Consider the following 132,342-nt stretch of genomic DNA (forward strand, 5'->3'; position numbering starts at 1 on the left):
TAGGTTTACAGTTATGTAAAAATAATGAAGTTCAACATACTCACAAGTCTTATGCTCTGAGCCCATTGAAATTACAATAAACTTCATTAAAATGAAATAATACATGATACACTCTTATGAGATATTAATATTGAGGGGCAAGCATTTGGCACAGGGATTCAGTCAGTGTTTCAGATGCTTGCACTCCCTGTGGAAGTTTCTCTTTCAAGCCTCAGAGACTCTGCTTCCAACCTAGCCTCCTACTCATGCACACCCTGTGAGGTAGTGGGTGAGGGTGAAGTACTGGGACCTCTGCCACCCATTCGAGAGACCCAGACTGAGCTCCTGACTTTGCCCTGGCCAAGCTGTGGCTGTTGCATTTAGGGAATAAAACAATGGGTGAAAAATCCCTCATCTGTCTCAGCCTTTCCAGTAAAATAAAAATAAATTTTAAAATATATCAATACTGAAGCTATAATTGTGTGTTAGGTTCTTTGATAGACTGTGTCACTGTATAATAAGTTATCATAATATAACATTTCTAACAAAGAAATGAAGTAAGAAAAGTAAAACCATCTCATCCACCTTATTAGTCTGGGTTGTCACATGTAGTTGGGAAAATGTCTCTTTAATGCATCAGGATCAAAGAAATATGTCATTTCCCCTAGAGTTGCGAAGATGGTTCTAAGCTTTAAGCTATACCACAATCTGAGTGTGGTTCTATATCCGCACACAACTCTGATTTGTAAGGATATAGAATTCAAAGTTCACTCTTTATGCTCTTCATGTGTGGCTGTAAGAAAAGAAGCAAGAAGATAAACACTGCCACCTGCTGAGCTAAGAGAACAAATAAAAGTGTGCAAGCTTGTACATTTATCAAACATGGTCACATTTTTTAGTTGTCATTTGTGAGAGCAGTAAAAAGTATGTTGTTCAGTGGTCAGTGACATGCATGGCCATCTGACCCACTGTGACAATTAGTTGATTAAGAGCTCACAATCCCAAGAAAGCAGTTAGTCGGGCAACTCTTTTCAAAGCAATGCATCCAACTTTGTTCACATCAACACATCCAATAGCTTATGTATTTATTTTCCACTATTTAAAAGACAGATCAACAGAGAAACAGAGATATGGAAAAAGAGGATCTGCCATGCACTGCTTCACTATCCAAAGGCCCACAATAGCCAGGGCTGGGCCAGGTCAAAGCCAGGCCCAAGAACTCCATCCGGGTCTTCCACAGGGTGGCAGGGGCCTCCCAGGATGCATTAGCAGGAGGCTGGATCACAAGCAGTGCAGTGAGGACTCCAACAAAGCGCTCCAGTGTGGCATGCTGCTGCCCCATGCAGTACCTTAACCAGCCGGACCACAGTGCATTAGCAGCTCTCTTAAAGGCATTTTAAAATATTCCAGCAGTACTCAGGCTAGCATTTGATTGTTTCCTCTCATAAGTCATTTTTTCCACCCAGATTTTTTAATTAAATACTTTGAAGGTTTATTCTGCTTAATATTTCCATGTAAACATTCTTAACTTCTTAAAATCTAACAATTCACCACTTATCTGCTATTAATAAGTCCCATTTTGTTCTCATATCACCCTAAAAACATACCTCCTAAATATAGATGCACAATTCACAAGAAAATTTCTCCAAAAGCTTTTATTCAACAAAAATTACAATAATCACCTTCAAAGTAGAATCTAGGAGACACATTGTTAAATCGTCTGGCTTCATTTACCAGCATAATGATGACATTAAAAATAAAATACAATTGAAATAACTAGAGGTATTTATTAAATTAAACACTAATTGATTCCTGTAATTCCCACCAAATAACATTAAAAATTATATAATTTAACCACTTTTAATGGACATGTCTGTAAGGTTAAGAACAAATACTTGGCTTGCAGTAAAAAGGAAAAAGCATATCAAACATCAAAATATCTCACTTTCTCTCTGTGAAACTCAAGTTCTCTGTCACCGTGGTTTGCTCGCTGAAGGCTTCTTCCAGTCAACACCATATTCTACAGGTATTATCCCTGCTGCCTAATAAAACAAATTTCATAGAGTCATCCTTTTTTATCCATTTCACTTCACTCTTCTCCCAAGTTGAGAGTTTCTGAATTATTGATAAACAGCCTGGTACTAAGCACACCTGATCCTCGGCACCTAGCTGCAGAGCCCCAGGGTCTCTGGGACATTTTTGAAGCACTGATGATTTTCCTTTCATATCTGCCAGTTGTAAGTAGCACAGATTCACACCCAACTCACACAGGCATCTTAGAACTGGAGAGGACCTGAGAGTACACCACTCAGCCATCTCCTTACCCTCCCCTCAAATGTTGCCACCAAGTGTAAATACAGTGAATCTGAATTTCTCTGGGTTTAGGATATAACCTTATGAGGATGAAGGATATTTCATTTTAGAACATCTCAGAAAGTCAACAGGTTTTTCTCACTGTCCATGGGTAATGCTGACTCTCTTACCTTCAAGGACAAGGTACTTAACATCAATATTTGTAAGTTTACAATTTTAAGATGCAAAAAAAAAAAATGTTTTTAAGTGTGAGAGCTGTTGGAACTGGGAGAAAGACACATCATGTTTTGAAAAATGGGAAAATCATATTGGCCGCCTTTTTTTTTTTTTTTTTTTTTTTTTTTTTGCCAGCTTGCGATTCTAAACCCAACATCAGTCAACCCACTAAAAAGTATGTGCAATTAAATCTTACTGGAGTCCACTTAGTGAACAGGACAGATAAATCCAGATACAGTGATTCTTCTGATGATGTTAGGACAGAAGGGTCACCCCATTCTAACAAGCTCTGTCAGCCAGTGGGCTTACAATTAGCATGCTGGTGCTTTCAGTTAATTCAATAAAAATCAATAATATCTTAGCTGCTGGATTAGGGAACGACATGACGCGCTACACTAGGGATAAACAGTGAAAGAAAGGGATGTAGGCAATGCACTTTCAGGAGAGAACTGAAGAGAAAACTACACTGGAAATCCCACAAGAGGAGGAAGAACCCCATGGACCTGTGTGGAGGGTGAAGACATGCAGCACAAACATGGGAGCTGCCCACGACTGTAAAAGCTGAGAACTGAAGAGGGCAGCAGGTTGAGACCGAGGTGACACCAGACTGCAGCAACTCATGGAGATATAGCAGGGGGAAGAGCATGGTGTGAGTCCAGACAGCTGCTCAGCTGAGATAGGGCGGGCACCATTTTGAGTCTGGCCAGCAGCTGCACGTGCCCTTGTTTGTGTTCACAGCACCTAGCCAAGACAGGACAGCACCCTCAGAGCAGTATTGATGGCAGTCACGAAGCTACACTTGGCCAGTGGATCTTGTGTACCCATGTGATCCAATGATTCTATAGGAGGGAACAACATGTGGTCCCAACTGACTTTGAGCCTAACAGGGAGGTGAGTGGGCAACCAAAAAGGATGGTGAGGCACCCACAGCCTCCCAGGATCAAGATGCTTAGGCGGAGCTGTCTCAGGGAACATCAGCTTCTCTGTTGACTGGGCAGGCTGGCAGAGCAAACAGAAATTTCTGCACCCAGAGACTGTGGGAGACTTGTGTGCTAAGATCATGTGGACTCAGTAGCTACATGAAAAGGTGCACGGAGTAGCTAGCTCTCTGGGCAATCACCAGAAGTGGCTCCACATGGTCATTGTGCTCACAGAGAGGACTGCACAGATCATTTGTGTGGTTCATATGGTGGCTTGGAACACACAGGGGGCAGACACAGAGGCATTGAGATCTACCACACCCATCTTGGGTGTTAACCTGGATACTCGCTCCACCCTGGAGCACTGACCAGAGCTCCCTGGTCACACCACTACACACCTTGATATTCACTGAAAGTGCAGATATGCCACTAAGCCACAGAGGCATAGCACAAAGATAAAAGCCATCAAAGAAAACAAAACAAAACAAAAAAATCAACTCCACAAATGCCAAAAAACAAACACAGAAACTCAAGAAACAAGAACAAAGAAGACATCATGAGCCCTCACTGAAAGGAACACAACATTTCAATATTAGAGTGTGAAGATGAAGAGATTAAGGAAATGCCAGAAACTGAAATCAAAAAATTAATCATAGGTCTACTGAAAAGCAATTAGAAGCAAATCTGGGAATAAAAGGAAACAATACATGATATGAATGAAATTTTTTCCCAGGAAATTGAGATTTTAAATAGCAATAAAAATGAAATATTAAAAATGAATAATTCAATAGGTCAAATAAAAAATGTGGTGGAAAGCACTAACAGCAGACTTGATGGAGCAGAAGAAAGAAAAACTGATCCAGAGGAAAAACTTTAGAAATCCTACAATCAAACAGAAGCAGAAGGAGGAGGAGGAGGAGGAGAAAATAGAAAACAGAAGATAGTGCTGGAGATCCATGGGATATTATCAAATGACCCAACATATGGGTGTTAGGAGTTCCTGAAGGTGTGAAAATAGAAAATAGATTAGAAGGCCTACTTAGTGAAATAATTACCAAAAAAACTTCCCCAATCTGGAGAAAGAAAGAAATGTCCAAATAGAGGAAGCACATAGAACTCCTAACAGAATGACCAGAAAAGATACAACACATTGTAGTCAAACTTTCCACAGAAAAACATAAAGATTCTAAAACAACATGCACAAGAAAAAGCAACAGATTTCCTTCATAGGCTCTCCAATTAGACTCACAGCTTATTTCTCATCAGAATCCAACATGCCAGAAGGGAATGGTAAGGTACAGTCCCAGTCTTGATAGAAAAAAGCTAAACCAGATTACTGTACCCTGCAAAGCTCTCATTTATGAATGAAGTGAAACAAAGACCTTACACAACAAACAGAAATAGAAAGACTGTTGCCATTCTCCCAGACTTACAAAAAATGCTTAAGAATCTGCTACACACAGAAACACAGAAAGATAACCATCATTATGCAATAATGTCAAGTAGAAAATTGCCTAGTAAAAGTGCAAAAGAAATCCAAAGTAAACAATAGGAATAATTTATGGAAAAATGCCAGGACCAAGTTATTAATTATCAATAGTCACCTTGAATGTAAATATCCTCAACTCTCCAGTTAAAAGATACAGACTGGCCAAATGGATTAAAAAACAAGACCCATCTATTTGCTGCCTACAAGAAACACACCTCCCCAACAAAGATGCACAAACACTGAAAGTAAAAGAACAGAGAAAGATATTCCACACTCATGTCAAGAAAAAAAAGGGCAGGTGTTGCCAGGCTGATATCAGACAAAATAGAGTTTAACATAAAAACTGTTAACAGAGATGAAGAATGGCACTATATAATGATTAAGGAATTAATTCAATAGGAAGATGTGACTATAATAAATATATAAACACCCAACTACAAGGCATCTGGTTATTTCAAAGAAATGATTTCACCACACTTTCATAAGTGGACAGATCAACTAGACAGAAAATCAACAAAGAAACAGAGCTAATTGACATTATGGACCAAATGGACTTAACCGATATAACAGAAAATTTCACCCCACAGTTGCAGAAAACAAATTCTTCTCATCAGTGCATGGAAGTTTCTCTAGGTTAGACCACAAGCCAGGCCATAAAGTAACTCTCATCAAATTCAAAAAATTCTAAATCATACCATGCACCTTCTCTGATGACAACTGGAAATCATCAATGCAAGAATCTCTAGATCACATGCAAACACATAAAGACTGAACAACATGTTCCTGGATAAACAATGGGTCATAGAAGAAATGAAAAGAAAAAAAAATTTCTGGAAACAAATGAAGATGACAATATATCATATCAAAATTAAGGGATACAAAAAATGCAGTATCAACAGGGAAGTTTATAGCAATCAGTGCCTACATAACAAATTGAATAGGCATCAAATAAATGAGCTATCAAGGCATCTCAAGGATCTGTAAATACAACAACAAACCAAGCCCCAAATTAGTAGGTGAAAATTAATCATTAAAATTAGATAAGAAATAAACAAAATTGAAACAAAAATATAAAAGATTGATGAATTGAAGAGCTGGGTTTTAAAAAATAAACAAAATTGATATAACATTGGCCAAGCTAATGAAAAAAAGAGGGAAAAGACCCAAATCAATAAAATAAGAGGTGAAAATGAAATGTAAAAATAGATACTATAGGGGCCAGCACTCTGGTGTAGCAGGTTCATGTCCTGGCCTGAAAAACTGACATCCCATATGGGTGCTGGTTTGAAACCCAGCTGCTCCACTTTGGATCCAGCTCTCTGTTATGGCCTGGGAAAACAGTAGAAGATGGCTCAAGTCCTTGGGTCCCTGCACCTATGTGAGAAACCCAGAAGAAGCTCCTGGCTCCTGGCTTCGAATCAGTGAAGCTCCAGCTATTGCAGCCAATTGGGGAGTGAACCATTGGATGGAAGACCTCTCTCTCTCTCTCTTCTTCTCTCTCTGTGTAACTCTGATTTTCAAATAAATAAATCTTTTTAAAAAAGAATAGATACCATAGAAATAACAAGGATCATCAGGAAATACTACAAAGGATCATCAGGAATTACCACAAAAGAATTACCTAGAATAAATAAATAGATTCTTATAAACATACAATCTATCAAAATTGAGTCATAAAGACACAGAAAACTGAAACAGGCCAATAACGAGGACAGAAAGTGAATCAGTGATAAAAACCCTCCCAACAAACAAAAGCCCGGGACTGGACAGCTTCATTGATGAATTCTACCAGACAGTTAAAGAAGAACTAACTGCAATTCTTCTGAAGCTATTCAAAACAAGTGGAAGAGAGGGAATCCTCCCAAACTCCTTCTATGAAGCCTGCATTACCTTAATTCCTAATCCAGAAAAAGATACAACAGAGAAAGGGAACTATGGACCAATATACATGGTGAATACAGATGCAACAATCCTCAAAAAAAAATTTACCTAATTGAATTACCTAATTGAATTCAACAACATATCAAAACGATCATTCACCCAGACCAACTGGAATTTACACCTGGTATGCAGGGCTGGTTCAACATTCATGAATCAAAAAATGTGATACATCACATTAACAAACTGAAGTACAAAAACCATACAGTTATCTCAATAGATACGGAGAAAACATTTGTTAAAATATAACATCCTTTCATGATAAAAACTTTAAGCAAATTGGTTATAGAAGGAACATTCCTCAGCACAATCAAGGCAATTTATGAGAAACCCACATCCAGCATCCTATTGAATGGGGAGAAGTTGGAAGCATTTCCACTAAAACCCGGAAACCAGACAAGATGCCCACTATCACCATTGCTATTCATATAGTCCTAGAAGTTTTAGCTGGAGTCATTAGGCAAGAAATTAAAGGTATACAGGGGTATAAATTGGAAAGGAGGAAGTCGAATTATCCCTGTTTGTGGATGAAATGATCCTATTTATAGGGGATCCGAAAAACTCCACTGAAAGACTATTGGAATGCATAAAAGAGTTCAGTAAAGTGGAAGGATATAAAATCAACACCAAAAAATCAATAGTCTTTGTATTTACAGACGATGCCATGGCTGAGAAAGAACTTTAAGAACAATCCCATTCACAAATGCTCCAAAAAGGATAAATATCTTGGAATAAATTTAACCAAGCATGTCAAAGATATCTGTGATGAAAATTGCAAAACACTAAAGAAAGAAATAAAAGATGACATTTAAATTGTAAAATATCTTCCATGTTCATGGATTGGAAGAGTCAACATCATCAAAATATCCATACTACCAAAAACAATTTACAGATTCTTTGTGATCCCAATTAAAATACTAACTATATTCTTTGCAGATCTATATAAAATGATGCAAAAATTCATATGGAAACACAAGAGTCCCCAAACAGATAAAGCAATCTTATACAACAAAAACAAAGCCAGAGGCATCACAATACTTGGTTTCAGGGACATTCTATAGGATAGATATCATCAAAAGAGACCAGTACTTACACAAAAACAGACTTGTAGATCAATGGAACAGAACAGAAACTCCATAAATCAATGCAGATATCTACATCCAACTTATCTTTGACAAAGGATTTATTTATTTATTTTTTTGACAGGCAGAGTGGACAGTGAGAGAGAGAGACAGAGAGAAAGGTCCTCCTTTGCCGTTGGTTCACCCTCCAATGGCTGCCGCGGCCGGCGCATCGTGCTGATCCCATGACAGGAGCCAGGTACTTATCCTGGTATCCCAGGGGGTGCAGGGCCCAAGCACTTGGGCCATCCTCCACTGCACTCCCTGGCCACAGCAGAGAGCTGGCCTGGAAGAGGGGCAACCGGGACAGAATCCGGCGCCCTGACCGGGACTAGAACCCAGTGTGCCGGCGCCACAAGGCGGAGGATTAGCCTAGTGAACTGCGGCGCCGGCTTGACAAAGGATTTAAAATCAATCCCTGGAGAAAGTACAGTCTCTTCAACAAATTATGCTGATGAAACTGAATCTTCACATGCAAAAGTGTGAAACTTGACCTACATCTCACATTTTACACAAAAATCCACTCAAAATGGATCAAAGACCTAAATCTATGACCTGATACCTTCAAATTAATACAGAACATTTGGAAAACTCTGCAAGACATTGGCATAGGCAAAGACTTCTTGGAAAAGACTCCAGAAGCACAGGTAACCAAAGACAAATTAACAATTGTGATTACATCAAGCTAAGAAGCTTCTTCCATGCAAAAGAAACACTCAGCATAGTGACAACTCACAGAAAGGGAGAAAATATTTGCAAACTAAGCAACTGATAAAGGATCTATAAAGAGCTCAAGAAATTCAACAACAACAGAACAATCTAGTTAAGAAATAGACAAAGGACTAGAACAGGCATTTTTCAAGAGAGGAAATTCAAATGACCAACAGACACTTGAGAAAATGCTCAGGATCACTATCCATCAGGAAAATTATATCAAAGCCACAATGCTTCACCTCACTCCAGTTAGAATGGCTCTCATACAGAATTCAACAAACAACAAATGCTGGTAAGGAAGTTGGGATAAAGGTACCCTAATCCACTGTTGGTGGGAATATAAACTGGTGCAGCCACTGGGAACTACAGTATGGAGATACCTCAGAAATCTGAATATAGACCTACCACACGATCCAGCCATCCCACTCCTGGGAATTTATCCAAACCAAAAGAAATCAGCATATGAAAGAAAGAGTTATCTGTACCCCCATGTTAATTGCATCACAATTCACAATAGCAAAGATATGGAATTAAGCCATCAATGATTGACTGGATAAAGAAATTATGGTATAAATACACTATGGAGTGCTACACAGTGGTAAAAAAAAAAATGAAATCCTGACTTTTGCAACAAAATGGATGCAACCAGAAACTATTATACTTAGTGAAATAAGCCAGTCCCAAAAGACAGATATCATATGTTTTCCCTGATCCAAGGTAATTAATAGAGTATCTGAAATGTAATATATTGGAGTGAAATAGATTTTCTGAGATTTGATTATTGTTTATAGCCCTTGTTTCTTCCATTGAGGAACTTTTTTCTTTTGCTTTATCTTCATATTATTTGCTGAAATTTTTCTTAGTGTAGGCTTAAATGTATGATCATTAAGTAAACTGAAAATAGATCTTTGTAAAAATTAAGAGTGGAAATCTGAGAGGGAGGAGGAGGAAGGGTTGAAGCATGGGTGGTAGGGAGGGTTAGGTGGGAAATGTCACTATGTTCCTAAATCTGTATTTATGAAATACATAAATTTGCATAACTTTAGTAAATTTTTTTAAATAAGTAATATCTTTAAAAAAGCTCAGGAATTGAAGTGCTAGCATGACAACAAAGTAAAGACAACTTATATCCCTTCCCTAAGCTCTGCAAAGTCTCCTGTGAAAACTGATGAGGGAAGAAGTATTATAGTGCTGGCCTCACATAAGCACCTGGAAGTCTTCTGCTTAGCCAGCCCAGACTCTTCCCTCTTCCCTAGGGTGCACCCCACTACAGGAGTATCCAACTCCTTCTGTCACAGCCCCCCATGATTTCCTTTGACTAGGAAAGGATCTGATGCTGTGTTGACAGTAAAATGTATGGTTTATTCAGATAGTGTTTCAGAAGTGTCTGCATTTTAATTGACACTTGATAATCATAAGCCCAAAGAAAGTAATCTGCAATTTAGAAGGTATCCATAATTAAGTAGAAGGGAGATGTTTTTTAGGGAGAAAGGAGGGCTTGTTCTCATCACCTTGCAATTATATTTAGGAAGCTACCCAACCAATGTCTATATAAATTATAATTCATAGCATATAAATTATATCAATTGACTCTGTGACACTTAACCTATTAATCCAGGTTATAAATTTTTAATATATTCAAAGCAATAAAAGCACTGAAAACTAGAACTAGCCTTCAATGTCCATTTAGGGTATCACTACTCCACACTAAAACAGCATCCTGATCTGTGTTCAAGGCCTTTCCTAAAGGTATCCCACAGACATCATGCCATAATCTTATCTTTCTCCACTTTGTACAATCTAAAGTAACCTGTTCCAAACTCATTTCTTATAAAATATTACTAATAAAATAACCCACATTGAATTTTTAATGGCTGGGAAAATATTCAATATATTTTCTTTTCCCCCAAATTGGAGCACTTTAATAGGGGGCACCTGCAGAGAAAAAAAAACTTAACTTAAAGAATAAATCTCTAATGGGCCATGAAGCCAGTGGTGCAGAACTCTCCTTCCTTGTTTTTGTTCCTAACGTTTGCTGACACCAGCCAAATATTCACCATTTAGTCTGTGGTGATGTCTGGAGAAATGCCACCACAAGTGAGGCAAGCTACCAAAGTGGTACCTTACGGAGAGCAATGAAAATTCAAAATTCACAAAGCAGGCTAAGAGGAGCCATGGGCCCGAACGTGGCATAGAGGAAGAGGGTACACTTTTAGTATGCAGTTTGGGAATCCTAATAGGTAGTGTGAAAGAAAAGTGGAGCCTATGGTGTTTATTTCTCCTGTACCTGTAATGACCATGTTCCCTTGATAGTTGAAAGCACAAGAAAAAATCTCATCAGTGTGTCCCTCAAGAACCTGGAGGCACTGGCCAGTCTGAGCATCCCAGATTCTAGCTGTTTTGTCAGAGCTTCCAGTTAGAAGATGGTTTCCCTGCGGATTGAATGAAATCTGCAAAAGAAAAAGAAGAAAAATGAGTGTCTGTTCATGTAAGGGTTCCCAATGGACTTTTCATCAGCACACAGGGAGACATAATGAAGAGCCTGCCACCTCCCCAGGCCAGTGTTGCTGCACAGAACAATTTCTACATGACAAGAAAGATACTGCAAGGACTAACACCCGAAAATCCAAATCTAGGTGGAAGATCTCCAATCCCCGCCCTTCATAATTCTAAGGATAAAGACAAAGCAGCCTTATCAGTTCGGTCTTCCCCATCTGGTTTTCTCCACAAACTTGTGATACCCTTCTCCATATACACAGTAAGGGTCCTGGTCTGAATGAAAACAAAAATCAGGCTTCTTCAGACCCACACTCCAGCATCGTCTCTGACCGTGACTTTCTGTTAGTAATCACAGCCATGATTCAGGCAGCTTTCTATATGGCTGGAGTGGAATATCTCAAAAAGGGTATTAATGATATTTTAGCTTCGCACTCTCCAGAAATGTCACTACCAGATGGCAATGTCATAGGTAATAGTCACTTAACAGGCATAAAGCTTAGTAACGTAGAGTTGGAGGAGACACACGTTTACAAAAACGTAAGTATGTGTTGAGGGGCCATGCCTGATGTGATGATCAATAGATACCCAGCCAGAGATTCTCAGAAACCTGGCCCAATGCCTGTCCCCATCTGCTTCCCACATCCCACTCCCTCACCTCCTCTCCCAGGCTAGGAATAGGGTGAGGGAGAGACAGATACTGACTGGCCCAAGGGCAGCAGCCAGCAGCAGGTGCTGAGCCAGGAGGGGTGAGAACACCTTCAGTGATCTGACATCCTCACATTGATATCTTACAGAAAGGAACAACTCTGATCGCAGCTAAGAATCCAAGGAATTGGGCTGAGCTAGGAAGGGAGAGTCCCCAGAACCCCCGTCTACTCTGCAGTGTTTTGATGCCACATCTACACCTCAGATCACTGATGGAGGGACCCTGCTCTGTGAATAAGCGTTCTAGAAATAGCTTATATACAATACTAATATGCAAATGAGGTTTCAGGTGTTAAATATTTCCAGGAAACACTTTTTCACTTGCGTCTAGCTTACAGGACACTTGATACTTGCTACACATAATTTTCTGAATTATATAAACCTGTGTATTTATTTGAATCAAGAATAGCACTTCATAAGGCCCTTATGTATTAAGTATTTGTAGTTAAACTCTTTCTTTTAAGTCCCTTGTTGTATTAAGTATTTGTAGTTAAACTTTTTCTGCCAACTGCTGAGGAGAATGCTACTTCATACTTTTAGAAAGATTTGAAATTATTGATTGCGCTGATTTTGAAGACATTCTTAAAAATAAGGTCTTTGAGTAATTTATTTCTAGAAAGAATGAGATAATTGAGCCAGTTTTACGACCTCAGATCCAAGACAAATTTATACTAAGCATGCTTTTTTGTATTTTTTGGAAGTAAATAAGATGCTCCAAATGAGAAAGCGACTCACCTTTGAAACTTCACCTTCATGGCCTTCCAGTTTGGTGATGAACTTTCTTGTGGCTGTATGGTAAACTCTTGCTGTTCCTTTTTAAGAGTGGGGGTATATATTAATTCATCTTAAATACAGAACTTTGAACCAAAGACCGTGAATTATCTAAGTATTTATCCCCTGACCCGCATCTTCTTGCCTGTGGTGATGGCCAGCCCATACACTCCTCCAAGGGCAAGTTGGTCCCACTGCAGAAGAGGATAAATGCGTTCCTCTCTGCCTCTGAGCTTACTGAAAGGGACAACTGGAAGGAGTTTGTGTGCGTGTGTTGGGGGGAGAGGGGTTCTGCACAGTGGCATCACCGGTAAAGCTGCTGCCGGCAATCCTGGTTTGTGCTACTCCACTTCAAAAGCAGCTCCAAGCAAAGGGTCTGGGAAAAGCAGCTGAAGACAGCTTGGGCCTCTGCTACCCATGCAGGTAACACCTGGAAGAAACTCCCGGCTCCTGGCTTCAGCCTGGCAACACACTAACTTGTGGCCACCTGGGGAGTGAACCAGTGGATGAAAGGTTGTCTTTCTTTCTCTAATAAATTAAATAATTTAAAAAAATAGATTCCAAGATAAAAGAGGGGATAAGGGCCAAGAATGGAGGATGGAAAAGATTTGTAAGGGAAATAATGGGATCAAAGCAGGCTTTAAGAGGCAGGTGACCAAATAAGGAAAAAAAAAGAAACAGCATGATATGACACACCAGATGTGAATTTATGTTTATGGGAGGTGCACAGGCCTTCCTAGGAAGTAACATCGGCAGAGAACAGGCTCAAAGAACCTCACTTCCACAGAGATAATTGATTGAATGCTTTGTTTGCTGCTGTACACCCAGTGCCAAGAAATGTCAGGTGCACAGCAGACGCTCACACTGATGTAGGAGGGATGCATGGATGGACAGATGGACGGATGGATGGATGGGAGAGGTGCTATGTGCATTTACTTCTAAGCAAATAAGTAAGAAATAGAGGTGTTAAATAAGCATAGAAAAACATAAGTAGTGAAATCTTTGTCAGAATCAAAGTTTCAATTTACCCTGCCAGATGAAAGCTGCTTTTTAAACACAAATTATAGAGATGTATAATGGCAAAATGCAGCAAGGATAGGAAACTTTAGCTTTTAAATTTGCACTCATAGAAAAGAGATTTATCTGAATAAACTTTTAGTTACATTTCCGACAATGTTAACTTCAGAAGGAAATAGGCAAAATGATAACAATTGCTACTTTAAATTAAAGTAATGAAAAAAGTAAAGTTTGCTACTTATTTGGATGCTTCAGAAACCTTAAAAGGAAAAGGCTGACCTGACTTGTTTAGGAGTTTGTTAATAACATGAAAGAAAATAGACCAATATTCTAAGGTTTACAAAAGTATGCTTTTAAAACACATAAAATATATGGTTTGAAACCCTGTAGATTTAAAAAAAATAGAAATAAGACACCAAAAACAAAATTATTGATAATAATTTCAATGAGAAAGGAAATGGAGATACATACAAAGAAACAGTTGAAGCTGCACAGATAATTAACTCTGTCGAATAAGATACAACTTCTAACAAAGGAATTCAGAGCAAAGACCAGAGATAAAAGAAAAAAAAATAGAATAAACAAAACTGATTAGGAAGCACAAAATCAGCAAAAGTTTACAGAACACACCAAAATGAAAAACAAAAGATTTTTTTTTTTTTGACAGGCAGAGTGGACAGTGAAAGAGACAGAGAGAAAGGTCTTCCTTTGCCGTTGGTTCACCCTCCAATGGCCGCCATGGCTGGCGCACTGTGGCCGGCACATCGCGCTGATCCGAAGGCAGGAGCCAGGTGCTTTTCCTGGTCTCCCAGGGGGTGCAGGGCCCAAGCACTTGGGCCATCCTCCACTGCACTCCCTGGCCACAACAGAGAACTGGCCTGGAAGAGGGGCAACCGGAACAGAATCCGGCGCCCCAACTGGGACTAGAACCCGGTGTGCCGGCGCTGCAAGGCGGAGGATTAGCCTAGTGAGCCATGGCGCCAGCGAAAAACAAAAGATTTTAAAGTAACGTTTTATCAAATAAGGGCAGAAATAGCAGATGATACAGAAAGCAAAGCCAGGATAACTGAGCTTATCATTTATTCTCACCCTTCTCTTAGCAACCTGTCTCTTCCCTACACTACTCACCGACTTCCAGCCTTCTGCACAACCTAATGCTGACGTAATCCAACATTCTATGCAAAACACGTGTGTGGCATGGCTTATTTTCTGCCTATCCTTCTGCAATATAACTGTGCAAAGACAGGGGCTTCTATTTCCTTTGTTCACTGATATACCCCATGCTCCTAAAACAATTTTTGGAACATAGTAATTATTTCAGTATATATTGTTGAATGACTTCTCTTTATCAGTGTTAATAATATTTAAAATAAAAATCTAGAATTAATTACAGTTAAGGGATAGTATTTAAAAGCCAGTATTTTGGACAAAATGGAAAAGTGAGCTGTTACTTTAAAAAAATCTGCAACTCAGGGTGTTTGCATCTAGGACAGGAAAAGAATTTCTATAGATGATCAATGAAAAGATCACCATTGAAAAGTCCTCGTGATCAAAAGAGCAAGTATAATTTTGAAAAGGTAGATAATGATGAAAGACAATACAATTAAATCACTGTCAAAATTCTACAACTTGTCCTAACACCAACATGTGTCACTACTAAAAAATGTGTTAGCCACAGGAAGTAAATCTGGGAAAATTAAGAAAAAGTTATGCCTGGTAAAATCATTCCATTTCACCAAAATTTCTTAAATGACTGTCAAGGAGTCTATGCATACATAACACAGAGTCACATATGGTCATTAGGAGAAGCAGAAAGACATACAATATCATACATGTATGTTAGAGAAATGACTTAGACATACTGTAGGCTCATTTATGATTGTCCGGGCAATTCCACAGTCAGAGTGTTTGCTGCATGATGAAAATTCACAGAGGCTACACTGAGAAGACAGTGTTACACATGATCATGAGGGAGATGTCAAAGGCACAGCTTAGTGCCATACGTGATCAACGGAGGCAAGACACACAGTGTAGAGGCAAATGTGGTTCTCAAGGAGACAATACAGATGCACTCAAATGTAGTGTCTGCTATATGTGATTATTGGAGCGATGATCTAGACATAAGACAGTGCCACACATTGTTTACAAGAGGGACACAGATGTAGTCCAGAATGAGGTTGAAATAGACAGTATAGCATCATGCATGACCATTAATGAGATGATGCCATAGTATATGATTATACATAGGGTTAAAATATTTATATACAGACATAGTATATATTGTTTGATCTTATCCTATAATGAAGACATAGGGCACCATGATGTGTGGTTGCCAAAAAGATGGAAATAACATAACATAGCATACATAGTCACCAAGAAGATATAGAAGATAGTGATGAGTCATAAATGTACTACAGAGAGATGACACGTAAGTAGTGGAGCAACACACTTGTCATTAGGAAAGGACACAGACATAATGTAGCATCATACATAGCCATAATGGATGATACTGTATTGTCACCTCAGGTTGTCCAGGATTTGTTGTAAAACAGTATCCTACTCCACAAAGTTGTCAAGGAATGATATAGATATAATAATATTTATACTTATAATAATTATAAAATTATTATAACCTAAAATAAATAATCTATATCACTAATGTATGTATGTATTTATCTATATATATATATATATATAGAGAGAGAGAGAGAGAGAGGAGAGGCGAGGCGAGGCGAGGCGAGGCGAGGCGAGGCGAGGCGAGGAGAGGAGAGGAGAGGAGAGTAAGGGAGATGTCACTATTTATATAGATATGATCACACTTGGCTTTCAAGAAGATAATTTGTAGTGTGTAGGGTGGTAAGAACCACCATGCTTCTAAATCTGTCTATAAGAAATACATGAAATTTATTCACCTTATAAAATAAAAAATATTTTAAAGTCACTGAAAAAAGATGATTTGCATATAAACATTCATAATGTATGTTGATCAAAGAAAATAACCTTATTTTAAATATTATACATATTTATCAAAGAGATACTACAGTGATAATAGAACATCATATGTTTTTTGCAAACCAACTTTGTAGATATAACATCATACATTATCATCAAGTTGATGTGATAGACATCCTTAGCATCATATATTGTCATCACTCAGTATGACATCATGTACAAATACTTTAAATTTATATAAAGACAGTACAACTTCATGTCACTGTTAAGAAAATGATATAAGGCCCAGCAATGTGGTGTAGGATGTAAAGCCACCACCTGAAATGCCAGTGTCCCATATGGGTGCCAGTTCAAGACTGGGCTGTTCCAATGTCGCTCTCTACTATGGCCTGGGAAAGCAGTAGAAGATGGCTCAAGTTCTTGGGCCCCTGCACCCATGTGGGAGACCCAGAGGAATCTCCTGGCTCCTGGCTTCAAATCGGCCCAGCTCTGGCCATTGCAGCCATGTGGAGAGTGAACCAGCAGACAGAAGACCTCTCTCTTTGCTTTTGCCTCTGTCTCTCTGTAACTCTACCTTTCAAATAAATAAATAAAAAGTGATGGATTCCTAGCTGCTAAAAAAAATGATGTAGATATTATATACAGAGACACATGATTGTAGAGGAGATGACTAGGTTTGGAATAGCATCATAGTCTGTTTTCTGGGTGACAGCACAAATATATCGTCCTATGTGGTGTCCTATGTGTGTCCTATATTTTCAATGAGAAAATGAAGACATGATCTTGAATGATACATGGTTGTCAGGGAAATGACAGTGAACAATTAAACACCTCACTTGTTCATCAAAAGTATGTGACTAACATTGTAGTACATCAAATATAGTTGTCATGAAGGTACTATGTAAATAACATCATCATAAATAATTTTTACAGACATAGTGTAACATCATAAGTTGTCCACAATAAGGTGAACCATAGCATAGTATCATAATCATGAAGAATCACCATGGAGTTCAGTTTGGCAAACAGTTAAATTCACTACAATCACTATAATCAAACAGTTACAATGCATCCTTCAAGTAACACTCAAGATTCACCTTTTCAGATTGTATATATATAAAATCTCCTAATATTTAGGTTTTATGCACAATGTTAAGAAACATCTTTAAAAAAACATGAAGAACTACTTCATTACAGAGTTCACAGTTGGATAAAAAGTTAAACTCACTATAATAAAACAGTTTCCAACATACATGACCAACAGGATGATGCTTACACAGTGAAGCACCATTAGCCAGCCAGAGGGATGACATACACATGCTTTGTTATGCCACTCAAAGGTCGGGAGATAATGGTGCCTATAAAACACACTGTAATCAAAGGTGTAACTTAAACATACTCTAGCATTAATAAGTAGTCATCAATCAGAAGAAACAGACATGGTATGGCATCAAATAAATTTTTCAAGGTAATGATGAAATAAATTGCTGCAGAGTAGGTCATTTTTAAATAATGAATCTAATATAAGGTAGATGATGCATAATAATCAGGATGATCTGGCAGAGATAATGTATCATCTTGTGTAGTCAACATGGAAATGAGGCATACATAATGCAGCGCCACATGTGGTCACCAGGAAGATAATATAAAGCAACACTGTACATGGTGATGAAGGACAGGAAATAAAATAGTATGAAGGATGGCTACCACATAGTGTGGCATCTCATAAACAGAAGATGCAGACCATAGCATCACACACGGAAGATTACAGTGATAGCTACAACATGGCATCAGATGTGTCCCTTTTTGAAAGAATCCACAATATATCATGATAAAATTATTAAGGAGATGACATACAAATAATTTAGAATCCTATGTAGTCATCAAGGGACATGAAGTAGACATATAATTGCATCGTAACAGGTGTTCAACAAAATTTTCAGACTTATAATAACATCACAGGTGATTATTAAAAAATGAAGTGCACATAGTATAGAGTCATACATAGCTACCAAGGAAATGGTACAGCTGTACTTGGGCATCAGGCACAATATCAGGAAGATGATGCAAGACAATGGGTTGGGTTTTACAATCTCATCAAAATTATAATTCCACATCATGCCTAGGGGCTGACACTGGAGAAATGGGTTAAACCCGTGGCCTGCAGTGCCAGCATCCCATGTGGGCACCAATTTGGGTTCTGGATGCTCCACTTCTGATCCAGCTCCCTGCTAGTGTTCCTGGGAAAGCAGCATAGAATGGCCCAAGTGCTTGGGCTCCTGCACCCATGTGGGAGACCCAGAAAAAGCTGCTTCGGATCAGCTCAGCTACAGCCATTGTGTCCATCTGGGGAGTGAACCAGCAGATGGAAGACCTCTCTTGCTGTCTACCTCTTTCTGTAACCCTGTCTTTCAAAATAAAATAAAAAATAAATCTTTAAAAAGAACATGCCTAGTTATAAATGGAGTCATTCAGGTATAGATATTTAGAGGTCACTGTCAAGGATACAGCATATACATAGTTTAGTTATCAAGGAAAAACATGATTATAACATTGCATCTCACATGTTGTTCAAAGGGATGATGCAGGCATCCTGCAGCATAAAATACGGTTATCACAAAACTGATCCATGAAGTGGAACACTTCATGTTTGTCAAGAACAGGATATAAAGAAATAATAGCATCATGTCATATTAAGATGATGACACATACATACGATAGCATCATTCATAATGATCAAAAAGATAACCGTAATATAGTATCACTTGAAAATACTAAGGTAATAATAAAATAATATTATAGCATCATGTATTGTTATAAAGGAAAGGATACAGATATTTATATCCCTATGCGATTACAAAAGACATGAAAATGGCAGAGCAACATAACATTTACCAAGATAGTGCAATAGCATACTATGAAACATACTTATTTTTTCCCAGAAAATTTTTACTTAAAGAATACAAACTTAATGCATTTCATAAATACAATTTTAGGAACATAGTGATTGTTCCTACCTTACCCACTCTCCCACCTACACTCCAACCCAGCTTCCTCCTTCTTCTCCTATTCCCATTCTTATTTTTTACTAGGATCTATTTTCAATTAACTTTATACACATATGATTAACTCTATAGTAAGTAGAGTTCAACAAGCAGTATGAAAAAAAGTGTCCCCCATAGTTGAGACAAGAGCTGTTCAAAATCATTGCATCTCATCTCAAAGTGCTGTATTAGTTATCACAGATAATAGGTGCTTATTAGTTCCCGCAGATCAGGGAGAATATATGGTATTTGTCCTTTTGGGACTGGCTTATTTTACTAAGTATAATGTTGTCCAGTTTCATCCATTTTGCTGCAAATGGCAGGATTTCATTTTTTTTTAACCGCTGTGTAGTATTTCATGGTGTACATATCCCATAATTTATTTATTCTTTATGTCTTCAGTTGATGGACATTTGTATTAATTCTATATCTTAGCTATTGTGAATTGAGCTGCACTAAACATGGGGGTACAGATAACTCTTTCATATGCTGATTTCTTTTGGTCTGGGTAAATTCCCAGGAGTGGGATTGCCTGGGTCAAGGGGCGGTCTATATTTAGGTTTCTGAGGTATCTCCATACTGTCTTCCCCAGTGGCTACATCAGTTTACATTCCCACTAACAGTGGGGTAGGGTACCTTTTTCCCCACATCCTCACCAGCTTTTGTTGTTTGTTGATTTCTGTATGAAAGCCATTCTAACAGAGGTGAGGTTAAATCTCACTGTAGTTTTTGATTTGCATTTCCCTGATGGATAGTGATCCTGAGCATTTTTTTTTTCATTTGTCTGTTGGCTATTTGGATTTCCTCTTTTGAAAAAAGCCTATTTAAATTCTTTGCCCTCCTCTCCTGGGTCTCCCACTTGGGTTATTTGTGTTGTTGAGTTTCTTGAGTTCTTATATATTCTAGCCATTAATTCTTTATTAATAGTTGCATAATTTGCAAATAATTTCTCCCATTCTGTTGGTTGCTTCATTTTGCTGAGTGCTTCTTTTGCAGAGAAGAAGTTTCTCAATTTGATGTAATTCATTTGTCAATTTTGGCTTTGATTGCCTGTGCCTCCAGGATCTTTTCCAAAAAATGCTTTGCCTACCTCAATGTCTTGCAGGTTTTCCGCATATTCTTTAATAATTTGATGGTATTGGATCATCCATTTTGAGTGGATTTTTGTGTACGGTATGAGGTAGGGGTCTAGTTTCATACTTCTGCATGTGGAGAACCAGCTTTCTCATCAACATTTGTTGAAGGGATTTGTCCTTGCTCCAGGGATTGATTTTAGCTCCTTTGTCAAAGATAAATCGGTTGTAGATGCGCGGGTTGACTTCTGGAGTTTCTATTCTATTCTGTTGGTCTATCCATCTGTTTTTAAACCAGTACCAGGCTGTTTTGATTATAACTGCCCTATAGTATGTCTTGAAATCAGGTATGTGATGCTTCCAGCTTTGTTCTTGTATAAGATCACTTTAGTTATCTAGGTTGGCAGGTACACTGTCCCCTAGAGGGCTCCAAGCCAGACTCCTGCCAGGCTCTTCCTGCAGCTTTATCACCAGTGGCCTGGACTGTTTCAGTTTGGTCTCACCTAACTCTTAGACGAGATCGGGCGCGTTCAGGGTGGTATGGCTGTAGACCTCACCTAACTCTTAGAAGCTGGTGCTAAGGCTCTTGGCTGCCAGAGTCCTGAGTTGTGCACATCCATATGCTTCACGTAAGTCCACAGCGTCCCTCTAATTTGTGTGCAATTTCCTGTGCAGTTTTCTCCCTCATTCTTCCCTGAGATTGCACTCTCCCCGTGTTTTTTTTTTTTTTTTTTTTTTTAACTATCTTCCCATAGACTAGAGCAGTAAGCTCTGCTCTATTCTGCCATCTTGGAAACCTCAATGATCAAAACATACTTATTTAAATATGATGCCACAACAGAGTATGCTCTTGTCAAAAATGTGATGCATACATTATATAGCCTTCACTCATTTTCATCAGGGAATTTACTCATAGTATAATAGCATCAAATATAGCTATCAAGGACCAGGCTTATCGTATAGTGGGTTCAGCCACTGCTTGCTAGGTTGGTATCCCATATTGGAGAACTGGTTTGGGTCCTATTGTACCACTTCTGATCCTGGTCCCTGCTAATGCACCATGGAAAACAGCTGAAGATGGCCCAAGTGCTTGGGCTCTTGCCACCAATGTGGGAGACCCAGATGGAACTCTGGGTTCCTGATTTGGCCTGGACTAGTCCTGGCTGTTGCAGCCATTTAGAAAGTGAAGCAGCAGATTAAAGATTTCTCTCTCTCTCTCTGTCTCTTTGTCTCTCTCTCTATACACACACACACACACACACACACACACATATATATATATATATTTTTCCCCTCTCCCTCTTCCTTTCAAATAAATAAAATCGTTATTTAAAAAATCATGGCTATCAAAGAGCTGAGGAACTTGTAATGTAGCATCATATACAGTATGTTAAAAGATAATACATTCAGGGCCGATGCTGTGGCACAGTGGGTAAAAGCCCTGGCCTGAAGCACCAGTATCCCATATGGGTGCTGGTTCTAGTCGCAGCTGCTCCTCTTCTAAACCAGCTCTCTGCTATGGCCTAGGAAAGCAGCAGAAGATGGCCCAAGTCCTTGGGCCCCTGAACCCATGTAGGAGACCTGGAAGAAGCTCCCGGCTCCTGGCTTCAGATCAGTGCATCTTTGGCCATTGAGGCCATTAGGGGAGTGAACCAGCGAATGGAAGACCTCTCTCTCTCTGTCTCTACCTCTCTCTGCAACTCTATCTTTCAAATAAATAAAATAAATATTTAAAAAAATATAATACATTCAAGACAAAGTGTAGCATGAAACTAGTGAACATGAAGATTTACAAAGAGGCACCAATATGGCAGAATATAGAGGGAGCTTACTGTTCTAGTCTAGGGGAAGATAGTTTAAAAATTTGGAGAGAGTGCAATGTCAGGGGAGAGTTAGGGAGAAACAAGCAGAAGAAACTCCTCACAAATTACAGGGACATTGTGGACCTACATGAAAAGAATGGATGTGCACAATTCAGGACTCCATCAGCCAAGAGCCTAAGCACCGGCTGTGGAGAGTGAGGTGAGACCAGACTGAAACACCCGAAGCCAGTGTGATAAAGCTGCAGGATGAGCCTGGCGGGAGTCTGGCTTGGAGCCCTGTATGGGACAGTCTGCTTGCCAACCTAGAGGAAAAAAGCGGGGGCCTGTTTCTCTATCCCTGACAACCTGGCACTGGTGACCTGTAACTAGCCCGAGCAGGCGAGTGTGTTTTGGATATACATGACAGCTGCTCCAGCTCATTTCTGCACACCCAGCAACTAGCCGAGTAGAGACACCTGACTCTGGTTGGGAGAATTGACAGGGGACTGGGTGCTTGTGACTGGGGACCTTGTGTGCTGGGACTATGAAAAAACTGTGGCTGCATGTGAGGGCATAGGGTATGGTTGGGTCTTTGGGAAGCTACTGCAGGCAGCTCCACATTTTGGGGTTCCCTGATTCCCTAGTGAGCATAATTGCTGTTGGATCCATGCTTACACCAAGGGACTAAACAGATGCTTTGTGTGGTTCTTGTGGCAGTATGGATGAATATTGTAACCACTAGGGCTAGCATCCTGGCATTGGTCTCCTTGAAGGAAAGAAGGAGAGCATGAGACTAATGAGACTATGACAACAGAGCTGAACAAACCTCCCCTATGGTTAAAAGAGAGAGAAAGAGAGAGAAATTTACCATACCCAATTTGGGAATCACCTTGGACATTCCCCTCACCCTGGAGTACTGAACAGAGGTCTGTGGCCACATCCAGCACACACCTAAGGGTATTCATTGAAGGAGCAGTCACTCCAATACAATAATCCACAGATTCATATTCCAAAGATAAAAGCCATCACAGGAAAAAATATAAAACAAGTTTCTCCACAAAGACCTAAAAATAAATACAGCAATTAAAGAAATAAGAATAAGAAAGACAACATGACACCCTCAAAGGAACACAAAAACACTTCAATACTAGATTATGAAAATGAAGAGACTGGCCGGTGCTGCTGCTCAATAGGCTAATCCTATTTTTAAAAAGTAATCTGGGCCGGCACCGCGGCTCACTAGGCTAATCCTCCGCCTTGCGGCACTGGCACACCGGGTTCTAGTCCCAGTCGGGGCGCTGGATTCTGTCCTGGTTGCCCCTCTTCCAGGCCAGCTCTCTGCTGTGGCCAGGGAAGTGCAGTGGAGGATGGCCCAAGTACTTGGGCCCTGCACCCCTGGGGAGACCAGGATAAGTACCTGGCTCCTGCCATCGGATCAGCACGGTGCACTGGCCGCAACGCACCGGCCGCGGCGGCCATTGGAGGGTGAACCAACGGCAAAGGAAGACCTTTCTCTCTGTCTCTCTCTCTCATTGTCCACTCTGCCTGTCAAAAAAAAAAATAATAATAATCTGAAGCAAATCCAAAAATTAAGAAATCTGTACATGACATGAATGAAAATTTTCTCATGAAATTGATATTTTAAAGAGAAATAAAAATGAAATATTGGAAATGAAGAATTCAATAAAACAAATTTTAAAATGCAGTGGAATGCCTTAACAACAATTATTGAGGCAGAAGAAAGAATATCCAAGTTAGAAGACAAATCTTAGGAAATTTTACAATCAGACCAAAAAAATGAAGAAGAAATTAAAAAAATAAAAAACAGTTTTGGAGATCTATAGGATACTATCCAATGACCCAACATGTGGGTCTTAGATTCCATGAGTGAAGCAGCATACACAGTCCTAAGAAACATGCATCAGTGTGGTTGTAAACATTGTCATCAGAAATAAAGCTCAGAGATATAAAACAGCTGCACTTGTCATCATCAAAGAATGATGTAAAAACAGTAAAATTGCATAAAAGACCTTCAATGTGATGATGAGATACATCAACATCATTCATGTCTATCAGGAATATAACACACATATTGTAAAGCACCATATACAATAGGAAAAATGTACAGAAAGAGTATACATAGTGATCAAGGTAATGTCACAAACATTGTGGAGAATCATAAGTTGTCATCAAGCAGGATATGAATACACACTCTGAAAAAATAAATGGTCATCAAGGAAATGAAGCAGACTCATTGCAGCATCTCATCCTTAAACATCTAGCCTCTGTTGTCAAAAGATTTTAGTCCAGTCCTTTTTTTTAATGTAAGTGAGTGAGTCTTTATTTTATTATTTTTTGTTTATTTATTTTTTTGACAGGCAGAGTTAGACAGTGAGAGAGAGCGAGACAGAAAGGCCTTCCTTTTCCATTGGTTCACCCCCCAAAATGGCTGCCATGGCTGGCGTGCTGCGCCGATCTGAAGCCAGGAGTCAGGTGCTTCCTCCTGGTCTCCCATGTGGATGCAGGGCCCAAGCACTTGGGCCATCCTCCACTGCCTTCCCGGGCCACAGCAGAGAGCTGGACTGGAAGAGGAGCAACCAGGACAGAATCCAGGGTGCCAGTGCTGCAGGCAGAGGATTAGCCTAATGAGCTATGGCGCTGGCTAATCCAGTCCTTTTTAAGAACATGATACAATATAAATGGATTCGAAAGATGAAGATATAAAATAATACACAATCTTCAGGCAAAAGGTAAAATCATTAAGTTTGTCATATACACTAATTGGGGCTGAACTATATCCTCCCAAAATTCATATGTTGAAATTCTAATTCCTAGTACATAAGAATGTGGCTGTATTTGGGTATGTAAAAAAATGTAATTAAATCAAATGAGGTCATCAAGGTATGCTCTAATCCAATATAACAGGTGTTATAAAAAGAGATTAGGACACATACATGTGCAGTAGGATAAAAATATGAAAACACAGGAAGACAACAGCTGTCTACAGGCCTCAGAATAAATCAGTCCTGCTGACTTCTCATTCTCACCCTCTGACTTCCAAAATTTTGAGAAAATAAATTTCTGTTGTTTAAGTCACTCAGTCTGTGGTATTGTGTTATGGTAGCCCTAGCAATTTAATACAGTCATCAGAGAGATAATGCAGTCATAGAATAGGCCTACAAGTGCTAGGTGATACTTCACAGATATCATGTAGCATCATACATAGATGTTAAGGAGATGGCAAGAAAAATCATAATACACAGTTATCACAGAGATTACCTATAATAGTCCATCACATATTATTACTAAAAAATACACAAACACAATATAGCTTCACCCACTGTCAAGTACTAGATGAGATGTAGTTCTATTTCCTGCACAGTTGTCAAAAAGATGGCCCAAAATAGTGCTGCATCATTTTGGTTGTGACAGTGATAACACAGCCATGGTGTAGTAAAATGGGAGTATCAGGATATGACACAGAAACAGCGTAGTACTGTGATGATCAATCATTGTGTTAACTTGAGTGGATTAAAGGATACCTAACTAGTTGGAAAAATGTTATTTATGGGTGTGTCTATGAGGATATTAGATGCAGTAAAGATGCAATAACACCATTGTGGGTAGGCACAATCCAACCCCTTGAGGGATGAGATAGAACACAAAAGTGAATGAAAATCAACTTCATTTTTTTCTACTTGAACCAGGACATTGTCTTTTTCAGCCCTTGGTCATAAAAGGTCCTGGTCCAATACGTAGAAGGTGGTGGATTAGGGAATGACATACTGCACTATGCTAGGTATAACTAGTAAAAAAAAAAAAAAAGTAGGAAGTGCACTGTCGGGATAATTGGAGAGAAAATCACACTGAAAGTGCTACAAGAGGAAGAGGAACGCCATGGACACAATACACAACTGCAGCAGCCGAGAGCTGGAGCAGGTGGCAGCTTGGAGATGCAAGGGAGACTGGACTGCAGCAACCCATGGTGTTATTGCCAGAGGGAGAGCATGGTGAGAGTATGGGCTGGAGCAGTTGCCCATAGACCACTGGAAGTAGAGGGAACACGTTTGTCTCACCCTAACTTCCTCTCAACAGCACTCACTGCCCGGCTGAGAAAGGGCGGGCACCATTTTGGGTTTGGGCAGCAGCTGTGAAAGCCTTAGCATGCCCACACAGCAACTGGCTGGGACCAGATGCCATCTTCTCAGCAGTACTGGCAGCAGTGGAAGGGAGAGAACATTTGGCCAGTGGCTCTTGTGTACACGTGTGTGATCCAGAGATTCTAGTGGATGGAAAAATTCACAGTCTCCACTGACTTTCAGCCTAGCTGGGAGGTGACTGAGCACCCATATAGGAATGTGAGGTGTCCCCAACATCCCAGAATAAAGATGCATAGGGGGAGTTGTCTTGGGGAACATCTGCGTCTCTGTTGACTGGACAGGCTGGCAGGGCAGAGTGAAACCTAAGGACCAAGCAAGTGCGGGAACCTTGTGTGCTGAGACAGTGGGGACTCGGTGGTTACACGAGAGGATGCAGGGATCAGCTGAGTCTCAGAGCAATCACTAGAGGTATTGCCACATGCTCGGAGCTGCTTGTTGCCTGGAACAGGTCTTTACGGTGGGAACCATGCTCACTCTGAGGACTGAGCAGATCATTTCTGTAGATCAGATGGTGGCATGGATGAGTACTGAACACACTGGGGGCTTACACCTGGGCATTTCTCAGCATGGAGCGGAGGATGTGGGGTGGTGATCACACCAACAGAGATGACCATCCCTCACTTCTGTTAACAAGAGGAGATGGAGATCTACCAAGACCAAGTAGGGCGTTACCCTGGGTGCTGCTCCCACCTCGGAGCACTGTGCACAGCTCCCTGGTCACACCCACCACACACTTCTTGGTCATGAAAAAGTGTCTAAAAGTACAGATATTACACTAAGCAACAGAGGCATAGCTAAAAAGTAAAAACCATCAAAGAAGAAAAAAATTTACTCCAAAAATGCCTAGAAAAAAAACACAGAAATTCAAGAAACAAGAATAAGGAAGACACCATGACCCCCACAAAGGAACACAACAATATTATGGTATTAGAATGTGAAGAGATTGCTGAAAACCTGGAAATGGAATTCAAAATATTAATCATAGGAGAACTCAAGAGCAATCACAAGCAAATCAATGAACTAAAGAAAACCATGCATGGCATGAAAGAATATTTTTCCCATGAAATTGTGATTTTAAAGAGAAATCAAAAGGAAATAATTGAAATAGGGTCAGCACCATGACATAGCATGTATAGCTGCCGCTTGCAGTGCCAACAACCTATATGGGCTTTGGTTCGAGTCCTGGCTGCTCCACTTCCAATCCAGCTTTCTGCTATGGCTTGGGAAAGCAGTGGAAGATTGCCCAAGTCCTTGGGCCCCTGAACCACCTTGGGAGACCCAGAGGAAGCTCCTTGATCCTGGATCAGCTCCGGTCATTGTGGCCATTTGGGGAGTGGATGGAAGGCACCCACCCCTGCCTCTGCCTCTCTGTAATTCTGCCTTTCAAATAAATAAACAGATATTTTAAAAGAGAAATAATAGAAATGAAGAATTCAATAGATCAAATAAAAATTCAGTGTTAACAACAGACATGGTGAGGCAGAAGAAAGAAGATGTGTAACATCACAGAGGGTCTTTAAAAAGATGATGCAAGTATAGTTTATGATCACACATATCAGACAATCACATATACCTGGTCATCAAAGAAATAGTAATATAGTATATTAATATACTATCTTAATGAATATTAATATACTACCTTAGTTGCTAATCAAGAGGTGATATAGACATATTACCTTATGATATTTGCCAAAGAGATAACATAGACATTGGATTGTCATACATAGTTATCAAGGATATAAGTCCTAAATCAAACATGGTTTAAAAGGGATAGGTAAAAATATAGTGTAGCACAATACACGATGTTCAAAGAGACAGTACAAATACAATGCAGAATAATATATTGCTTGCAGATGAGACTGACACAATGCAATGTCACAGATGATCAACAGGGATATGACAGATAAGGTGTAGTATAACATGTGACCTTCATGGAATTGAGTCAGAACTAGTTTAACACAATATATGGTTATCAATAAGGTGACATGGATATAGTGTAGAATATAAAGTAGTAAGCAGAAAAGACAGCATTTATCACAGCCATCACAGATGTTTATCACAGGGATTCAGCAGACATGTGGAGCAGCACATGTGGTAATAAAGGAGATGATGCAGATTTGTACAGCATATCAGTGATCTTCAGTGGATGAGGGCCAGGTAGTCAAGCTCAAACACGATCTCCATGACCAGATGATGGCACCATAGATATTTACCAGAGATATGGTAATGATCACACATATATTTATAGCTGATTACCCAAAAGGTGACTCTGGCACTGTATAACATTCACCTGTGGTTATCAGAATATTACATAGGCATATGATAGTGACATTTGTGGTCACCATGGAGAAGAGGTATATATGAATATAGCTTCCACCAAAGCTGGTCATCAGGGAGATGACCTGTAGTCAAGAACCATACTTGTTTATCAAGCAAAGCATAAACTATCTGTGAATTAAATGCATAAATAAACAGACTGCCTACCATCAACTGATGATGTTGCAAAAAGCTTTCCAGTAGAATCAAAGCAGCTGTCCAGGATTTTTTCATCATGTCCTGTTAAGGTTGCTACACACTTCCCACTTGTAGCGTCCCAGAGCTGTGATTTTAAAAACCAAGCAAAAAAATACCATTATTTTCTATCAAAAGTATGAAGACAAATATCTCATGTACGTTTTCATATGTGCAAGTTTTAAGAAGTGAAGGAACTATTTTTTTAAAGCACAGAAACTTAGAGTTGGGGAAACTTTGTATTTGAAGCTCATTGAGGGCCACCCTTGTAGAAGTTCAGTAAGTGAACAGTAGGACACTGAATAAAAATCATGTGCCTTTTCCAATAAAGTCTCTGAAGTATGTATTGCAACTGAAATTATTTTACCACTTCATAACTCCCTCAAATATAAAATACAAAATCTGAAATTTAGAAGATTACAGGGGCCAGCACTGTGACATAGTAGTTAAACCTCTGCCTGCAGCACTGGCATCCCACAGGGGCATCAGTTTGTGTCCTGGCTGCTCTTATTCCAATCCAGCTCTCTGCTTATGGCAAGGGAGGGCAGTGGAAGATGGCTCCAATGCTTGAGCCCCTGCTCCCAAGTGGGAGATGAGGAGGAGGTTCCTGGCTCCCGGCTTCAGACCAGCCCAGCTCCAGCCATTGCAGCCATCTGGGGAGGGAATCAGCAGATGGAAGACCTCTCTCTGTCTCTCCTTCTCTCTGTAATTCTGCTTCTCAAATAAATAAATAAACCTTTAAAAATAAAAAATTGCAAATAATCACTTACAAAGTACTATCTTCATTTTATACCTCCTTTGAAATTTGTTGATGTTACAGTGAGTATCCGACATAGCAAAAAGTACAGACACAACATACAGCAAATATATTTCTTGAACTCACCATGCAGGTTTTGTCCATAGAGCCAGTTAATATCAGAGAGCTATCCCAATTGAATACGGCACTGCTAATCTCAGCACAGTGGCCAATTAAGGTATACACTTTTCTGCAAAATTGAAATTATTAAAAGTGAAAAATATTTTTTGATAAATAGATTCCATTAACAAAGGAAAATCCATCTGTGTGAGCCAATCTAAAATTTGTTTTGCCTACAAAACAATAGCTTTGTCGATAAAACAAGAATAGCTCCACAACAGCCCAGCAGGAGGTTACTAATTTCATTTCAACAGAAACGTATCTAAATTTTTAATAATCAAAGATAACATTACTTAAGACAATACTTCAAAAACAAATGGGTAACAAACAGTAAAGGCAGTCTGAATTTCTAGAAGTATTCTACACCAGATAAATGGACCCTTGGCTATTCAGAAACTACTCATCAAATAACTGAAAGTGCTCCTTCTCTCTCATTTCTTGTTCATATATCTTGGACAGTACCCTTCATAATTAGCCCCTCTATCAAAATGCAGACAAATCCAAGAATAGTTTTCCAACACAAATATTCTAATTTAGTTAGCGTCTTAGTAACTAAGACCAAAAAATATTAGGAAGGAAATTGAATTTCTTGGACTAAATTGAATTTGGGAAATTAACTATGAGTTTTATTTATTCATGATATGCATTGCCCACCATGATGACAGACTATTAAAATTTGATTATACAATACATGGAATTAATCACAGCTAGATATCCATGCTGTTGCAAACTTTCTCCCTTTTTATTGCTCTTTGGCATTATTTGCTCAGAATTACAAGAAAGCACATTTTTGTGAGTCAAAAATATCATTAAAGACCAAATTAATTTACTTTTTTTCAATTTGTCCTATTGCTATGGAGTCTGACACACAGTTAATAGGACAGAGTGCCTCCTTAACCCTCCAGTTCCAGGATTTTAAAGCTAAGAGTGGTGTATTACTTTCCAGTGTCGGTATCCCACACTGCCACCGTGTGATCAAGAGACCCCGTGACGATTCTGTTTCCTGAAGTGTTAAATGATAAGGAGATGATTTCAGCAGAATGCCCCTACAAAAAAGGCAGACACTGTCACACAGACCTGTAGAGGGAACATTTTCTACAAGTACATAATACCATAGCTAAAAGGAATTGAGAGAGAGGCCAACCTGTAGGGGAAGAGTGGAGAGGACTGCAAATGGGCAAAGGGGAGAGAGAGAGAGACAGAGACAGAGAGAGACAGAGAGAGAGAATGCTTGCAACAGCTCCAGGATCTCCCACCTGGGGGTAGGGACTCAATACTTGAGCCATCCTGCTGTGTGCTGGGGTATACAATAGAAGGAACCTGGAATCAGGAACCAAGACTCAAATCTAGGCACTCTGATGGGGGATGCAAATCTCTCTCTCTGCCTTTCAAATACATTAAACAAGTGAATAAAATTTTTTCAAAGGAAAATGTTCTAGAACTACATTTGGGGATGGCTGTTCAGTTCTCTAAGTTTACTAAAAATAATTGCATTAATTAAAGCATGTTTATTTTAACTCATAACTAATAAAGCTCTTTTCTAAAAAAAAAAAAGAAGAAGAAGAAGAAGAAGAAGAAGAAGAAAGGAAGAGGCTATATTTTAGAAAAGTAGAGGGCTTCTTTCACAAAGGGCCATGTAGTTTATGGGATAAGAAGAGACAGTGGGCAACAAATGTGTATGAAATAAAGTTAACAGCTTTGAAAATGGAAATTTTTAAGGAAATTTGTCATGGCACAGATTAATAAACACCTGGAGTTTGCCTGACTTGTGTGGTTATGGTCTGGTGCTAAGGAATCAAAACATAGGAGAGAATGCCAGGAAACCCTTCCCTGTAGCAGATTCTGTGATTCTGATAAGAGGTCCTTTATTAGATAACCACTCTCACTTTCCTAATTATTTTAGTACATTAACATCGTTGTATTTCTAAATAAACAAAGACTTAGAGAAGTCCATTTACAAATTGATTCCTTGGTTGATTGCAAATGAAAAATGTGACATGACAGGGACATCAGCATCTGAACACACGACACAAGGTTGCCTTGCTGCCACCGGCCATGCTCCTAGCAGGGCTCACTGCGTGCAGCCTTCGCAGGCAGTCAGTGAAAGCAGTGGTTGAAAGTGAGAGTGTGGCCACTAATAGGGGCTTTTACCTCCGTATTTGCCTGAAAGCAATGTGGCAGTAAGAAGCGTCCCACGAAATGATGAGAACTGAGATGAGAAACAGTATACTTATATTAATAATGCTAGGTACACACAAAAAAGAAAAGCCATGGTGATAGTTTTTCAATGGTAGGGTTTTTTAAACTCTTTTATTTAGTCCACTTTTTAACTTTCATAGGAAAAGGATTGTTTATTTTCAATTCATTTGTAACTTTGAAAATGCAAGGAATCCAATTTCCCATCCATCCAGTGGTTTCCATTGACTACAACACAGAATCATCCTACTTTTGTTGTGGTGACTCGGGCTGGGGTGGGATGAACTGGGGAGGAGAGAGAGGGGCAGCAATTCCCAGAAAGCAACTGGGCATGCAGTGGTGACTGACAAGAATCTACATTCCCGGCACTCTGTGGGCAGTGCCCTTGGACTTGTTCACTTTTGGTCATTTGCTCTTGTCACTTCGGACTTTTCAGTACAGGGGAGTTCCAAGTCTGGTAGGTGGAGCAGAGTGCCATCATCTCTCCAAGCTATCCTCTGACATGGTTCTGTAGTTTTTGCCTCTTCCAAAAAGTGGCAGCCTCCACTTACTTTACTTTCAGCCAGACAGAGAATGAGGGGTTCTAAGCTGTGCTTGTGTGTGCTTCGCAGATCAAAGTTCATCAAAACAACATGCTCATCTGACTTCCCCAGCACTTCTACCCCAGTCTCCTGAAATAGCCAGCAAACCACCTGGAGTACTCTTCAACTATAGTTTGGAAGCCAGTTGTTCAAAAATGTCTACTTTAGAACTCATTTAATGAAAATTGCAAAAAAAAAAAAAAAAACCCACACAAATGAAAGGTTTGCTGACGTACTGTTAAAGTGAACACCTCCTCTCCATTCTGAACATCCCACAATTTGACTGTTGTGTCCATACTTCCCGTGGCCACCAATGTGCTTTGTGGGTTAAATGACAAACACACCTAAATTACAAGAGATGAAAGATGTTTTAGGAAGACAGACCTTCAAATTGTTCATTATATGTGGGGAAGCTTAAAGATGCAATTACCTTAGCAAATTATACTGGATTCCTTGTACAAATAAATACTCAACCAAACACCAGATATGAACAACTCACTGTCCTCAGGTTAAATCCTGAAGCAGTCTCTTCTGCCCATTCTCTCACATCACCCAGCTCAGCCTCAGGGGAATATGGGTTTTCTTGCCATTCCCAGACCACAGAAAAACAAGAATAAAAAAAATAGCAAAATAGTTCTCCTTTGAAATTCAGGATATCTGGCTCTCATCTTTGCTGCTGCTGCCTTTACGGTTCTTCCAGCCATACCCCCTCACTCATCCAGGACTAAGAAACTAGCTCACTATGTCAGTTCCATGTCGTAAATGGCCTAAAGTGGTATCACTGTAAATCACCCAGTCCCCAAATGGGGAATAATCTCCTTTTCCTTGTGCCTCATACTTGGTAACAAGTCCTAATCTGTTCACTCCCATAACATCTCTAGCATTCTCCTCATCTGCCTTACCACGGGCCTTCATCATCTATCATTTGAAAAACATCAAGATTTCATACTGGCCTGTATCTCTGATCTTACCTACTTCCCATTTCTCCTTCACACTCCCAAAATAAAAACCCTGCCCCAACAACAAAGTTAGCAATACCACTCACTGCTGAAAATCTCAACAGTGTGGCATTGCCTATATGAAATAAAAAGTCTTTAACATGGCATAGCACCCTCTAAACATCGAAATATGGCCCTGCCTAACTCTCCTGCTTCAATCACTCACATAGTATCATCTGATGCTCAGTGGGTTACAGGTGTGCCAAGGCATTGATGCCTTTACCCCAAGCAGCTGGTCAGCACCAGGGATCCTTGCCTGCCCTTGCCTACCAGACAGCTCACCCAGACTCTGCTCATCCACGTTGGCAAATTCGGTGCCATCACAGTAGAAGGTAAGTTAGTTCTGCTCTGATTGTGCAAGGACTCCTCAGTTCTCAAGCGGGTGCTGCAGCTGCACCTCTTCTTGAACACTTGCCAGAGCGAGGGCTTCCCAACAGTGAAAGCTCTTTAGGGTATCATACTGTTTTTGATAATTTGAGTTTGCATAATATCCAGAAATAATCAGCCTAAATATTTCACAATATAAAAAATTCTATTTTAATAACTTTATTTTCACTTACGGAGTCAGTGCTTTCATTAAAAAAAAAGAAAAAAATGTCAGGTTGAATACTATACTCATATATTTATCACATCAATTTTCTTAAGTCAAAGCATGGTAGCTGCAAGCTATGAAAAATCAAGTGGTTTTAGAATATATCAACATTACCATGTAAAAATATATGCAGCCTAAAAATACTGAGGATGAATTTGAAAATAAATGATAAAGGTAGAATGGCTTTTATAATTTTTATAAAAAATAAGAACAAAAAATATAATCAAATGGTGAATATACTTACAATTTCTGCCGTATGACCTCTAAAGGTATGGTAACATATCCCTGTTTCTACACTCCACAGTTTACAAGTCTTATCAAAGGATCCAGTAGCAATTTTGTCACTATGATTTAAAAGAAATATAGATTTTAAAAACATGATATGATGCACTGAGGTATTAGTACAGGGATCTCTACCTAGAAATTCACTTCACTTTTAAAATGATAAACAACCATTCATTTAATTAAGTGGATCACAACAACAAGTTCTGTGAGGCAGAACTATTGTCAACATGAAAGGGGTAAAAGTAGATGATCCTGCCTAGTCTTTGATCTTGGAACTATAATCTTTTCTTTCACTCCAATCCATACTTGTCCTTTATTGCAAGTCATCCAAATGTTCATCCAATTGAGTTTTCATGTATAGTGCAGGTCCATTGTTCAAAAGTATAAGGGGTCTTAAGACCCAAACTATATATCCTAAAGCAATTTATAAGTGCCCAACAGACTTACAGAATTTACATGCATCCACACTAACCCTGATATCTGATTTCTCTCCCCAGTCCCCAGGCAACTCACAATGTGTTTCTCTAGACTCTATTACTGAAGAAAAGCAGTATCCTTTCTTTCAATACTCCAGGGACAGCTTGTCTTAGCTAACACCTACCCAACTCAAAGGTAGGTTTGTTACCCACTGTCTCTGAACTGTTTTTTCTCCTTTGGTAACCAGTCTAGGGCATTCTCCATCAGCTACTGCTCTTTACCAGCTTCTGCTCAAGATAAGCTTAAAGGCTTGTGAGTTCTTTATCTCTCACTCTATTTTTCCATCTTTCCTGCCTCTCAAATATAATCAGTTTCAAACTGCAATTGTTTCTTGGCCAATTTCTGTTCCAACACAAGCTTCTCTACAAGCATAATATACCATATGATAAAAGATATTACTAATGTCAATATTTTTATAATTTTTTTAAGTTTTATTTAGTAAATATAAATTTCCAAAGTACAGTTTATGGATTATATTGGCTTCCCCCACAACTTCCCTCCCACTCGCACCCCTCCCATCTCCGGCTCCCTCTCCCATTCCATTCACATCAAGATTCATTTTCAATTATCTTTATATACAGAAGATCAATTTAGTATATATTAAGTAAAGATTTCAACAGTTTGCACCCACACAGAAACACAAAGTGTAAAATACTGTTTCAGTACTAGTTATAGCATTACTTCACATTGGACAACACGTTAAGGACAGAGATCCTACATGAGGAGTAAGTACACAGTGACTCCTGTTGTTGACTTAACAATTTGACACTCTTGTTTATGGTGTCAGTAATTTCCCTAGGCTTTTGTCATGAATTGCCAAGGCTATGGAAGCCTTTTGAGTTCGCTGACTTCGATCTTATTCAGAAGTGGAAGTTCTCTCCTCCCTTCAGAGAAAGGTACCTCCTTCTTTGATGGCCCCATTCTTTCCACTGGGATCTCACTTGCAGAGATCTTTCATTTAGGTACTCATTTTTTTTTCCAGAGTGTCTTGGCTTTCCATGCCTAAAATACTCTCATGGGCTCTTCAGCCAGATCCGAATGCCTTTAGGGCTGATTCTGAGGCCAGAGTGCTGTTTAGGACATCTGCCATTCTATGAGTCTGCTGTGTATCCCGCTTCCCATGTTGGCTGGTTCTCTCCTTTTTAATTCTATCAGTTAGTATTAGCAGACACTAGTCTTGTTTATGTGATCCCTTTGACTTTGACTTTTAATCCTATCATTACGATCAACTGTGAACTGAAACTGATCACTTGGACTAGTGAGATGGCAGTGGTACATGCCATCTTGATGGGATTGAATTGGAATCCCCTGGCAGGTTTCTAACTCTACCATTTGGGGCAAGTCAGCTTGAGCATGTCCCAAATTGAATCAAATCTTAACTTTAACCTAATGTATAAAAGAGATAACCTTTAAACTGATTAAAGTCCCTCTCTTTCTCTTTTTCCCTCTCCCCCTCTCTTTCTCTCTCTTTTTCTCCCCCCTTTTCTCTCGCTCTCCTCTTTTCTCTCCCACCCCCTTCCCTCCCTTTCACTCTCTCTTTCTCTCCCTTTGTGCCTCCCTTTTCTCTCCCTGCTGTGCACAGGAACATTCCTGTCATTCTTTCATGGCTGTCTTGAACTCACATCACTGAAACTGAGTGCTCTGAACACAGAGTAATGAAAATACTGCTTTTGTGCATACGTGAATCCTCAGACTGGAGGAACTAACAGAACATGAGGATTTTTCACCAGAAGTTCCAAATGGAATCCATCAAACGGCCAAATAGTACTCCTTACCTCTCCACCTCCAGAAAAAACTTTGTTCTCAGATAGATACCCAAAAATACCATGTCTATTAAGTAGGCTATTAAGGATATAGTATTATATTTCAGATATTATCCATAAGTAGCACTGTAATGCAATGAAAGTAGGATTTATACTAGAAGTAAAATGTCATTTATAATTTCAGTAAAGTCTTTCCACAAGTTGGTATAATAAAGTATCATAAAAATTGTCATTCTCAGTAATGTAACAATACATAGATCAAAGACAAATTTTGTGCAACTTAATTGGAATAATTAATCATTCTAATGTACAAATTAAGTTTCATTATGCCATTACAATGAGTGCATTTTGGGAACTATTTTGAAAATGTACTACAGTATTTCAAAAATGTATATACATTTTTGAAAGATATGACACTAGAAACATAAATATCATTTTTAAATTGCAGTATAAAACTTCTACTCTGAGTGCATCAGTTTTTAAAAAATTCCTCTATTCCCTGTGCCACCATGCCAGAGCTTTCATTATCCCATGAGTGTGTTATGCCATGAGCATGTTACTGTATCTGCCTCCTGACCTCCTGGGCACCCGTTTCTTCCCACCTGCAAACCCTCTGACCCTTCTCTCTGTCAGAACAATCCTTCTAAACAGAACTTTCATTGTTCCACTCTTCCGTTCACAAACCTTTGATATCAGCTCAGTCCCATGAGAAAGAGTTTAAGTTCCACACAAGGCTCTGACCTCGCCCATTTCTGCTTCTCCATGGTGGCCACTAGAGTAACTGGTTGCTGAGCTCACCTAGTTGAGTCCCCACCCCTTAAAAGTTGAGTCCCCACCCCTTAAAAGTTCCTGCACTTGAGTGTCCTCTCCGCTCCTCCCCTCCTTCAGGCTTAGGCTTTAACCCACACAGCCTTTAACTGAAATGTGATCCCTGTTAAACATAAGAGTGGGAATAAGAGAGGGAAGAGATGTATAATTTGGGACATGCTCAAGCTGACTTGCCCCAAATGGTAGAGTTAAAAACATACCAGGGGATTCCAATTCAATCCCATCAAGGTGGCATGTACCAATGGCATCTCACTATTCCAAGTGATCAATTTCAGTTCACAATTGATCATAATGAAAGGACTAAGAGTCAAAGGGAGCACATAAACAAGTCTAGTACCTGCTAACGCTAACCGATGGAGTAAATAAAGGGGAGAGTGATCCAACATGGGAAGTGAGATACTCAGCAGACTCATAGAATGGCAGATGTCCTAAATAGCACTCTGGCCTCAGAATCAGCCCTAAAGGCATTCGGAGCTGGCTGAAAAGCTCATGAGAGTATTTCAGGCATGGAAAGCCAAGACACTCTGGCAAAAGATCTCTGCGAGTGAGATCCCAGTGGAAAGAACAGGTCATCAAAGAAGGAGGTACCTTTCTCTGAAGGGAGGAGAGAACCTCCACTTTGACTATGACCTTGTCTAAACAAGACAAGAATCGGAGAACTCAGAGGGCTTCCATAGCCTTGGAAACTCATGACCGGAGCATAGGGAGACTACTGATGCCATAGGCAGGAGTGTCAATTGGTAAAGTCAACAACAAGAGTCACTGTGCACTTACTCCTCATGTAGGATCTCTGTGCTTAATGTGCTGTACATTGAGATTTAATGCTATAACGAGTACTCAAACAATATATTTCACTTTGTGTTTCTATGGGGGTGCAAACTGTTGAAATCTTTACCTAATGTATACTGAACTGATCCTCTGTAAAAAAAAAAAAAAAAAAAAAGAAATTGTCAACTCCCAACTTGACTCTCACTGGGATTAAACATGACAATAGGTCTGATCCGATTTCATCATCATTTAAAAAAAATCATCTATTATTTTGCACTTTATGTTTCTGTGTGTGAGCAAACTGTTGAAATCCTTACTTAATGTATACTAAGCTGATCTTCTGTATATTAAGATAATTGAAAATGAATCTTGATGTGAATGGAAGGGGAGAGGGAGTGGGAAAGGGGAGGGTAGTGGGTGGGAGGGACAGTATGTGGGGGAAGCCATTGTAATCCATAAATCGTACTTTGGAAATTTATATTCATTAAATAAAAGTTAAAAAAAAAAAGACTGTAACCAGAGGAGAAGCTGTAGAACAGTAGGTAAAGCTGTAGCTTGTGGTGCTTGCATCCCAGTTTCAGTCTCGGCTATTCCACTTCCATATACAGCTCCCTGCTAATGCACCTGGGGAACAGAGCAACCCAAGTCCTTGGGCCCCTGCACCCACATGGGAGACATGGAAGAAGCTCCAGATCCCTGGCTTCAGATTGTCCCAGCTTCTGCCATTACATCCATTTAGGGAGTGAAAGAGGGGATGGAATAATACCTCCCTTACTCTCTCTTTCTGCAACTCTGCCCTTCAAATAAATAAATGCATCTTTAAAAATAAAAAATAAATAAGACACTAACCAGTAGAAACTGCAGTGATCTCTTCCTCTTTTTAATGTGTAAACCATTTGTAGTTTTGTTCTAGTCATCATAATTCTATAGTAAATGAACCATTTTTATTGAACAAGTTTCATTAATGGAAAAAGTCATTTAAAGTGGGCAATCATGAAAAAAGATTCATACTTCTAAATTTTTTTACTCAATTATATACAAACACACATTCATTTTCCAATCTTTTGACAAGAGGCCAAGGCCCTTTCTTTGACTATGAGTTAAGTAATTGGAGTTTGTCGTGTGTCTTACATAAATTATATCTGACCTTGCCCTTCTTGGTTTTATTTTCTTTAAAATGGATGAGAGGAGATTCCAAGATGGCTAAATAGAGAAAAGATAGGCTGCTTATGATCAGGAGAAATAGCAGAAGAAAAGCAGAGGAAGTGCATCCCCATGGGAGAGTTGGAGGGAAGTTTGCAGTGGAAATTCTACAGAAGGAAGAGGGACCCTGTGGAGCATCATGGAAGGTGTGGATGTGCAACGATGAGCAGGGACAAAACACATGAAGGCAATGCCAGCTTTAGCAAGGTGAGAGCAGACAGCAGGTGCCCATGCCACTGTTCATATTGCCTGAGGCAGAGCCTTGAAGACTACACTGTCTTTAAGTCTGGCCTTGAACCCTACTGAAGAGGGGGCAGGGTACTCACCCCAACCAGTGAAAGAAAAGCACATTTCTTTCTTCTCATTCTCCCACAAAGGTGCCCTGCAACTAGTGGGTAGATGGTGACATTTTGACACACCACATTTGACACACCACACACAAGCTGTGGTGGCTCTTGTGCACACATGTGACCAGGGGATTTTACCAAAGGGAAAAATCTGCATTCCCTGCTGACTTTGAGTCTGGCTGGGAAGGTTGACCTGGGGCTGGGCACAGACAGGATTGTGAGGTGCCCCCCCCCCCGTCAACATATCACAGAGCTCAAACTGCCAAGGTGGAGGGCCCAGAGCCAACTGGTTCTAGGAATATCTCTGCACTCTCCATGGACAGGAAAGGCTCCCAGTGCTGAGAAGATTCTCTGGACGCCATGACTGCTGGAGCTTCGTGCACTGTGACTATGGGAATTCTGTGACTGCATGATAGGGCACAAAGTATAGCTGGGTCTCTGGGCAATCACTGTGTCTGGCATTAGAAGCTCAGAACTCTCTAACAGCCTACTATAGGTAATTGTAGAAGGTTCCTGTGGGGAGCAACTCAGACTAGACTAAGTTACTCGAATTAAGACTTATTCTATGCATCTGCTCTCCCACAATATGGCGCTGGGAGAGGAGTAAACAGCTTTTACACAGCTGCCTCTTGCCAACTTGAGTGATGACCTGCAGGAGCTGCTCCTGCTCCTGATTGGAGGAGAGCAGCGTACTTGGCGTGTGGGTAGCAGAGTTGGGATTGGTGGAAGAGGACTATAAAGGAGGAGAGAGACAACATGCACCAGGGAACATCTATCTGAAGGAACACCTGTGCAGCCCCCGAGAGAGCCGGCCGGCAGTGTGCTGCTCCCCTGCGGAAGTGGGGAAAGTGGCAGGGGGAACTGCCCTTCCACGGAAGTGGAAGGGACGGTAGCCAACCCAGGAAGAACCAGCAGCAAACCCGGGGAGGGCCGAGCAGACAAAAGAACAGCACAGGGTCCTGTGTCGTTCCTCCGCGAAGAGGGGGAGCGACATAATGGTGCCGTGACTCGGATAGGAAACCTAGGCAGGGTCCTGTGTTGTTCCTCCGCGAAGAGGGGGAGCGACAGTTCCTTGCTCATACTGAGGACCACACAGATCCCTTGTGCAGTTCATGTGCCATCATGGAGTGGGGCTGTACCCACTGTGGGAGAACTCTGGCCATTGGTCACTTTGGAAAAGAGGAGGAAGGGGTGTGATTACACCAACAGACAAGATCTTACCATCTCCCATGAGGACAACAGAGATCTAATGAGCCCAACTTGGGTGTCACCCTGGACACTCATCCCACAGTGGAGCTCACCCCAGAGCACCTTGGTCACACCCAGAACATGCCTCAGCAGGCACTCCACTAAGCCACAGAAGCATAGTTCAAAGATAAAATCTATCAGAGGAGAAATCAACAAGTATCTCCACAAATGCCTAAAAATAAATGCAGATATTCAAGAAACAAGGATAAGGAAGACAACATGACTCCTCCAATGGAACAAAACAGCACTTTAATATTAGAATGTGAAGATGAAGGCCGGCGCCGCGGCTCACTAGGCTAATCCTCCGCCTAGCGGCGCCGGCACACCGGGTTCTAGTCCCGGTTGGGGCGCCGGATTCTGTCCCGGTTGCCCCTCTTCCAGGCCAGCTCTCTGCTGTGGCCAGGGAGTGCAGTGGAGGATGGCCCAGGTGCTTGCGCCCTGCACCCCATGGGAGACCAGGAAAAGCACCTGGCTCCTGGCTCCTGCCATCGGATCAGCGCGGTGTGCCGGCCGCAGCGCGCCGGCCGCGGCGGCCATTGGAGGGTGAACCAACGGCAAAGGAAGACCTTTCTCTCTGTCTCTCTCTCTCACTGTCCACTCTGCCTGTCAAAAAATAAAAAAAATAAAATAAAATAAAAAAAAAAGAATGTGAAGATGAAGAGATTGATGAAATGCCTGAAAGGGAATTCAAAGGTATGATCATAGGATTACTCTGAAGCAATGAGAAGCAAATTTGTGAGTTAAAGAAATATATACATAACATAGAGTAAATATTTTCCAATGAAATTAAGATTTTGAAGAGAAATCAAACTGAAAGATTAGAAATGAAGAATTCAGTATGTCAGATAAAAAATACAGTGGAAAACCTTAACAACAGACTTGATGGGGTAAAAGAATATCCAAACTAGCAATCAAATCTTTGGAAATATCTCAGTCAGACCAAAAAAAGAGAAATTAGAAAAATTAAAGACAATGTTCAAGATTCATGGGATACTGGCCAGTGCTGTGGCTCACTAGGCTAATCCTCCACCTTGTGGCGCCGGCACACCAGGTTCTAGTCCCAGTCGGGGCACTGGATTCTGTCCCGGTTGCCCCTCTTCCAGGCCAGCTCTCTGCTGTCGCCAGGGAGTGCAGTGGAGGATGGCCCAAGTGCTTGGGCCCTGCACCCCATGCGAGACAAGGAGAAGCACCTAGCTCCTGCCATCGGATCATCGCGGTACACCGGCCGCAGCACGCTGGCTGCGGCAGCCATTGGAGGGTGAACCAACGGCAAAAGGAAGACCTTTCTCTTTGTCTCTCTCTCTCATTGTCCACTCTGCCTGTCAAAAAAAAAAAAAAAAAAAAAAAAAAAAAAAAAAAAACGATTCATGGGATACTATCAAATGACACAACATATGGGTCTTAGGAGTTCCTGAAGGTATGGAAAGATAGAATGGATTAGAAGGTCTATTCAATGAAATAATAACAAAAAAACTTCCTTAATTTGGAGAAAGAAAGGGATGTCCAAGTACATGAGTCACAAAGAACTCCTAATAGAAATGACCCAAAAAGATTTTTTTTGAAAAAGACTTATTTATTTGAAAGTCAGAGTTATACAGAGGGAGAAGGAAGGCAGAGAGAGAGAGAGAGAGAGAGATTTTCCATCCACTGGTGCACTCCCCAATTGGCTGCAATGGCCAGAGTTGCACTGATTCGAAGCCAGGAGTCAGGAGCTTTCTTCAAGTTTCCCATGTTGGTGCAGGGACCCAAGGACTTGGGCCATCTTCTATTGCTTCCCCAGGCCATAGCAAAGAGCTGATCAGAAGTGGAGCAGCCGGGTCTCAAACTGGTGCCCACACGGGATGCCAGCACTGCAGGTGGTGGTCTCACCTGCTATGCCAAAGCACCGGCCCTGAAAAGATCTTCATCATGACATATTATAGTCAAGTTTTCAACAGTAAAACATAAAGATTCTAAAATGTGCATGAGAGAAACACCAGATTACTTTCAGAGGATCTCCAATTAGACTCACAGCTGAATTCTCATCAGAAACCTTATAGGCTAAGAGAGAATGGAGAGACATAGTCCAAGTCTTAAAATAAAAAAGCTGTCAACTCAGAATACTTTACTTCATTCTTATGAATGAAGGGGAAATAAAGACCTTCCACAACAAACAGAAACTGAAAGAAATTGTCACCACTCGTCTAGCCTTATAAATGGTGATAAGGATGTGTTATAACAGGAACACAGAAAGATAGTCATCATTACAAAAAAAAAAAATGTGAAGTCAGAAAATCTGCAATTCCAAATGGCTAGATAGGGAATGATGTACTGAGCAAGGTTATGGATAAATAGTTTAAAAAGAAGTGTAAGAAGTGCACTCTCAGGGGAGAATTAGAGAAAACCACAGTGGTATTTCTAGAGCAGGAAGAGGAATGCCGTGGAACTGTGTGAGGGTACAGACGTGCAACACAAACATACATGACACAGTAAGCAGCAGAGAGCTAGAGTGGGAGGCAGCTTAGAGACGGAGGTGAGACTAAACCGCAGAGGCCTATGGTGATATAGCCAGAGGGAGAGCATGTCATGAATCCAGTCTGGTGCCCTAGAGGCAAGAGGGTACCCACGAACCCAGTGGAAGTAAAGGAGTTACGTTTTCTCTCACCCCATCCTCCCCACAACAGCTCTTGGCACCCAGCTGAAAGAGGGAAGGTGCCATTTTAGGCTTGGGTGGCAGCTGCAGAAGCCCTTGTCTGTGAACACAGCAACTGGCTGAGATAGGGCACATCTTCTCAGCAGTACTGGTGGCAGTGGCAGGGAGAGGGCAACATTCGGCAAGTGGCTTTTTGGGTATGTGTGTGATCCAAATTCTAGTGGAGGGAAAATCTGCAGTCCCCACTGACTTTGAGCCTGACTAGGAGACAAGACGGGGCTGGGTACCCATGTAGGACTGTGAAGTGTCCCCAGCCTCACAGCATACCACAGGCTCCAGGGCTCAAGCCACCTAGGCGGGGCACCTACGGACTGTTGGCTCAGGGAACATCTGCCTCTCTGTGGACCAGAAAGGCTGGTGGGGCAGAGTGGAACCTCTGCACCCAGCAACTATGGAAGCCTTGTGTGCTGAGACTGTGGGGACTTGAAGGCTGCACAAGAGGATTCAGGGTGCAGCTGGATCTCTGGGCAATCACTGTGGGTGGCGCCACATGCTCAGAGCTCCCTGCTTGCCTGGAACAGGTCATTGCTTCAGGATCTGTACTTGGAGTGTGGACTGCACAGATTATTTGTGCAGTTCATACAGCAGCATGGATGAGAATTGCACACACTGGAAAGTAAAATCCATTGTTCACCTTGGAGAAGGAGTGAGAGTGAGATCACACCAACAGGGTGACCATTCCCTCCCTTCTGTTAGCAAGAGATCTACCATGCCTAACTGAGGTGTTACCCTGTGTCCTCGCCTCATGCTGGAGCACGAACAGAGTTCCCTGACCACACCCAGCACACACCACTTGGTATTCACTGAACATGCAGACACTCCACAAAACCACAGAGGCATGGTTTAATGATAAAAGTCATGAGAAAAAATACCAATATTTTTCACCACAAATGCCTATAAATAAATGCAGAAATTCAAGAAAAAAGTATAAGGAAAATACCATGACCCTCCAAGAAATACAACAACATTTCAATTTTAGAATGTGAAGATGAATAGATTGATGAAATGCCAGAAATGGAATTCAAAAGATTAATCACGGGATTACTCAAAAGTAATCAGAAGCAAATCCATGAACTAAAGAAAATTATACATGAATAAAAATTTTTCCCATGAAATTAAGATTTTAAAGAAAAAGCAAAATGAAATATTAGAAATGAAAAAATTGACTGTTAATGAACAACTTAATACATTATCCCTCTTAGTAGTTTTTTTATCTGTTCTACTTAATATGACTGGTTTAGATCTGTAATTGATGCACAGTTATTCTTAAGTGTTGAAAATTAACTGAAATGTGATCCCTGTTGAACATGGTGGTGGGAATGGGAGAGGGAAGAGATGTATAATTTGGGACATGCTCAGGCTGACTTGCCCCAAGTGGTGGAGTTGGAAGCATACCAGGGGATTCCAATTCAATCCCATCGAGGTGGCATGTACCAATGCCATCTCACTGTTCCAGGTGATCAGTTTCAGTTCACAGTTGGTCATGGTGAAGGGACTGGGAGTCAAAGGGAGCACATAGACAAGTCTAGTACCTGCTAACGCTAACTGATGGAGTAAATAAAGGGGAGAGTGATCCAACATGGGAAGTGAGATACTCAGCAGACTCATAGAATGGCAGATGTCCTAAATAGCACTCTGGCCTCAGAATCAGCCCTAAAGGCATTCGGAGCTGGCTGAAAAGCTCATGAGAGTATTTCAGGCATGGAAAGCCAAGACACTCTGGCAAAAGATCTCTGCGAGTGAGATCCCAGTGGAAAGAACAGGTCATCAAAGAAGGAGGTACCTTTCTCTGAAGGGAGGAGAGAACCTCCACTTTGACCATGGCCTTTTCTAAACAAGATAAGAGTCGGAGAACTCAGAGGGCTTCCATAGACTTGGAAACTCATGACTGGAGCATAGGGAGATTACTGATGCCATAGACAGGAGTGTCAATTGGTAAAGTCAACAACAAGAGTCACTGTGCACTTACTCCTCATGTAGGATCTCTATCCTTAATGTGCTGTACATTGAGATTTAATGCTATAACGAGTACTCAAACAATATATTTCACTTTGTGTTTCTATGGGGGTGCAAACTGTTGAAATCCTTACTTAATGCATACTAAACTGATCCTCTGTAAAAAAAAAAAAAAAAAAAAAATATCAATTCCCAACTTGACTCTCACTGGGATTAAACATGACAATAGGTCTGCTCTGATTTCATCATCATTTAAAAAAATCATCTATTATTTTTCACTTTATGTTTCTGTGTGGGAGCAAACTGTTGAAATCCATACTTAATGTATACTAAGCTGATCTTCTGTATATTAAGATAATCGAAAATGAATCTTGATGTGAATGGAAGGGGAGAGGGAGTGGGAAAGGGGAGGGTTGTGGGTGGGAGGGACGGTATGGGGGGGAAGCCATTGTAATCCATAAGTCGTACTTTGGAAATTTATATGCATTAAATAAAAGTTTAAAAAAAAAGAAAAAAAAACAAACAAACAAAAAAAAGAAATGAAAAAATTGGTGGAAAATCTTAGCAACAGACTTGATGAGGCAGAAGAAAGAATACTCAAGCTAGAATACAAATCTTTGGAAATTTCTCAGTCAGAACAAAAAAAAAGAAGAAATTAGAAAACTTAAAAACAGCGTTGGAGATTTATGTAATGCTATCAGTTGACCCAATATATGAGCAGGTGGGCTATATGGATAGGACTTTTGGAGAGTGGGAGGAGGAGGAAAAAGATACCTATTGTGTAGTAAGGGATGTTCATGAACAGGACTTTCATGAAAGAAGACCCATTCTTCCTGCTAAGGGACTGAATCCCACATTTAAGTTACTCATTTGGGTGGACTGGCACAGAACTGGGGTAGACAGGAAGCTCAGTGTGAAAGCATCTGCACGGAGAAAAAAACTGAGCCCCTGGCCAGCTTGGCACTGGAAGAGGTAGAGCAGGATCCACATGCAGAGGAGGAGGAGCAGGAGTTCAGGCAGGAGGAAGCTGGGTGCTCCGGGGCACGGGGCTCTTTTTCCTGTCTCCCACGCTGGAAGACACATTTTCAGAGGTCTTCGAGTGGATCTCTAGGGAAACCAAAGCTGATTTAAAATGCAATGTGGTGTGAGCATGTTTGAGCATCATCCAGTCATCTGTGACATGTGCGGAAGTCGACAGGACTAGAGGTGGAGGGCAGATGACTTGGAATTGGAGATCAATGAGTGGGAGTGGAGGTGATTGGAGGCTTGGGTGATGGAATTCACCTGGGTGGGGGTTGATGATGATGATGATGACTTTACCTATTAGTTGGGAAAAGGAGACAGCTAGATGAGGGTCCCAAGCTGGAGGACAGACCCAAGCCCTGCTACCATGTCATTTGACCCACCTACTTGTCAATCATATATCCCACTTACCAGGATGGATTTTCCATCACCAGGGATCTGGAAGTGGAGGTGCCATGTATCCAGCGCTCTTCTGACCCTCTGACAGAGTGCCCCCCCTTCTCTGTGCAGGAGAGAACTAGAAGGTGCTGAAGGTGTCCTCTCTTTATTTCCCCTCCCCCACTCCGCTCCTCACCTATGCCTACATGTTTGCATCTTTGCCATTTTAAAAAACTTGATCACTTTCTGCACCATGTGTGTGCAGGCCCTTAGAGTGATTCTCTAAGTAGAAGGCAAGAGCTGGAGTAAAAATGATACTCCACATTTTCTCCACTTTGGTGGGCTTCTGAGGACAAACCGCTAGGTATAGGATGAACCCTGGCATCTGGAGAATGAGCCTTGGGAGTCAGATGCCAATGCTGAGGTTCCCGGATCTGATCCCTGGGGCCAGATGGCTGACACTGTGGCACCAGTAACCAGTGCACATGAGTAAAACATACTCAGGATTGTTTTAATCCACACCCCAGCATCCCAACTCCTGTCCCCAAGAATATTCAATTCTTGGCCTAGTCAAGTTTGGAGAAAGGTAGCTGAAAAATGACATGAGGAAGAACATTTAATACCACCTAGGCCATGTCCTATGAATGAATATTTGTTGCCTAACAGCCCTGCCACTGTGGAGACAGCGACAAGTGACAAGGGCTACACTGAAAAGGTAAGCAAGAGGAAGAAGTGTGTGCATGAAGAGCTGGAGCAAGAGCAGGAGCATGACCCTTGGCTGTCTGAAGTCAGTAACTGGAAGACTAGGCCCACATCCTGTCTAGAGGAGGCTGTGGACATGGATTCTGAGGTCAAATCTGAATTACAGAATGATCCCTGGTAGGGTCCAGCTGATCCCTGGGAGCCAGAAATAAACACTGAGAATGAGGACTGTCAAGACTGGTTCTACATAATGGAAGGTGGCCACTCACTCTCCTGAGGATTGGATTTTCTCTGGACAGTGCTGAGAATTCACAGCCATGAAGCCAAAGACCTTCCTCTCGCAGGTGTCTATGTCCTGTTACTCTCAGATGGCAATTCCCTCTGTCCTTTGGCCACAGTGTTTGCTGTTGAAGAGAATGTTGAGCAAGTCAAGGGCTTCCCACTCCAATTCTGAACTCTCAATTGACTTGGAAGATTTATAAGGTAGAACCTTACAATAGCTTTGTTAACTGCTGTATCCTAAGCATATGACATTAAATGCATAGTGCAAAAAAAAAAAAAACTTATGGGATACAGCAAAAGCAGTGTTAAGAGGGAAGTTTAGAGAAACTGGTGCCTACATGAAGAAATTGGAAAGGCACCAAATAAAAGAGCTATCAGCATACCTCAAGGAATTACAAAAACAACAAGCCAAACTCAAAATTAGTAGGAGGAAAGAAACAATTAATGTTAGAGAATAAACAAAATTGATACATCATTGGCCCAATTAAACCAAAAAGACAAGCAGGTACCTATTCAAAACAACTGAAAGGGGGAAATCCTCTCAAATTCCTTCTATCAGGCCATCATCATCTTAATTCCAAAACCAGAAAAACATACAACAAAAAAGGAGGTGTAGATTAATATCACTTATGAACATAGGTGCAAAAATCCTCAACAAAATACTAGCCCATTGAACCAAACAGCACATCAGAAAGAGCATGCACCTGCACCAAGTAGGGTTTATCTCTGGTATACAGGGATGGTTCAATACATACAAATCAATGAACATGATACACCACATTAACAAACTGAAAAATAAACACCACATGATCATCTCAATCATATGACTGAAAATGCAGATAAAGCATTTGATAAAACACAGCATCCTTTCATGATAGAACCTTTAAGCAAATTGGGTATAGAAGGAACATTCCTCAACACAATCAAAGCAATTTATCATAAACCCACAGTCAGCATCATAATGCTGGAAGCATTTCTACTAAGATCCAAAATCAGACAAGGATCTCCACTTTCACCATTGCTATTCTGTATAGTCCTGAAAGTTTTAGCCAGAGTCATTCAGCAAGAAAAAGAAATCAGGGTTACACAAATTGGAAAGGAGGAAGTCAAATCAAATCATCCCTGTTTGCATATGGCATGATTCTTTATACAGGGGAACCAAAAGACTCCACTAAGAGACTATTGGAACACATAAAGAGTTTGGTGAAGTGGCAGGATATAAAATTAACACAGAAAAATCAACAGCCTTTATATAAATAGACAGTGCCATGGCTGAGAAGGAACTTATAAGACTGGTCCTATTCACAATAGCTACAGAGTAATTTAAATACCTTGGAATAAATTTAACCAAGGAGATGAAAGGTCTTTATGATGAAAATTACAAACATTAAAGAAAGAATTAGAAGAAGATATGAAAATGGAAAAATCTTCCATGTTCATGAATTGGAAGAATTAACATATAAAAATATCCATCCGCTGAAAGCAATTTACAGATTCAATGTGATCCTAATAAAAATTCCAATGACATTCTTCTCAGATCTAGAAAAAATTATGCTAAAGCTCATAAGGAAGCACAGTGTTACTGAATAGCTAAAGTAATCTTAAACAACAAAAACAAAGCCAGAGGCATCACAGTACCATATTTCAAGATATACTATGGGCTGTTATAATCAAAACAGCCTGATACTAGCACAAAAATAGACATGTAGACCAAGAGAACAGAATAGAATCTCCAGAAATAAATTCACTCATCTATAACCAACTATTCTTTGACAAAGGAACTAAAATAAATCCCTGGAGAAAAGAGTCTGTTCTACAAATGGTGCTTTGGATCTCCACATGAGAAATAAAAAACAAGATCCCCATCTTACACCTTATACAAAAATCAACTCATAAATCTATGACCTAATACCATCAAATTACTAGAGGCAAACACTGGGGAAACTGTACCAGATTTTGGCATAGGCAAAGACTTCTCAGAAACAACCCCAGAAGTAAAGGCAATAAAAAGCAAAGATAGACAAATGAGATTACATCAAGCAAAGAAGCTTCTGCACTACAAAGGAAACACTCAACAACAGAAAGAGGCAACTGACAGAATGAGAGAAAAATATTTGCAAACAATGCAACTGATAAAGGATTAATATCCAGGACCTGTAAAGAGCTCAAGAAACTCAACAACAACAACAACAAAAAAAAAACAAATAATCCAGTTAAAAAATAGGCAAAGGACTCAAACAAGCATTTTTCAAAAGAAGAAATTCAAATGGCCAACAAACACACGAAAAAAAAAAAAGCTCAGATCAACAGCCATTAGGGAAAGGCAAAAACAAACCACAGTATGGTTTCATCCCACTCCTATTAGAATGGCTCTCAAAGAGAAATCAAAAAAATAACAAATTCTGATGAGAATGTGGGGAAAAAGGTACCCTAATCCATTGTTGGTGGGAGTGTAAACTAGTACAGTCATTGTAGAAGGCAGTATGGAGATACTATAGAAAGCTAAAAATAGATATATCAGTAATCCCACCCCTGGGTTTTACCCAAGCAAAATGAAATCAAAATATGAAAGAGTTATGTGTACCCCCAAGTTTATTGCAACTCAATTCACAATAGCTAAGATAGAAAATCAACTCAGATGCCCATCAACTGATGACTAGATTTAAAAATATACATAGTATGGAATACTTCTTAGCCATAAAAAGAATAAAACACTGTCTTTTGTAACAAAATGTTTGCATCTGGAAATCATTATACTTAGTGAAATAAGCTAGGCCCAAAAATACAAACACAATATGTTTTCCCTGACCCTTGGTAACTAATAGAGTACAAAAAATAGTTGTGTATATGAGTGACATTGACATTTTGAAATCTGATGGTTTTTTACAGCCATTATCTCTACTGTTGAGTTCCCGTGTTTTTACTTCTTACTATTTGTTGAATTCTTTACTTAGTGTAGGTTTAATCTTATGAGTACAAAATAAATTGAATAAGAAAGAAAGGAGGAAGGAGGGTAGAAGTGTTATGGGAGGGATGTTAGGGTGGGAAGGATCACTATGTTCCTAAATCTGTGTATATGAAATACATGAAATTTGTTCATGCTGAAAATGTAAATTAAAGAATTAAGAAATGAAATGAGAACTTAAAGAACTCCAATATACTTATAGAACATTGTGAGTGCACAGTTTTTCTACATTTTTACAATGCACTTTCTAATTCAGCATGAATCTCATCCTCAACTTCATTTGCTAACAATATTTTCAATACTGTATCTATGTTTTCACAGCTTTCTTTTCACACTCATAATTCACTAGCTTATGTAATATTTGATTAAACTGCATGTTAACTTACATAATGTAAAGTGAAAACACAACCAACATAAGAAAGTTGTAGACAAACAGAGCCAACTTTGGATAAACTAAGACCCTCGTGAGTGGAGCAGTTAAGCACACCTGTGTATAGCTCAAGTGCTACAAGCATTCAGGGAGCCATGAATACCAGAGGTATGCCACACAGAAGGGACAGAATAACATTAGTTAATCTTCTGAATCAGTTAAGTAGAAGTTGGTTTTAAAACATTTCATTGTACTGAGTACTGTTCTTTGGCATGTTGTGACAATGTAATTTTTTTCTACTTGGCAAAATTGAAAAATAACTTCTAAATGAATTAAACCACTTTACAGTTTGTGTATGACACATTCTCCAGGAGCACTGGCCCAGTGCTGTGAACATTAGCAGAAACTCCCTGTTGGAGAACTCCCAAAGGCTGAGAGTCATCTTCCTTGAAGGAGATCACACCACTGAATGATCCTGGGAAGGGCATCAAACTTTGTATTCTTTCTGTGACAACAGGAATACCTAACCCAAAGGTACCTGAAAGTCCTCCAAAGCATATGCTAGATGCTCAATCAACATTAGTCTTCTATCTCCTTCCCTTTCCTCCCCAATAGATGGAAGGATGAATTTTTAATGTTACCCTCTTAGTATTTTTTTGTTTGTTCTACTAAATACTTTTGATTGAATACTGTAATCAATACACAATTCTTTTTAAGTGCTGAAACTTAACTGAAAAGTGATCGCTGTTAAATATAAGAGTGGGAATAAGAGAGGGAAGAGATGTGCAATTTGGGACATGCTCAAGCTGACTTACCTCAAACGGTAGAGTTAGAAACATACCGGGGATTCCAATTCAATCCCATCAAGGTGGCATGTACCAATGCCATCTCACTAGTCCCAGTGATCAATTTCTGTTCACAATTGATCATAATGATAGGACTAAGAACCAAAGGGATCACAGAAACAAGAATAGTGTCTGCAAATACTAGCTGATAGAATAAAGAAGGGAGAGAATGATCCAACATGGGAAGTGAGATACACAGCAGACCCATAGAATGGCAGATGTCCTAAACAGCACTCTGGCCTCAGAATCAGCCCTTAAGGCATGCGGATCTGGCTGAAAAGCCCATGAGAGTATTTCAGGCATGGAAAGCCAAGACACTCTGGGGAAAAAAAAAACCTAAATGAAAGATCTCTGCAAGTGAGATCCCAGTGGAAAGAACAGGTCTTCAAAGAAGGAGGTACCTTTCTCTGAAGGGAGGAGAGAACTTCCACTTTGACCAAGGCCTTGTCTAAATATGATCCGAGGCAGTGAACTCAGGGGGCTTCCATAGCCTTGGCAGCTCATGACAAGAGCCTAGGGTGATTACTGATGCCATATACAAGAGTGTCAATTTGTTAAGTCAACAACAGGAGTCACTGTGCACTTACTCCTCATGTAGGATCTTTGTCCTTAGTGTGCTGTACATTGAGATTTAATGCTATAACTAGTACTCAAACAGTATTTTTCACTTCATGTTTCTGTGTGGGAGCAAACTGTTGAAATCTTTACTTAATGTATGCTAAACTGATCTTCTGTATATAAAGAGAATTGAAAATGAATCTTGATGTGAATGGAAGGGGAGAGGGAGTGGGAAAGGGGAGGGTTGCGGGTGGGAGGGACATTATGGGGGGGGGGAGCCATTGTAATCCATAAGCTGTACTTTGGAAATTTATATTCATTAAATAAAAGTTTAAAAAAATCAATGAAGGAATAAGTGAATGGAATCACAAACCCATAAGGATTGTTGAAAGCTATGGCGTAAACCACATTCTTGTGGCCCTCCAGCGTGTGCAGCTCCTCTCCAGACGCAGTGTCCCAGAGCTTGCATGTCCGGTCGTAGCTTCCTGTGATAAAGCTAACACAAGGAATGCAAACACGGTGCAGGGTGAGAAATGGCAGTGTGTGAATGGAGATTGCACTTTTTACCTGCAGGATAGTAACTCCATTTATTTCACTTTTCATGATGAGATTCATGTATTCAGGATAAACAGTTGAGAATAACATCTAAATCATTTGACATAGAGATTTACCAATTGTATCTCAAAATCAAAAAGGAGTCACCAAATAAAGGGTAATCTTGCTAATAATGGTTTACCTTCTGATAGCATATATGCATGCATAAATAAACAATTTTTCTGAAACTATAATTTATCTCAATCAATAGCATCAATTCTCCCAGTGGTCAGAACATAAAACCCATGGCACCATCTTCGATTCCTCTTTGCTCTCCACACCTCCTGCACAACTGTTAAGTAAATGTTGTCAGTGCAGTTTCAAAATACATTCCTAATGGGGCCACTTCTCAACTGGTCCATTGTGTTCATTTCTTCTAGTGGATCTTAGCTAATGCAAGGTCCTTAAAAATAATTTCCTCACAGAAATTAGAGTTTTCCACTTTAATCTTTCTCAGATAGCTTCCTAGAAATCTAGACCAAAATTCAGAGTCTACAAGGCAAGTAGCCCCCCAAGGCACACTCTGATCACCCACATTCTGCCTCTTGTGCATCTCTGAAGAGTAAAACTGTTTCTCTTATTCTATGCTTCTCATCCAAATTACCAAATCATTCCCAGCAGATAAAACAATGTCTGATGCACCAATAAGTGTTCAGTGAATGTAATTCTGCTTAGTAAATAAACAGACCCTAAAAATAACTTTTATCATCGGAAGTTACCATATAGAATCTAATATTTTAAATTAAAGAAGCAGTATCTAAGTCGTTCTTTAAGTATTCAATTATAAATGAGACGTTTTAGATTTTATGTCATTATATATTGCATATATAATTGCATATATATATAATTGTGTATATTTATGGTATAAAGTGTGATGTTTTAATAAATGGATGCATTATGTGATGATTAAATCAGTGTGGATAGTATATCCACCATCTCAAAACATTTTTCATTTCTTTGCCATTCAGAGTCCTCTCTTCTAGCTGTCTGACAATGTACAGGAGATTACAGCAAATTTTATCACCTTACTGTGCACAGAATACAAGAATTCAAGCCTCCTTAGATAGAAGAACTTTGTACCACTTGACCAGCTCCTCCACATTTGTGCCCAGCCTCTGGTAGCCACTATGTTACTTGCAATCCCTGCGAGATCAAATCTTTTACATTCTACATATGACTGAGACCATGTAGTATTTGTCATTCTGTATCTGACTTGTCTCACTTAATACAGTGAGCTCTAAAGACTTTCTTATGAAAAGTCTCTGAAATGAAAACATTGCTTTGAAAGTGTAACAAAGATATTTCCCTGAATATTGATGTCTAAATGTTAAGTGGTATTGATAAAATATGAAAACAAATTATTATTCCTAAATATACCTAAAAAGAGACGTTGATGAAACAATGCATATTTTACTGTCTTCTTGGCATTTTTCTTCTACCTTTGGATACATGTAGACTAATATCTGAGACTGTATACATATAGAAATTATTATGTGTTGAATTGTGTCCCCCAAAAAAGTTCACATGTTGAAGTCAATTGAGGATATGCCTCAAAATGTGATTTTATATGTATATAAGTCATTGCAGATATAATTAGTTAAGATGGGGTCATAGTAGAGTGGGATAGACCCCTCATTTAGTAAGTGGAAATGTGGACACAGACATACACACAAAGATCAGGACGATGTTTCTATACACCAGGGACTGCCAATAAACCCCCAGACCAAGGAGAGAGGCCGGAAATGGCTCTTCTTCCTCACACCCTGCAGAAGGAACCAAATGGACTGATACCTTAATCTTGGACTTCAAACTGCAAGAGCTGTGGGATAATAAATTTCTCTTGTTCATGCCACGTGCTGTGTGTTCTTTATTACAGCAGCCCTCACAATCTAACGCAGACATGGTAAGGTTTATGTCTTTAGGTGAAGACCAGGCTTCTACCTCATTTTTCCCACACAGCAACTCAGCTGCCAAGATGACCAAACCATGCTCCAAACACTAGCTTGAAGGTTCGGCTCAGCACACATGAAAGCACTGATGGAAAATGTCCACTCTGAATCCACAGATCACAACCAACCCAATGCTGTTCCTGTCTGTTCCAACCACGGAGGCAAACAGGACATTTGTCCATCTGACCTGTTACTGAGTCAAGTTATTCAGAACTGTAACATATTCTAGGGTCCCAACAAGCCTCCCACCACAATGGCACAAATGTTATAGAACTGAGATTAGAACAGAAAAATTAAGTGAATGAGAGGGCTTCTGCTACTCTTCCACAGTCAGCACAGTCCTAATTCAAAGAAATGAACACTGTATCTTTAACTAAATGGAATCTTTGACAAATAAACACTTAAAATTGTATCCCTTGATTTCTAAATATTAGAGATAAAAAAAGAACCTTACCATGAGCCTGATTTGTTAAGTGCAACATTCGTCAGTGGCAGTATATGCGCCCTGAGAACCTTTAATAAAAGAAAACAGCATTTTTTTAGACCCAAACCAGATTAAATTTAATTTGTTAATTTTAATTTCAGAACAATGAAGACATTCCTTATTGTCTTGCCTAGGTGTAACAAATGGGCAATATCCAAGATCCAAATAAATGAGAAAAAATATATTGTATATTTATTATTAACAAAAGCAATCAATCTAGTGGTTAGGAATGATTGCAGAGCAATGATTGGTTCTGTGTTTCTCAACAACTACCTTTAAGATGAATTATGGCTGTTAAATAAGATACCAAATGCAACAAATTGGTAACACTTTCTTTAACATATGGAATAAAGCTTTGCATACATTTCAAGCAGTGCATATAGAGAATGCACTAAATATTTCAAATACAGATTTTATAATGTATTATTATTTCTTTTTGAATCATAAAGCTCCTTTCAAAGGACTACGTCTTACCTTTCAATCCTGGCATTGTCTATCTTAATAAATAGTTACAGGGTGAATATACATAAATTATATAATCTATTAATAGAGTCATTGGCTGGGCTGGGACAGTCCCACTATGTCTGCTGACAGACTATAACTGTTAATAGCATTCCCTTCCACTCTCAAATTTTCCCCTTAGAGGATAAAGTAACAAGGCTACCCTAGTTAGGTCACATTTGATGTTAAACAGTGCCACCTGCTGGATAAAAACAACCTCACCCTCACCCAGAAACAACAGATGGTACAAACGAGGGCCTGGGTATTTTGTATACCATAGAACAAATTGTGAATAAATAATAATTTTAATTATCACAATTATATTTCAACTACAAAAATAAAGTCTGCAAATTGATAAGCTCTAGACTGAACCATTAAATATTTTAATCAATAAAGAAAAATAAAAGCTAGTCTTGAAGTACTAAGTGACTCTATTTGTTAGATTTTTAATTCAAATATCAAAAACTAGAGAAAAAATAACATCTTTACATTGTATTAAAATCACAGTAGCCAGGAGAGGCACCAAGTAGAAGGAATAGGGAGAAAGCTTATTGCTCTAGTCTAGGGAAAGATAGTTTTAAAAACGTGGAAAGAGTACAATCTTACAGAGGAGTTAGGGAGAAAACAGCAGAGGAAACACCACACAAATTAGAGGGACACTATGGATCTACGTGGATTGTTTGGAAACACATGACTCAGTGCCCCAGCAGCAAGAGTCTCAGCACCAGCTTTGGAGAGTGAGGTGAGACCAGACTGCAGCAGCCCAAGCCACTGGCAAATAAAGCTACAGGAAGAGCCTGGCTTGAGTCTGACTTGGAATGTGGAGACAGTGTACCTGCCAACCTAGAGGAAAAAAACAGGGAACATTTCTCTCTCCCTGACCACCCAGCGCAAGTGTCCTGTAACTAGCAGAGAGTAGGTGGGCATGTTTTAGACATACATAACAGCTGTGCCAGCGTGAGTCTGTGCACCCAGCAACCAGCCAAGGGGAGATGCTTAACTCTGGCTGGGAGAACTGATGGGGCTGTGTCGCTCCCCCTCTTCGTGGAGGAACGACACTAGACCCTGCGCTGTTCTTTTGTCTGCTCTGCCCTCCCCGGGTTTGCTGCTGGTTCTTCCCGGGTTGGCTGCCGTCCTCCCACCTCCGTGAAAGGGCGGTTCCCCCTGCCACTTTCCCCACTTCCGCTCTCGGGGGCTGCTCAGATGTTCCTCGGGTGTTCCCCTTAGATGTTCCTGGTGCATGTTGTCTCTCTCCTCCTTTATAGTCCTCTTCCACCAATTCCAACTCTGCCACCCACACGCCGAGCACGCTGCTCTCCTCCAATCAGGAGCAGGAGCAGCTCCTGCAGCTCAATCAAATTGGCGAGAGGCAGCTGTGCAGAATCTGTTTGCTCCTCTCCCAGCACCATATTGTGGGAGAGCAGATGCATAGAATAAGTCTTAATTCCAGTAACTTAGTCTAGTCCGAGTTGCTCCCCACAGGGCTGTGTGCTCGTGGCTGTGAGAGCCTTGTGTGTTGGGACTGTGAAAACACTGTGGCTGCGTGTTAGTGTACAGGGTGTGGCTGGGCAGTCATTGCGGGCAGCTGCACATGCTCAGGGCTCCCTGAACTCCAGGTGAGGGTCATTGCTGCAGGATCTGTGCTCACACCGAAGACTGCTCTGATTCTTCGTTTGGTTCTTGTGGCAACACAAATGAATATTATACACACTGGGGCTAGCACCCAGGCATCCATCTCCTTGGAGGAAATGGAGTGAGCATGAGACTATGCCAACAGAGCGGAACAAACCTCTCCTTTCATTATAAAAGAAAAAGAGGAAGAAGAGATTTACCATGCCCAATTTCTGAGTCATCTTGGATAGTCCCTTCACCCTAGAACACTAAACAGAGCTCCCAGGCCACACCCAGCACATGCCTCGGTATTCTCTGAAAGAGCAGACATTCGACTAATCTACGGAGGCATCGTCCAAAGACAAAAACCATCACAGGGAAAAAAATAAATAACTAAACCAACAAGTAGCCTCACAAATGCCTTAAAATAAATGCAGTAATTCAAAAAACAAGATTAAGGAAGACAACATGATGCCTTGAAAGGAACACAACAACACTTCAATACAAGAATGTGCAAATGAACACACTGAAGAAATATGCCAGCAACAGAATTCAAAAATTAGTTGTAGGTTTACTTAGAAGTAGTCAGAAGCAAATCCACATACTAAAGAAATCCATACATCATAGGAAAGAAAATTTTTGTCAGGAAATTGAGATTTTAAATAAAAATCAAAATGAAATATTGGAAATGAAGAATTCAAGAGAACAAATTAAAAATCCTGTGGAAAGCCTTAACAACAGAATCAGTAACACAGAAGCCAGAATACACAAATTAGAAGACCAATTTATGGAAATTTTACAATCAGACCAAAGTAAAAAAAAAAAAAAAGAAGAAGAAATTAGAAAACTAAAAAACAGTGTTGGAGATCTGTGGGATTCATGGGATACTATCAAATGATCCAACATATAGGACTTAGGAGTTCCTGAAGGCGTGGAAAGAGAAAAAGGATTAAAAAGCCTTTTTAGTGAAATAATAACAGAAAACTTCCTTAATTTGGGGAAAGAAAGGTGTGGTGGAATGAGGGGGTGAAAAGGTCATGCCAAGATGGCCACTGACAACAGAAACTGCCTGGCAACAGGCCATGATTTGATGGCTTCGGAAACCACATGACAACAGAGGAAACCACATGACAACAGAGCCTGACTGACAGCAGGCTGTGATTGGATGGTTTCAGGAACTGCCTGGCAACAAGAGCCTGACTGGCAACAGGCTGTGATTGGATGGCTTCGGAAACTGTCTGGCAACAGGCTGTGATAGGTTAGGGCATAGACCGCCCCTTGACCAGATTGGCTGGCCTTGGCTATATAAACAGCTGTAGCAACTGAAATAAATGAGTCTGTGGGCTGCATGCCTCAGGCCTGCTTTCACCCGACTCCTGAGGTCTGTGTGGTGACTTTGCGCCTCTTGCCCCCACCACGCTCCTCCTCTCAGAACGAATCCTCTCAGGAAGAAATCAACTGTAACAGAAAGGGAATCTAAGTAAGGAAGCACATAGAACTCCTAATAGACATGATGAGAAAAAATCTTCGCCATGACACATTGTAGTCAAACTCTCTACAGTAAAGCATAAAAAAAGTTTCTAAAAAATGCAAGAGAAATGTCAGATTATTTTCAGAGGGTCTCCAAGTAGACACACAGTTGCCTTCTCATCAGAAACCCTACAGGTTAGGAGAGAATGGTGAGATACATTCCAAGTCTTAAGAGAAAAAAACTGTCAACCCAGAATACTGTACCCTGCTGAGCTCTTATTTATGAATGAAAGTGAAATAAAGACCTTCCATAACAAACAGAAATAGAATTTGCCACCATTCATCTAGCCTTACAAAAGATGCTTAAGGATCTGCTACAAACCAAAACACAGAAAAATGGTCCCAAGAAAGAAGGTGAAGGCAGAAAATCTCCCAGTAAAAGTAAATCCAAAGTAAATAACAGGAATATTTATGGAAAAATGGCAGGGTCAACTGGTTACTTATGCAATCACTTTGAATGTATAGGGTCTCAACTTTCCAGTTAAAAGACACAGAATGGCTGAATGGGGAAAAATCATCTATTTGCTGCTTACAAGAAACACATCTCACCAACAAAGATACATGAGGACTGAAAGTGAAAGGATGGAAAAAGATATTCCATGCTAACAGAAACCAAAAAAGAGCTGGTGTAGCCATCTTAATATCAGACAAAAGACTTTAACACAAAATCTGTTGAAAGAGACAAGGAAGGGCACTATGTAATGATTAAGGGATCAATTCAACAGGAGATGTGACTGTAATAAAGGTATATGTACCTAATTATTGGGTGCCTGGCTATTTAAAACAAATGTAAAGGGATCTAAAGAGAGACATAGATTCCCATACAATAGTAATGGGGGACTTCAATACCCCACTTTAAGCAGTGGACAGATCAACCAGACAGAAAATTAGCAAGACAACAACAGTTAATCAACACCATAGACCAAATGGACCTAACAGTTATCTACAGAACTTTTCATCTTACGGTCACATAATACACATTCTTCTTACCAATGCATGGAACTTTCTCTAAGATAGACCACAGGCCAGGTCATAAAGCAAGTTTCAGCAAATTCAAACAAAATTGAAATCATACCATGCATCTTCTCTGACCACAATGGAATGCAGCTGGAAATCAAAAACTCAAGAGTCTCTAGAGCATATGCAAACACATGGAGACTGGACAGCATGCTCCTTAATGAACAGTGGGTCATAGCAGAAATCAAAAGAGAAATCAAAAAGCAGTTGAGGAACAGTTCCTTTTTCCCACTATTTGTTGAACTCTTTTACTTAGTATAGAGTTAATCTTCTGTGTATAAAGTTAATTGAAAATAGATCTTAGTAAAAAATAAGAATCAGAATAGGAGAGAGAGGAGGAAGAAGGGCAGGAGTGGGAGTGGGAGGGTGGGTATGGTGGGTATGCTATGTTACTAAAGTTGTATTTATGAAGTGTGTGAAGTTTCTATACCTTAAATAAAAGGCTTCTGGGGAAAAAAATGTTAGCCATACAAACAAGTAATTTACCAAAATATAGTATACTTCACAAGGAAGCAGAAAATATGAAATGCTAAAATGCCATCAAACACAATTTTAACACTATTCTAGATAGAACAGTTTTAATTAAAGGTAGTGCCACCTTAAATTTACCTTTATAGAGAGAAGCTAAACTTACTACAAATGTATATTTAACATCTCAAGAAACAAGTTTTAACATTCACTTAACATAAAATCATTCAAACTGACAAAATATAAGAGGGGGGAATTAAACCACTGATGATACTTTTTATGGAAAAATACTTTCAGAGGAAGAAATGTTGTTTTCCATGATAAATCAATCAAACAGCAATGTTTTCACTGCATGCCTTCTTGACGATATCTTTACCTTGAAAAGATGGAAGCTGTGGTTGCTGTACTGTCCAAGCTTCTCCTGCAGTCTCCGTATTACAAGTGTGACCTGCTCTGTCTTGGAAGCCGTGATCAGCGGCTCTACTCTCTGGATGTCTTTGACAAGAGCACTGACATCAGTACTGAAATTTATACCAAAATTGTTACTCTTTTCTCATAGCAAAAATGGCACAAATGTTTATTACATGAACAATGCACTGCTTTATGACATTCACGAAATGTCAAAAACACCATTGCTCTCCCCATAGGGGTGAAAATCACACGAAATCAGGAAGCAGCATAGAGAGCATGCATGGTGGCACAGAACCAAGACTCGGGTTTTCTGGACTACATCTGGCCATCACAGGGGCTTCACAGGTGGAAGGTATTGCCAGGGTTCTGACGTGCTTGTCTAGGGCTGTGGTTTGAATATTTGTGGGCTCCTCAAAATCCCTGTTGAAAATTTAGTCATCAAAGTAGCAGTATTAAGAGGTGGGGTCTTCACAAAATGACCAAGTCAGCAGAGTAGAGCTCCTATAAAAGGGCTGGGTGGAGGGAGTTTGTCCCTTTTGCTGCTGCTGCCTTCTGTCATGTGAGTGGGCATGCAATGTTTCCATCACTAGAGGAGGTGGAAAGGTGGCATCACCTTGGGGCAGAGAGCAGCCTGCACCAGACCCCTGAGTGGCTGACACCTCCATCTTGAACTTTCCAGTCTCCAGATCATGAGAAGTACATTTCTGTTCTTTAAAATTACCGCATCTCTGGTATTTTTGTTCTAGCCACACAAAACAGATCACCAGCTCCTAGCAAGGCCCAGAGTTCACTGGTTCTGGACACGATGAACAGATACTGGGTGTGCCTTGCGCTAGCTTTCCATTTTACATATGTCCTCTTATTTAGTCCTGTGACACCTCGATGACATCATCCTTCTATCATGACTGTTGTGGAAGCGAAGAAACTGAGGTTCAGAAAGGTTACGTTCTAAATATTTCTAGGGAAAGAAAAAAATGCCTAACCATGAATAAACATTTAAAGAATTATGATGGGGTGGGCGTTGTGGTGCAGTGAGCTAAGTTTGGGACACCTGCATCCCATATCGATAGCTGATTGAAGTCCTACCGATTTGAGCCCTGGCTATTCAGATTCCCCTTCAGGTCCCTGATAATGTGTCTGAGAAGCAGTGGATGATGGCTCAAGTATTTGAGTCCCTGCCTCCCATGTGATAGACCCAGATGGAGTTCCTGGCTCCTGGCTTCAGCCTGGCCCAGCTCCAGATTTTGCAGCCATTTGGAGTGAACCAGCAGATGGAAGATTGATATCTCTCCCCCCCCCCTTACACTCCTGCCATGTCTTTCAAATAAATAAATACTTCTTTAAAAGTTCATTTTTTAGAAAGCCATAATTGTGAACACAAAATTTTTTGTCATTATTTTTACCCACTGAGAATCCATTCTCCTTATCTGTCTCTTGGAGTTTTGCAAAGACTTCCTAAAGGGAATGCATTCTGTGCACGATGACCTCGCAAGTGAATTTCTCTAGGCCCATACCACATTCAGAGACATAGATTGTATCTTCCACCTCTGTCTCACGGTAATGAATGAGAAGGAATGTATGCAGTCACATGAAATAGTTACTAAGGAAATAACGGGCTCAGTGATGGTTTTGAAATCTAGTAACTGGTGTTATTCAAATATGTTGAAGTCATTAAAAATCAGGCAAGTCTGAGGATGGGTCACAGAGAACAGGGGCCCAAGGAAACCTGAGTAAGGGTCCTATAGGATGCTGGGTAGGATCGTGGGGCATAGAAAGGGGGTTACAGGAAAGCTAAGAAAAACTGAGCCAGGTATGAATTTCAGTTAATAACATGTCCACCCTGCTGCGTTCATCATGACAAATCCAAGACAAGAATATGGGAAATGGGTGTGGTGTACTTGGGATCTCTGTCTCCCTAACATTTCTAAAACTATTCTAAACTAAAAAGGTTTACTTAAAGGGGGGGAGGGGGGACTGTCCATAAAGAAAAAATGATAGATTGATTATGTTTTTCTACCTCCTCCTCCTCATTTAGCAAGATCCTCAAATAAAACCCAACAAAACATAAAATCATATACCACAGAATAACTTTTAAAATAATGGGAGTGTCTGGGAGGCAGCAGACAATGGCCCAAATACTTCATTCCTAGTACCCATGTAGGAGACTCAGATGTAGCTCCTGGGTGATGCTTCTGGCATGGCCCAGCCCAGCTGTTGTGACCATTTGGGGATTGAACCAGTGAATGGAAAATGTTTTTCTATTGTTCTCCCTCTACCTTCCAAATATATAAATCTTCAAAAACTATGTAAAACATGCATTGTCTGTAATTTGTGTAGTTCATCCATCTATCATACTCTGTATCAGGGTTTTCCAATAAAATTTAGATATGAAACCCATCTTGTATTGTGTAGCTAACTTACCTTGAATCTAGATCAAGCAAATCTATGGATTTCATCTTTAATTCTCCATTTTTTTCATATTCCAACATAATTCCTGTACATAAAAAAGACCATTTATCATGACAGCTCATGCCAAAGTAAATCTGCTTTGACAATATTTTTACTCTCATTTTCTAAATGTCTACATTTTATACATAAAATATAGCCAGTGGTGTCTGGTTCCAAAACAAGATTGTGTAGATTAAGTTTTCCCTGGTACTTCCTTGGAAGTGTAACCACAGAGCCCATTCAGACTTGTTCAACTCTGTAGATATCTAGAGGAAATATTTCATCTGGTGACAAAAATGTAAAAATCTTTTTTTACAGATGCAGCAAAAATACAGAACAATAAAACATTTTGCTTTAACAGAATATGATAATATCTCAGAATACTGTACAGCCAAAAATCTCCAGGCACAGTCAAGGAATCAGTACAAGCTGAGCCCTAATCTCTCTATTCCCTGAATCGACCCCCACCTTTGCCCAAACCAAGCCTTAATTCCACAACTGCCCTGTGATCAGGAGACAGATTTGAACCTTGTCTCGTGTCTCTGATCTCCTTTCCAGTTGACTTTGCAATGAAGCCTTTTTTTTTTTTTTTCAAAAGGTGGTACCATGGCATTCATTTCTATCTGCAGCAGGGAGTGAGCCCCCCACTCATTAAATCAATATGCTTATAATTGCACCAACAAAACAAAACAAATAAAACAAAAGAGTTGGATGGAAGACAGAATGGCTAGAAGCCCCCAGGACTTGAATAATGACCAGATAATGAGTTCTTGGGTTTTCTTTTCTTTTCTTTTTTTTTTAATTTAGTTTAACTTTTACTTAATAAATATAAATTTCCAAAGTACAACATTTGGATTAAGCAGCTTTTTCCCCCCATAACCTCCCTCCCACCCACAACCATCCCATCTCCCATGCCCTCTCCCATCCCATTCACATCAAGATTCATTTTCAATTATCTTTATATACAGAAGATCAATTTAGTATATGCTAAGTAAAGATTTCAATAGTTTGCACCCACACAGAATCACAAAGTATAAAGTACAGTTTAAGTACTAGTTAATTCACATAGCTAATTCACATAGTACAAAATATTAAGGACAGAGATCCTACATGAGAAGTAAGTGCACAGTGACTCCTCTTATTGATTTAACAATTGACACTCTTATTTATGACGTCAGTAATCACCGAGGCTCTTATCATGAGATGCCAAGACTATGGAAGCCTATTGAGTTCACAAACTCTGATCTTATTTAGACAAGGTCATAGTCAAAGTGGAATTTCTCTCCTCCCTTCAGAGAAAGGTACCTCCTTCTTTGATGTCCTGTTCTTTCTGCTGGGATCTCAGTCACAGAGAGCTTTCATTTAGGTCATTTTTTTTTTTTTGCCAGAGTGTCTTGGCTTTCCATGCCTAAAATACTCTCATGGGCTTTTTAGCCATATCCGACTGCCTTAAGGGCTGCTTCTGAGGCCAGAGTGCTGTTTAGGACATCTGCCATTCTATGGGTCTGCTGTGTATCCCACTTCCCATGTTGGATCGTTCTCTCCCTTTTAATTCTATCACTTAGTATTAGCAGACACTAGTGTTGTTTATGTGATCCCTTGGACTCTTAGTCCTATCATTATCATCAATTATGAACTGAAACAGATCACTTTGACTAGTGAGATAGCATTGGTACATGTCACCTTAATGGGACTGAATTGGAATCACCTGACAAGTTTCTAACTCTACCATTTGGGGTAAGTCTGATTGAGCATGTGCCAAACTGTACATCTCCTCCATCTCTTATCCCTACTCATAATTAACAGGGATCACCTTTCAGTTAAATTTCAACACCTAAGAATAAATGTGTGTTAATTACAGAGTTCAACCAATGGTTTTAAGTATAACAAAAATACTTAAAGGAAAAAAATAGTAAGTTGTTCCTTGACAGTCAGGACAAGGGCTGATCAAGTCACTGTTTCTCATAGTGACCATTTCACTTCAACAGGTTTCCTTTTTGGTGCTTAGTTGTCATCGATCAGGGAGAACATATGATATTTGTCCCTTTGGGACTGGCTTATTTACTCAGCATGATGTTTTCCACATACCTCCATTTTCTTGCAAATGACTGAATTTCATTTTTTCACTGCTGTATATATTCTATAGAGTACATATCCCATAATTTCTTTATCCAGTCTACTGTTGATGGGCATTTAGGTTGATTCCAGGTCTTAGCTATTGTGAAATGAGCTGTAATAACATTGAGATGCAGACAGCTCTTTTATTTGCCAATTTAATTTCTTTTGGGTAAATTCCAAGGAGTGGGATGGCTGGGTTGTATGGTAGGGTTATATTCTGGTTTCTGAGGAATCTCCAGACTGGCTTCCATAGTGGCTTAACCAGTTTGCATTCCCACCAACAGTGGGTTAGTGTCCCTTTTTCCCCACCTCCTCACCAGCATCTGTTGTTGGTAGATTTCTGTATGTGAGCCATTCTAACCAGGGTGAGGTGAAACCTCATTGTGATTTTGATTTGCATTTCCCTGATGGCTAGAGATGCTGAATATTTTTTCATGTATCTGTTGGCCCTTTAGATTTCCTCTTTTGAAAAATATCTATTGAGGTCCTTGGCCCATCTCTTAACTGGTTTGTTTGTTTTGTTGCTGCGGAGTTTCTCGATCTCTTTGTAGATTCTGGTTATTAATCCTTTATCGGTTGCAGAGTTTGCAGATATTTTTTCCCATTCTTTTGTTTGCCTCTTCACTTTCCTGTTTCTTTTGCAGTACAGAAACTTCTCAATTTGATGCAATGCCAATTCTTAATTTTGGCTTTGACTGCCTGTGCCTCCAGAGTATTTTCCAGGAAGCCTGTGCCTTTATCTTGCAGGGTTTCTCTGATGTTCTCTAATAATTTGATGGTGTTGGGTTGTAGATTTAAGTCTTTAATCCATATTGAGTGGATTTTTGTGTAAGGTGAAAGGTAGGGGTCTTGCTTCATGCTTCTGCACGTGGAAATTGAGTTTTCCCAGCACCATTTATTGAATAGGCTGTCCTTGCTCCAGGAATTGGTTTTAGATCCTTGATCAAATATAAGTTGGCTGTAGATGTTTGGATTGATTTCTGGTGTTTCTATTCTGTTCCATTGGTCATCCATCGGTTTCTGTACAAGTACCATGCTATTTTGATTATAACTTCCCTGTAGTATGTCCTGAAATCTTGTATTATCATGAATCTGGCTTTGTTTTTGTTGTATATAAGATTGCTTTAGCTATTCGAGGTGTTCTTGCCTCCATATGAATTTTAGCATCATTTTTTCCAGATCTGAGAAGAATGTCTTTGGTATTTTGATTGGTATCGCATTGAATCTATAAATTGCTTTTGGGAGAATGGACATTTTTATGGTATTGATTCTTCCAATCCATGAGCATGGAAGAGTTTTCCATTTTTTGGTATCCTCTTCTATTTCTTTCTTTAAGATTTTGTAACTCTCATTGTAGAGACCTTTGACGTCCTTGGTTAAATTTATTCCAAGGTATTTGATTGTTTTTGTGGCTATTGTTAATTCTGATTGATCTTAGAATTTCTTTCTCAGCTGTGACATTGCCTGTGTATACAAATGCTGTTGATTTTGGTGCAATGATTTTATATCCTGCTACTTTGCCAAACTCTTCTATGAGTTCCAATAGTCTCTTAGTAGAGTTCTTTGGAACCCCTAGATAAATCATATCATCTGCAAAAAGGAATAGTTTGAGTTCTTCCTTACCAATTTGTATCACTTTAATTTCTTTTTCTTGCCTAATGGCTCTGGCTAAAACTTCCAGTACTATTTGGAGTAGCAGTGGGGAGAGTGGGCATCCCTGTCTGGTACCAGATCTCAGTGGAAATGCTTCCAACTTCCTCATTAAATAGGATGCTCGCTGTGGGCTTTTCATAAATGAATTTGATTGTATTGAAGAAGGTTCCTTCTATACCCAATTTTCTTAGAGTTTTCATCACGAAAGGGTGTTGTATTTTATCAAATGCTTTCTCTGCATCTATTGAGAGAATCATATGGTTTTTCTTCGCAGTTTGTTAATGTGGTGTATCACACTGATTGATTTGCGAAAGCTGAACCAACCCTGCATACCAGGGATAAAGCCCACTTGGTCTGGGTGGATGATCTTTCTGATGTGTTGTTGCATTCTATTGGCCAGAATTTTATTGAGGATTTTTGCATCTATGTTCATCAGGGAAATTGTTCTTTAATTCTCTTTCAATGCTGCATCTTTCTCAGGTTTAGAAATTAAGGTGATGCTAGCTTCATAGAAAGAATTTGGGAGGATTCCCTCTTTTTTGATTGTTCTGAATAGTTTGAGAAGAATTGGAGTTAGTTCTTCTTTAAATGTGTGGTAGAATTCATCAATGAATCCATCCGGTCCTGGGTTTTTCTTTGTTGGAAGGGCCTTTATTCCTTGTTCAACTTCTGTCTCAGTTATGGGTCTGTTTAGGTTTTCTGTGTCTTCATGGTTCAATTTAGGTAGGTTGTATTGTCCAGGAATCTATCCATTTCTGATAGATTTCCCTGTTTGCTGGCATACAACTCTTTGTAGTAATTTCTGAAGACTCTTTATTTCTGTGTTGTCTGTTGTTACATTCCATCTTTCATCTCTGATTTTATTGATTTGGGTCTTTTCTTTTTTTAGTTTTAGGCCAATGGGGTGTCAATTTTGTTAATTTTTTCAATAAACTAGCTCTTCGTTTTGCTGATCTTTTGTAATGTATTTTTGGATTCATTCTGATGATTTCTTCTGTAATTTTAATTATTTCTCTTCTCCTACTAGTTTTGGGTCTGGTTTGCTGCACTTTTTCTATATCCCTGAGATGCACTGATAGCTCATTTATTTGGTGCCTTTCAAATTTCTTGATATAGACACCTATTGCTATAAATTTTCCTCTTAAAACTGCTTTTGCTGTATCCCATAAGTTTTGATATGTTGTGTTGTTATCTTCATTTGCTTCCAAAAAGATTTTGATTTCTCTTTTGATTACTTCCATCACCCAGTGTTCATTCAGGAGCATGTTTAGTCTCCATGTGTTTGAATATGCTCTAGGGATTCCTGAGTAGCTAATTTCCAGCTTCATTCCATGGTAGTCTGAGAAGATGCATGATATGATTTCGATTCTTTTGAATTTGCTGAGACTTGCTTTATGGCCTAGTACGTGGTCAATCCTAGAGTCGGTTCCATGTACTGCCGAGAAGAATGTAAATACTTTTTTTTTTTTTTGACAGGCAGAGTTAAACAGTGAAAGAGAGAGAGAGACAGAGAGGAAGGTCTTCCTTCCATTGGATCACCCCCAAAATGGCCGCTACAGCTGGCACGCTGCAGCCGGCGCACTGCACCAATCCAAAGCCAGGAGCCAGGTGCTTCCTCCTGGTCTCCCATGTGGGGACAGGGCCCAAGCACTTGGGCCATCCTCCACTTCCTTCCCGGATCACAGTAGAGAGCTGGACTGGAAGTGGAACAACCAGGACAGAATCCGGCGCCCCAACTGGGACTAGAACCCAGGGTGCAGGCGCCCTAGGTGGAGGATTAGCCAAGTGAGCCGTGGCACTGGCCAAGAATGTAAATTCTTTAAGTTTAGGATGAAAAGTTCTGTAGATATCCGTTAGATCCATTTGGACTACAGTATAGATTAAATCTGCTATTTCCTTGTTGATCTTCTGTCTGGTTGATCTGTCTATACTGAAAGTGGAGTATTATAGTCCCCCAATACTATTGTATTGCAGTCTAAGTCTCCCTTTAAGTTCCTTAACATATCTTTTAAATAGCCCAGTGCCCTGTAATTAGGTGCATATACATTTATAATAATTACATCTTCCTGTTGAATAGATCCCTTAATCATTATAAAGTGCCCTTCTTTGTCTCTCTTAACAGTTTTTGTGTTAAAGTTTATTTTGTCTGATATTAAGATGGCTACACCAGCTCTTTTTTGGTTTCTACTGGCATGGAATATCTTTTTCAAACCTTTCACTTTCAGTTTGCATGCATCTTTGTTGGAAAGATATGTTTCTTGTAAGCAGCAAATAGATGGGTTTTGGTTTTTAATCCATTCAGCCAGTCTGTGCCTTTTAACTGGAGAGTTGAGGCCATTTACATTCAATGTGACTATTGAGAAGTAGTGAGTTTTCCCTGCCATTTTCCCAAAGATATTTCTAATATATGCTTTGAACTTCCTGTGATCTTTTACTGGGAGATTTTCTTACTTTTCATTCTTTCATATTGATGGCCGTGTTTCTGTGTGTAACACATCTTTAAGTGTCTTTTGCAGGGCTGGACAAGTGATGACAAATTCTTTCAATTTCTGTTTGCTATGAAAGGTCTTCATTTCACCTTCATTCACAAATGAGAGCTTTTCAGGATATAATATTCTGGGCTGGCAGTTTTTCTCTCTTAGTACCTGGGCTATATCTTGCCATTCCCTCCTAGCCTGTAGGGTTTCTGTTGAGAAGTCAGCTGAGAGTCTAATTGGAGATCCTCTGAGAGTAATCTGACGTTTCTCTCTTGCACATTTTAGAATCTTTTCTTTATGTTTCACTGTGGTGAGTTTGATTACAACATGTCATGGTGAGGATCTCTTTTGGTCATGTTTATTGGGGGTTCTATGTGTTTCCTGTCCTTGGATGTCTCCTTCCTTCTCCAAACCCGGGAAATTTTCTGCTAGTATCTCACTAAAAAGGCCTTCTAATCCTTTCTCTCTCTCCATGCCTTCAGAAACTCCTAGAACCCAATTGTTGGGTTTTTTAATGGTATCCTGTAGATTCCTAACAATATTTTTGAGATTTCTAATTCCCTCTTCTTTTCTTTGGTTTGACTGTATATTTTCCTGTTCTCTGTCTTCTAAGTCCGATATTCTCTCTTCTGCTTCACCCATTCTGTTTTTAAGGCTCTCAAATGTGTTTTTCATTTGTTCTATTGAATTCTTCATTTCATTTTGATTTCTCTTCAATATCTCAATTGCATGTTCTACTAAATTCCTCATTTCATTTTGATTCCTCCTTAAGATTTCATTTTCATAGGAGAGATTTTCTGTCCTGTCCTGTATGGATTTCTGTAGTTCATGCATTTGTTTTTGTTAACTTCTAAATGTTCTTGTCATAAATTTTTTGAAATCCATATCTTGCATTTCTTCTATCTCATCATCTTCATAATCTTGTATTAGAGTGTCATGTTCATTTGGGAGCATCATGATTTCTTCCTTGTTCTTGTTTCCTCAGTTTCTGCATTTGTTGTTTGGCATCGTGGAGATATTCTTTGGTTTTTTCTTTTTTTTTTTTCTGCTGTGGTGGCTTTTCTCTTTATACTATGACTCTAGATTAAATGGACTGTCTGCTTTTGGTGAATCTCTAGAGGCTTGTGGTAGGTGTGGCCAGAGAGCTCTGTTCAGTTCTTCAGGGTTAAGGGTGTGCCAAAGGTGACACACCCAGGTTTGGCGTGGTAAATCTTCTCACTTCTTTTTTTATTCAGAAGGGAAGTAATTCCACTTAGCTGAGCTCTTCTCCTTGATGGTAATCAGTACCTGAGCACTAGCCCCAGTGGGTATAATATTTGTCTGCTCTGTTCCAAGGACCACACAATGGATCTGTGCAGTCCTCAGTATAAACTCCGATACCCCCACAATGTCTCTCACTGGGGAGCCAAAGCTGCCCAAATTTGTGGCGTCTCCCACTGAGACTACTCACATCTCAGCCACACCGTGAGTCCTCTCACACACCTTTAATTTTTTTTTCACAGTCCCAGTTCATAAGCTCCACACATTCACTAGGTCTTAGTTTCCTGTTATTTCTCCCCACTACAGTCAGATTTTTCTGACTGGTTGAGGGCGGGCACAGCCCCAAGCTGGCACAGCTGTTATGTATGACCAAAATGCAGCCTGCTCTATTGTCTCACTCACCTTTGTAAGGTTAGTGGAGAGAGAGAATTGTGTTGATACTGGTCCCTTTTTTTTTTCTCTCCTCTAGTTAGGCTGGTGTACTTTCCCCCATGGGGCTTCAAGCCTTGTTCCCTCTAGGCTCTTCCTACCACTTTTCTGCTAGTGTCTCAAGCTACTGCGGTTTCGCCTCACCTCCATTTCCAGCACTGGTGCATAGACTCGGCAGCTGGGGTCCTGAGTTGTAGGCACCCATGCTCTCCACATAGGTCCACCATGTCCCTCTAATTCCAGAAGAGTTTCCTATGCAGTTTTTTCCCTAACTCTTCCCTGAGACTACAGTATCTCCATATTTATTAAACTATCTTTTCCCAGACTATCAGTGGGCTCCCTCCCTATTCTGCCATATGGAGCCACCTCGGGCTTTCTTTTCATCTTCTATACCCCCAAACCATGTCCTAAGAACATCTAGCCTGGAACACCGGTTTTCCAACTGCAACCAAAAAGCTAGAAAAAAGAAAATATGAACAAAGAACCAGTGGGGACGCCTAAACACTGCTCCACAACTAGGGTCACTGCAGGCAGTGCAATTTGTCAATAGAACCCTTGGGCTTTCCTGGAGCCCATCAAATATACTGGGCACCAGCAGGCAGTTATATCTGACTGTATCAGCAGGAAAGTCCTAAGACCTGCCACATCCAATTCCATAACCAGATCATTGGTGGACTTTTTTCTCCACTTGCCAAATGAGAAATGGTGAACACTTGGGATGGGGACTGGTGCTACGGTATAGAAGGTTAAGCCTCCACCTACAATGCCAGCATTCTATACAGGCGCTGGTTCAAATACCAGCTGCCTCACTTCTAATGCAGCTCCCTGCTAATGTGCCTGGAAAAGCAGCAGAAGAGGATCCAAGTGCTTGGGCTCCTGCACCCATGTGGGAAACCCAGATGGATGCTAGTTCAAATCCCAGCTGCTCTACTTCCAATCCAGCTTCCTGCTTATGTACCTGGGAAAGCAGCAGAAAATGACCCAAGTGCTTGGGCTCCTTTACCCATGTGGGAAACCCAGATGGAGCTTCTGGCACCTGGCTTCAGCCTGGCCCAGCCCTAGCCATTGCAACCAGTGGATGGAAGACCTCTTCATCCATCTCTCCATTTTCCTCTTTAACTCTGCTTTTCAATTGAATAAAATAAATATTAAAATATAAAAAATAAAAAACACTTGGGATGCCCCAGACCCTACTCTACAAACAGGCACCAAAGCAACTGTTTCCCCAACTTCCCACCAATGCCATAACCAGATCAGGGGGTATCTCAGAAGGTCACCCAGGAACAGAAGACAAGCAAAGGAAGTAGACTTTACTCCCAGACACTGTACCAGCATGAGAAAAACAAAGCAGAGTAGAATAATACTGCAAGGGATTAAAGCCCACAAAGGTAGGCTAGAACCTATATGCTAAATCTAAACAAAGTGATACCTAAAATATAATTCTTAGGTCAAGCCAAAAATCTCTTGATATAATAACCAAATAAAAAATCACCCATCATACCAAAACCAGGAAAAGACAATCAGCAAACACCAACACTGAGATGAACCTGATGTTGGCAGTATTTAACATGGATTTTAAAGGAAGTGTCATAAAAATGCCTGTATAATCCCATACTACTTCACTTGAAACAAATGAAAAACAATCTCAGGAAATAAATAGAAACTATTAAAATCAAACCAAATGGAAATTAAAGAACTGAAACATACAATAACCTAAATTTTAAAAATTTGATATATGGGCTCAACAGCATAAGTGACAGAGGACAGAGTTAGTGAATCTGTAGACAGGTCAGTAAAACACACTCAGTCTCAACAATATAAAGACAACAGACAGAAAAAAATCTGAACAGAGCCACACAGCCTGATTGTCCTATTGCTTATGGAGACAATCCGAGCTCTGTGGTACCACTTCTACACTCAACATTTGTGGCCTTAAGACCACTTTACACTTTTGATAATTATTGAGGGTGACAAAAAGTTTTATTTTTACAGTATCTTTCATATTAAAAAATTGAAAATTTTAAAATATTTATTAAATAGTTTTATAATACACTCATGCCATGTGGCCATATATAGCATACATCTATAAAAACAACTGTCTTACAAAAAATTATGAATAGCACTGTTTAATATTTTTGTGTATGCCTTTTTTTAATTTATTTTATTTATTTAAAAGACAGAATTACAGAGAGAGCTAGAGACAGAGAGAAAGGTCTTCCATCCACTGTTCACTCCACAGATGGCTGCAACAGCCGGAGCTGCACCAATCCAACACCAGGAGACAGGAGCTTCTTCCAGGTCTCCCACCACCCGGGTGCAGGGGCCCAAGGACTTGGGCCATTTTCTACTGCTTTCCCAGGCCATAGCAGAGAGCTGGATCAGAAGAGCATCCAGGACTACATCCGGCGCCTATATGGGATGCAGGTGCTTCAGGCCAGGGCTTGAACCTGCTGCGCCACAGCACCAGCCCCTTTGTATGTCTTTAATATCTGACTTAACTGAGGAAATCTGGATTCTCATCTCTGATTCTGCATTGAAGTTATTGCTACATGTTGTTCTGGATGAACACAATATGGTCAAGCACAGTAACACAACTGGAAAAATACAGGAATAATTTAATCATCTTTTCCAATAGCTATGGAAGTATTTCTTTGATACCACATTAAAACTCAACAAACATTTTCTTACAGATTAACTGTATTGAGTCTAGCATTGTAGTACAACGGATTAAGCCACTGCTTACAATACTGATATGCCATATCAGAGTATCAGTTCAAGTCCAGGCTGCTCCACTTCTGATCTAGCTCCCTGCTAATAAGCCTGGGAAAGCAGAAGAAGATGGCCCTGTCACCCATGTGGGAGACTCAGATGGAGTTCTGGGCTCCTAGGTTCAGTCTAGCCCAGCCCCAGCTGTTGTAGCCATTTGGGAAGTGAAACAGCAGCTAGAAGATATCTCTGTCTCCCTCTCCTCCATCTTCCTCTACTCATTCTCCATATCCCTCTCCCTCTCCCTCTTCCTTTCCCTTTCCCTCTCCCCATTTCACAATGCCTTTCAAATATAAAAATTTGGGGGAAAAAAAAAGACTGGTTGCATGGTAAACTATGAAACCATATCAGTGAACTCTGCAATAGTTATATTAAAATCCATTGATCTAACTCAGATTTTAATGGCTCTTTTATCTATGCATGATTTATAATGTTTAATACTTTAAAATATTGATTCATTGGGTTATGCATGTCTTCTAAATGCTGGCATGCTTTACATGGTAATATCTAAATATCACACTGGTTAATATGACTTCCAATCACTATTCTCAGAAAACTTTTACTTTTGTAAACTGAGAAATGAAATGATGGTAAACAAATTTTCCGACATTCTAATTTTTGCCTCAAATTTTGAGCTTTTTCTACCAGCAAGAGATGCTTACAGTTATAATCATATTTGAAACTTTCAGGCTCACTTTGTTCATTTTCAAGAAAATATTGGCGAAATTCCCAAGTCTGAAAATAGTGTGTATCTTTCAGGTAAAAGCAGTCTTCCGAGCCGGCGCCGTGGCTCAATAGGCTAATCCTCCACCTTGCGGCGCCGGCACACCGGGTTCTAGTCCCGGTTGGGGCGCCGGATTCTGTCCCGGTTGCCCCTCTTCCAGGCCAGCTCTCTGCTATGGCCAGGGAGTGCAGTGGAGGATGGCCCAGGTGCTTGGGCCCTGCACCCCATGGGAGACCAGGAAAAGCACCTGGCTCCTGGCTCCTGCCATCGGATCAGCGCGGTGCACCGGCTGCAGCGGCGGCCATTGGAGGGTGAACCAACGGCAAAAGGAAGACCTTTCTCTCTCTCTCTCTCTCTCTCTCTCTCTCACTGTCCACTCTGCCTGTCAAAAAAAAAAAAAAAAGCAGTCTTCCATGAATAAAACAGGTAGTTCATTCCACAACTCAAGCAAGCACGTAAGTGTCTTATTCAAGACAACTGTCAAACTCCACTGCACTGCACAAACGGTTAATGAATACTCCTCACTTCATCACTACAAATGTTCAAAGTGCATGCATTTGCACAAGTTTATCACCATTCCACTTTATTACTATGTTTTTGCTGCCTCCTCAATAACAATCTTAAGTTATGTTTTTCCTTTTGGGAGAACATAGCTGAGGAGAATGCAAACCACAGTTGGAGTTTTTTGTCACTGCTGGACTTGTGGTAATGCCTAAGCACTTTCACTTTCCATTGCTTTTGCACCATCTGTACAAACGTCAATATAACAACAACCTAAACAACATCATTTTAGTATTAAGATAAATTCCATTTCAAGGCTCCATTGAAAAGGTTCAAGAGCACCAGGGGTCCCCCAGACTTTGGAATCACTGCCTTTGACTATGATTTGAAAAAAAAATTTCATCTCAGCAGTATTTCAGATCAAGTGAAAATAGGAAATGCTATAAAAATCATTGTATATAATTTTCAAAGAACACTGAACATGGGCAGCATTGTGGTATAGTGGGTTAAGCTTCTGCCTGCAATGCCAGCATCCTATATGATCACTAGTTCTAGTCCTGGCTGCTACACTTCCAATCCAGCTTCCTGCTAATGCATCTGAGAAAGCAGCATCCACTGGTTCACTCCCACATGGCCACAATGACCAGAAGTGGACCATACTGAAGTTAGGAGACTGGAACTTCATCCAGTCTCCCATGTGGGTGGCAGGGGCCCAAATACCTGGGCCATCTTCTGCTACCCTCCCAGGTACATAAGGAGGAGCTGGATCAGAAGCAAAGCAGCTAGGACGTGAATAGGTATGCATATAGGATGCCATCCTGGCAGGAGGACGTTTAATCTGTGGTACCACACCAGCCTCTATAATAGCTTTTAAGCATGATGTGAAATTCAACAGCCAAAAAAGAAAAAAAAACTGACATATTTGTCTGAAATAAATGTTAAGCTTCTACACAGTGAAAAAAATCTGACAAAGTTAAAAATGATGATCCACCAAAAATATTTAAATACAAAGCCAGAGAACTTAATAGGAAGAACTCTGAAACTGATTTTAAAAAGAAATATGAAGAAAAAGCATAAACCAACTGCACAGAAACATAATGAAAAATAAACACACCTAAATAAAGAGTTCTTAACTTCACTGATTTTAAAAAATACAAGATAATAATGTTGCATAGTTTGCAAATATTTTTTCCCATTCTGTCAGTTGCCTCTTCACTTTCCTTACTGTTTCTTTTGCAGTACAGAAACTTCTCAATTTGATGCAATCCCCATTGCTAATTTTGGCTTTGACTGCCTGTGTTCCGAGGTCTTTTCCAAGAGGTCTTTGCCAGTACCTATATCTTGCAGGGTTTCTCCAATGTTCTCTAATAATTTGATGGTGTCAGGTCATAGATTTAGGTCTTTTAATCCATGTTGAGTGGATTTTTGTGTAAGGTGTAAGGTAGGGGTCTTGCTTCATGCTTCTGCACGTGGAAATTGAGTTTTCCCAGCACCATTTATTGAATAGACTGTCCAGGCTCCAGGCATTGGTTTTAGATCCTTGATCAAATATAAGTTGGCTGTAGATGTTTGGATTGATTTCTGGTGTTTCTATTCTGTTCCATTGGTCTATTCATCTGTTTCTGTACCAGTTATGATTACAACTGCCCTATAGTATGCTGTCTGATGCTGTTTTGATTAGAACCACCCTGTAGTATGTCTTGAAATCTGGTATTATCATGCCTCTGGCTTTGTTTTTGTTGTACAAAATTGTTTCAGCTATTTGAGGTCTCCTGTGTCTCCGCATGAATTTCAGCATCATTTTTTCCAGATCTGAGAAGAATGTCTTTGGTATTTTGATTGGTATCGCATTGAATCTATAAATTGCTTTTGGGAGAATGGATATTTTGATGATATTGATTCTTCCAATCCATGAGCATGGAAGAGTTTTCCATTTTTTGGTATCCTCTTCTATTTCTTTCTTTAAGATTTTGTAATTGTCATTGTAGAGATCTTTGATGTCCTTGGTTAAGTTTATTCCAAGTTATTTGATTGTTTTTGTGTCTATTGTGAATGGGATTGATCTTAGAAGTTCTTTCTCAGCTGTGTCATTGCCTGTGTATACAAAGGCTATTGATTTTGGTGCAATGATTTTATATCCTGCTACTTTGCCAAACTCTTCTATGAGTTCCAATAGTCTCTTAGCAGAATTCTTTGGAACCTCTAAATAAGGAATCATATCATCTGCAAAGAGGGATAGTTTGACTTCTTCCTTCCCAATTTGTATCCCTTTAATAACCAGAATCTACAAAGAGATCGAGAAACTCCACAACAACAAAACAAACAACCAGTTAAGAGATGGGCCAAGGACCTCAATAGATATTTTTCAAAAGAGGAAATCCAAAGGGCCAACAGATACATGAAAAAATATTCAGCATCTCTAGCCATCAGGGAAATGCAAATCAAAATCACAATGAGGTTTCACCTCACCCTGGTTAGAATGGCTCACATACAGAAATCTACCAACAACAGATGCTGGTGAGGAGGTGGGGAAAAAGGGACACTAACCCACTGTTGGTGGGAATGCAAACTGGTTAAGCCACTATGGAAGCCAGTCTGGAGATTCCTCAGAAACCTGAATATAACCCTACCATTCAACCCAGCCATCCCACTCCTTGGAGTTTACCCAAAGGAAATTAAATTGGCAAACAAACAAGCTGTCTGCATCTCAATGTTATTACAGCTCAATTCACAATAGCTAAGACCTGGAACCAACCCAAATGCCCATCAACAGTAGACTGGATAAAGAAATTATGGGATATGTACTCTATAGAATACTATACAGCAGTAAAAAAAAATGAAATCCAGTCATTTGAAACAAAAAGAAGGAATCTGGAAAACATCATGCTGAATAAATAAGCCAGTCCCAAAGGGACAAATATCATATGTTCTAACTGAGCGCCAAAAAGGAAACCTGTTGACATGAAATGGACACTATGAGAAACAGTGACTTGACCATTCCTTGTCCTGACTGTTGATGTACAATTTAATACTTTATCCCTTTTAGTATTTTTTTTGTTCTACTTAGTACTATTGGTTGAACTCTGTAATTAACACACAATTATTCTTAGGTGTTTAAATTTAACTGAAAAGTGATCTCTGTTAAATATAAGAGTGGGAATAAGAGAGGGAAGAGATGTACAGTTTGGCACATACTCAATCAGACTTACCCCAAATGGTAGAGTTAGAAACGTGTCAGGGATTCCACTTCAATCCCATCAAGGTGGCATGTACCAATGCCATCTCACTAGTCCAAGTGATCAATTTCAGTTCACAATTGATCACACTGATAGGTCTAAGAGTCAAAGGGATCACATAAACAACACTAGTTTCTGCTAATACTAACTGATAGAATCAAAAGGGAGAGAACGATCCAACATGGGAAGCGGGATACACAGCAGACTCATAGAATGGCAGACGTCCTAAACAGTACTCTGGCCTCAGAATCAGCCCCTAAGGCATTTGGATATGGCTAAAAAGCCCATGAGAGTATTTTAGGCATGGAAAGCCAAGACACTCTGGAAAAAAAAATGACCTAAATGATGGCTCTCTCTGAGTGAGATCCCAGTGGAAAGAATGGGCCAGCAAAGAAGGAGGTACCTTTCTCTGAAGGGAGGAGAGAACTTTCACTTTGACTATGACCCTGTCTAAATAAGATCAGAGTCAGTGAACTCAAAAGGCTTCCATAGCCTTGGCAATTCATGACAAGAGCCTAGGGAAATTACTGACACCATAAACAAGAGTGTCAAACTGTTAAGTCAACAACAGGAGTCACTGTGCACTTACTCCTCATGTAGGATCTCTGTCCCTAAAGTGTTGTCCAATGTGAATTAATGCTATAACTAGTACTCAAACAGTATTTTACACTTTATGTTTCTGTGTGGGTGCAAACTGTTGAAATCTTTACTTAATATATACTAAATTGATCTTCTGTATATAAAGGTAATTGAAAATGAATCTTGATGTGAATGGAATGGGAGAGGGAGCGGGAGATGGGAGGGTTGCGGGTGGGAGGGAAGTTATGAGGGGGATAAAGCCATTGTAATCCATAAGCTGTACTTTGTAAATTTATATTTATTAAATAAAAGTTAAAAAAATACAAGATAAAATAACAGATAACATTTTGCACATCAGATTGGCAGGGATCACAGAAACTAATTACTCTCAACACCAGCAGATGAGAAGAATGACACACTCTCCCAGACTGTTGGGGACATGTTTCATGACTCTTTTCAAGGGGCTATTGCATCTTTTAGGGATGACAGTGATCTTAGCCTTCCTTAATGTATTTCTCAAGATCAGTCTATCACTAAATATTACTTTTTCATAATAAGAAAGTAAGGAAATAATAGAGAAAAAAGAAGAAATTGACAGGGATAGGGACCAGCACTCTGGCGCAGCGGTTAACACCCTGGCCTGAAGTGCCAGCATCCCATATGGGCACCGGTTCTAGTCTCGGCTGCTCCACTTCCAATCCAGCTCTCTGCTATGTCCTGGGAAAATGGTGGAAGATGGCTCAAGTCCTTGGGCCCCTGCACCCACGTGGGAGACCTGGAAGAAGCTCCTGGCTCCTGGCTTTGCATCGGCATAGCTCTGGCCATTGCAGCCAACTGGAGAGTGAACCTCTCTAAGAGACCTAAGAGACCTCTCTAAGATATAAACTTGAAATGTACAAAGTCTATAGAGATGCAAGGCATCAATACCATCAAACATTGCTTCTGTCTCATTTTGCAGTTTCAGGTTTTTGCATTAAATAAGGGTACATAAATGCACTGTTTATTATTGAGAAAAGTACTCAATTATTTGAATAACTAAGTAATATAAGCAAAGAATATGCAATTATCTGTAACTGAGAGAAAAACTGGGAAGAATTAGAATTTCACAGCACACACAACATAATCTAATATTTTAAAAACAGAAACAGGAATTTAGCGTAGTGGTAAAGATGCCAAAGTCCCATATCATAGTATCTGGATTTGATACCTGTCTTCTACCCATGACTCCAGCTTTCTGCTAATACAGACCCTCAGATGTAGCAGCAAAGGCTAAAGTAATTGGGTTTTTTGCCATCCATGTGGAGACCTGGATTAAGTTCCTAGCACCAAGGTTTGGCCCAGCCCTGCTCCAGCTATTTTGGGCATTTCAGGAAGGGAGCTCTATCTCTTTGTCTCTCTTTCTCTGCTCTCTGCATCTCATTAAAAAAACTTTCATTGGCAAACAAAATTATCTCATTTTTAATAAAATGAAAAATATTCAAAGCCTTTTATCCGACTACTGAACATGAGTCGAGTTGTTCTAAAAATCCAAAATCTGAAACATGTACATTTGACTGATTCACTATGACAAAATTTCAAGGCAAGATGTTCAACTTCCCATGATTGCTGAGCTTCAGTATGAGCAAGAGGAACTGACATGTGCTATGAAGAACATAAACAAGGGCTAGAATTAGAACACAGCAGGTTAAGTTGCTGCTTGAGACTCCAGAAGCCCGTATCCAAGGGCCAGTTTGAGTCCTGGCTGCTCTGCATCCAGCTGATGCACCTGAGACGCCAGCAGATGATGGCCCAAGTGCTTGGCTCTCTGCCACCTGTGTCAAGGACTAGGATAGAATTTCTTTTTTTTTTCAGAGTTACAGAGAGAGAGAGAGAGAGAGAGAGAGAGGCAGAAAGAGATGAGTCTTCCATCTGCTGGTTCACTCCCCAATTCACCACAATGGCTGGAGCTGCACTGATCCGAAGCCAGGAGCCAGGAGCTTCTTCTAAGTCTCCCTCAGGGGTGCAGGGGCCCAAGGACTTGGGCCATCTTCTACTGTTTTCCCAGGCCATAGCAAAGAGCTGAATCGGAAGTGGAGCAGCCAGGACTCAAACAGGTGCCCATATGGAATGCCCATTGCAGGTGAAGGCTTAGCCCACTACAACACAGAACTGGCCCAAAGGATAGGATTTCCAATTTCTGGTTACAGCCTAGCCCAGCCCTTCCTGTCGCAGCTATTTGGGAAGTAAACAAGCAAATGGTCAATCTCTCTCTCTCTTTCTTTCTCTCTCTCTCTCTCACACACACAAACACATACACACGCACACTTCTTAATAAATAAATCTTTAAATATATATGTGTGTACATATATATACGTGTGTGTGTGTGTGTGTGTGTGTGTGTGTGGTGGAATGAGAAGGCCATGCCAAGATGGCTGCTGGCAACAGAAACTGCCTGGCAACAGGCTGTGATTGGATGGCTTCTAAACCACATGACAACGGAGCCTGCCTGGCAACAGGCTGTGATTGGATGGCTTTGGAAACCACATGGCAACAGAGCTTGACTGGCAACAGGCTGTGATTGGATGGCTTTGGAAACTGCCTGGCAACAGGGTGTGATTGGTTAGGGCATAGACCACCCCTTGACCAGATTGGCTGCCTTGGCTATATAAGCAGCTATAGCAGCTGAAATAAATGAGTCTGCAGGCTGCTTGCCTCAGGCCTGCTTTCACTTGACTCCCGGGGTCTGTGTAGTGACGCCGTGCCTCTTGTCCCTACCACGCTTCTCCTCTCAGAATGAATCCACAGCAACATCTGGCGCCCAACGTGGGGCTCAAACCCACGACCCTGGGATTAAGAGTCCCATGCTCTACCACCTGAGCTATATATATATATATATATATATATATATATATATACACAGACAAAGATGGTGTCAGAGTGCATGTCTTTCTTCAGTGATAGTTTCCCATAACATTCTCATATTTTCATCTTCTCTTGGTCATGAACTATTTGCAATAGGTATAAGTCCCAAAAGACTTAGGTACAAAGCCTCTATCCCCAGAACTCTGAATGCACTAAGGGGCTACATTTCAAAAGGTATTAGCATTCTTGACTCAGAACAACAAAATCTTCTAAAATGCCCAGAGTATTCATCAGTTTAGCCAATGTTTGATTTCTTCTCTTAACCAAAGAACAAAAACCATACACAATAAAGATTGTTATAACTGAGTCAGCTGAAAAGCATGTAATCAACACCCACTCTTTCCAAAGTGAGGCATTTATGAATTAATGAATGGGCCACGATAAGAGAAGGCCCCATGATGTGGTTAGCCTTATCAATGCTATGTACATGTAGGTTGCCAGGAATTTACGTAGAGAGAATAATTCACTGAATGCTAATGAGAGAATGCTCCTGACCTAAATGTCATTCAAAAGAAGGTGGGAGGGACAAAATTAGGAGATTAGGAGGCAAAGCACAATTGTTCTATATAAGCAAAAGAGATAAAGGGGTCATGGAAGAAATCAGAGCATGGTGAGTGACTTATTTTGATTTTGATAATGTTATTGAAACACTCACCTGCTGTTCAGTGGGATCTTGGATACATGCATTTAAGATGGCTCACCAAAGAATGGAATTGAGAAATTAAATATCTAAGCAAATGAAGTAATGTGATCCCACTATAAGATAATCATCAATTATTAATTAATGCCATAGTTCATTTATTGCCATAATTTCAAACATGAATCCAAAGTATTACTGGAATCTAAGATTGTTATGAGAACCTTTAACTTGCAGAATTAAAGCAGCCATTCAAGAGCACTTATCTGACATATTCACCTTTCAGGGGGAATTCCAGGCACTCTACTTAACATGCATCATTTCATTAAACTAATCCAACAAACATATAAGCGCCAAGTTCTGTTCTATGTGCTTGAGACACAATAACAAACAAAATAGGCGAAGTCCCTGCCTTCATAAACTTTTATTCAAGTGGGGAAGGCTAAGCAAGAAAAACAAATAAAATTATGGTGTGTTGGATTGAGATAACCTAAGAAAGGGAAAAAATCGGGTAAAAGGGCTGTGAAATATTTTGGGAACATATTTGGGAACATGGTGGTCATCTAAGACTTCACCTTTTGAAGAAAGAGCCGAGAAACAATTAGCTATACAAATGTCCAGTGAAAGATTGTTCCAGACATAAAAAACAGAAACTGCAGAGACCCTGAGTGGGGGCACATTTGTCCTATCCATGCCAAGAAGGGTGTTGCTGGATGGAGAAGCAGGAAACAGTAAGGTCGGAGGGCCCAAACAGGGTAGATCCTGCAATTCCTTGGGGTCATGGCCCCTTTACTTACAGTGAGATGAAAGGCCACTGGAGGACTGAGAAGAACAATGGCCTGGTCAGAATGATGGTCTAACAGAGTCACCCTGCCACTGTGCTGACAACAGGCTTAAGTGGGGTTTTAGCAACAGAATAGTAACAGAAAAATGAGAAGAGCTTACATATTTTGCAAGTAAAGCTGACAGGATTTGTCATTGGACTCAATGTCAAGTGCAAAAGAGCAGAAAGACTGAGTTCAAAAATTTGGTGTGAGCAAGTAGAGAAATGAGACTGCAGTTAATGATGGAAAGATCATAGGAACCCCATATGAGATGCACAGCGCACACCCAATGAAGGTGTAAGGTACGATGGGTGTTTGGTTGGTTTGTTTTTAAAGACAGGTTTTCTTATTCTTTTTTTTAAGGATGTATTTACTTATGTTAAAGACAGAGTTACAGAGAGGCAGAAGCATTGAGAAGGAGAAAGAGAGAGGAAGAGATCTTCCATCCTCTGATTCACTCCCCAAAAGGCCACAACAACCAGGACTGGGACAAGCCAAAGCCAGGAGCCAAGAGCTTCTTCCAGGTCTCCCACATGGGTGCAGGGATCCAAGCACTTGTGCCATCTTCTACTGTTTTCCCAGGCCATAGCAGAGAGCTGGATCAGAAGTGGAGCAGCTGGGTCTCAAACCAGCGCCCATACAAGATGCTGACACTGCAGGGAGTGGATTCACCCACTGCTAGTTAGGAAGTCAGAAATTGAGCCTATGTGTGTATGAGAAAGGCCTAAAGACCAGAACCCACTGTGGAAGCTCCAGAAGCCCAGCATCTTGCCCTTCAAAGTCCTGCCCAGGCCCTGGTAACCTCCCAGGTGGTCCCAGCCCTTCCCCCAAGGAAAGCTCCCAGCAGAATTCTCTCCTCAGGACCAAATGGGTTACCTGATAACATGGGGCAATAAAACCTTCTTAGTATCCCTAAGGGAAGCCCCCCTATTCTGCCCCCAGGGAACCAGCAATTCTGGGATGGAATTTGCTAATTTTCACCCAACAAACCCTTCTGCCAGGACTCTCCATTATTTGTCCTGAGGAGAGGGGGAGGTGGGTAAACAGACTCCCTTAAAAACCTAGGGAGTCCAAACAGACTGCAGGCTCAGCCCTCTGCCTCTCTGCTGAGCCACCCGCCAGGCCTGCCCAGGTGTATTCTCTCCACTCAACCATGTAACCTAGTTCTCCCCCAGTCTGAGCGACTGGGCGCTTTCTGTCTGTCCCTTCTGTTCTGATGGATGCCCTGTCCCCAGTAAAGCCTTATCACTTTGCTCTCTGACTCACGCCTGAATTCTTTCTTGCATGAAGACAAAAACCCTACGGCTTCCACAGCCTTCTCTCCGGTAACACCACTAAGCCACAGCACGGGCTCCAAGGATGACTTTTTAAGCCTTGAGAATAGATGAGATCATGTAGCAAATGAGACTATAGATTAAAAAAAAAGAGAGAGAGAGAGAGAAGTCCAAAGACAGAGCTCTGGGGCCTGCAACACTGAGAGCTCTGGAAGAAGTGAGAAGGAGCTATAATAAGGCAGGAGGCAAAACGGAGTAGTGCCCTGGAAGCAAGGAAGGCAGAGATGTGAAATGGGTCAAATGCTACCAAAAAGTCAAGAGGGCCGGTGCTGTGGTCCAGTGGGCTAAGCCTCCTCCTGTGGCGCTGGAATCCCATATGGGCACCAGTTCAAGTCCCAGCTGGTCCTCTTCCAATCCAGCACTCTGCTATAGCCTAGGAAAGCAGTGGAAGATGGCCCAAATCCTTGGGTCCCTGCACCCACGTGGGAGACCTGGAAGAAGCTCCTGACTCCTGGCTTCAGATTGGCTCAGCTCCAGCCATTGTGGCCATCTGGGGCGTGTCTGTAACTCTACCTCTCAAATAAATAAAATATTTTTTAAAAAAAACAGTCAAGAAGAGCGAGGACTAAGACATTTAATAATGTGTAAGTCACTGGGAATCTTGAAAAGGGCAGTTTCAGTGGAGCAGCAAGAGTGGGAACATGATGGCAGTGCGTTCCAAACAGGAAAGAGGAGGGAGATGGGGGAAGGTGTTCCTTCATGGAGATTTCATAGAAGAGAAAGTGGAAAAGTGGGTAGCAGTTGGAAGGGGTCAGTAGGACTGTGAGTTGAGGCTACACATGACAGCTTGGCAGATCCAAATAAACTGCGTAAGTTTGAGTCCCTGCTCCACTCCTAATCCAGCTGCCAGCTGATGTGTGTCCTGGGAGGCAGCAAATCATGGCTCAAGTACTTGGGGCCTTGCCACCCACATGAGAGACCCAGATTGAGCTCGGGGATCCTGGCTTTGGCCTGGCCCAGCCTTGGCTGTTGTAGGCATTTGGTGAGTGAAGCATTGGAGTGAAAACCTCTCTCTCTTTCCTTCTCTCTCTCTCTCTTTTTCTATCATAAATAAGTTTAAAAACTACTAAAACTAAAAAAAATATATATACAGTAAAATTCAGTTATGCTGATTCCAGAGCCCACATTCCTAACCTAAACTCTACAACCAAGGGATGAAGGAAAGAATTCATTTATAGGACTATTTATGGGAACCATCCTGCATGCAAGCATAGGCAAGAGAGTTGTGAACACATAAAAAGAACAGGCTACTGAGGACAGTGCTGTGATGTAGCTGGTAAAGCCATTGCCTGCAAAGCTAGCATCCCATATGTGTGCCAGTTCGAGTCCCGGCTGCTTCACCTCCAATCCAGCTCTCTGCTACGGCCTAAGGAAGTAGTAGATGTTCCAAGTCCTTGGGCCCCTGCAACCACGTGGGAGACCTGGAAAAAGCTCCTGGCTCCTGGCTTCAGATCGGCTCAGCTCCAGCCATTACAGCCATCTGGGGAGTTGAACCATCAGATGGAAGACCTCTCTCTTTCTGCCTCTTCCTCTCTGTAACTCTACCTTGCAAATAAATAAATAAATCTTTAAAAAAAGAAAGAACAGGCTACTAATCTCAAATTAAGATTTACTAGTCCCTATCTGTCATATCTAGAGCGTTTTCATGCTATGTTAATTGGAATTTTAATAAAGATAAAGTGAATATCTTGTCTACAAATGTTAACTCATTGGAGAAAGCTGCTGCCCAGACTCTCTCAGACAAAATCTTTAGAAGATTAAACATTGATTCTCAATAATTTCCATGCCTGGATTGACCTCTTTCATCACTCACATTCATTTACTCACACATTCACTCATATATTGAATATTTGCTAAGTCCTGGGATTTTTTTCTTCTAGGACCTAAAGATACAGCAGTGAAGAAAAGAGAAAAGATGTTGATTCTCCTGGAGTTTCCATTCTGTGGGAAAGGAGTAGACATTGAGAATGTAAACAATAAGTGGAGCATCAAAGCAAAAAAAAAAAAAAAAGAATAAAATCAGTGGGGGATACTTGAAGCAGATGGTAAAGAAAAGTCTCCCTAGGGGGAAGAATAGTTGGCACAGAAGTCAAATGAAGAAAAGAGGCTGTCCATTCCAAGGTCCAAGGGAAGCTGAGTCCAGAAAAGGAAACAATGAGTGAAAGGATTTCGCTGAAGTCTTGGAAGAACAGCTGAAGACAATGATGTCCAAGGAGAGTAGAAGAGTGAAATTCTAGAAATAAACAGACCAGGCCAAGCCTGCAGTATGATTTCATTATCAACATGATAGGAAACTAATGAAGAAGTTGAATTCAGCTCCTGATCCTGCTACTGGCAGACAGATTGAGGTCATGTGGCTGAAAACTAGGAATCCAGTTGACAAGCCAATGAGGTAGCCCAGCAAGAGTGACTGTGCTGGGGTAGAGGCTTGGACTAGGGTGATAGCTGGAGGCAATGCTGGGTCAAGGAACCTGTGCCGTAGACAAAGGGATGGCCTGATGGAGTCAGGACATGCCGGAGAAGCAGAGCTGAGAGCAGTCACTGATGGGCTGGTATAAGGCAGTGCAGAGGGAAATGGTGACTGAACATGATGGAGAAATAAACATGACCATTAGGTTTCTGTCAGAAAAACTGGATGGGTGGTGATACAATATCCAAATAGGACACAGTCGGAGGAAACAGCAGGACAAGGTTGGGATGTACAGGAGGAATCTTTTTTAACGTTTTATTTCAGAATAGTTTTAAATTTACAAACAAAAAATGCACACTTGTAAAATTCTTCTAGTATACCCCACACCCTGATTCCCTTATCATTAACATTAGTATATTTGTCACAACCCATAAACCAAACCCAATTTACCATATTTTAATCCAAACTCCCTGTATCCCTCCCACTTTTCTAAAGCCTCTAATAATCAGCATTCTGTGTTCATATTGGAGTGGCAATTTTAGCCCCCACATAAGAGGGAGAACATATGGTCCTTTTTTTCTGTGTATGGCTGACTTATTTGACTTAACATGATGTCCTCTAGTTTCATTCATTTTGTTACAAATGATGGGACTTTAATCTTTTTATGGGTGAACAGTATTCCATTGTGTGTATATATATTTTATATCATATATATATTTATATCATATTTTCTTTATCTGTTCATTTGATGCTGGACACCTTGGTTGATTCCATATCTTGGCTATTTAATTTTTTTAAAGATTTATATACTTTTTTGAAAGTGTTGCAGAAATTTGGGACATGCTCAAGCTGACTTACCTCAAACGGTAGAGTTAGAAACATACCAGGAGATTCCAATTCAATCCCATCAAGGTGGCATGTACCAATGCCATCTCACTAGTCCCAGTGATCAATTTCTGTGCACAATTGATCATAATGATAGGACTAAGAACCAAAGGGATCACATAAACAAGAATAGTGTCTGCAAATACTAGCTGATAGAATCAAAAAGGGAGAGAATGATCCAACATGGGAAGTGAGATACACAGCAGACCCATAGAATGGCAGATGTCCTAAACAGCACTCTGGCCTCAGAATCAGCCCTTAAGGCATGCGGATCAAGCTGAAAAGCCCATGAGAGTATTTCAGGCATGGAAAGCCAAGACACTCTGGGGAAAAAAAATGAAGATCTCCACGAGTGAGATCCCAGTGGAAAGAACGGGTCATCAAAGAAGGAGGTACCTTTCTCTGAAGGGAGGAGAGAACTTCCACTTTGACCCTGGCCTTGTCTAAATATGATCAGAGTCAGTGAACTCAGGGGGCTTCCATAGCCTTGGAAACTCATGACAAGAGCCTAGGGTGATTACTGATGCCATAAACAAGAGTGTTAATTTGTTAAGTCAACAACAGGAGTCACTGTGTACTTACTCCTCATGTAGGATCTTTGTCCTTAGTGGGTTGTACATTGAGATTTAATGCTATAACTAGTACTCAAATAGTATTTTTCACTTTATGTTTCTGTGTGGGAGTAAACTGTTGAAATCTTTACTTAATGTATGCTAAACTGATCTTCTGTACATAAAGAGAATCGAAAATGAATCTTGATGTGAATGGAAGGGGAAAGGGAGTGGGAAAGGGGAGGGTTGCGGGTGGGAGGGACGTTATGGGGGGCAAGCCATTGTAATCCATAAGCTGTACTTTGGAAATTTATATTCATTAAATAAAAGTTAAAAAAAAAAAAAAAAAAAAAAAAAAAAAAAAGAAAGTGTTGCAGAAAAAGAGAGGTCTTTCATCCACTGGTTCATTCCCCAAATGGCTGCAAAGGCCAAGGCTAGGCAAGTCTGAAGCCAGGAGCCTAGAACTCCATCCAGGTCTTTTTTTTTAAACTTTTATTCAGTAAATATAATTTTCCAAAGTACAGTTTACGGATTACAATGGCTTTTCCCCCCCATAACTTCCCTCCCATCCACACCCCTTCCATCTCCCGCTCCCTCTCCCATTCCATTCACATCAAGATTCATTTTCAATTCTCTTTATATACAGATCGGTTTAGTATATATTAAGATTTCATCAGTTTTCACCCACACAGAACATAAAGTGTAAAATACTGTTTGAGTACTAGTTACAGCATTACTTCACATTGGACAACACATTAAGGACAGAGATCCCACATGAGGAGTGAGTACACAGTGACTCCTGTTGTTGACTTAACAATTTGACACTCTTGTTTATGGTGTCAGTAATCTCCCTAGGCTCTAGTCATGAGTTTCCAAGGCTATGGAAGCCTCTTGAGTTCGCTGACTTTGATCTTATTTAGACAGGGTCATAGCCAAAGTGGAAGTTCTCTCCTCCCTTCAGAGAAAGGTACCTCCTTCTTTGATGGCCCCTTCTTTCTACTGGGATCTCACTCGCAGAGATCTTTCATTTAGGTTTTTTTGTTTGTTTGTTTTTGCCAGAGTGTCTTGGCTTTCCATGCCTAAAATACTCTCATGGGCTCTTCAGCCAGATCCGCATGCCTTAAGGGCTGATTCTGAGGCCAGAGTGCTGTTTAGGACATCTGCCATTCTATGAGTTTGCTGTGTATCTCACTTCCCATGTTGGATTGCTCTCTCCCTTTTTTATTCTATCAGTTAGTATTCACAGACACTAGTCTTGTTTGTGTGATCCCTTTGACTCTTAGACCTATCAGTGTGATCAATTGTGAACTGAAATTGATCACTTGAACTAGTGAGATGGCATTGGTACATGCAATCTTGATGGGATTGTATTGGAATCCCCTGGCACATTTCTATCTCCACCATTTGGGGCAAGTCCGATTGAGCATGTTCCAAATTGTACATCTCCTCCCTCTCTTATTCCCAATCTTCTATTTAACAGGGATCACTTTTCAGTTAAATTTCAACACCTAAGAACAAATGTCTGTTGATTACAGAGTTCAGCCAATAGTATTAACTAGAAGAAAAAAAAATACTAAAAGGGATAAAGTATTAAATTGTACATCAACAGTCAGGACAAGGACTGATCAAGTCACTGTTTCACATAGTGTCCCTTTGACTTCAACAGGTTTCCTTTTTTGTGGTTGGTTAGTTGTCACTGATCAGGGATAACATGATATTTGTCCCTTTGTGACTGGCTTAATTCATTCAGCATGATGTTTTCCAGATTCATCCATTTTGTTGCAAATGACCGCATCCAGGTCTTTCATGTGAGTGGCAGGGGCCCAAGTATTTTGGCCATCCTCCACTGCTCTCCTGGTGCATTACAGGGAGCTGGATTGGAAGTGAGGCAGCCAGGACTAGAACTATTATTCATATGGGATGCCAGCATCATAAGTGACCCTTTTACCTGCTGCACCTCAATGCCGGCCCCCATACCTTGGCTATGGTGCAGTGCTGCAATAAACATGAATGGAGCAGGTATCTCTTGGCTACAAAACTGTAATAATTAAAACAGCATGGTACTAGCATAAAACCAACACATAGATGAACGGAACAGAATAGAGAGCCCAGAAATTAATCTATGCACATACAGCCAACTCATTTTTGACAAAGAAGCCAAGAACATACATTTAGAGTGTTTTTTTTTTTAATAAATGCTGCTGGCAAAACTGGATCTCCATATGTAGGACAAAATTAGAGCACTACATCTCACCATATACAGGAATCAAATCAAGATGGATCAAAGACCTAAATGTAAGACCTGAAACTATGAAATTGCTGGAAGGAAACATAGGGGAATATTTCAGCACATTGCTGTAAACTGATTTTCTTGGATAACAGCACTGGCAACAAAAGCAAAACCAAACAGGATTATAGAGTAGTACAGCCACTGTGGAAAACAGTATGGCGATTTCTGAAGAAAATAATAATAATAATAATAAAAACAGAACTCATATACTCCCATAGGAGTCAGCAATTCCACTCCTGGATATACACCCAAAAGACATAAAATCATCATCAAAGACAGCAGGAATCTTGAGATTTCCACTAGACGCCTGATGGTGATGTTGGGGCAGCAGGTGGATGCCTTGCTGGGAAAACGAGGCATTTTCGGTGTTGCATTCAAGTCCCACCCTTGATGAGGCTATCCGAATCACACGGATCCTACATGATGATCCTGCTCCTCTGAAATCTACGAGGCGCCTCACCAAACCTCCCATCAGACAAGTCATCTACTGCTCGGTGAGAAGTGGTCAGTGAGTTCCGCATCCGGCCCTCACACACCGCACTGCAATCACGCCCTCACCTAGGAGACACCAGGACTAGGCGAGTGTATCTTACCCTGAAACGCTAGCGCTGGGCAGTCCACGTCACAACTTTTAACTCATTGGGCTCCAGGGCGCCCAGGGCACAAAGCTTGCCAGGCAGGAGCCCTCGGTGACGGACGGGCTGAGCCGCACGAAGTGCTCCGGTGGGGGCGCATTTGTCCCTTCTTCACTCCTTCACTCCACGTGCCTGCACCTGCTCATGCCACGTGGACCTGATCCCCTTCCAGAATGTCTCACGACCTCACCATCGCCTCCTCTCCCCTACCCCTCCTCTAAAACGACACAGCATCCAAACCTGGTAATTTGAAAGTTTTAAATTTTCCTTAAAAATAATTTTTTTAAAAAAAAGGACAGAAAGAAGGGAGGGTATATCAAAGTCTGGAAGAACGGAATCCAGCATCCCAGCGAGAGCGAGCGAGGGCTGACTTGGGACGGACCGAGCTGACTTGGTCCGGGAAGCCGCTGGCCCCCGGGACCCCGCATGTTCCGCCACCCCAGACCCCGGCCTTGTGCGGTCCAGAGCCCGGGTGCGGCCAGCGCCCCGCGTACCTGGCGGGTAATACCGCAGCAGGAGACACCTGAGCTTCATCCTCTCGCTCTGGGATCCGCCGCGTGCCTTCGTAGCCATGGAAACGGGCAAACAGAGGCTGCGCGCCGAGACCCGTGCGCAGGCGCCGCTGAGCTTTCCTGGGCCTTCGTAGCCATGGAAACGGACAAAGCGGCTGCGCGCGGCGACCAATGCGCAGGCGCCGCTGAGCTTTTCCTGGGCCTTCGTAGCCATGGAAACGGACAAACAGCGGCTGCGCGCGGAGACCAATGCGCAGGCGCCGCTGAGCTTTCCTGGGCCTTCGTAGCCATGGAAACGGACAAACAGCGGCTGCGCGCGGAGACCAATGCGCAGGCGCCGCTGAGCTTTCTTGAGAAGCGGAGCGGGAGGCGCGGACTCCCAGGTCTCAGAGGGCGGCGCGAGCGGCTGGGGGCGGCCGTGGGCGGCCGTGGGCGGCCGTGGGCGGCGGGGGCGCGTTCTCGCGGTGCCCGGCGTGGGCAGGGATGAGAGTCCTTGGTGTCCTCGGTCGGTCTGGCCTCACAGCCGCAAGGCGGGGGTCCTGGCCACCCCCTGGACCGCGCGTACCTGAACGCCGTGCGTTTCCTCTGAGGAGGGTGGGTCCCCGCCGCGGCCCCCTCCCTGGCGGCTGTCCTAGTCTCTGTCCCCGCGCAGAGAAACCTCCAGCTCCTGACCCCGTGACCCCGGGGACGCGCTGCGGACGCGGTTCTGTACAGTAGCGAGGGAGTCGCCGGTAAGTTTCCTTCACCCCTGTGTTTGCTTACGTGTGTGGCCTTTGCTGTGGAGAAAGCTGCCGGACCCCACCGTACCACGGGGTCAAAGGTAATGTCACCCTACACCTCGCAGCTGCCATGCAGTTACCTGGAATTCCTGCCCGAAATGTGTTACTTCAACCCTCATCGTGAGGAAACACAAGAGCAAACCGAATTGAGGAAATTGTACAGAAACACACACACACACACACGTCAAAATCAAGACAGAAAAAGTAGACTGTGGCTAAATGGACACTAAAGAGAAGAGCTATGCACACTGTGGGATCTTGGGACAGGAAAATTGTTCAGTATAAAGGACGTCAGTCAGGACAGTGGATGAAATCTGAACAGGGATTGTGGCTTAGATAGTGGTTGGTTATGACGCTAGGTTTCTTGAACTGTGGTTACATAAGACAATGAATATCTCTTATCTTGGGGAAAGCACACGTTTATTTCTAGATAAAAGGGCCCTGATATTTGTGATCATCCCTCAAATTATTCCCTCCCTCCCTCTCTCTCCTCCTCCCTCCCTCCCTCCCTTTTAGATTTATTTATTTATCTGAGAGGTAGAGTTACAGAGGGAGAGACACAGAGATCTTCAATCTGCTGGTTCACTCCCCAAATGGCCACAATGATCAGAGCTGAGCCAATCGGAAACTAGCATCCCAGGAGCTTCTTTGGGGTCTCCTGTGGTTGCAGGGGCTATCTTTCCCGACTTTCTCAGGCCTTTAGCAGGGAGCTAGATTGGAAGTGGAGCAGCTGGAACTTGAACCAGTGTCTATATGGGATTCTGGCTCTCCCGGTAGAGAATAACCTACTACTCCACAGTGCCGCCCACCACCAATGGTTCTGGAGAAAATTATTTGTATTGTGTGTGTGTGTGTGTGTAGATGGGCAGATCAATAGAGAATTCTAAAGTGTTAAATCCTGGTAAAGAATTTCTTTTGAGGAGTTCTAGGTACAGTTCTTGCAACTTCTCTGTTCAGTTTGAAAGAAGTAGCCTTGGTTTCCTGCAGGCCAAGCCAGGCTTCAGAATGTTCAGGATATAGATGAGGATGGAGGATTGGCTCCTCTTCTTTTGTTAAGGGATCCTCGGTCTCATTCCCTGCTTGACCCTTAATCCTTCTCTATTCTTCCCTCTCCGTGGAACAAAGAGCCCCCTACCCTTTGCCTACCCTTCGCCCTCTTTCTCCAGCATTCCTGCATGATAGCTCTTTTCTTTTTGCTTCAGATAGAGGCTCTGCCCTGGTTTCCTGAACCAAACTTGATAGGAGTTGTCCTTTTGCTGCTTAAAATGGTTCACAGCTCTACTTTTGACAGCTTCTCCCTTGGCTCAAATAGTTTAAGCCAAATTCTTTTGTTATATTCGGAACAGAAAGTTACAGAAGACAGCAAAGTCTCAGGGCCGAATTTTGGAGTCTTTCTGAAAGCCAGCGGCTGCATGAGGGCATGTGCTCTTCAAATCATGCAACCCTGATTGGCTCAGGGGTAAGCTTACAAAGGCAAAAACCACATCTTGTTGGACGTTAATTACAAAGCCAAGCATTTGTTACAGAAGCTAGAACAAGCAATGTTATGCTTATCTCAAGAGGCATCAAACACGTTTCCCAGCACTTAATATAAACAAACCTCACAGATAACATTCTTACAAGATTAGTTTTTGAGTAGATAAAAGTTGTGTGGCTGGTTAGAGGACACCCAGGGATAAGACAGAGTGACTGGAGGACATCCAGGGACAAAATGGAGTGACTGGTCAGGCCACAACTCACTGGCACCTCACTTTCACACAAGTGACAGAGGGATTATGAATGGTGATCACCTCCCCGTCATATCCAGGGCCGCCTTTTCCAACACTAGAAAACAGACCTTTGGAGGTGGGTTCCAGTTTTCCCAGGTATCATGGCCAACAGGAAGGAGTCAGCAACTCTCACCTCTATCTTTGCTTAAGAGCCGTTTAACTGGGACGTCCAAGTACTCTGAGCTTTGTTTACAGTTTCCAAAACCCCAGCAGTTTTCCAAATTCAGTTTCTTCTTTTGCACCTTGTATGCATATAGGTCTCCTTAGTGTTTGAACTTAGAAGCCCAGAATCTTTGTCAGAATCCAAAGTTAAGCCCTCTCTCATTCCCCTTTCTAGGAAGACAGTAGGGTTGTATGCAAAGGAAGTAAAGTTCCAGAGAGAAGCAAGAAAAGTTCATGAGTGCAAGAATATTTCTCTGTTGACCTTGGCTTAAGTTGGTGTTAAAATCGTGCTTAATTGACTCATCATTTACTCATTCCAGAAGCTGCTGCATGATTCTCTCTCAACCTGAGGAAGGTATTGTTTCACTCGAGATCACCCCAGTGCAGAGCCAGAGTTATGCATGACGCACAGAAATCTACAGAAACAAAACTCCTATGATGCAAAGGTGGCAGATGCTCTTCCCTGTGTGGCTGCACAGGATTACTTTAGAGACATTCCTGAGCGTCTTAATCTTTTAATCTAGTAATAGCATTTTCTGTAGGTATGAGCATTGACTCACTAGAGCAACTATGGATTTGTGCATACACTAACATTTGACTCCGGGTTTCTCCCCTGCAATGGAACTGTATGTCTGTGTCCCACCCAAAAGCTCATAGGCTGAAATCTTAATTAATCCTCAAAGTGATGTCATGTGGAGGTGGGGTTTTGGAGGAGCGATTAGGTCATGGGGGTGAAGTTGTTACAAAAGGGTTCTCAGAGAACTCTGGACACCTTTCTGCCATGTGGAAGTTGGTCCCAGCAAAGGGCCCTAACTAGAACTGACCATGCAAGCACCAGATCTGGAACTTCCAGCCTCTATAACTGTAAAAAATACTTTTCTGTTGTTTATGAGCCTCCTAACCCATGGCACTTTGTTATAGTAGCTTAACACCCCCACTGAGGTCTTATTGAACAACCAGAAACTATAATTAGAATTCATTTCACTCCCTCTGACCAATTGAGTTTAGTGCATTGAAGTCACTCTGGGCTTTGGTTCTCAAAGTGTGATCCCAGCAATATCAAGATCACCTGGAAACTTGCTAGAAATGTACACCCTTGCAGCTGGTGCTGTGGTGTAGTGGGTAAAGCTACAGCCTGCAATGCCAGCAACCCATATAGGCACCAGTTTAAGTCCCAGCTGTTCCACTTCCAATGTAGCTCTCTGCTGTGGACTGGGAAAGCAGTAGAAAATGGCTCCAGTCCTTGAGCCCCTGCACCCACGTGGGAGACCCAAAAAAAGCTCCTGACTCCTGGCTTCAGATAAGCCTAGCTCCAGCCATTGCAACCAACTGGAGAGTGAACCAGTGAATGGAAGATTCTCTCTCTCTCTCTCTCTCTCTGCTTCTCCTGTCTCTGTGTAACTCTGACTTTCAAATAAATAAATCAATCTTTAAAAAAAATGCACACTCTTGCTTCCTCCCCTACTGAACCAGAAACACTGACAGTGAGCCCAACAATAATTGGACACACTTTTCTGGCGATTCCAATGATGGGTTTGAGTAGCACTGCAATGACAGTAAGTTACACTGGTTTGGCCAGAGCTGAGTGAGTAAAACTGAACTCTGTCGGGCCTTTTGTGTATTGGATGATCTTCCCTGATTGTTAAGGACCATGACCTGGTTGTTCAGCCACATTCCCAAATGTGAATGAGGCCTAGCAACAACATGGGAGGAAGCTGGAGTTCTCTGCATCATTTGGATTTCATTTGCTTCCATGCATGGAGACAGTAAGGGACACAGGCTAAAGAGGGATCAGAAAGCCCCTGGGAGAGGAGAAGCTCATAGGGAGGTGGGAGAGATGGAAGGACAGGAAGCTGGGAGAGGAGTCAGTCTGCTCCTTCAGTTTCTGCACTGAGGCCGGGCAGGTGGGGCAGGAGCAGGGTTTGCAGCTGCAGCAGTGCTCTGTGGATTCTCCAGCACCTTCTGAAGAAGGCACCCACGAGAGAACTGTATCACGAGGGTTGGGGCCCTCATGGGGAGAAGCAAATAAGAAGAAAGCAAAGCTCCCTTTTGGAGAGACAGAAAGAGAAGATAGGAGTATTCTGAGCCTGGCAGGAGAGCTCAGCTATGCACAGAACTTAGAGAAGGCCTCATTGCAGTAGGCCCAGGGCAGAAAGAATACATCAGGCAGGAGCACATGGTGACAGGTCACTTCTGATGCTCCTCCCGTGCCCACCTCCACTCTCACCACAGGAATCAAAAGCATCTGACTACCTGGACCTGAAAACCAACAGGGTCAAGGGCCACTAAATAAATCACTCAGTAAGTACGTACTGAGGGCCTACTAGTTCCAGGTATTTAACTTTTTTTTTTAAAGAAAGCTTCTATTTAATGAATACAAATTTCATAGGTACAGCTTTAGGAATATAGCAGTTGTTTTTGCTATGAACTTACCTCATATGGAAACATTCTCTAATTGTTAGGGATAGCGATGATAAACAACATTGCTATCCTGAGTTTGTCTAAAGCTTTATCCCTTTAAAGTGATAATCTAGGTTAGCAATTGCTCCAATAATCACTCCTTTATAATTTTGACTCCTGTATGTGATCTTTGACAAAGTTTTCTTTACTAATTATGCTAATTAGGGTGAGTATAATCAGTATAAATATTAAAACTAGTTTAATCCCTTAATATATAACTACTTTCTCTGTGGATACTAATAGATCTGCCTTTTTAAAGAAATGGCCTGTGAGATTTTAGGAGGGAGGAAGAGGGTTCTGTACCTTAGCAAGTTAGAGATCATCCAGAGAAGAGCAATACAGATGTAGAAAGACCAAGAGTCTCCAAAGCATGAACAAATGTATGTGCAGTGGGCATGATGCTGCCTTCCATGCCTAGAGCTCAGTAGGTCCTTGGTTAATGAGTGATGTTTGAGAATTTGGAAGAGGAAATCACTGGTGACAAGCAGGACTAGATGGCAAAGCTCAGAGAGCTGAATTTACACTGGCTCAGGTTTTTTTTTTTTTTTTTTTTACAGGCAGAGTGGACAGTGAGAGAGAGAAAAATGTCTTCTTTTCCATTGGTTTACCCCCCAATTGCCACTGCAGCCTGCCAGCTGCGGCCGGTGCATCACGCTGATCCGAAGCAAGGAGCCAGGTGCTTCTCCAAGCGGGTGCAGGACCCAAAGACTTGGGCTGTCCTCCACTGCACTCCTGGGCCATAGCAGAGAGCTGGACTGGAAGAGGAGCGACTGAGACAGAATCCAGTGCCCTGACCAGGACTAGAACCCCGGGTACCGGCACTGCAGGCAGAGGATTAACCTATTGAGCCGTGGTGCCGGGCACTGGCTCAGTATTAAGAACTTTGTACCAATAATGGACCATGCTCCAAGACTCCAAAAATGCTAAGAATTTTCCAACATTGGAAGAGCTTTAGTAGGGCAGTTTGACCAGTTGCCAGGATTAGTGTAACACACAATACTAAATCAGCTGAGAGGAGTCAATTAAATGTGATTTTAGATCTGTGATTCCATGATTGTGTGCATCAGTGTACTCATGTGTTTTCACAAAAAAACAAATGTGGAAAGTGAAAAACTGGGTCACTATTGGAAGCGAAGCTCTGATCGAAGCCATTCACCGATAACCTGTAAGTACACCATTTATCCTTCTAACACTAAGTTACTCAACTGCAAAGGATTTTCTTACATTCCATTCAGCTTTTGCATACCATGGCTTGCTTGTTCTGGCCCTGGCCTTTTATTCTTGTCATTCCTGCCACTTGATAAGCCTCCCACTCCAGTTGTTCTGAAGCCCTATCAGACTGGAATCACCTTGTCCACGTGCATGCTCAATTTGATTTCATACATCAAGATGTGGTGTGGATGTCTCACCACTAAATGTCACTTCTATGCAAGTCTTGCTTCAGGGCCCCAGACAGGTGACCACATCTGGTCACCTTTAGGTAAACGTAGTGACCTTAGTGATTTCTCCATCATTTCATGTTGAAAACCCCAGTACATCCAGAATTGTTTGCACATGCGTTTCTTCTGTCTCTGCTTATGGAGTTTATTCTTTTTTTCTTTTCCTTCCTTTTTTCTTTCTGTGGTAGCCATGACTCCTGCTATCTTCCCTTTCCTACTATCTAGCTAATCTAATTGCCCTTAGCAAATCTTTAGTCACACTGCCCTTATTCTTTTCTCATCTTAACTATTATATTCCTCTGATTTAAGTTTTTCCAGACAGTTGAGGATTCCGTGACTATGACCATTTTACAGATACGAACTTAAGGGCACAATCACAACCATAGAAGGAAGTTGCAACCTTCTTTTCTCATTAAGATCCTACAGAAATCTCAAAGTAAGAAGCTAAAGGATTGGAAGTAATTCTAAAAGACTTGACTAATGTCGCAGATCAGTGTTTTATCTGGAACTATTGCTGGTACAGGCCACAAAGGCATTTGCCAAGACACACACACACACACACACACACACACCCTCTGTGTTCTGCTTTGGGAAGTAACCAGGACCTTGGACAATCTTACTGAATCCACCAGCTCTACATGAACTGCTGCCAGTGTGCTCTAAATTGTCTGGGACTACATGATTCTGACTTCACCAGGTGCACTTGTACAGTGGGCAGAAGCAACTGCTATGTCTGCATTCTGCATTCCCTGAAATCTTTCTGATGTCTCTGCCATCACCAAAATTATCCAGATTGAAACTGAGAAATTCCCAGCAGGGTTTATTCCAAACAATTTATTTCTAAATTGTATAAGATCTTACAATTGCCATTTGTGTGTTGGTGGAGCACCAAGCTTTAAATTCTCAATGTTGTTCATGCTCAGGCCTATACTCCTACCCACAATTTCAGCTCCTTCCCCAGCTTGTTAGCAACCCCTGCCTCCAAAACCCTCCAAAATTCCAAGAGAGTTCTCTCCCATGCTCCTCTATGTAGTTGTAATGAATTGTCTCCCTCCTTTCTCCCTCTACTCAGCCAAGTGGGTCACTTTCTGAATATTCTGGTGGTAATGACACCAACAGTGGAGGATCCATTGGAATCAGTATTCTGTTGCTCTCTGCCTTGCAAAGTAAAGGTTTTGCCAGGCTTGTATATTATATACAGCAACATACGCACTGGCAGTGATACCTTATACAGTGCCACTAGCAGTGCAAGCCAAGTCTTTGGGCAAATTATGAAAAAGTGTCAACTCTAGGATAGAGGGTGTCCCTTCACACCTCCAGGGCCACCAGGGCCAGGCTTAATGGAATATCCCTATAGCTAGGAGACTCAAGCCCCACCCATTCTCCCCAGAAGGACTTTGTGAGCTGCCCGGACTCCCAACCATCCACAGTAGCCCTCTACAAGTATCCAGGGGAGTGTTGATCCACACAAGCTTTCCCTAGGCTAACCCTGCTCACACAAAAGCCTTTACCCTCTATAATTCCCTACTGGTTCATACTCTGTCATTTATTTGCTTGCAAGTTGAATTTCAGTGAAGAAGTGGAGAAAGATGTTATAATATGTGATCCTGTTAGTTTGCCAAGGGTCACACTTTTGATATGGTTGGTAAGTACATCCTCTGGAGGGAGGCATTGTGGCCTAGAAAGGACCGAATATGAATCAGAAGGGGCTGGTGCTGTGACATAGTGGGTAAAGCCACTGCCTGCAGTGCTGGCATCCCATATGGGCACCAGTTCGAGTCCCAGCTACTCCACTTCTGATCCAGCTCTCTGCTATGGCTTGAGAAAGCCCTAAAGGATGGCCCAAGTCCTTGGGACCCTGAACCCATGTGGGACACCTGGAAGAGGCTCTTGGCTCCTGGCTTCAGATTGATGCAGCTCTGGCCATGGTGGCCATCTGGGGAGTGAACCAGCAGATGGAAGACCTCTCTCTCTCTTTGCCTTTGCCTCTCTGTAATTCTGCCTTTCAAATAAATAATAAATAAATCTTTTAAAAAATATGTGAATCAGGCCGGCGCCATGGCTCAATAGGCTAATCCTCCACCTTGCGGCGCCGGCACACCGGGTTCTAGTCCCGGTTGGGACGCCGGATTCTGTCCCGGTTGCCCCTCTTCCAGGCCAGATCTCTGCTATGGCCAGGGAGTGCAGTGGAGGATGGCCCAGGTGCTTGGGCCCTGCACCCCATGGGAGACCAGGAAAAAAGCACCTGGCTCCTGGCTCCTGCCATCGGATCAGCGCGGTGCGCCGGCTGCAGCGGCGGCCATTGGAGGGTGAACCAACGGCAAAAGGAAGACCTTTCTTTCTCTCTCTCTCTCTCTCTCACTGTCCACTCTGCCTGTCAAAAATAAAAAAAAAAATATGTGAATCAGAGGAGTCTGATGTTTGCATGCCACTTATTCTAGTCACTGCTAGAACTTCATTTTCTCATCATAAGATGGGGACAATAATACTTTCTGTATTGTGGTACTATTGTGCAGATTAAATACGCAGATATGTAGTGTGCTATGCACCCAATTTCTAAATGCCTTAAATATTTGTCTTTAACCATTATTATACTACAATCTTACCTCTATAATGGAATTATTTAACTCTCAAATACATACCAATATAATTAAATATCTAACACTATACTCAAAATATCAGCTTAAGGGACTTTTTTCAATTCGGCAATGGATATGTATGAAGGTTGCTTCAAAAAGTTCATGTAGGGTCTGGCGCTGTATTGTAGCCAGCAAAGCCATCACCTGCGGTACCTGTTTGAATCCCAGCTGCTCCATTTCCAAACCAGCCCCCTACTAATGGCCTGGGAAAGCAGTGGAAGATGGCCCTAGTGCTTGGGCCCCTGCACCCATGTGGGAGACCTCGATGAAGTTTTTGGTTCCTGGCTTCAGTGTGGCCCAACCCTGGCTGTTGCAGTCACTTGGGGAGTGAACCATCAGATGGAAGATATATCTCTCTCTTCTCTGTATGTGTATGTGTCTCCCTGTCTCTGTGTAACTCTGACTTTAAAATAAATATAAACATCTTTTTTTAAAGTTCATGGAAAAAAAAACCCTCTCATAGGCAGTATTTCAAAAATTCTTTGAAACAAAATAAACTTATCTTTACTTAAATTTTCTGTGAACTTCTTGAATACTTTTGTACTTGCTATTAGCTCATTGGCAGTAGGGGGCAGCAGTGCACATGTGTTGCATATGAAAAGGGATACTGTGCTTTGGAAGACCAGACACTAGGTCAGACCAGTCTATGCAGTAAGCAGAAACTCCTTCCTTTTGACTTCTTAAAACCTGTCTTTGAAGGCAATTCCCTGAAGATTAAAAAAAAAAAAAAAAATGACACCGGCTCTTTTTTTTTTTCTTTTTGTACCTTTGTATTTATTTCTTGTTTCTGAAAATTTCAAGATGTCCTCTCTGTACTTTGAAAGAGTGTTCAGCACTGGTGAGCTAAGATGTATTTGTTGGATTCTATTGCAATGGACTTTCCTTATGTGTTATGCTGTATTCTTAGCCATAGTTTAATATGTTGAAAAGGGACCGAAAAATATATTCAGCTTTTGAATATAGAATTAAACAGTGAGAATTATGCTTGATGTAGCTACAAAAAAAATTGAAACGTATGGTTTGAATAACCCTGCTAATTACTCACAAATATGCTATCAATGCTAAAAATAATTAACATTTATTGCATGTTTACTAAGTGCCAGGAACTTGATTAAGTGTATTATCCAAATTATTACCTAAGTTAATCTTCACAGATCTCTGTGAGGTAAGGATCATTGTCCCTGTTTCACAGATGAGAAACTGAGGCTCTTGGACAATAAAAAAATTTTTAAGTCTCCTTCCTCTTCTGAATGGATTTTTTTTCAAAGTTCTTATTTGGCCAAGTTTTTGCTTGCCTGTTAGTCTAATGTTTACTGGGGAAAAAAGTTAAAGTTCTATTCTCTTTCTTTTTAAGGATATTCCCCTTCCACCATAAATGAAGATTTTCTGAGGTCCTTTCTCGTTGAGATGTGTTGGTGCCGATTCAACTCCACAGAATCCTTGCAGAACTCACAGTTATGTCTAACAAATGCCAAGATGGTAAAAGCTAGGGCATCTCTTAGACAGGATTTTCGTTCTGTGGATGTCAATTTAGCTGAATCTGTGATTGCTAAATTATAACATTTTGTGGGGCCGGCACTGTGACATAGAAGGTTAAGCCTCTGCCTAAAGTGCCTGCATCCCATATGGGTGCTGGTTTGAGTCCCAGCTGCTGTACCTCTGATCTGGTTCCCTACTAATGTGCCTGGGAGCAGCAGAAGATGGTTCAAGCCCTTGGGCCCCTGCAACCATGTGGGAGATCCAAAAGAAGTTCCTGGCTCCTGGCTTCAGCCTGGCCCATACCTGGCCATCATAGCCATTTGGGGACTGAACCAGTGGATGAATGGAAGATTCTCTCTGTCTCTGTCTCTCTCTCTCTCTTTCTCTCCTTCTCTCTATGTATTTCTGCCTTTTAAATAAATAAATAAATCTGAAAAAAAATTTGTAACAGAAAAGAAAAAAATCAGCCGGTTCTTATTTTGTTTTCTACAAGAATATATACCAAATATTTTTTGAAAAATAAGAATTTTTGGCCGGTGCCACAGCTCAATAAGCTAATCCTACACCTGCAGCGCCAGTACCCTGGGTTCTAGTCCCGGTTGGGGCACTGGATTCTGTCCCAGTTGCTCCTCTTCCAGTCCAGCTCTCTGCTATGGCCTGGGAATGCAGTGGAGGATGGCCCAAGTCCTTGGGCCCTGCACCCACATGGGAGACCAGGAGAAGCACCTGGCTCCTGGCTTCGGATCAGCGCGGTGCACCGGCCGCAGCAGCCATTGGGGAGTGAACCAACAGAAAAGGAAGACCTTTCTGTCTCTCACTGTCCACTCTGCCTGTCAAAAAAAAAAAAAAAATTTTAAAGTATTTATTTGAAAAGTATTTATTTATTTATTTGAAAAGTATTTATTTATTTGGAAAGCAGAGTGACAGAGAGAAAGGGAGAGGTGGGGAGAGACAGATTTTCCATCCACTGCTTCACTCCCCAAATGGCTGCAATGGCTGGGTCTGGGCTACGCTAAAGCCAGGATTCTGGAACTCCATCCCAAATATCCCATGTGGGTGGCAGGGAACCAAGTACTTTGGCCATCATCTGCTACTTTCCTAGGCCCATTATCAGGGAGCTAGATCAGAAGCAGAGCAGCCGGAACTCAAACTGGTGCTCATATGGGATGCCAGCATCACAGGTGACGCTTTACCAACTGCACCACAATGTCAGCCCCCATAAAAAAAAAAAGAATTATGATCTGTTTGCCCTATGATTGTTGTTGCTGCAAGCACTTACTTTTTTTTTTTCCATGACTTAAATCCACTAGACTTAAAATAACAATATTTGTGAATAATGAAAGATGTGGTTGAATATGTCTTGGTCACTCTACCATACAAATATTTTCTTCCTCCTCTCTTTTTCTCTAACTCTTTTGCCCCCCCCCCTTCCTTCTTGGTGTTTCTTTGGTTCTCTTTATCTCTTTTTCTCCCTTCCCCTCTCCCTCCCTCTCTCTCTAATTCCTTCCCTTCCTCTTGTTCTCCCTCTCTCATCTTACATTTTTTTTCTCTCCAACTCTACCTATATGATAGTTGCTCCTTTTCCCAAACCAGCACCTCTTCAGCATCTTCCCTTTCCCCTTTTCCTCATTTTTAAGCAGCTGGCAAGTTCTTTCATTTTCAAAAATTACATGGGCACTATGGTAGACCTATCAAGTTGGCTTACTCAGCTAAGTGGCATCTCTGATAGGTGGCCTAGCAACTGCTGGAGATTTCTGAGATCCTCACAGACCAATTTCCATGTGTGGCTTCACTCCCCCCCCCCATAAAGCAGATGACTCCAGCAGGTGTCTCCCACACTATCTGGACAGAAGCAATATCAAGAGGCAGATTCAGTGCTGTGTCTGGCAAGTTCAGCCACTTGTGTGGAAGCAGAGTGGCTTTTTTCTGCATCAGCTTTAACAGAGCTTGCTGCATCTGGTCTCCAGCTTCATAGATTCTGAGAAGAGGGTACAGGCCATCAGAATGCCAGAAATCTTGTGGTACTGTAGTCATCAGTTGTATGCTGTTGCCCAGGCTCCCTGCTCCCTGGTTATAGCCAAGCTGGCTGCAAATTTAGTTGTCTGACTCTACAGTGTTGTTTTGATAGACCCATCTGGAAATTCTGATCAGAATTTATTCTCCTAACCCCTCAGTAATTTAGAAAACATCATGTTCACTGTCTTAATCACTTTAGTTCATACCACCACTGAGTTTTGCCCACTTATTAGTTGGTAGAGACGTGAGGAGTGATAATTCACTAAGATGGGAATCTGGGAGTGGCCATCTGACATGTTTGGGTCAATGACCCTTACCAGGATGAGATATGGAGAGTCTGTATGATATACCGACTGAGATCATTGCACCAGTCCAGGGGAGGTCGTGACCATTTGCGTACTGTTGATATTGTGTTGATAAGACAGCATGAACAGGAAGTAACAGGGTACCCTAGAATGACCCATGGGTGCTAGTGAGTCAGTTCTAAGTTCTGTTAAATGCAATGCTCTACCACCTTGTGGACGTCTTGGAGAGACCAGTGTTCTCAAGTTTGTTGGGATTTACCATCCAAAGAGAAAAGCAAGAAGGTACATTCTATACCCCATCTCATTAAGAGGTAAAAGACTTGATATTGTCAGGATACTTTGAGTTGACAACATCAGCTCATTAATTTTTAAAGTTGGGTGTAAGCAGCTACACACTAAGTAGAGGGAGTTTCAAGGGATCTGGTTGGAACAGATTCTGAAAGTACAAGTCAGATATATATTCAAAGCTTATACTGCCACTGTGTCTACCCTGATGCAGCCAATTAAAACAGGAAAAAAATTAAAATATAGTTGACACTATAGTGTCTTTTTTTTTTTTTTTTTTTTTTGACAGGCAGAGTTAGACAGTGAAAGAGAGAGAGAAAGGTCTTCCTTCCGTTGGTTCATCCCCAAATGGCCGCTACAGCCCAGCCGGCATGCTGCGTTGATGCAAAGCCAGGAGCCAGGTGCTTCGTCCTGGTCTCCCATACGGGTGCAGGGCCCAAACATTTGGGCCATCCTCCACTGCCTTCTCAGGCCACAGCAGAGAGCTAGACTGGAAGAGGAACAACCGGGACTAGAACCCGGCATCCATATGGGATGCCGGCGCCGGAGGCGGAGGATTAACCAAGTGAGCCATGACGCCAGCCCCTGACAGTGTCTTTACAAGTAAAAATTAATAAAGAGAATTCAAGAGGGAGCCGGGAAGGACTGGAATGTGGGCAGGAGGGAAGGGAATTACCACTATGTTCCTAAATCTGTATATATGAAATATTTGAAACGTGTATAACTTAAATAAAAAAAGTGGAGTACTACAAAGCTATAGCTGCAGTGAGAGGTGACCCTGAAGGACAGTGGGAGAATGGAGCACCATGGCTGAGACTTAACTTGGAGCATCTCAAAGTCCACTTTGTTTGGAATGGGAGAGATGGCCTGGTGTGTGGACCATGGCTGTGGTTTGGAAAACTTGGGACATACAAGGAAAGAAATCAGAATTTGATAACAAGGAAGTATGGAAAAGAGGAAGGCAGAGGGGTATCTCAAAATAGGGCAAGACCATAAGAATATTTATGTCTTCTGTGAGTGGCCACCAAAGGCAAATCAATAATGCAGTGAGAAAGAAACCTACACCAGAGCTGTCGTCCTTCTCCCTACCAACTTGAGCTCATAAGTGAAGAGGCTTTAGAGTTAGAGGTGAAAGTAAGGCATGGCCCTGATAGGATTTCCTCTTGCTATTGTTGTCCAATCTGTTGCCACTGTGCTGGCTGATCAACCATATCCTTCATCATGGTATCCAAACAATATTGCTTCTCAACAAAGAACTTATGTCTAAGAATAATAATTAAGGCAATCAAAGTGCTTCCTGCTATTTCATGTGCTTCACCATCTGGAAGCAGCCTGCCCACAGAGCTTGATTCCTGGGCCAGATGAAAAGCAAAACTGTTGTCTCAGAATGTGTGGTTCCATCAAGCTTATTGGGTGTTGATTCTCCCATAAGCAGAACACATTGTTTTGTGACCCAAGGATGGAAATGGGGGTGATGTTCCTTAACATTCCACTTAATGATTCACTCACAAAAGTATGATTATCATGTTAACAACTTTGATCCTGGTTTGGAAGTCTGAGATCCCAAGGATAAAACTACTCCACATTAGACTCAGCTGTGTTCCATTAGCTACGTGCTTCCCTTTGGCCATTTCAGGTTCCTTGTGTCCTGGATAAACAGAGGGGTTACCACCTTGACTGGAATGTTAGGTTATTATGAGGAAATACAGTTATTGATAAATTTTCCCTTTCATGGGAAAATATTCCTCCAACCCAGAAATTCTGTAGGATGGCTCATTACTGTACCATGTCAAGGGGTAAAAGTCAATGGAAGATTCTGGAAACCAATGCACACTCTTCCCAAAAGAAGTCTTGCATTACTACCTGAATAAAGACCCTTCAGGAACTAGCTAAAGGTTAGGGGATCATAGCATTCGTGCTGGAGTGAGGACACCAATTGTAAGTGCCAAGCAGACTTTGTGATCAGTGGCAAAAATGAGCATTAATCATTGCTATAGCTAACATATTAATGCTGTGCTATGTTTTATTTCCCTTGCTTTTCCCTACTATTTTACATAGGACTTGTCAGTGGTTGCTAACTTCATAATTTTGTCCATGGGTTACAGTGCATTAATGCAGCCCTGGGAGCATGCTGATGGAGGAAGCCCAACCCCCAGAGATGAATGCTGCAACAGGTGACACGTTGGGTCTCCACTTAAAAGTGTAAAGTATTCTCATTTGCATGAGCGATGGTTTCATTGCAAACAGGAGAGCATTCTTTTCTGCTATTATTGTGATTTGAAAATTAAACTGTGGGGACAAGGGTAAGCACAGATGTCGGGTAAAAACTGAAAGATACTTTTCCATCAATTCTATTCTAACCTCCTACAAACTGGAGACGGAGAAACCAAAGACTACCTCTCCCAGACATTCTTCTAACTCAGATTTCCCATGTGCCCTTGCCACCAAAGCCTCTCTGAACTAAGAGAAAGGAAGGAAGAAAGGTGGTAAAACCCAGATTTGAGCTATAATGAAATGTTCATAGGCATACAGATCACAAAACTGGAAGTGTAAGTCCCTACTCTGCTACAAATCCTAGGAAAATGTGCACAATTTATTGAACTTCTCAGAACTGAGCCTCTGTATGCCATGTGTAAATTGCTAACTCATACCTGGAAGAACTATCATGAGAAATAAGCGTAAACCACCTAGTATAGTACCTGGCACAAATCATGAAATGCCACTTCCCCACCCCTTCACAGATGACAGCTCTGTTTGGCTGTCAGACAACTTGTCATATCTTTTCCAGGGATATAATGAGTTAATAGAAAAAAAAAAAGTACAACTTTACAGGAACAATAAGAACTGATGATATTATCTACCAGGGCACTATGCCAGGGGAAATCTTACCCTAACTGGGCTCTGATTTCTTTCTGCAGGTAGAAAGTTACCAGGGCAAAAGCCAATATCACATTAAAACTTCTGGACTAAATTGCCATTTAAACAGATATGTGAGTTAACAATCTGCACATAGTTTACAGGTGAGAGAGCTGTGTTCATCTGCAGCCTCTACTTCCTCTATCATCATGACCTGCTTCCCTCTTACAGCGGGAAGTGCATATAATACAGAGCTATTGCCTACAGTGATCATTTCTAAGTAAAAGTTCCTGAAATATGTTGTTACATGCTCTCCACTTTTGTGTGACAGTACAACTAGTTAATATGCTTGTTCTCAAAATTCACCCGGGATCTTAAACTTCAGACATGAATAAATATTCAAACCATTTCTTCACAATGGAAACCACCACTGTTTAAACAATGAGGTTAGTGACAGAATTGATCCTCCTGCTGAGGATTTTCTAGAATTGTTTGGCACCTGCTAATCCCAGAACAAGAAAGCTATTCATTATCCAGTAACAAAATGCACTCTGAGTGATGTGTTTTCTGGTATAACCTGCCCAGTACTTCCCATGCCTAAGGTAGAAAAATGTTCCTCTTTTGAGAGTTGCTTTGAAAAAGGAAATAGACCTATTTCTGTCTTCTCTCCTTGCCAAGACTGTATGTTCACCACCATATCACTCATGCTTAGCACAAAGTCGATAAACTCTTGTGCTATAGTTGAATAATGGGGAGGGCATTAGCCAGTAAATGTGCCCACGTTCAACACTGGAATGCTTGAGCTCCTCATTCCTGCCAATGCAGACCTTGGAAAGCAGCAACGGCAGTTCAAGTGACTGGATTCCTGCCATTCAAGTATAAAACATGAATAGTGTTTCCACTTCCCAATGTTAGCTAACAGCCCTGGCTATTACAGACATTTGGGGAGTGAACCAACAGATAGATAGCTAGTGTGCGCTTGCTCACTCTCTCCCTCTCCCTCTCCCTCTCCTTCTCGCTTTCGCTCTTTCTGTTTCTCTCCCACCTCCCTCTACCTCTTTAATAAATAAATAGATAATTTTTTAAAAAGATACTGAGGAATCACATCAGAATTCCCAAATACAAGTTACAAAGACCTCGAAAGGTATGTCATCTCCATAGTCAGTATTTAGTGTATCTTGATTCTTTCCAATAATAAGAATAAACTTCATGGGGCTGATGTTGTGGTGTAGCAGTTTAATTCACCACCTGTGATGCCAGCATCCCATATGGTAGCCAATTGAGTCCCGGCCACTCCACTTCCTGTGCAATTCCCTACTAACATAATCACCAGAAGATGGCCAAAGTACCTGGGCTGCCCCAGCCACAAATGGGGGACCCAGAGGAAGCACTGGCTCCTGCTTTGGTCTGGTCCAGTCCTGGCTGTTACTGCCATTTAGGGGAGAGAACCAGAAGATGGAAGATATCTCTCTGTCTCTCCATCTTTCTCTGTAACTCTGCCTTTCAAATAAATCATTTTAAAAAATGAATACACTTTGGCAGTGTGGATATTTGGTGTAGCAGTTAAGACACTGCTTGGGGCACCCGTCACCCATATCAGTACCTGAATTCAGGTCCTGGCTCCACTTTGAATTTCAGCTTCCAGCTGATGTGCACTCTTGGAGGCAGCAGGTAATGCTCATGTAGTTGGATCTCTACCATCCATGTGGGAGATGTGAGAGACCTAGGTTGAGTTACTGACTCCTGGCTTTGACCTGGCCAAGCCTCAGCTACCGTGAGCATTTGGGGAGTGAACCAATGGAAGATCTCTCCCTGTATCTCTCTCTCTCTCTCTCTCTCTCTCTCTCTCTCTCTCTCTCTCTCATATAAATTAGTAGATATTTTTAAATAAAAATACCTTTCTCAGGATACTTGGAGGTAGCTTTTCATATCTAACCCCTCTCCTAGAGCACACTCCAGCAGAAGCCAGCTGCTTGCCCCCTCAGGGTTCCCTTAAACTCCCACCCAGTTGTTCACACAGTTTCCAGGACCCTCTTCATTATGATCATGCCCATTTAAAGTGTTTTTCTCTTCTGCTTTTTCTCTTGGTTAAACCTGAAAACACAAAGGAAAAATGGTCATATCTCTCATTCTAGAAATTGCAAGTCTTCAGTTCGAAGACTTTTCTCTGGACAGATACATGGCAATAAGAAGAGCTTATTACTGATGAGCACTTTATAGCATATACACCTCACACTGAAAAACAGTTTCTATCTCCCTCCTCTGAATACAAAGCTCTGGGAAAGTGTTAAAATTGGACAAAGAAGTTTGCCTTTTCTCAAAGACTTCATGCACCTGCTCTCCTTCCCTACTGGAGATGTTGCCAAGAGCTCTTCTTCAGCTTCTGCATTAGCAAAGCTCTCCTGGACTCGATATCTACCACCTTGCTGTGAGCCTCTACTTTAACCATCTTCTTTCAGAATCATCCCCTACACACACACACACACAGAGAGAGAGAGAGAGAGAGAGAGAGACTGTGACCCTTTCCAAACTCTTCTTCCTGCTCACTAGCATTCTGGTTATGAGGTCGAGTACTAAACCAGGGTACATTGTGACTCGCTTGTGTGAATCCAGATGTCTGATTCAACCATGATTCCTCTCCTGTACAATGAGGGTAAGAATAGTGTCAACCTTCTGAGTTGTTGAGAGATACTGGAATAAATGCAAACCCTAGAAAAGGCCAGGGACCCAGTAAGTGCTTAGGAAACATTAGTCACTGTTATATCCCTCACATTGGGTCTGCCCCCTAAGGGAGCCCCTGTGATTAGAGATTGGCTGCCTATTGGCTTCAAAGTGTCCTGTGTAGGATTTCTTGATCCCAGGTTCCTGGAATGATATGCAAATTATATGGATAGAATCATTTTTCCTCTGAAATTCTCTCCTAGTTGCATGCTGGAATCATCTGGGGAATTTTTGAATACTACTAATGTCTATAATTCCTGCCCAGTTATCAAGAGCACTGCTCCCCTGATAATCATAACAGGCAAGAGAACCACTGATGCATAGCAAGGCTCTTAATAAAGGTGAGCATCTGACCACATGAGTGTTTTACAAAAAAAACACAAAATACAAATTCCATGGCACTCCTCATAGAAACTCTAATCCCACAAATGGGAACAAAGCAATTAAATGTTTCTAAATCAATGAAGGTGATTCTGATATTCTCTGAAGAACTATTGGTCAACAAATCTTTACCACATTGGAAAATATGATGAAAACGCATTAGTTCCCACACAAGTCAGTGATGTGATATCTGTCTGGGATGAGGTTTCCCTGGGCCAGACTTCTCTGATGTAGACCAGATGTTCAGTCATGGGGCTGTGGTGTCCAGGAAGGGAAGGATGTCTGAGGTTCTTAATGCTTTTCCTTCCCAATAACCAAGTCACCAATCAGAGCAGCTTTCTTCATTGAGAAAAATCACACACACAAAAAAAAATGTAGGAGACATGGCTGAAGTCTTTATCTTTATCCAGAATATTTTAGATTGAGTGGAACAGCCATAAGAAAATTATTTCTTGGAGTGGTATTTTGTGCAGCAGTCAATATGTCATTTGGCATGCCTGTATCCTGTATTGGCATCCATGGGTTTGGGTACCAGCTCCATTTCCAATCCAGCTTCCAGCTAATGCACACAATGGACAGCAACAGGTAAAGGCTTCAGTACTTGAGTTCCTGCTATCCCACAGACCCAGATTGAGTTACAGGTGCCTAATTTTTGGCTGGCCCAGCACTGGCTGTTGGCAGGCATTTGAGGAATTATCCAGTGAATGGAAGCTATCTATTTCTTCCTGTCTCCGTACCTTTAAAATAAAATATATATTTAAAAAAAGGTGTTAGTATTGCTGTACACAAGTGTATGTGAAAACAGATTTTTGAACAATAAGAATATGATAAGAATGAAATTCAGGAAGAAATAGGATATTGTCACATCATTTCACACAGTAGCAAATATGGATGTGCAAATTGACAAGCTTGTAGAAAGAAAAATGTATTCAAGTCACATAAAAAACTCTTGCACTGTTTGTTATTTTTATCTATCTAAATTCTTGAATATATTCTCTTAAAAAAAAAGACATATATCAGGGCTGGCGTTCTGGTGTAGTGGGTTAAGCTACTGACTGCAATTCTGTCATCCCAATATGGGCATTGGCTCAGGTCCTGCCTGCTCCACTTCCTCTCCAGATCCCTGTTAATGTGCCTGAGAAAGCAGCAGATGTCCCAAGTACCTGGACTCCTGCACTCACGTGGGAGATCCAGATGAAGCTCCTGGCTCCTGGCTTAAGCCTGCCCAAGCCCCAACTGTTGCAGCCAGCAGATGTGTGAACCAGCAGATGGAAGATATCTCTGTCTTTCCTTATCTCTTTCTGTAACTCTACCTTTCAAATAAATAAAATAAATTTATTTTTAAAAGACATATATCAGAGGCCGGCACCATGGCTCACTTGGTTAATCCTCCACCTGCGGCACTGGCATCCCATTTGGGTGCCAGGTTCTAGTCCCAGTTCCTCCTCTTCCAGTCCAGCTCTCTGATGTGGCCTGGGAAGGCATTGAAGGATGGCCCAAGTGCTTGGGCCCCTGCACCTGCATGGAAGACCAGGAAGAAACAACCTGGCTTCTGGCTTCAGATTGGCACAGTACCAGCTATAGTGGCCATTTGGGGAGTGAACCAATGGAAAGAAGACCTTTCTCTCTGTCTCTCTCTCACTGTCTACAACTCTACCTGTCAAATAAATAATAAAAAAAAAAATCCTTAAAAAAAAGACATATATCAATCTGTTTACCTCTGTGTTTTTAGAGCAAATTTTCCATTATTCTGAAATTGTTCTCAGTCACAGGGTTAAAACATCCCTTTTAAATAAAATTATGGCATATTCATTTATTTTCAATGACTTGTTTTGAGTAAAAAAAAAGGCAATTGCTCTTCACCTTTATGATTTTTTTTTTTAATTTGGGTGGCAGAGAGAGACAGAGACAGACAGACAGAGAGCTTCCATCTGCTGGTTCATTCCCCAGGTGCCTACCATAGCCAGGGATGGGCCAGCCAAAGCTGGAAGCCTGGAACTTAATCCAAGTCTCCCATGTGGTCAGCAGGGACCCAGTTATGTGACCCATCACCTGCTACTTTCTAGAATCTGCATTACTAGGAAAGTGGAAACAGGAACAGAGCTGGGACTAAAGCACAAGCTCTCTGAAATGGGGTTTGGGTGATCCAATCAGCATCTTAACCAGTAGGCAATATGCGTACCCTAATTCCCACAACTTTTAAAAACCAATCAATGAAATCCTAAAGTCTTGGAAAACAGATCGAAAAGTGCTTTTCAAAGAGCTTCACCAATGTGCAAATACCTGAGCCTCATCCACACCTACTAAATGAGCATTTCCAAACTGTTAGCATTTCACAAGTGCCCTGCAGGCACACTGAAATCTGACAACCAAACTAGAAGTATTGTGGTTTTGAAAGGGAAGTTTCTTTACTTAAATGATTCTAAAACTAAGCACATACTTCCCTGAAAAAATGGAAAATGTATAAAACTATTTATAAAGACATGGGTACTAGTGATTTTGGAAAGTGATATGTTGGAATAATGAAAGCAAAACAAGGAGGGAAAGCTGTACAGATGATGGCTGGATGTATGCAAGGATGGAAGGGTGGATGGATGGATGGATTGATGGATGGGTGGATGGATGGAAGGGTGGATGGTTGGATGGATGAATGAATTGGTGGATGGATGGATGGATGGATGGCTGATGGATGGATGGGTGGTTGGATGGATGGCTGATGGATGGATAGGTGGTTGGATGGATGGATGGTTGGATGGATGGTTGGATGGATGGATGGTTAGATGGATGGATGGATGGGTAGATGGGTGATAGCTGGGTATCTGGTGGAGAAAATGATGGGGATGGAAACAAATCTAGAAAGGATTGTGAAAAGAGAGATGGTTAGATGAAAAGGAGGAAGAAGAGAACTATGAGGATGTGTGGGCAGCATCAAGGAACGGATACTAAGAATTACAAATGTATTGAATGTTAATGACATCCTCAGTTTTCTGTTCTGAGAATCAATGATATATTACAACTATCTCCAATGTCCATTCCACATATAGCATTCTGTGTTTCTGGGGTAGACAGAGAGGAAAAGGTGAAAAAAGCAGTGTTAGGTTATGTATTGGTTCCCTCTTATGACTGTAATAAATTACCAAAACTCTAACAGATTTATTCATTCTCTTAAGATCTCTGTGAAAGCAAAAATTTCTAAACTCTACCTTGTTGTGAAGCTCTCATGCAGCTTGATTCAGAAACTCTGTCTTAGCAACTTTTATTCTTTCTTCATCCACTCACAAATCCTGAGATTATCCTTGGAGATAGGGTTGCCAGTTTTAATGCAACCCTATTAAAATTAATGCCTCATTAACTTTCATTTTCAGATAAACAATATATTATATTTTTAGTATAAGTAGATCCCAAATATGTCATGGAAGATAATTATGCTAAAAAATAAATGATGGCCAGCTTTGTGGTGCAGCCAGTTAAAATGCCTCCTGTGGCCGGCGCCGCGGCTCACTAGGCTAATCCTCCGCCTAGCGGCGCCGGCACACCGGGTTCTAGTCCCGGTCGGGGCGCCGGATTCTGTCCCGGTTGCCCCTCTTCCAGGCCAGCTCTCTGCTATGGCCAGGGAGTGCAGTGGAGGATGGCCCAGGTGCTTGGGCCCTGCACCCCATGGGAGACCAGGAAAAGCACCTGGCTCCTGGCTCCTGCCATCGGATCAGCGCGGTGCGCCGGCCGCAGCGCGCCGGCAGCGGCGGCCATTGGAGGGTACACCAACGGCAAAGGAAGACCTTTCTCTCTGTCTCTCTCACTGTCCACTCTGCCTGTCAAAAAAAATTTTAAAAAAATGCCTCCTGTGATGCCCGTATCCCATGTGGGAACTGGTTCAAGTCCCCACTGCTCCACTTCTGATCAGGCTCCTACTAATGTGCCTGGGAAAGCAGCAGAAGATGGTGGAAGTATTTGGGCCTCTGCCCCCAACATGGGAGACAGAGAAGCAGCTCTGGCTCCTAGCTTTGATCTGGCCCAGTCTTGATTGTTGCAGCCATTTGAGGAGAGAATCAGAGGATGGAAGATCTCTCTCTCTCTCTTTCTCTCTCTCTCTCTCCTCTATATATGCCACTGCCTTTCAAATAAATAAAATAAATCTTAAAAAAAAAAACAAAGCTGTGTTATTTATGTGAAAGTCTAAGTTTACTGAACATTCCCTGTTATATTTTATCAGGCAACTTTTGGTGGGGATCGTACTTCTTCCAACTAGTTCAGTGGGGGAAATGAGCATGGACACTGAGGTTCTCAGGAGGGTGATGGCCCAGACAGCGTTGACTTTGCTCATCAACCAGCAGCCTCACGCATGGGTTCTAACAGTTTCTTCCACATCACCATCAGCCACTCCAGCCCTTTCTAATCTGCTTCAAATGTTAATCTGATCATTTTGTCATTCTTTCGATCATCCTCCCAGGCTCCTTAGTGCAATCTGGGAGTCCCTGCCTCTATGTTCTGCAGCTTCATTTGTTACTTGCAATTGCTCACTTCCCCATTTCCTACCGAATTGTCTTTCTCCTCTCTCTCATAGAAATCTTTGTTCAAACGGAAGTTTGTATGCACCTCAGTAATTGCTCAGAGAGGTAGAAATGTCCCCCTGAAATGAGCTGAAGTTCATTGAAGTTGACACCCAGGGCTATGTCAAAAGAGGACCTGCAAGAAAATCTTAATCTTCCTGTGAAATCCCAATTACTTTTCTGGTCTCTACAAATTTAGAGTCCAGGGTCTTTAATGGACGTGAGCTGGTTTTCTTAGCATCCCCGAAAATTAGAAGAGAAACTGAATGTATAAAGCAGTGCAAAATATGAATTTGTTTAAAGGAAGAAATGGTTTTCAGACTTCCGCTTTTAAAAAAAATTATCTTGACCCAGTTTTCAACTAGGTCAAGATGCGGTAGACTGAGTGAAATCACAAAAGGCACAAATTACCCTGGGCGGAGGAAGGCTTCTGTGAAAGTTACTCCCTAGCTGCTGTTTCCAGGAGCGGGATTTGCCTTTTGTGTGGAGTGAGTGTTGCTCCCCAAGGGGACCAGGAAGGATGACAAACCCTCTTCTTGCTTTTTCCCATCCTTCTCTCAACTCTTAACCAGGCTCAACATTCCTTTCTGCAACAGTTGGTTTTCCCCTGTTTTAATAACTTGGAGTGACTCAAATGGGTGGCTTCATGGTGATGTTCATCTCTCCTGGCCTCATTTTATTTAACAAAATACAAGATTTGAAATTTAAAAAATCTAACAGCCTTTTTCTTTTGTTCTCCTGCATTTTCCTGTCATCATTGATTATTTACTTCAGCATCTCTCAATAATCAAATCATTAGGACTTGTCTGTCATTTTTGTTTCTCTTCTAAAGATTTCCACGACTTGGTTTTGTCAACCCTTGAATTTTGAGATCTTATATAAATCGTGTTATTTTTAAAATGATAAATGAAAAATAAGCCTCATTTAATTCTTTCACCTTGGATTTTTAATGTTTATGTTTCCATTATACGTTTCTGAACAATTCTCTTTTTTCTATTAAAACTATCTTTTTAACTTTTATTTATCTTTTCCCTTTCTTCACCTGCAAGGAATATTATCTTAACAGTCCAGCTTCTAAAGTCTTCTCTGCTGACTTCTTTCTTTTTCTCATTGTGATTCTTCACTTACTTTGTCTTTCAATGTCCTTAATAACTTTTCTCTCAGCCTCCTGATTCAGTCCATACTCAATGGCTCGATTTACCCTGTTTAAGGTAAATCTCATTTTAAAAAAGAAATAAAGCATTTATTTATTTGATTTACTTGAAATACAAAGAGACAGAGAAATCTTCCATACCCAGGTTTATTCCCCAAATGCCTGCAACAATGTGAGTCCAGGCCAGGCCAAAGTTGGAACCGTGGAACTCAATCTGAGTCTCCCAAGTGGTGGCAGCAACCTAAGCACTTGAGCCATCACCTACTGCCTCCATGTACACATGTTAGCAGGAAGCTGGAATCAGAAACAGAGCTGGGACTCAAACTCCAGCACTCCAGTATGGGATGTGGGCATTCCAAGCCATGTCTTCAGCGCTGGGCCAAATATTCACCCTCTCCATTTTCCTTTCTAAATTTGCCTTGGTTTCTTCTTTTCTTTAGGTCTTCCCAGGCTTGCGGAATTTTTAAGAGAGGAGGAATATTTTAGGTCTAATTGTTGTTACTATTTTATAAGAAAACTGCCTTTGCTCCCAAAACTAAAAAGCCCTCTAGTAAGTATCCTTGACATAGACAGACCTGCCTTGCCAACCCATCTTTTAAACTCCCACACGCAAGCCTGGAGTATCAGTCAGCAAAACCACTGCTTACTCTCCTGGAGTGAGTCTTGTCTTTCCCTGGAATGCTTTTCCACTGCTTACATCCTGATTTTTCTTCAAGATTTATCCAAAATATCGCCTTCTGACTTTCCCAGCTGGATTAGTCAGCTCTAATCTGTACTTCTATCATCCCATGGTTTTAGCCTCCTTATCAATTTAAAGTCGAAGTGTGATTGTGAATTCAGCCTTTCAAAGAATTTTTCCAAATATAACAAAATATGTAAAATTTATAAAGTAAATACACATTATGTTGAACAACTTTTTATTAGTTCAAAGAAATCAGCACTCCCTGAAACCTTAGGTATCTTATTTCAGTCAGCCTCTTGCTCACATGCTCCTGAAAATGACCACTGTCGTAGCATTTATGACAATCACTTTATTTCTTTTCTTTTAATTTTACACCTTTTATGCACAATTAAACCACAGAGTTTAGTTTTGGGTGATTTTGACTTTCTTTTTATGGCTGAGTAATATTCCATCATATATACATATCATATTTTCCTTTTCTGATCATCAGTGGATGAACATCTAGGCTAATCCTACATCTTATCTACTGTGAATGATTTTGAATCTTATAGAAATGCAACCATCCTGTGAATATTGTTTTGCTTTCTATCAATGTCACATTCAAGATTCCAAAGTGATATTGTCTTTGGCTGTAGTTCACTTATTTTATTTTTTGTCTAGATTTCCATTACATCTGATATTCCACAATTTGTTTATCCACCCTAAAGCTGACAGACCAGTTTGGAGCTACTATAAGTCATGATACTGAAAACATTCTTGTGTAATAATCCAGGCACTCATTTCTCAAGGGCATGTATGAGAAAGAACTGCTGAGTCAGAGTCACATGTTCAGCTTCAGTAGAAAATGCCAAAGTATTTTCCAAAGGGGTTGTAACAGTTTGCCTTCACACTAACATTGTGTGGGAATTCCTCTTGCTCCATAGCTTTGCCAAAGCACTTGCTCATCTGATTGGCAGGGATGGCATGTTCATATTTTGTCCAGAGCTACCGAATTGGCATATAGAAGGTGCTCCTACCATTTGATAGCTTATGAAATTCCCTTGTGTTTACCAATCATTACAGATTTTCTATGTCTGAAATTTTCTAAGGATCCATCTTAGGAAGATGTATGGTCCAGCATATATGGACCTCTATTGTGAATATTTCTTTTTCAATAACCTAAAAAGATTTGTTCACTAGTGCAACTGGTCTATAGGGACAAGCCTTTGTGCAGAGCAAGATGAAGAAGCTTCAATGTGTCACATAGCCAATGCCTTCTGCCCCAAGACAGAAGATGGAGATAACCCCCAAGTTGTGATATTCTTGAGGTCAAGAAAAAACTTTACACCTCCACTTCAGAATATAGTTCTGGATTCAAAAGATTTGAGACTCCCAGGGATTTCGGTAGTGTTCTGGTAACCATGAGCACAGGACACAAGCAGGATTATACATTCCTGCTTACTTCACAGAGCTTCTCCTTATACCTTCACCCCTAGTCAATTAACAGATGCCAACCAGTGACTGACTTCTCTAAATTTTCTAAAATAACAAGTACCTATTTTTTATTTTTTTAAATAAAAGACACTGACAGACGTAGCACTGTGTTTTCACCCTTTTCTGGAGATCATTGACTAGGGAGGAAGTAGAAGTGAGATTATAAAGCACAAAAGAACTGAAACTTGTCAACACAAGTCCAAGGGCTTTTTTTAAATGGCAGTGAAGTGTTGCTTGTAAGAATTTCCCCACCTACAAATAAATGTTTCCCTTAATCCAGATGTCAACTGGTTGAATTAATGCTCTATAATTTTTTAATGCTTTTTGGTTAGCACCTCTGTGATACATTGGTTCAAAATTCAGATCTTTAAATATTTTCTTTTTAACATTTCCTCCTTTAGATAAGAAACATTTGAAAGGGTTCTTAAAGTTGGGTAAATACTTGGCTATCAGAGAAATGATTTCCCTATTCAAATAGAAACTTGTCATTAGAAAATTTTTGTAAATTTTCCCTAGCACTCTCAAAAATCAATATTTGAGGCACACAAAAAGAAAGAACCTCCAGATGGCCCAAGTGCTTGGGCCCCTGCACCCGCATGGGAGACCAGGAAGAAGCACCTGGCTCCTGGCTTCGAATCGGCACAGCACTGGCTATAGCGGCCATTTTGGGGGTGAAACAACGGAAGGAAGACCTTTCTCTCTGTCTGTCTCTCTCACGATCTATATCTCTACCTGTCAAATAAATAAATAATAATAATAAAACATTTTAAAAAAGAAAGAACCTCCAGGTATCACCCCATGCAGTTAATAACTCTGCAAATTTGATGAAATTTTTTCCTAAAGGTATATGAATCCTTGTTAGTTAATTATAGTTGAATCAATAGAACAAAAAAAGGACATTAAATTTTCATTCAAAATTATCACATTTCCCCACCTGGTCAGTCACATTATTTTTTAAACATAAAGAATAGAAGATTTTTCACAAGAAGTGAATGTCATCCATGAAGGAAAACCACACAATCAAAAGGTGGAAACTTTGTAGAGCAGAAAGGGCACTGGGGTAGGGGTCTGATGATTCACATTCTAGAGATTTTACTACTACACCTGTAAAATGACTTAACATATAGTGCTCAAAATCAAGCACAGACTTTGATTTATGAGATTAATTGATATTAAGACCAACAAGTAATGAGAAATAAAAATTTTTCTTAATTAGAGAAAGGTCATAGTTTTTACATATTCAGAAGGTGAAATCAAACAAAAGTCTACTTGCACATTTACCAAATGACTAAAAAAATTTAAAAAACAACAAATAAGTGGAGCAACTGGAACTTCTAGGCATGAAAATGATAATTTAACCTGTTAATTATTTAGGAAAAAGAGCCATAATTTTCTTATAAAAGTAAATCCACATTTACCCTCTGTCCCAGAAATTCCACTCCTACTTATTTACTCAGAAGAAAGGAAAATAAATGTCCACAAAAATACTTCTACAAAAGTGAGCCTAGTAGCTTCACTCATAATAATCTAAAACTGGAAACAGCTTGGATGTCCATCAACAAGTGAATAGATAAATACCTTGTGGTATATCAGGACAATGGAACAACATTCAATAAAGAAAGAAAAATTACTGGATGCCACAACGTAAATGAATGTCAAAAGCATAATGCTGGCGAAAGAAATCAAATGCAAAAGACAGCATGTTCTATGATTCCATTTATGTGAAATCTTTGAACAGATAAAGCTAATTGTAAGTGGAGAAAACAACAGCGTTTGCCCCTGGAATTGGTGGTAAGTACTGATGAGAAAGAGGAATGACGAAACTTTCCCAGGGAAAGATAAGGTTATGATCTATCTGCACTGTTTGGATTACACAGGCATATGCATTTGTCAAAATTAATGGAATGGTACATTAAGGTCTGTACACTACATTTTATGTTAATTATTTTTTTAAATTTATTTATTTATTTGAAAGGCAGAGTTATAGAGGTAGAGGTAGAGAGAGAGGGAAAGAGAGAGAAAGAGGGGTCTTCTATTCTTTGGTTCATTCCCCAAATTGTCGCAACGACCAGAGGTGGGCTGATCCAAAGTCAGCCTGTAGCTTCTTCCAGGTCTTCCACGTGGGTGCAGGGGCCCAAGGACTTGGGCCATCCTCTTGCTGATTTCCCAGGCCATAGCAGAGAGATGGATCAGAAGTGGAGCAGCCAGGACTCCAACTGGTGCCCATATGGGATTCTGGCACTGCACGCAATGGCTTTACCTGCTACGCCACAGTGCCAGCCCCTGTTAATTGTATTTAAAAAGAAATTAAGCTCCATAACTATTGAGCTGAAGTTAGTAGAATGTAAGATAAAATGGCTAGAAGTGGAGTGCACTAGTATCTGCAACTCATTTTAAAATTCGTCACAAGTTTGTCACATTGTGGATTTAGGAGATGAATTGAATACAGTTATTTATAGGAATAATTTTTTTAACTTTTATTTAATGAATATAAATTTCCAAAGTACAGCTTATAGATTACAGTGGCTTCCCCCCCATAACGTCCCTCCCACCCGCAACCCTCCCCTTTCCCACTCCCTCTCCCCTTCCATTCACATCAAGATTCATTTTCAATTCTCTTTATATACAGAAGATCAGTTTAGCATACATTACGTCAAGATTTCAACAGTTTGCTCCCACATAGAAACATAAAGTGAAAAATACTGTTTGAGTACTAGTTATAGCATTAAATCTCAATGTACAGCACACTAAGGACAGAGATCCTACATGAGGAGTAAGTGCACAGTGACTCCTGTTGTTGACTTAACGAATTGACACTCTTGTTTATGGCATCAGTAATCACCCGAGGCTCTTGTCATGAGCTGCCAAGGCTATGGAAGCCCCATGAGTTCACCGACTCTGATCATATTTAGACAAGGCCATGGTCAAAGTGGAAGTTCTCTCCTCCCTTCAGAGAAAGGTACCTCCTTCTTTGATGACCCATTCTTTCCACTGGGATCTCACTCGCGGAGATCTTTCATTTAGGTTTTTTTTTTTTTCCCCCAGAGTGTCTTGGCTTTCCATGCCTAAAATACTCTCATGGGCTTTTCAGCCGGATACACATGCCTTAAGGGCTGATTCTGAGGCCAGAGTGCTGTTTAGGACATCTGCCATTCTATGGGTCTGCTGTGTATCTCACTTCCCATGTTGGATCATTCTCTCCCTTTTTTATTCTGTCAGCTAGTATTTGCAGACACTATTCTTGTTTATGTGATCCCTTTGGTTCTTAGTCCTATCATTATGATCAGTTGTGAACAGAAATTGATCACTGGGACTAGTGAGATGGCATTGGTACATGCCACCTCGATCGGATTGAATTCGAATCCCCTGGTATGTTTCTAACTCTACCATTTGAGGTAAGTCAGCTTGATCATGTACCAAATTGCACATCTCTTCCCTCTCTTATTCCCACTCTTATATTTAACAGCGATCACTTTTCAGTTAAGTTTCAGCACTTAAAAATAATTGTGTATTGATTACAGTATTCAACCAAAAGTATTAAGTAGAACAAACAAAAAAAAAATACTAAGAGGGATAACATATTAAGTTGCTCATCAACAGTTAGGGTGAGGGCTGATCAAGTCACCGTTTCTCATAGTGTTCATTTCACTTTAACAGGTTTCCTTTTTGGTGCTCAGTTAGTTGTCACCTATCAGGGAGAACAAGTGGTATTTGTCCCTTTTTATCTAGTTAATGAATGCATAACATATATGTATACGATTTACAATTATTTCAATGTTTCTATATGTTTGGAAACTTGTATTAGGAAAACAACAAAATTAAAAATAAAAAAGAAAAGGAAAAATAAGCCTAATTATTTGTCAGATTATAATGTGTAAACCTTTGGTAGAACATAATTTGTAAATTCAAAGCCTCAGCCAAATAAGACAAATGGAGCACAGTTCAATAAAGTGTAATATGGCAGGACACTAAATATATTAGAAAATGATTGTAGCTTGATATTGACATATGGATTATGGTGTAATATGACATTGATTATGACATGACACTGACATTGATTATGGTATGATATGGCATATTGACTATGGTATGGTATAACATTGTTTGTGGAAGAAAATTTCATTATCTTTGGGAAACTCATGTTAAATTCTTGGTGGTGAGATAGCACCAATTCCGTAAATTAATTTGAATATTCAGCTAGTAAGCTAGGGAGTGACAGGGAGAGAGCAATATGACAGAATATTTGCAAGTGCTGACACTAGTTGGTGGGTCCATGGTGTTCATCATACTAGCCTTCCAACTGTTCTGTGTTTGAAAACATTTTATTTTTATTTATTTATTTTTGGACAGGCAGAGTTAGACAGTGAGAGAGACAGAGAGAAAGGTCTTCCTTTTTCCGTTGGTTCACACCCCATATGGCTGCTATGGCTGGCGTGCTGTGCCGATCCGAAGCCAGGAGCCAGGTGTTTCCCTCTGGTCTCCCATGCAGGTGCAGGGCCCAAGCACTTGGGCCATCCTCCACTGCCTTTCTGAGCCTCAGCAAAGAGCTGGACTGGAAGAGGAGCAACCGGGACAGAATCCAGCGCCCCAACCAGGACTAGAACCCAGGGTACTGGCGCTGCAGGCAGAGGATTAGCCTAGTGAGCTTTGGCGCCAGCTTGAAAACATTTTATTATAAGAGTTTTTACAAAAAGGATGAGTATTAAGGAATAAAATATTTTCTATACTCATAATAGAGTGTTCTTTAAAAATAAGTCAATATCAGACCAAAATATGTTGAAAACAGAATTAGTTGAACTTATTAGAAATGGAAAGTGACACAGGTGTAGTTCTGTTCTCTAATCCATCCTATACCTTGCAGCCAAAATGATCTCTCTTCAAAAGTTCAGATCATGTTATTCACCTTCCAGTGGCTGAGGGTGAGATCCCTATTTTGTTTGAGGGCCTCCTGAGTACCCTGATTCACATTCTCCACAACATTCAGACAAGTGACTTCACTCTACATAAAATGCCCTTTGTACCAAAGTCTCCTTTGGTCCCTCAGAGAGATGGATCTCGTGGATCAGCTCACTCCATCTCTATTCTGCCTTCCATCTTCCAACTGGAAATGTCAGAAAGGTAAAATAATGTTTTGTAAACTGTCTTTAAGTTGCTCTGTGGGATACAGATTAAGGTCTGCTTATTAGATGAACTCTTTCAAAATTTGGAATGCAGAGATGAGGCAGAGCCATCTTTACATCTCTTCATTCTGAATTTTGCTATCTGGCAAAGCCTTGGAACTCAAAGTTTTTCTGCTAGTCTTCCACATCCATCTCTAGCTTCTATGATAACGAGCAGCTGTGGCTTTCTGGACAGGCTTTCTATCCGTGGACTGCAGCTCAGACTGTGCATGTCCACTTGCTTGGTAGCCTAGAGGTGGTTGAAGTGGTGGTTGTGGCAGGGCCTTCACAGCAGTTGGCGATTCAGTCAATATTCTTGATTCCATGGCCTTCAGTTCTTTATGGTTACAGAATTATTCCAGAGGCCCGTTTCTGCAGCATTTCCAAACACTAAGATTTAATTTCCTACCTGTTAAATCTTTTCTTGATTAGAATACTTAGAGTGCTTTTTATTTTCCACACTAAATTTTGATATAATGTTGTGAATCTAGGAAATAAATATCTTTAAAACAAGATATTTTAGGGGTCAGCATTGTAGCACAATGGGTTAAATACCGCCTGCAATGCCAACATCCTATATGGATGCTGGTTCACGTCCTTGGTGTTCCACTTAAAATCCAGCTGCCTGCTAATATGCCGAGAAAGACAACAGAAGATGGCCCAAGTGCTAGGGGCCATACCACCTACATAAGAGACCCAAATGGAGTTTCAGGCTCCTGGCTTCAGCCTGGCCAAAGCCCTGGACATCATGGCCATTTGGAGAGTGACCAGTGGAAGATCACTCTCTCTCTCTCTCTCTCTCTCTCTCACACACACACACACACACACACACACACGTAACTCTGCCTTTCAAAGAAATAAATAAACCTAAAATAAATAAAGTAAGATATTCTAAAATAATAGAAATGTAGACTTAACCAAGGATTCCCAAATTTGGAACATCCAACCACCTTGTATGTGAGAAGAAAGCAAGTTATCCGCCTCTGCTCAGATCTATAGGACAAAAACCTCTCAAGGTGCTGCCCACGATACATGTTTACATCTCCAAATGATTGTGGTGCAACTTACCACAACTTACACAGGAGTCCACAGGCTGGTGTGTGAGATTGTAAAGGGTAAAGGCTCTGAGACGTCATGAAACCAGACCTGCCACCTGATGCAAGAATCTCAATACCGACATTTTGTGATTTCTCAATCTCCTCTCCTACAGGTTACAAATTATTGCCTGCAGTAGTTTATCAGCCTACCAGAAACTGTATTAAGGAAAGCCACCTTCGCAGAAAGGATGAAATCACTTCTTTCAAAACTGTATCATGGAGTATTTCAGGCATGGAAAGCCAAGACACTGTGGCAAAAAAAAAAAAAAAAAAAAAAGCCTAAATGAAAGATCTCTGTGAGTGAGATCCCAGTGGAAAGAACGGGCCATCAAAGAAAGAGGTATCTTTCTCTGAAGGGAGGAAAGAACTTCTACTTTAACTATGGCCTTGTCTAAATAAGATCAGTTGGTGAACTCAAGAGGCTTCCATAGCCTTGGCAGCTCATGACAAGAGCCTCGGGTGATTACTGATGTCATAAATAAGAGTGTCAATTGTTAAATCAACAACAGGAGTCACTGTGCACTTACTCCCCATGTAGGATCTCTGTCCTTCATGTGTTGTACTATGTGAATTAATGGTATAACTAGTACTCAAACAGTACTTTATACTTTGTGTTTCTGTGTGGGTGTGAACTGTTGAAATCTTTACTTAGTATATACTAAGTTGATCTTCTGTATATAAAGATAATTGAAAATGAATCTTGATGAACAATGGGATGGGAAAGGAGTGGGAGATGGGATGGTCGTGGGTGGGAGGGTGGTTACGGGGTGGGGGGAGCCACTATAATCCAAAAGTTGTACTTTGGAAATTTATATTTATTAAATAAAAGTTTTTAAAAAACTGTATCATGAAATAAATGTCCAACCTGTGACTTTAAAATTTACCTTTTATTTTAAAATTGTACATTAAGTGTGTACTCTGATATGTGATACACAAATAAGTTCTTTAAATATACTTTATTATTTAAAAAACATTCAAAGGGGCTGGCATGGCATAGCTGGTAAAGCTGCTGCCTGTGACACTGGCATTCCATGTGGATGCTGATTCAAGTCCCTGCTGCTCCACTTCCAATCCAGCTCCCCACTAATGGCCTGGGAAAACAGCAGAAAATGGCCAACTGCTTGGATCCCTGCACTTGGGAGACCCAGAAGAAAGTCCTGGCTCTTGGCTTCAGCCTGGCCCAGCCTTGGCTGTTGTAGCCATTTGGGAAGTGAATCAGCAGATGGAATGCTCTCTCTCTCTCTCTCTTTCTCTCTCTCTCTCTATATATATATCCCTTTTTCTGTCTCTCCTCCTATGTCTCTGTAACACTTTCAAATAAATACATATTTTTAAAAATAGAAATGTTAATACCTGAGTAAAAAGAAGACACTGCTTGGGACACCAAGACCCCATATCAGAGTACCTGGGTTTGAGTTCCAGCTCTACTTTTCATTGCAGCTTCCTGCTGATGAGCATCTTGAGAGATTACAAGTGATGGTTCAAGTGTTTGGGTACCTACTGCCTACATGAGAGACCTAAACTGAGTCCTGGGCTCCTGACTTCATCCTGGCCCAGCCCTGACTGTTGTGAGCATTTGGGAAGAGATTCAGCCAATAGAAGATTTTTCTCTTTTTCTCTCTAAGTAAATAAAAGTAAGCAAATTTAAAATTAAAAAAAAAAAACTCATAAAGAAATTCTCACATTTGTTGTTGTCATTGAGCAGGTGAACTCAAGATCATTCATGAATTCAGCAGGAATTTACTGGCTACCTAGCATGTGACAAGCTCTGCGCAGCCTGGGAGACAGTGATGAACAGGGTCTTTGTCAATGCAGGACTCCCATCTCGGGTGCAGTACATGTGCCAAGGATGCTAGCAATGATCTATGAGCTCATTCTGTTCAGAAGTTCCAAAGGCACAGCATTGGGAACCAAATCCACCAGGGCTTGATTCTAGCCTCACCCCTTGAATATGTAATCTTGAATGCTTGTGTCACCTGATCTCTCTCTCTCTTCTTTTGCTCCCCATAGTGGACCACCATGTCCAGCAACATAAAGTGGGAATGCCCTGATTCCATGATGAAGGTCAAGAAAGCTTACTCTTGGCTCAGCTCCCACCATTGCGGCCATTTGGGGAATGAACCAGTGAATGGAACCTTGTCCTCTCTCTCTCTCTCTCTCTCTCTCTCTCTCTAACTATGCCTTTCAAATAATTAAATAAACCTTAAAAAAAAAAAAAAAAGCTTGCTCATGTTCTTCAGGTAAGAGAAACCAGTCTTTGGGGAAATGAAGTAAAAATTTTCTGCATTCCAGTCCTAATATAAAAGAACCTCCAGGAATTTCTGCTTTTAAAAAACAAAGTTGAGAAATGCCATTTTAGAATCATACAGCCATGACCAAAATCTAAATAAGAGATGAAACCAGGTGACTTGGTAAATATGGGAGGAATTTTCTCCTCCCAGTATGCTAATAGGAAAAATAGTCATGTAACATACTGTAATGCAACCAAGGTAAGCATTAATTTTTTCAAATTAAAGGGTATGATAGAAGAGGCTTGGTATGTGATACCTTGTTAAAACCATCCCTACTGCCTGAATTTTCTCTGGAATTGAAACATTTTTGTCCTCTTAAGTTCACAAATATTGCTCTTGGCACCTACAACTTTATCAGTTTTGACATTCCATCAGATTTTTAGATAGCATTCTGTTTAGAAGATAATATTCTAGTTATGAAATTAATACATAAATAGTATAGAATTTACAAAAAGAAAAATGTGTTAAGAAAAAAAATTCCTTAGTATGCCAAAACCTAGAATTAAGAAAAATTATCTCTTTATTGTTTCCCTTTTCATTTTTTTCTAGACTTATACACATATGACAGGATTTCCAAAAGTTTAGGGAAAATCTACATTATCTTTAAATTCCATTAATGGTAAAACTACTACTCAAACAGTACTCTATACTTTGTGTGTCTGTGTGGGTGCAGTCTGTTGAAATCTTTACTTATATATACAAAGTTGATCTTCTGTATATAAAGATAATTGAAAATGAATCTTGATGAACAATGGGATGGGAGAGGGAGTGGGAGATGGGATGGTTGTGGGTGGGAGGGAGGTTATGGGGGGAAAAGCTGCTATAATTCAAAAGTTGTACTTTGTAAATTCATATTTATTAAATAAAAATTGAAAAAAAGGGGCCGGCGCTGTGGCGAAGTGGGTTAACACCCTGGCCTGAAGTGCTGGCATCCCATATGGACACCAGTTTGAAACCTGGCTGCTCCACTTCCAATCCAGCTCTCTGCTATGGCCTGGGAAAGCAGTAGAAGATGGCTCAAGTCCTTGGACCCCTGCACCCATGTGGGAGACCTGGAAGAAGCTCCTGGCTCCTGGCTTCAGATCAGCACAGCTCCAGCCATTGTGGCCAGTTGGGGAGTGAACCATCGGATGGAAGACCTCTCTCTCCTCTCACTCTCTCTCTTTCTCTCTCTCTCTCTCTCCTCTCTCTCTCTTTCTCTGCCTCTCCTCTCTCTGTGTAACTCTGACTTTCAAATAAAAATAAATAAATCTTTAAAAAATTAAAAAAATCTTTAAATTCCATTTCCCCACTAACTCATGTATTTTTTCAAAAATGCATGATTTTACTATAAATATTGCTTTCCTGCATATAGATGTTCTGTATGTATATATATATTCTGAACATATTCATATTTTATGAACATATTTTCATTTATGCATGATTCATTGAGCATCCTCTATGAAGACACCATCTTAGGTGCTATATAGGGATGCAAAGATGAGCAAGTAGAAATAAAGTTATTTTTTGCTTCCATTTCTTTCCCTTGAACTTTTTCAAGGACCCTCATTTTCCTTCTTACTATGCACAGAATCCTGTTGCTCAAGACAGTGCCACCTTGACTTTCTGGAAGCATGAAATTCTGGGTGTTCTGGAAAAAGAATTAAGGTGGATATTGAAGATTTAAGGCACTATAAGTTTACTAATCGGTAGAGAAGCATTTAATAAATGTAACATAGATGACACCACCTACAAAAGATCTATGGATGTATTGAATGCATCTGAGTATAGAGCTGTAATGCTCTATAAAAAACTGTCCCTCCTGGTTAGATATTTTCATTGTTCAAATAGCCAACTCTGTCATGAGCTCCTACACAATTTTATGTTTAGGATAAATTTCCATGAAATAAAAATGCTATAAAATAAACACACATTTTTATGTTTCTGGCAAGTTTTGAAAACTCAACTTTGGGAGATATGTTCTAAATTATACTTTCACTAACTGTGTATAAGAATATTGATTTCCCCTATAAATTATCAAGTAGTTTTTATAGTCATTCAAAAATATCCAAAGAACATCCCTTATACTAGACACTTCTAGAAATGTAAAGAGGCAAAGACAGCGCAGTTGTCTTCACCTAAAGGCGAGCACAGCGTTGTGCAGAGAGGAAGCACAGGTGCAAGGATGTAGGCGTACATGGGAGAATGAGGTACAGGCTCCCATAGTAGGAGAAAGATATTTGCTATGGACACTTAGAGGGATAAAAGAGGTACTGGTGTTGGAGTTATCTGAGAATGGTCCATGTAAGAGCTCAAGCACTTGAGTTGAATCGAGCTTTCCAGGTAGCGCTGTGTAGAGGGATGTGTAGACACAAAATGATAAAGTGTACTCAAGTCTTGGAAAAGAATCTATGTGCATGGATTAGGTGGAATGCAAGAGTCAGTCTAAGAGGCAGATGGGACGATGTCATGCAGGACCCTGGAGCCCAGATTGAGGATTTGCCATGGTGACTCAGGGGCAATTTATCTTCTGAGAGGGGTAACATCAATGTTAGTGCGTAAGATGGCAAATGATATGCAAGACATATTCCAAGGGGAAGAGAGTAAAGGCTGGAAAACCTGTTAGGAAGTGAGAGTCACAGAAAGAAGGTGCGAGAGGTGAGACAGGAAAGAGCAGTGGTGGCAGCTGTTGCATACCATCAAGGGCAGGATCAGGGCCCAATCTGTGGGGGGCGGGAGGGGAGGGGACAAGGACAAGGAAAGAGAAAGAGGACTTTTAGGGATTTGGGTGATTGATAAGTAGAGGAAGACTGATAAGTAGGCAGATAGACAAGTAAAGAGGAGTCTAGGCCAGCGCCACGGCTCACTAGGCTAATCCTCTGCCTGCGGCACCGGCACACCGGATTCTAGTCCCAGTCGGGGCGCTGGATTCTGTCCCGGTTGCCCCTCTTCCAGGCCAGCTCTCTTCTGTGGCCCGGGAGTGCAGTGGAGGATGGTCCATGTGCTTGGGCCCTGCACCCGCATGGGAGACCAGGAGAAGCACCTGGCTCCTGGCTTCGGCTCAGCGCTGTGCGCCGGCCACAACGCACCGGCCGCAGAGGCCATTGGAGCGTGAACCAATGGAAAAGAAAGATCTTTCTCTCTGTCTCTCTCTTTCTCTCACTGTCCACTCTGCCTGTCAAAAAATAAAAAAAAAAAAAAAAAAAAAAAAAAAAAAAAAAAAAAGAGGAGTCTAACCCTCAAGATGAAGTTTGGGGGAGAAGGTTAAAAGAACAAGAGAGAAATAAAAGAACAGAGGGAAATATTGGAAAGACAGGACAAAGAAGGGGTAATTTTAGGAGCAAAGTCAAGAGTTGAAGCGCAATTGGAGAGGATGACTTGGCCCTGAGCTAAAGGGAAAGTTAATCCAGGATTTGGAGTGAACACAGCACGCTGCACCTAGAAGTCAGGAGAGAGGCCAGCAGACACCTGTCGGACAAGGTTCTTGTTGCTTGTGAAGCAGGAAACCAAGCTGCCTAAGAAAAGAGCTCTGCAGGAAACTTTGCATGGGCTCCAAGATGGCAGCTCGAAAGCAAGCTGCAGCCTGGAGATAGCACCCAGGGGAGGCCAGTAAGTTCACCTAAAAAGTGACCAGGGTCGTGTGGGTGATCAAGAGGAGCTTATAGCTCCTCTAGCTTGTGCAAACAGACTTTTGCCTGCCTCTGGGCCTCTGACCTCCTCTTCCTTAGAGCAGCTACT

General features: G+C 41.0%; 1 protein-coding gene across 1 annotated transcript; it reads right to left on the minus strand.

Moving 5' to 3' along the window:
- Positions 1-1,548: 1,548 nt before the first annotated feature.
- DAW1 (dynein assembly factor with WD repeats 1) lies at positions 1,549-93,071 on the minus strand. Its single transcript, XM_070071497.1, has 13 exons — positions 92,915-93,071; positions 64,184-64,256; positions 61,728-61,872; positions 56,195-56,253; positions 53,571-53,693; positions 34,752-34,851; positions 33,154-33,261; positions 31,080-31,186; positions 30,108-30,210; positions 29,198-29,312; positions 12,630-12,706; positions 10,978-11,140; positions 1,549-2,021 (listed from the first exon to the last, which is right to left on the minus strand). The coding sequence occupies exons 1-13, from the start codon at positions 92,991-92,993 to the stop codon at positions 1,987-1,989; spliced, it is 1,287 nt and encodes a 428-aa protein (XP_069927598.1). The 5' UTR covers positions 92,994-93,071; the 3' UTR covers positions 1,549-1,986.
- Positions 93,072-132,342: the final 39,271 nt, after the last annotated feature.

The sequence above is a fragment of the Oryctolagus cuniculus genome, chromosome 3 (genome assembly GCF_964237555.1).
Source record: "Oryctolagus cuniculus chromosome 3, mOryCun1.1, whole genome shotgun sequence".
Lineage (NCBI taxonomy): Eukaryota > Metazoa > Chordata > Mammalia > Lagomorpha > Leporidae > Oryctolagus > Oryctolagus cuniculus.

Bases quoted from the DNA above. Each gene is read 5' to 3' on its own strand.
- DAW1 (XM_070071497.1), bottom strand. From the start codon at position 92,993: ATGGCTACGAAGGCACGCGGCGGATCCCAGAGCGAGAGGATGAAGCTC. The intron at 64,257-92,914 runs GTACGCGGGGCG...TTTTATGTACAG, and splicing joins GCTGCGGTATTACCCGCCAG to GAATTATGTTGGAATATGAA. The intron at 2,022-10,977 runs GTACAGGAGAAA...TTGTTTTATTAG, and splicing joins AGGGAACATGGTCATTACAG to GCAGCAGGGATAATACCTGT.